The 144,179-nt window shown below is 35.0% G+C and overlaps 2 pseudogenes; one reads left to right on the forward strand and one right to left on the reverse strand.

Annotated features, from left to right (window-relative positions):
* The first annotated feature begins 47,301 nt into the window (after nucleotides 1-47,301).
* On the forward strand, nucleotides 47,302-48,387 carry LOC118538267 (protein SGT1 homolog pseudogene; annotated as a pseudogene).
* Nucleotides 48,388-54,200: 5,813 nt separating this feature from the next.
* LOC118538271 (nucleoside diphosphate kinase A pseudogene) lies at nucleotides 54,201-115,128 on the reverse strand (annotated as a pseudogene).
* Nucleotides 115,129-144,179: the final 29,051 nt, after the last annotated feature.

Below are 144,179 nucleotides of genomic sequence, written 5' to 3' on the forward strand. Positions count from 1 at the left end.
CATGCATATGCACAAATGCAACCTGGTCTTTATTCTTTCACATTCTTTATCTTTCTGCCCACTGTCTGATTTAAGATAAACACAAGTAGAGATTTTATCTTTGATATAACTTATTTTTAAGTATTTATTTAGTCACAAGTTCCAAATGTTATTTTCAGCTTATGATAAAATACCAGACAACTTTAAAAATTATATTTATCTTGTTTCCCTTGATTTAAAAGTATATTTTTATGGTTTAGATTCATTGTACTGTAAGACACATAAAAATCAGCAGTGGTCAGGGTGCCTGGGTGGCTCAGTCGTTAAGCATCTGCCTTTGGCTCAGGTCGTGATCCCGGGGTCCTGGGACCAAGCCCCACATCAGGCTCCCTGCTCAGCAGGAAGCCTGCTTCTCCCTCTCCCACTCCCCTGCTTGTGTTCCCTCTCTTGCTGTATCTCTCTCTGTCAAATAAATAAACAAAATCTTAAAAAAAAAAATCAACAGTGGCCCCCTGCTACTCTCCAACTCCCTATTCTGACTCACAGAGGAAAACACATTTCTAATTATTTGAAGAACTATTTGTCACTATATTTATAAATTACATACTTATAATACAATGTATTGACTTTTTAATTACACATTACCTACTGATTTCCTAACACATAAAATGATGGTTTGGCACTCTCATCAACTCCCTCCGCATTAGTCATATGTTAGGCATTCTCCAAATGTATTTATATCAAAATTTGGGGGTAATTTGTGGTATGTATTTTCATTATTTTAAAATGCATAATAGGCGGAACAAGATGGCAAAGGAGGAGGAGACCTGGATTTCGTCTAGTCTCAGGAATTCAGCTAGATAGGGATCAAACCATTCTGAACACCTACAAACTCAACAGGAAGAAAAAAATAGCAACAACTCTCAGAACAGAAAAGCGACCCCTTTCTGGAAGGTAGGACGTGCGGAGAAGTGAATCCGAGGCGATATTCGGGAGGATAGACGGCGGGGGAGGGGGCCTCCGTCGGCTGCTTCTGGCAAGTGATAGAGCCGCGGAGCACAAAATCGGAACTTTTAGAAGTCGGCTCCGCTGAGGGACATCGCTGCAGTGGCTAAGCGGGGGGTGGAACCCTCGCGGGACAGTGTGGTCTCAGGACCCTCGGGGTCACAGGAAGACCGGGGGTGCCTGAGTGCAGCAGAGCTCCCAGGTACCGGATCGGGGAAGCCGGCTGCAGAGACGGAGCCGAGGAGCAGGCTCTCACCTCGGGGTTGCCATAAACCATGATCCGTGGCACAGTCGGGCCACTGCTCCTCCAGCAGGGACCCAACAAGTGGTAGATCCGGGGAGACTCCCCTTCCTCCCCTGGGAGGAGCAGTGCAGGAGCGCACTGCAGGGATCTGCTGGGTTTGAAGACTCCACACGGGGTCGGGTGCCAGAGATAGAAACGCTCGGTCACAGGCCGGGTGAGCACGGAGTGAGGCCGGAGACCGGGGAGACGGGAATGACTGACTGCTTTACTCTGGGGACTCACTGAGGAGCGGGGCCCTGAGTTCTCGGCTCCTCCGGGGCAGAGATTGGGAGGCCGCCATTTTCACTCTCGTCCTCCAAAGCTGTACGGAAAGCTTTCAGGGAACAAAAGCTACTGAGAGCAAACCCGAGCAGAATACTTAGCCCAGACTGGCAAGGGTGGGGCAATTCCGCCTCTGGCAAAGACATTTGGGAACCACAGCAACAGGCCCCTCTTCCTTCAGGGAGAACAGCCAGCCAAGACCAAGTCCACCGATCAATGAGAACGGCAGAACTCCAGCGCTAAGGGAATACTGCACATGAAGTTCATGGCTTTTTTATCATGATTCTTTAGTCTTTCAAAGTTAATTTTTTTTTAACTGTCTTTTTTTTTTTTGAATTTTTCTTTTTCCCTTTTTCAACTGACATCTTATCAATCTGTCTTTTTAAAAATCATTTTTATTTTTCATTTTTAGAGTCATATTCTATCCCTTCATAGTAGTTACCCTTATTTTTGGCATATATATATAAGTTGTTCTCTCCTTAAAATTTTGAGATACAGTTTCTTCTAACAGAACAAAATATACCCTAAAACTCTAGTGTATGGCTTTGTTCTAGTCTCCTGCCTGATCACATTCTCTCCCTTTTTTTTTCTGTTTCTTTTTGTAAATCCTCTTCTTTCTTTTTTCAAACAACTTCTTATCAATTCCTTTTATAAAATTTTTTATAATTTTCATCTTTACAGTCATATTCCATCCCTTCATCATATCAACCCTTATTTTTATACATATATAAGTTTTTTTTCTTTAAAATTTTGGGAGGCACTCTCTTCTAACAGAACAAAATACACCCAAAATCTAGTGTGTGGCACTGATCTATGCACTAGCCTGATAATATTTGAACATATTCTGGTTTTTTTTGTTTTGTTTTGTTCTGTTTTTGTTTGTTTTTATCCTTTTTTTTTTCATTTTCTTTTTTCTTTCTTTCCCTTTCTTTTCCCCTGGCTTCAGGTCTTTTCTGATTTGTTTAGAGTATATTTTCTGGGGACGTTGTTACCCTGTTAGCATTTTGTTCTCTCATTCATCTATTCTCCTCTGGACAAAATGACAAGACAGAAAAAAATCACCTCAACAAAAAGAATAAGAAGCAGTACCGACTGCCAGGGACCTACTCAATATGGACATTAGTACAATGTCAGATCTAGAGTTCAGAATCATGACTTTAAAGATACTAGCTGGGCTTGAAAAAAGCATGAAAGTTATTAGAGAAACCTTTCTAGAGAAATAAAAGAACTAAAATCTAACCAAGTCAAAATCAAAAAGGCTATTAATGAGGTGCAATAAAAAATGGGGACGCTAACTGCTAGGATAAATGAGGCAGAAGAATCAGTGATATAGAAGACCAAATGATGGAAAATAAAGAAGCTGAGAAAAAGAGAGATAAACAGCTACTGGATCACGGGGGCAGAATTCGAGAGATAAATGATACCATAAGACGAAACAACATTAGAATAATTGGGATCCCAGAAGAAGAAGAAAGAGAGAGAGGGGCAGAAGGTATAATGGAGCAAATTATAGCAGAGAACTTCCCTAATTTGGGGAAGGAAACAGGCATCAAAATCCAGGAGGCATAGAGAACCCCTCTCAAAATCAATAAAAATAGGTCAACACCCCGACATCTAATAGTAAAACTTACGAGTCTCAGAGACAAAGAGAAAATTCTGAGAGCAGCTCGGGAGAAGAGATATGTAACCTACAATGGTAGAAACATTACATTGGCAACAGACCTATCCACAGAGACCTGGCAGGCCAGAAAGGACAGGCATGATTATTCAGAGCACTGAATGAGAAAAATATGCAGCCAAGAATACTATATCCAACTAGGCTGTCATTGAAAATAGAAGGAGAGATAAAAAGCTTCCAGGACAAACAAAAACTAAAGGAATTTGCAAACACAAAACCAGCCCTACAGAAATCTTGAAAGGGGTCCTCTAACCAAAGAGAGAGCCTAAAAACAACATAGACTAGAAAGGAACGCAGACAATATACAGTAACAGTCACCTTACAGGCAATACAATGGCACTAAATTCCTATCTTTCAATAGTTACCCTGAATGTAAATGGGCTAAATGCCCCAATCAAAAGACACAGGGTATGAGATTGGATAAAAACACAAGACCCATCGATATGCTGTCTGCAAGAGACTCATTTTAGACCCAAAGACACCCCCAGATTGAAAGTGAGGGGGTGGAAAACCATTTACCATGCTAATGGACACCAAAAGAAAGCTGGGGTGGCAATCCTTATATCAGACAAATTAGATTTTAAACCAAAGACTACAATAAGAGATGAGGAAGGACACTATATCCTACTTAAAGGGTCTATCCAACAAGATCTAACAATTGTAAATATCTATGCCGCTAACATGAGAGCAGCCAATTCTATAAGCCAATTAATAACAAAATCAAACACATTGACAACAATACAATAATAGTGGGGGACTTTAACACCCCCCTCACTGAAATGGACAGATCATGTAAGCAAAAGATCAACAAGGAAATAAAGACTTTAAATGACACACTGGACCAATGGACTTCACAGAAAAATTCAGAACATTCCATCCCAAAGCAATGGAATACACATTCTTCTCTAGTGCCCATGGAACATTCTCCAGAATAGATCACATCCTAGGTCACAAATCAGGTCTCAACCAGTACCAAAAGATTGGGATCCTTCCCTGCCTATTTTGAGACCACAATGCTTTGAAACTAGAACTCAATCACAAGAGGAAAGTCGGAAGAACTCAAATACATGGAGGCTAAAGAGCATCTTACTAAAGAATGAATGGGTCAACAGGAAATTAAAGAAGAATTAAAAAAAATCATGGAAACCAATGAAAATGAAAACACAACTGTTCAAAATCTTTGGGATGCAGCAAAGGCAGTCCTAAGAGGAAAGTATATAGCAATACAAGCCTTTCTCAAGAAACAAGAAAGGTCTCAAGTACACAACCTAACCCTACACCTAAAGGAGCTGGAGAAAAAACAGCAAATAAAGCCTAAACCCACCAGGAGAAGAGAAATAATAAAGATCAGAGCAGAAATCAATGAAATAGAAACCAAAAGAACAGTAGAACAGATCAACGAAACTAGGAGCTGGTTCTTTGAAAGAATTAACAAGATTGATAAACCCCTGGCCAGACTTATCAAAAAGAAAAATGACCCAAATCAATAAAATCATGAATGAAAGAGGAGAGATCACAACCAAAACCAAAGAAATACAAACAATTATAAGAAAATATTATCAGCAACTCTATGCCAGCAAATTAGATAATCTGGAAGAAATGGATGCATTCCTAGAGATGTATCAACTACCAAAACTGAACCAGGAAGAAATAGAAAACCTGAACAGACCTATACCACTAAGGAAATTGAAGCAGTCATCAGAAATCTCCCAACAAACAAAAGCCCAGGACCAGATGGCTTCCCAGGGGAATTCTACCAAACATTTAAAGAAGAATTAATACCTATTCTTCTGAAACTGTTCCAAAAAATAGAAATGGAAAGAAAACTTCCAAACTCGTTTTATGAGGCCATCATTACTTGATCCCAAAACCAGACAAAGACCCCATCAAAAAGGAGAATTACAGATCAATATCCTTGATGAACATGGATGCAAAAATTCCCACCAAAATACTAGCCAATAGGATCCCACAGTACATTAAAAGGATTATTCACCACGACCAAGTGGGATATATCCCTGGGCTGCAAGGTTGGTTCAACATCCGCAAATCAATCAACGTGATACAATACATTAACAAAAGAAAGAACAAGAACCATATGATCCTCTCAATAGATGCAGAAAAAGCATTTGACAAAGTACAGCATCCTTTCTTGATTAAAACTCTTCAGAGTATAGGGATAGAGCGTACATACCTCAATATCATAAAAGCCATCTATGAAAAATCTACAGTGAATATCATCCTCAATGGGGAAAAACTGAGAGCTTTCCCCCTAAGGTCAGGAACGCGGCAGGGATGTCCACTATCACCACTGCTATTCAACATAGTTTTAAAAGTCCTAGCCACAGCAATCAGGCAACAAAAAGAAATAAAAGGCATCCAAATCAGCAAAGAAGTCAAACTCTCACTGTTTGCAGATGATATGATACTTTATGTGGAAAACCCAAAAGACTCCACCCCAAAACAGCTAGAACTCATCCAGGAACTCAGTAAAGTGGCAGGATGTAAAATCAATGCACAGAAATCAGTGGCATTCCTATACACCAGCAGAAGACAGAAGAAAGAGAAATTAAGGAGTCCATCCCATTTACAATTTCACCCAAAACCATAAGATACCTAGGAATAAATCTAACCAAAGAGGCAAAGGATCTGTACTCAGAAAACTATAAAATACTCATGAAAGAAATTGAGGAAGACACAAAGAAATGGAAAAACGTTCCATGCTCATGGATTGGAAGAACAAATATTGTGAAGATGTCAATGCTACCTAGAGCAATCTACACATTCAGTGCAATCCCCATCAAAATACCATCCACTTTTTTCAAAGAAATGGAACAAATAATCCTAAAATTTGTATGGAACCAGAAAAGACCCCGCATAGCCAGAGGAATGTTGAAAAAGAAAAGCCAAGCTGGTGGCATCACAATTCTGGACTTCCAGCTCTATTACAAAGCTGTCATCATCAAGACAGTATGGTACTGGCACAAAAACAGACACATAGATCAATGGAACAGAATAGAGAGTCCAGAAATGGACCCTCAACTCTATGGTCAACTCATCTTTGACAAAGCAGGAAAGAATGTCCAATGGCAAAAAGACAGTCTCTTCAACAAATGATGTTGGGAAAACTGGACAGCCACATGCCGAAGAATGAAACTGGACCATTTCCTTACACCACACATAAAAATAGACTCAAAATGGTTGAAAGACCTCAATGTGAGACAGGAGTCCATCAAGATCCTAGAGGAGAACACAGGCAGCAACCTCTTTGACCTCAGCCACAGCAACTTCTTCCTAGAAACATCGCCAAAGGCAAGGGGAGCAAGGGCAAAAATGAAGTATTGGGACTTCATCAAGATAAAAAGCTTTTGCACAGCAAAAGAAAGAGTCAACAAAACCAAAAGACAATCAACAGTTGGGGAAAATATTTGCAAATGACATACCAGATAAAGGGCTAGTATCCAAAATCTATAAAGAACTTATCAAACTCAACACCCAAAGAACAAATAATCCAATCAAGAAATGGGCAGAAGACATGAACAGACATTTTTCCAAAGAAGACATCCTAATGGCCAACAGACACATGAAAAAGTGCTCAATATCCCTCAGCATCAAGGAAATCCAAATCAAAACCTCAATGAGATACCACCTCACACTAGTCAGAATGGCTAAAATTAACAAGTCAGGAAATGACAGATGTTGGCGGGGATGTGGAGAAAGGGGAACCCTCCTACCCTGTTGGTGGGAATGCAAGCTGGTGCAGCCACTCTGGAAAACAGTATGGAGGTTCCTCAAAAAGTTGAAAATAGAGCTACCATACGATCCAGGAATTGCACTCCTGGGTATTTACCCCAAAGATACAAATGTAGGGACCCGAAGGGGTATGTGCACTCCGATGTTTATAGCAGCAATGTCCACAGCCAAACTGTGGAAAGAGCCAAGATGTCCTTCGACAGATGAATGGATAAAGAAGAAGTGGTTTATATATTCAATGGAATATTATGCAGCCATCAAAAGGAATGAGATCTTTCCATTTGCAACAACGTGGATGGAACTGGAGGGTGTTATGCTGAACGAAATAAGTCAATCAGAGAAAGACATGTATCATATTACCTCACTGATATGAGGAATTCTTAATCTCAGGAAATAAACTGAGGGTTGCTGGAGTGGGGGTGGGTTTTGTGGGATGGGGTGGCTGGGTGATAGACACTGTGGAGGGTATATGCTATGGTGAGCACTGTGAATTGTGCAAGACTGTTGGATCACAGATCTGTACCTCTGAAACAAATAATGCAATATATGTTAAGAAAAAAAAAAGAAGAAGAAGATAGCAGGAGGGGAAGATTGAAGGGGGGGAAATCGGAGGGGGAGACGAACCATGAGAGACAATGGACTCTGAAAAACAAACTGAGGGTTCTAGAGGGGAGGGGGGTGGGAGAATGTGTTAGCCTGGTGATGGGTATTAAAGAGGGCACGTTCTGCATGGAGCATTGGGTGTTATGCACAAACAATGAATCATGGAACACTACATCAAAAACTAATGATGTAATGTATGGCGATTAACATAACATAATAAAAAAATGTTATAAAAATGCCTAATAATTCATGGTATTATTCACAACTGAGAGACTTACCATACCATGATTACATTTCCTTCCTATACATGTTCCCACTCTTCACCCCTCATTTTTGCCTCATTTAGATGCTTACTTATCAATCATTTTCCCTAAATGAACTAAAACCAAGAAAGGAGTCTAAAACACTTTGCTATATGGTCAGACACTTCATGTGATTTATCAGGGGGTGGGGTTTTTTTGAAAACCCGTATCTGGACTGTATCATCCTCCTGCTTCAATCTGGACTGGTTCTCTGAGATACTGATATATAGATATTACTTGAGACTTCCTTTTAGCACCATCCTAAAAATTCTCTTCTTTTCAGGTCTGTAATAGCTAGGTATCTTCTTTCCTGGATTTCACATCTTCTTTGCTTATTCCCTCTTTAATGAGATCTTCCTTCTGTAGCTTCTTGAGAAAGTAGCCATGGGAAGTAATTTTTCTTAAAATTTTAGTATAGTTAATGTACAGTGTTACATTAGTTTCAGGTGTACAATATAGTAATTCAACACTTCTATATATTACTCAATGCTCATCAAGATAAGTGTATGAAAAGTAAATTTTTTGAGATTAAGGAAGTATAAAAATATCTGACATTTATTCCCTAGACTTAAGGGATGGTTTGTGACCATTTCTTCTCTTTGGATATTAATTGGAAAAAGGGTGTTTTAAGAAAGAAGACAAAGTAGGAAGGGACTACATCGTGGGTTCTGCCAGAGTGTTAGTGACATTTCACAACTTATATCTTCTATAATGTATGATACAAACACTGGAATCCTGGAAATACATTTCCTAGGATCCCTGCCTGTAAGGATCTGAGCTAGATTCCATTAATGATAGACAACCCCAAGGGAAGTAGGGAGCAAAAGGACACAGAAGCCACATTTTGCTTCTTCAACAAAGGAGGCTGGAAGGTGCACTTCACTAAATAGAAAAGTCCTCATCAGTCTCTGGTTCATTCTCTACAAATAACCTGCTTCTATGAAGAAGAGAGCAGGGAAAAACATGGGCCTTTTCAGTCAATGTAAGATACTAGTTCTTGGATATCTAAAAGCAAGAACTGAGAGCTAGTGATGGCCTACTTAACCCTTTTTCCTCTAGCCCTTCTAGTGGTTTTACAGGTTCTTAAGTCCCCGTTACCAAACAAATAGATAACAAATTGGTAAATAGATGATAGATAGGCGCCACACATACACACACACACACACACACACACACACATATACACCAAAAACCTTCCTTTTTGAAATATCTAGAGTGCTTCCTCTCTTAACTATACACTCATTAGTATAACATTTACCCATACAAAAGGAAGCAATTCTTAAAATATGTGATCCTCATCTAAGTCATGCAGGTGACAATTTAGAAATTAGTTGTTTTTTTTTTTTTCTTCTCTGTTGTTTTTGTAAGGTAGAAGAGGGATTAGAAGAGTGATATGGGACAAGAGAATCCATAGTAGGGAAATGTTTCAAGACACAATTTTTGTGAAAAAATTTGGTATGGGGAAAGCAGAAAAAAATTAATGAGAGAAAGCAGAAAAGTTAATGTATTCAAGAAAGCTGAGAGATCCAAGGGAGTAGGGTAGAAAGGAATGGAGGCAGGGGAAATGCTACAAAGATTGGGGTGAGATGGAGGAAACTACTGGGGATTTGGAGAGTAAGATGTTTTGCAGAACTGTGTAATTTAGGACAAAAAAAGAACACGAGTTGTAAAAATGTATAAGTTAATAATTAATTAAAGTTCTTTTTAAAGTTTTATTATGTTATGTTAATCACCAAACAGTACCTCATTAGTTTTTGATGTAGAGTTCCATGATTCATTGCTTGCGTATAACACCCAGTGCTCCATGCAATATGTGCCCTCCTTAATACACATCACCGGGCTAACCCATTCCCCCAGTCCCCCCCAAAAAAAACCCTGTTTGTTTCCCCTAGTCCATAGTCTCCCATGGTTTGTCTCCCCCTCTGATTTCCCCCCCTTCATTTTCCCCTTCCTTCCCTTAATGTCCTCCATGCTATTCCTTATGTTCCACAAATAAGTGAAACCATATGATAATTGACTTTCTCTGCTTGACTTATTTCACTAAGCATAATTAAAGTTCCTTAATGGTTTTGTAGACATATAAGTTTGGAATTCCTTTTATAGATTACTTTTTCCATAATTTAGCTATTGTTGATAATGTTGTTATAAACATTAGGGTGCATTTATCCCTTTGAATCAGTATTTTTATATCCTTTGGATAAATACCTAGTAGTGCATTTGCTGGATCATAGGGTAGTTCTATTTTTAACTTTTTGAGGAACATCCATACTGTTTTCCAGAGTGGCTGCACCAGTTTGCATTTCCACCAACCATGTAAGAGGGTTCCCCTTTCTCTGCATCCTCACCAGCTCCTGTTGTTTCTTGTGTTAATTTTAGGGATTCTGACTGGACTCATGTGAGGTGATATCTCATTATTGTTTTGATTTGTATGTCCCTGATGATGAGTGATATTGAGCACTTTTTCATATGTCTGTTAGCCATTTATATGTCTTCTTTGGAAAAATGTCTACTCATGACGTCTGCCCATTTTTTAACTGGATTATTTGGTTTTTGGGTGTTCAGTTTTATAAATTCTTTATATATTTTGGATACTACCCTTTTATCTGATATGCCATTTATAAATATCTTCTCCCATTCCAAAGTTGCCTTTTAATTTTATTGATTGTTTCCTTCATTGAGCGGAAGCTGAATTTAAGAGGCAAAACAGACAGACATAGGTGGAAAAAAAGAAAAATAAAGGAGAGGCAAACCAAGAAACAGACTCTTAACTATACAGAACAAACTGAGGGTTACTGGAGGGGAGGTGGGTGGGTGGGTGGGGGATGGGTTAAATAGCTGATAGGGATTACAGAGGGCACTTGTGATGAGCACTGGACATTGTATGGAAGTGATGAATCACTATACTGTAGACCTGAAACTAATATTACACTGTATGCTAATTAACAGGAATTTAATAAAAACTTGAAAAAGAAAAAAAATAAAGATTACTTTTTAGCACTATCAATAGTGATTGTCTCTTAAAAAAAAATAGTGATTGTCTCCTTATATGCAGTGCTGACCAAAACTGGGTTTTCAATTTATATGGGTTGTATTAATAATAAAAGGAAACAACCTGATCAAATGGAGCTTCAGTTGACCAATGAAGTGCCACTCCCTTTCACTTTCTTCTGGAGACTTCTGCATTTCTTTGACCAGTCATGGAAAAAAAATCCTTAAAAGAAATTTCCTTCAAAGTATCTATAAAGAGAAATTCCCTAAGGGGACAGGGTTCTATTTTTGAAGTTCCATCCCAGAGGAAAAAAAATCCAGTCAATAAAAATAAAATGCTCTCATATCACTTATCCTCTCAAGGCCTCTGCCCAACCTCACCTTTCTCCCCTGATAATATATACAGCTGGTTTCCTAGAACACATAATACACATATACACCACACACACACACACACACACACAACAACAACACAACAGTCACATCCTCTTTTCTGAGATTTAAGGATATCTTGGGAACAAGTTGCTCCTTCACCCTGTTTTTATTCCTTTGATGTGATTTTATGTTTTTCAAGCTTTTGATTATAAAGGAGAAACTTGTATAATCAAAATAAAATACTAATACCAATGAAACCAACACCAGAAATTGACTTCTATTTCTAATCCCGTACTATACGTCAAAGTTATGATAGATGTTCTCACATACATTTTCTCCCTCTCAATTCCTTATCAATCATAAAAGACACAATTAGACCAGAACTTAAGAAAATACATTTTATATGAACATACACTTACTCATACACTTACTTACACAATAGGTAGTGTGAAACACTAGAAAGCTCCTATTCATGGATCCTCATACCATGCGCTTAGCAGCTAAACCTGCAGTTTCCAATTATCTCTTTCTTTGTACTTTCCTACCACCTCCTTTCTCTCCAGTGCTAGGAGATTTAATGTGGATTTAAGTTTCATATAGGGTCACAAATTAAAATTGCTTTTATTATTGCATCTTTAGAATGTATTTTAGCTGTAATTATTCTATGCCTGTTCTGAATCTTATTTCATGGTTCTCACCTCAGACTTAATTTCTATGTTCTGCTATTTCTTCAAGCTTGAGATACCCTTCCTGCTTATCACTCATGTCTCCTTAGTATGGTAAGTGCAAGAAATTTTCAAAAACAATAGGACTGATTAAGTGGTAAAAAATATCACATTTTATATTATATAGTTTTCATTGTATCTCTTGACATTCCTTTCCACCTACTAAGAAGAAAACCATCTATGCTCTTTAGGATATATTATTTTTAGCATGAAGACTAGAATAAATTGTATTCAATCACTATTCTCTTATTTTCTATTAGTTATTATACATAGCAAAATACACATTTTTGTATTAAACATGCTGTGCTTTCAAAACCCTGATACTTCTGTGTATAGTATATAAGCTATGACTTACAGTGAGGGTCAATTTTCCTTTTTGGAAAAAAAGATACAAGGTTACATCTTAGATGTGGGAGCTTTGCTACCTGTGGTCTGACTACTTGCTGACTGGTAGGCTCTTTGATTCAAAATACACACAAAAAGGTCTGATATGTTCCTGTGCTCTCCAAGAACATATGCAAAGAAATAGGAAGTGAAATGGAAAAATTGGAGAGGAGGAGGGTGAGAGAGAAATCATACTTATATACACTCGATCATTCACCACAAGTCCTCTTAAAAGAAAAGGAGAGAGCACCTGGGTGGCTCAGTGGGTTGAGTGTCTGACTCTTGGTTTTGACTCAGGTCATGATCTCAGGGTCCTGAGATCAGGCCCTGCATTGGGCTTTGCTTTCGGTGGGGAGTCTGCTTCAGATTCTCTTTCCTTGCCCCTCCCCCGACTTGCAAGACATGCTTTCTCTAAATAAATAAATAAATAAATAAATAAATAAATAAATAAATAATCTTTTTGATGAGCATTGGGTGTTATAAGCAACTAATGAATCATTGAACACTGCATCAAAAACTAATGTTGGCTAACTGAACATAATAATAAAAAAAAAGAAAAAAAAGGAGAAGAGCTCATCCATCAGACAAGTGCTTTCACTTAGGTTTTAATACTCCACCCTACACTCCCTAAACTTTAAAGGTAAGCTTCTGGATTCACTCATGAGACACTTGTGGTCAACCTCCATATATGGCTATGAAGAGTACAGAAAATAAATTAGTCATTATGATAAATATATTAAGCCTCACAGTCTGGGTCCAACTGAGACCCTTGGCATGTAATCTGACAGTTTATTCACTGAATATTTTTTATGGGTTGAATTGTATTCCACTCCCCAAATTAATAAGTTGAAGTCCTAACCCCCAGTATCTTCTATTTGAAAATGGGATTTCTGCAGACATAACTTGTTATTATAATGGTATATTGGAGCAGGTTGGGCCCCTATTCTAATAAGATTGTTGTCCTTATAAAAAGGGTAAACTTGGACATAGATATGCACACACAGGGAGACCACCATGTGAAGATAAAGGCAGGCACTGAGTCTAATGCATCTGCAAGACAAATATTGCCAACAAACCCACCAGAAGCTAGTAGAGAGGCCTGGAACAAATTCTTCCTTGTAACCCTCAGAAGGAACCAGTCTGGTGACACCTTGATCTCAGACTTCTACGGACTCCAGAACTGTGAGATGATAAATTTCTGTTGTTTAAGCCACCCAGTTTGTGGTATTATGTTATAGCGGCCTTAGCAAAATAATGCATAGATCTATTTACTTTATTTTGTTAATAAAACTTCCTATTTGGGGAATCTTTATCCTAAACCCATCCTGCTGTCTCATGAAATCCATAATTGCTGAAGACTTCCACTATTTGTAACCCTGAAGGCCATATACAACCATTTCTATTAAATAATTTTCAGTGAGGAAGGTTGATACCAGCAGGAAATTTGACATCACATTGTGTCATTACTGTGTATGTGTTTGCATGTGTGTTAGTTTGGGACCCACTGGAAACAGATGGCACACTCAAATTGGAAATTTCAGTGTAAATTTAATAAGATGATTTACAAAGGTATTAAGCAGCATTTGGGAAAACTAACAGGGAATAATGAAGTATCTGAAACTGCTACTACCCCATTTCTAAAGGGATAAAGAAAGGAAACAAATATTAGAGCCTGTAGACAGAAGCTGGATAGAAAGGACATCCTGGCAGGAGCTGTGGCTTGGTAAAAAGGGAAGAATAAGAGTAATTACCTTGAACTTTCTTCTTGTCTTCTGACTTCATGCTAGTGCCTCTCAATGTCCAAACCTAGAAAGAAGCTTGAGATCAAAGAAATCCATTGATTATAAAATTCCATACAAGTTAGCCTCTTAGGGCAAAAAGTACTGTGAAGAATGGTGCAAATTGGGTCTGGGGGCAAGTGGAAGCTTTCTAACCCAACATTTATATATGTAAGAAAAAGGAATAATAGAGATTTTTTATCACTATTAAATTCTGCTACATCTGAAACTCCTCATGTTCCTTCTCTTTCTCCCCACCTCCCTTAGTCTCTCTCTTCCTCTTCTTGGTAAATTTTGTTCTCATTTCACACTCATCCTAGAATGAAAATAAAATGTTAGACCGCATATGGAACTTCCTTCTGTCCTAATCCTTCACCTACTTCATCAATTCATTTCCTTTCTTATCCAGTTTAGGGAACATGATGCATCATTTCAATCAATGGTTGTCATCAATCCTTGAGCTGCTTTTTCTGACACATCAGTCCTACTCAACTTCAACCCATGTTTCTCCACTTATTACTCAGACTGTTGAGTGCTGCTGGAGAAAATTATACAGCTTTACATAGTGGTACCAATACAAATGTGTATACTCCAAACTCGGTTGGGCATGTGGTACCTTCCTGAGTACCTCCTTCATATCTTCATATCAGTTATTATAATAGAACTGTTGAACCTCCACATTTAATTTATCCTATTGTCATGGACCACCATACCAGCTAAATAGTGTCCTTCTTTCAGAAAAAAAAAGTAGATGCTTTGAAAAAATGTGTCACAGATTCCTGTTTTCATTTTTGTCTTTACTTGGACTCCATGTGAAGTGGCATATTATTTGAAGGTAGGTTGTGAAATTTACACATGCATAATGTTAACCCATTAGTAACTAACAAATAGAAAGTATAGCTAATAACAAGATTTGAAGACAATGTGGTGCTCTGGGGGAGACCTTAAAAGTCCAAATGCATATATTAGGGGGGGAAAAGAGAGTAGTCTTAAAGCATTGTTTTTAGCAAGAGAAAAGGGGGAAAGAACCTGTGATTGAGGAGTCTGACTCCTCACCAAAATCTTATGTGGGATCTTCAAGCTCAGCTATAGGCAATTCCAAGGTTTTGCCTGGCAGGCCCCATGGGGAAGCTGCCCTCCCTTTACACTAGGTGCACAACCATACACTGAAATTTTCTGAAGGAAGTTGCAGTCAGTGACTCAACTTTCTTCCCAACCCCTTCGGCTGCCAGGCAGGCAGCCGTTCTTATAGGTGTATCTGTATTCCAAGCCCCAGACATTTATTTGGAGGCCTCTGTCCCCGGGGCACTTGACTGAGGTTCTTTTCTTCACCTTTCAACTCCTACTTCTGCCTTGTCTCCCTACCCTCAGCCCACGGTCCATAAGAAGGCAAGAAACTGTTGTTCAGGTCTCTCCTTAGCAGTGATACAGTTGCCCCTTTTCTTTTCTGTTCTTTTCTTTTTTTGAAAGATTTTATTTATTTGACAGAGAGAGAGAGAGACAGCCAGCAGCCAGAGAGGGCACACAAGCAGGGGGAGCGGGAGCGGGAGAAGCAGGCTTCCCACAGAGCAGGGAGCGCAACGCGGGGCTCGGTCCTGGGGTCATGACCTGAGCCAAAGGCAGATGCTTAACGACTAAGCCACCCAGGCACCCCTGGTTGCCCCTTTCTGTGCTGCATCCATCAGATGCCTAGGGTCATTCCATGGGGAAAAATGGAACATTAGGGAGGCAGAGCTTCTTTTAACCTCTTGCTTTCACTGTCACAGTAAATGAATAAAGGCTTGATTAATACTTCAGTCTGTCTTGTTGTCCTGATTGCCCACCTCAACATGATTAACTCAATTGTTGCAGCAATAAGCACTTGAAAAGTTCAACACCATTCATGATAAAAACTCAGCAAAGTTGCAACAAAAGGGAATTTCCTCAATAAAAATACTATAGCTAACATCATTCTTAATGAAAATTTTCCTGGTGAGATTTGTAAGATGAAAGGGAGCCAATTAAGCCCACTTCTGTTCAACATTGCATTGGTCCTAGTCAGTGCAATATAAACACACAAACAGAAAGTAACAGGTATACAGATTGGACAGAAAGAATTAAAATTGTCTTGCAGATGACAAAAATTCTACAAAACTTACCAAGAATTTATTAGAACAGTTAAGAATAGTAAGTTTCCAGGATGCAAAATCAATACATAATGAGGAGTAAAACTTTGTTAAAATTCATATGCTTAAAATGGTTATGTTTTATTACATACAATTTATATATTAATAAAATTGATTTTAAAATTTAAAAAATAGATATAAACTCCACTAAAAGATCCAGAAAGTTTCCCATGGTTTTAGAAAGTTCCAAGTGTTCTTCACATTAAACTAGTATAATATAAATATTGAAGACTTTTGAGAAAGGGGACATCTACATCCTAAAATGACCTTAACTATAAAATGCTCCATTTACTTTCTATTGAAATAAAAAATACACATATATTTTAATATTTACTTTCATCTTGGAAAGTTTAAAAACTGAAAAAACTCAGTATTAGAGACAAAGTGTTTGATTAAACATTTAACTGTCATAGTGAATTTCTACGATTTCAAGCTTAAACGTCATTAAGAGAACAGGAAAAAAATTGATAAATAATGTGAGAGAAAAAAATGAATAATGTAAGAGACAAAAGACTTAGTGGCCCAGGTCAGATCAGGGCACATGGGGCATATCAAGGAGGTCAATCCCATGGAGGAGTTGAACTTCACTTTCATCCACCCTCAATAATTAGGTCCATAGCTGACCCAGGGTCTCTCAAAATCATTATAATTTTTGTACCCTGAAATATTTCTCATACAGTTTTTGTGAAAATAAGTTTATTTCTTTGCCTCTAAATAATATGTTCAAGTATCTTTAACATTCAAATTCCTTTTGAGCAGTTTCCTCACAAATATCAAATACCATTTTCGCTTCCTTTTAACCTCGAAGAAAATACAGCTCACATTATTATCACTTATTTCTTTTGTTCACTTAGCACATGAATTGATGTTGTTTCTGAGCGTATGTGAATTCTTTGGCTCACAGTCAGAAAGGATAAACAAAGTTCAACATTGTTTTACCAAATCCATTATAGGAAAGTCAGTTGCAGCCCAAAGGGACTTGGGTCATTTACTTAGGAATTTAAAACAATCCAAATTAGTTGTTGTCCATGCAAGATAATATTCATTTTCCCTCCAGAACTTCCACATAGTGTAAATTTGTACAGAATTATACAATTAGTAGCCTGCTAATATATCACCTTACGAGTGATAAGATTTGACTTGGGACCACTCTTTCTAAGCTTTCATTGGCCAGTTCAGACAGAAAACATCCCAAACATTGTATCCCAAAAGTGAAGACAAAAAGCATGAAATGATTTAATCAAACAAATCTTTGCTTTATAATGACCATAAAACATATACTACTGCTCAAACTTAATTGTGTCTATTCATACTAAATCTAATTCAAGCACTGCATTTTGGCAAAACAACCCGTTAGTTTTTGATTCTACGGTCTCTGAAAACCCATTCCTAGGGAAAGCTCAATGACCAGAGTAACTCTTTCTTTGCAATAAGGGACCCAACACATTTATATTATAAAGTATAATTCAGGAATGTCTGACTGTGCATTTCTAGTTTTCAGCAATTGATAGAGTAGTCCACTTGTTTACTTCTGTTTTGTGTTAAGTAGATTAAAGTGTGAGGGTCTTAGTTTCAATTTCAAAAATAAACTGTTTTATTTAATTTATTGAGAGAAATATTTGTTCAAATTGGCATAATAATTAAGTCCACAGAAACTGGGAACATTTCTAAACTATCAAATGTTTATAAATTTTAAAATATATTTAATTATTAATTTAGAATATTGTCATGGTAACACTTGGCATGAGCAGAGTTTTTTTGTTTTTTTAGGTTTTGTGCTTTCTTTTTCTTTTTCTCTCTCTTTTATTTTTTCCTGACACTGACCTCATTACAGAAACTGAAAAAATATGTTGGGGTGTGATATTCTGCCATTTCAAACATTCAAAGCTGAGGTATTAATCTTTATTTATATATTTTAATATGACCTATTTTCTTATTATTATTTGAAAATGCACAAAGTTTAAAGAGATAATAAACATCACCCATTATGCAACAGACTTTCCAAAACAAAGTGAACAACACTGTTAATACTATAGTAGATTCTCTTCAAATTATTTTGCATGGGCATTGTTTGACCTAGTTGAGATTTTACGATATCTTCAATTGTCTTTTTTTCACTTCATCTTTAATATAAGCATGTCTCCTTGTCATTAAAAAGTTATAAATATTTTAAAATAATCCTTATATATTAGGACAGTTTTAGATTTGTCAAATTACTGCAAAGTAGCACACAGTTCCCAAAGAACTGGTAACCAGTTTCTCCTACTATTAACATCTTATATTAGAATGGTATATTCATTACAATTAAGGAAACACCATTGATATATTCTTATTAACTAATGTCCATGCTTTCTTCAGATTTACTTAATTTTCTCCTGCTATACTTTTTCTGTTTCATTATTCCATCTGGGATACTGCATTATACTGAGTCATCATGATTCCTCAGGATCCTTTCAGTTATGAGTTTCTCAGATCCTTGTTTTTGAGGACTTGATAGTAGGAGAGGTACTGGTCAGGCATTTTGTAGAATGTCCCTGAATTGAAACCTACCTGATGTTTCCCTTATTGTTAGACTGGGGTAATGTGATTTGGGGACCACAGAAGACACCATTTTCATCATATCATATTAAGGATAAATACTATCAACATGACTTATAATCGTTGATGTTAACCTTGATCACCTCAGTGGTCTTTATTAAGTTTTTCCACTGTAAAATTATTTCCTTTTCTTCCCTTTCCAAACTGTACTCTTTGGAAGGAAGTCACTTTATGAAGCCACCATTTAAGGTCTGAAGATTTATGTTCCATTTCCTTGGGGGACTAGCGTATGGGATCATTTGATTTTTCTTTTTAACACTATTGATGTGGTTGGTTATGGTGTATAATTCTTTTTATACATTGTTGGATTCCATTTGCCAATGTATTATTGAGGATTTTTATATCTAGGTCCACAAGAGATAGACTTTCTTTCCTGTAATGGTTTGGTATGCTTTTAATGGTATAAGTACTAGGGTAACGGTACTAGGATAATACTGGCCTCATAGAATGAGTTAGGAAGTGTTTTCTCTGCTTCTATTTTCTGGAACAGATTGTGGAGAGTGGATATCATTTCTTCCTTAAATGTTTGGTACAGTCCAGCAGCAACACTATCTGGGCCTGGTGCTTTCTCTCTTGTAAGGTCATTAAGTATTGATTCCATTTCTTTACTAGATATAGGAAAGTTCAGGTTACATATTTCTACTTGTGTAAGTTTTGAGGGTTTGTATCTTTGAAGGAATTGACACTTTATGTCTAATTTACCAAATTGATAGGCAGAGCTTTTTGTAGTATTCCTTTATTATTATTTTAATGACAGTGAATTCAGCAGTGATGACCTTTTTCATTTCTGATATTGGTTAAATTGTGTCTCCTCTCTCTTTCTTGGGTAAACTGCCTTGATGTTTATCAATTTTATCTTTTCCAAGACTAATTTTTTATTTTGTTGATTTCCTTTATTGATTTCTTGTTTTTAATTTTATTGATTTTTGTTATTTATTTTTTTCTGCTTGATTTAGACTTGATTTCTTCTAGTTTCTTTCTTCTGACTTGATTCTTCTAGTTTCCTAAAAAGTTTCCCAAGATGGAAGCTTAAGATTGTTTTTTAGATAATTCTTGTTTCCTGATATTCATTTAATGCTATAAGTTTCCTTTTAGGTACTGCTTACACTGCATCCAACACATTATGCCAAGTTGTAGTTTTATTTTCATTTAGTTCAAAGTATTTTTTATTTCTTTTGAGTTTTTTTCCTACATGTTATTTAGAAGCGTGTTGTTTAATTTTCAAGTAATTAGAGATTTTTTCAGCTATTTTTTCTGTTACTGATTTCCAACATAGTTTCATTTTGATCTGAGAACATACTTTATATGATTTCTGTTTTTTAAATATGTTAAACACATTAAGCCATGTTTTATAGCTCAGGAGTGGTGTATCTTCGTAAACATCCACGTTTCTTAAGGAGAATGTGTATTTTGCTGTTGAATTAAGTATTTTATAAATGTCAAAGAGATCAAGTTGATTTATGGTACTGCTCAGGTCAACTATATCTTTACTAATTTTCTGCCTAATGAATCAACTGCTGACACCATGATAAGGATTTTAACACCTAAATATTTCAGTCAACATATCTTGCTATTATGGTTTCAGATGAACAATTTTTCACTTTAATTCCTCTTCTTATCCTCTTGCTTTTTTCAAGGTTTTCCCTTTGTCTTTGATTTTCTAAAATGTAAATATGCTAATAATTTGTTTGTTTTCATTTTTGTCTTGTTTGCTGTTTTCTGAACTTCCTAGCTCTGTGGTTTGTTGTCTTAAAATTGCAGAGTTATTGGCCAATATCACTTCCAATATTTCTCTTGCTTGTTCTTTCTTTTCTTTCTGATACTCTAGTTTTCATATGTTACACCTTTTGAAATCGTCCCACAGTTTTTGGATGCTGTGTTCTATTTTGTTTTTTGGTCATTTTTTTCTCTTTGTGTTTAAGTCTGGCAAGTTTCTATTGACCTATCTCAAGCTTCCTGATTTTTTTCTTCAGTTGTGCCCGGTCTACCAATGAGCTATTCAAAGACCTTTTTCATTTCTATTAGGGTGTTTTTATTTCTAGTATTTCCTTTGATTTTTATTGTTGTGGTAATGATAGTGACTATTTTGGGGGGACTAAAACTGCCTTATAAATATTTTTAATGGTCAAAATAATTCATCTAATTATAGCTTGTTTCATTTATTTCTTGTTAGGCATTTCATTTTGTTTTTTCATTAATAAAGCAGAGATAAACAGTATTTTTTATACAGTGACTTAAACCTTTGTAATTCAAATTACTGAGTTCAAGTTTATACATACTATTGTTTTGATATCTAAAACCATATTAACTTTTTAAAAACTTATAGTCTGGGCTTCTTTGAGAGTGAATAAAAGTGTCCTTCCATTATTGTACTTTTTGAAGACTGCATATTATCATTTAAAATTGATTCCAAGGTGAAATACTTTTAATTGCATTTATTTTATTATAAAAATATTGGGTAATGTGTATACATGTTTATATTGGTATTAACTATTTATATATCATTTTTTGACTCAAATTATGTCTTGACCCATCAATATTTTGAGATCTTAAAAAGCTATCAATTTGTAAGCATTTTCTATGCATTAAGAATATTAATCCTTTGTCATATTTATTTAAACTATTTTCTGTAGATTTTATGTGCCTTTAAGTTTGATATGATGTTTAACTCGAAATACATTAGTTTCGAGTGTTGTATATTCAAATATGCCAATACCTGTTTGCAATTTCTTCTATTAAAGTTCAAATATTTCTTCCCAATTTAGATTAGTAGTATTTAATATCACTTGTGATGCATATATCTGTGAGTTTTCTGATTGTTGTTCACCATTTCAACAATTATCATGCCACTGGAATTTCAATAGGAACATTTTCCTAATATTTTCATTCTCCTTAAGTTTCCATCCTGTTGACACCATTTGATACTCTTCTTGGTAATATGATTTGTCCTTATCAGTACCATAAGAATTATCTTTATATCTTGAATTATAACCATTGGTATTTACTTTGTTACTATCACATTAAGAATAAGAATCAACACACAGGATCACAGTGCGCAGAGTTTTATTCTCTCATATAACAAATGACATAATCGTCTCTGGAATTCCTGCCTATTCTGCAACGCACTCAGAGAGCACTAAGAGGAAATCTTATTCTGGTGATCATTTTTTCATGACTATTGTCTTATCTTGTAGAAATAGATTACTAGAAGTGAAGATTCCATACTCTATAGAAAATATTTTACTTTTTTATTCCCATGATACAATCATGTAATGCAAATTATGTGTGACCATAAGATAATAGCCCTCCTGCAACTATCACTTTTTATACTAGAGTACAATAAAGAGTGTGCCAAATATTGAGCATTGAAAAGAGCCAAATGTGTAGTGTGTTCCATCTCCCAGTGTATTAAAAATGTATACTAGATGTTTGTACATGTGAAGGCTGCACTTTTTGTACATTTTGGGAAATCTTCCTTACTTAGATCAACTTCCTACAAGTGAAAAGAGGGACAATATTTCTAATCCGTGCCCCCATCAGGCTGGATCAGCTGGAGACTTAAAGTCTTCACAGTTGAGTCAAAGGCATAGAACAGTTGAGAAATTATTCACTTCCATGTCTAAAGTGTTCGGTGGCAATAATACAGAGAGTGGTGGTAGAGTCTGTTTATTTTCCAGACCTGATTAGCTAGTCTCCATATGGTTCTGTGTGACTTGCTATTCTTCCAAAAAATTTCTCTTATGCTAAAGCAAGTCAATTTCTTTTCTTTTTTTTTTTTAAAGATTTTATTTATTCATTTGAGACACAGAGATACAGAGAGCAGGGGGAGAGGGAGAAACAGGTTCCCCGCTGAGCCAGGAGCCTGACGTGGGACTCAATCCCAGCACCCTGGGATCATGACCTGAGCTGAAGGCAGTCGCTCAACCAACTGAGCACCCTGGGCACCCCAGAAGCAAGTCAATTTCTGATGATTACAAAAAAGCAATCTGTTTATATAGAAAGATATATTAATAGCTACTTGATTGCTTGTATCAGAAATAGTACTCGAAAGGAGAATAAAATCTTTTATTATTTTTTCTTTAATATCAAAGTAATAGATGGCTTCTTAACACTATAAACATTAAAAATTATTTTCGTAGCGATATACCAAGAAGAAAACGTGTTATGAACCTCTACTCTTTTAGATGATTTTATATATTTCTCTTTTGTTAGATACTATATCATTTATATGTCTTTTGAACCCCTCAAATTATTAACTTTTAGTTTATAAAAGAAAAAAATTCAACCTACATCAATAAAAATACATTTACTGGCCAAACACTGTTAGAATCACATCTATCTTTGCTCAAGAAAAGATAATCTAAAATGACATTTTGAACTGAAGCATTTTTCAGAATATTTGCTATGGTTTCTTTTATTTGACCAAAACATATGCCACGAAAGATTATTATAGGATTACTTTGCACATTTTTTTTAAGCACCTATGTAAAACTGAGATTTTTCCCTGGGATTCAGTGTGCACATATATCCCAAGAAGAACATATGGAGATTAATTTGTGGTTTTGCCAAGTTTCTTCAAAATCAAAATTTCACAGTATTGAGAGCCAGTAAAGAGCTCTACATTTAAAACATAAATGTGATATTATATTATTCTCTTAATCATTTAAAAATATTTACTGTTATTTTCCCTTGGAGATAAATAGAAGATGTGGTCCATACCATCAAGGAGCTCACAATGTAGTAGGACAGAATTTTCAGGAACTAAGAATTATCAGTAAATGTTTCACTGAAAAGGTAGACTTGCACTGAATCTTATTACATGATTTCTGAGAGAACACAGAAGATATAGGAGTCCAAGCTCAGAGAAAGACAATAATTAGCAAAGGCATGAAAATATGAAAGAACAAAACATTTTCAGGGAATTGCTAGTATCATGACAGGATAAAGTATAATGGGAGTAACAGTGAGAAATCATGTAGCTAGGCAGTGGTTTTTAAATTTGGTTGGATATTAGGTTCCACTAATAATCTGAGGGAAACTATCTTGAGAAATGACCACACATTATTTTGTTAAGAAATTTTGGGTGTATTATGTCCATCCATGAATTCAAGATTAAAGATGCAGGGCTTCTTATATTATGTTATGATGTTTACTTTTTACCCAATATGCACCAGAAGATATAAGTGATTGAAATGGGAACAGGGACTTATATGATGTCCCCATGCATCTAATATCAGGGCCTCAAGCATTTGCCAACATCATTTCCTAGGTTACTGCTTCTTGTGAGATTGGGAACTATTTCTTCATGCTGTCTTGCTACTATTTCTGTTATAGATGACCTTTGCCCTATCGCAATTCCCAAGTTAGGCTGACTTCTATCGTTGATCACCCTTAATACCTCCTCCCTAGTCTTTGAACAAGGAGGCTGCTCTTTCCTTTGTATTATTGATCTTGCATTTCTAGCCTGCAGAACTATGATAAGGTACATTTCTGTTGTTTAAGCCACCCAGTATGTGGTATTTTTATGGTGTCCATAGCTGGCTAATATAGGCAACTTGTAATTTCTAGCCCCAACAGAAACCAGGTAAAGCAGATGAGCCACACACTTGTGCCATGCAAAGTTGTCAGAGTCATGAGAAAAAATAACTTTTGTGTTAAGGTCCTACATTTTGGGGTAGTTTTTTTATGCAGCAATAGATGACTGAAACAAAGGTAAAACCTACACCAATCCATAGGTGTGTTTGTTGATAAAATGACACTGACAAACATTTCTTGTTCATGCATAGTCACCAAAATCTTATTTCATTTAGGGTTATACCTGCTAGGTCCATCCATGCTGTTACAAATGGCAAGCTTTCATTCTTTTTTCATGGCTGAGTAATATTCCACTATCTCTATATACCACAACTTCTTTATCCATTCTTCTATTGACAGACACTTGAGTTGCATCTATATCTTGGTCATTGTAAATAATGCTGAAACAAACCTAGGGGTGCATATATCTTTTCAAATTAGTGTTCTCGTTTTCTTTGGGTAAATACCCAATAGTGGAAAAACTGGCTCATATGGTATTCTATTTTTAATTTTTTGAGGACCCTCCATATTGTTTCTGCAGTGACTACACCAGCTTGCATTACTACCAATAGTGCACAAGCATTGCTTTTTGTCCATGACCTTGCCAAAACTTCTTATTTTTTGTTTTTTATTTTAGCCATTCTAGCAGGTGTAAGGTAATATCTCATTGTGTTTTTTTTTTTTTTCTTTTTTAAGATTTTATTTATTTGAGAGAGAGAATAAGATAGAGCATGAGAGGGGGCAGGGTCAGAGGGAGAAGGAGACTCCCTGCTGAACAGGGAACCCGATGTGGGTCTCCATCCCAGGACTCCAGGATCATGACCTGAGCCGAAGGCAGTTGATTAACCAACTGAGCCACCCAGGCGCCCCTCTCATTGTGGTTTTGATTTACATTTCCATGATTATTATTGAGGTTGACCATATTTTCCTCTGTTTTTAGTCATCTGAATGTCTTCTTTGGAAAACATTTATGTATGTCCTCTGCCCATTTTTTAATCAGATTGTTCTTTTGATGTTGAGTTGTATAAGTTCTTTATATATTTTGGATATTAACCCCTTATTGTATGTATCATTTGCAAATATTTTATCCTGTTGAGTAGGTTGCCTTTTTGCTTTATTAATTATTCCCTTCACTGTGCAAAAAGGTATTATTTTGGCATATCTTGGTGTACTCTCAATAGTTTAATTTTGCTTTTCTTTCCCTTGCCAGAGGAGACATATCTAGAAAAAGGTTTCTATGGCCAATGTCAAGGAAATTACTGTTTATGTTTTTTTTTATGACTTTTATGGTTTCAGGTACCACATTTAGATAATTAATTCATTTTGAGTTTATTTTTGTGTATGGTGTAAGAAAGTGGTCCAGTTTCATTCTTTTGGGTGTAGCTATCCAGTTTTCCCAACACCATTTATTGAAGAAACCGTCTTTTTCCCATTGGATATTCTTGCCTCTTTTGTCATAGATTAATTGACCACATAATTGTGGGTTTATTTCTGGGCTCTCTATTCTGTTCCATTAATCTATATATCTATTTTTGTGCCAGTACCATGCTGTTTTGATTACTTGAAAGAGTATATCTTGAAATCTGGAATTGTGATATCTCCAGTTTGCTCTTTTTTTTTTTTTTTCCCAAGATTGCTTTGGCTATTTGGAGTCTTTTGTTTCCAGACAAATTTTGTTATTATTTTTTCTAGTTCTGTGAGACATGCTGTTGGTATTTTCATAGAGATTGCATTAAATCTGTAAATTGCATTGGTAATATGGATGTTTTAACAATATTGGTCATAAGATCATATGTTTTTATCCTTCCTTATTTTAATGTGATGTGTCATATTAATTGATTTCTGAATATTGAACCACCCTTGCATCTCAGGAATAAATCCTGCTTGATCATGGTGAATGATATTTTTAATTCATTACTGGATTCAGTTTGCCAATATTTTGTTGAGGATTTTTGTATCTGTGTTCATCAGAGATATTGGCCTGTAGTTTTCCTTTCTCGTAGTGTCTTTATTTGGTTTTGGAATTAGGGTAATGCTGGTATTGAAGAATGAATTTGGAAGCTTTCTTTCCTTTTCTATTTTTTGGAAGAGTTTGAAAAGAATAGGTATTAACTCTTCTTTAAATGTTTGATAAAACTCACCTGTGAAGCCATCAGTCCTGGACTTTTGTTTGTTGAAAGTTCTTTCATATCATACTGATTAAATTTCATTGCTAGGAATTGGTCTTTTTGAATTTTCTATTTCTTCCTGATTCAGTTTTCGAAGGTTATATGTTTCTAGGAATTCATACATTTCTTTCAGGTTGTCAAATGCTGGCATATAATTTTCATAATATTCTCTTATAATCTTTTGTATTTTTGTGGTGTTGGTTCTTATTTCTCCTCTTTCATTTCCAATTGTATTTATTTGAGTTCTCTTTCTCTTTCTTTCTCTGTCTCTCTCTCTTTTGATGAGTCTGGCTAAAGATTTATTATTTTTGTTTTCTATCTTTTCAAAGAGTCAGCTCCTGCTTTTATTGATCTGTTCTACTGTTTTTTTTAGTCTCTATTTCATTTATTTCTGCTCTAATCCTTATTGCCTTCCTTCCACTGGCTTTGGGCTTTGTTCATTCTTCTTTTCCTAGCTCCTTTAAGTATAAGGTCAGCTTATTTATGTGAAATTTTTCTTGCTTCTTGAGGTAGGCCTGTATTGCTATGATCTTCCCTCTTAGAACATTTTTTATTGCATCCCAAGGATTTTTGACCATTGTGTTTTATTTTCATTGTCTGCTTATATTTTTTGATTTCCTATTTGATTTCTTGGTTGATCTATTCATTGTTTAGTAGCATGTTATTTAACCTCTATGTATTTGTTTTCTTTCCAAGTTTTTTTCTTGTGCTTAATTTCTAGTTTTATATCATTGTGGTTGGAAAAAAATGCTTGATATGGTTTCAGTTTTTTTGAATTTGTTGAGACTTATTTTGTGTCTTAACATGTGATCTATTCTGGAGAATGTTTCATTTGCCCTTGAAAAGAATGTGTATTCCACTGATATTGTACGGGATATTCTGAATATATCTGTTAGGTCCTTCTGATCCAATGTGTCATTCAAAGCCACTATTTCCTTATTTATTTTCTGTGTAGATGTCTAGATGATCCACTGATCCATTGATGTAAGTGGGGTGTTATAGTCCTCTACTATTATTACATTAATGTCAATTTCTTCCTTTTTGTCTGGTAATAGTTACTTTATGTATTTAGGTACTTCCATGGAGGATGCATAAATATTTACTATTGTTATATCCTGTTTTTGGATTGTTCTCTTTATCATTATATGGTGTCCTTTGTCTCTTGTTACAGTCTTTGTTATAAAGTCTATTTTATTTGGTACAAGTATTCTGTCACAGCAAAAGCTTCCATTTGTATGGTAAATGTTTTCACTTTCAATCCTTGTGTGTCTTTAGGTCAGAAGTGAGTCTCTTGGAAAAGGGAGCAAGATGGTGGAGGAGTAGGAGACCGGGATTTCGTCTGGTCTCAGGAATTCAGATGGATAGGGATCAAACCATTCTGAACACCTACCAACTCAACAGGAGATCGAAGAAAAGAATAGCAACAACTCTCTGAACAGAAAAGCGACCACTTTCTGGAAGGTCTTTTCTGATTTGTTTAGAGTATATTTTCTGGGGACGTTGTTACCCTGTTAGCATTTTGTTCTCTCATTCATCTATTCTCTTCTGGACAAAATGACAAGATGGAAAAAATCACCTCAACAAAAAGAACAAGAGGTAGTACCAACTGCCAGGGACCTACTCAATATGGACATTAGTACGATGTCGGATCCAGAGTTCAGAATCATGACTTTAAAGATACTAGCTGGGCTTGAAAAAAGCATGGAAGTTATTAGAGAAACCCTTTCTGGAGAAGTAAAAGAACTAAAGTCTAACCAAGTCGAAATCAAAAAGGCTATTAATGACGTGCAATCAAATATGGGGGCGCTAACTGCTAGGATAAATGAGGCAGAAGAGAGAATCAGTGATATAGAAGACCAAATGATGGAAAATAAAGAAGCTGAGAAAAAGAGACATAACAACTACTGGATCACGAGGGCAGAATTCGAGAGATAAGCGATACCATAAGATGAAACAACATTAGAATAATTGGGACCCCAGAAGAAGAAAGAGAGAGAGGGGGCAGAAGGTATAATGGAGCAAATTATAGCAGAGAACTTCCCTAATTTGGGGAAGGAAACAGGCATCAAAATACAGGAAACACAGAGAACCCCTCTCAAAATCAATAAAAATAGGTCAACACCCCAACATCTAATAGTAAAACATACGAGTCTCAGAGATAAAGAGAAAATCCTGAAAGCAGCCCAGGAGAAGAGATATGTAACCTACAATGGTAGAAACATTACATTGGCAACAGACCTATCCACAGAGACCTGGCAGGCCAGAAAGGACTGGCAGGATATATTCAGAGCACTAAATGAGAAAAATATGCAGCCAAGAATACTATATCCAGCTAGACTGTCATTGAAAATAGAAGGAGAGATAAAAGGCTTCCAGGACAAACAAAAACTAAAGGAATTTGCAAACACGAAACCAGCCCTACAAGTAATCTTGAAAGGGGTCCTCTAAGCAAAGAGAGAGCCTAAAAGCAACATAGACCAGAAAGGAACACAGACAATATATGGTAACAGTCACCTTATAGGCAATACAATGGCACTAAATTCCTATCTTTCAATAGTTACCCTGAATGTAAATGGGCTAAGTGCCCCAATCAAAAGACACAGGGTATGAGATTGGATAAAAACACAAGACCCATCGATATGCTGTCTGCAAGAGACTCATTTTAGACCCAAAGACACCCCCAGATTGAAAGTGAGGGGGTGGAAAACCATTTACCATGCTAATGGACACCAAAAGAAAGCTGGGGTGGCAATCCTTATATCAGACAAATTAGATTTTAAACCAAAGACTTTAATAAGAGATGAGGAAGGACACTATATTCTACTTAAAGGGTCTATCAAACAAGATCTAACAATTGTAAGTATCTATGCCCCTAACATGGGAGCAGCCAATTATATAAGGCAATTAATAACAAAAACAAAGAAACACATCGACAATACAATAATAGTGGGGGACTTTAACACCCCCCTCACTGAAATGGACAGATCATGTAAGCAAAAGATCAACAAGGAAATGAGGACTTTAAATGACACACTGGACCAAATGGACTTCACAGACATATTCGGAACATTCCATCCCAAAGTAATGGAATACACATTCTTCTCTAGTGCCCATGGAACATTCTCCAGAATTGATCACATCCTAGGTCATAAATCAGGTCTCAACCAGTACCAAAAGATTGGGATCATTCCCTGCCTATTTTCAGACCATAATGCTTTGAAACTAGAACTCAATCACAAGAGGAAAGTCGGAAAGAACTCAAATCCATGGAGGCTAAAGAGCATCCTACTAAAGAATGAATGGGTCAACCAGGAAATTAAAGAAGAATTAAAACAATTCATGGAAACCAATGAAAATGAAAACACAACTATTCAAAATCTTTGGGATGCAACAAAGGCAGTCCTAAGAGGAAAGTATATAGCAATACAAGCCTTTCTCAAGAAACAAGAAGGTCTCAAGTACACAACCTAACCCTACACCTAAAGGAGCTGGAGAAAGAACAGCAAATAAAGCCTAAACCCAGCAGGAGAAGAGAAATCATAAAGATCAGCACAGAAATCAATGAAATAGAAACTAAAAGAACAGTAGAACAGATCAATGAAACTAGGAGCTGGTTCTTTGAAAGAATTAACAAGATTGATAACCCCCTGGCCAGACTTATCAAAAAGAAAAGAGAAATGACCCAAATCAACAAAATCATGAATGAAAGAGGAGAGATCACAACCAAAACCAAAGAAATACAAACAATTATAAGAACATATTATGAGCAACTCTATGCCAGCAAATTAGATAACCTGGAAGAAATGGATGCATTCCTAGAGATGTATCAACTACCAAAACTGAACCAGGAAGAAATAGAAAACCTGAACAGACCTATACCACTAAGGAAATTGAAGCAGTCATCAGAAATCTCCCAACAAACAAAAGCCCAGGACCAGACGGCTTCCCAGGGGAATTCTACCAAACATTTCAAGAAGAATTAATACCTATTCTTCTGAAACTGTTCCAAAAAATAGAAATGGAAGGAAAACTTCGAAACTCATTTTATGAGGCCACCATTACCTTGATCCCAAAACCAGACAAAGACCCCATCAAAAAGGAGAATTACAGACCAATATCCCTGATGAACATGGATGCAAAAATTCTCACCAAAGTACTAGCCAATAGGATCTAACAGTACATTAAAAGGATTATTCACCACGACCAAGTGGGATTATCCCTGGGCTGCAAGGTTGGTTCAACATCCGCAAATCAATCAACGTGATACAATACATTAACAAAAGAAAGAACAAGAATCATATGATCCTCTCAATAGATGCAGAAAAAGCATTTGACAAAGTACAGCATCTTTTCTTGATCAAAACTCTTCAGAGTATAGGCATAGAGGGTACATACCTCAATATCATAAAAGCCATCTATGAAAAACCTACAGCGAATATCATTCTCAATGGGGAAAAACTGAGAGCTTTCCCCCTGAGGTCAGGAATGTGGCAAGGATGTCCACTATCACCACTGCTATTCAACATAGTATTAGAAGTCCTAGCCACAGCAATCAGACAACAAAAAGAAATAAAAGGCATCCAAATCAGCAAAGAAGAAGTCAAACTCTCACTGTTTGCAGATGATATGATACTTTATTTGGAAAACCCCAAAGACTCCACCCCAAAACAGCTAGAATTCATACAGGAATTCAGTTAAGTGGCAGGATATAAAATCAATGCACAGAAGTCAGTGGCATTCCTATACACCAATAACAAGACAGAAGAAAGAGAAATTAAGGAGTCGATCCCATTTACAATTGCACCCAAAACCATAAGATACCTAGATACATAAAATAAATTTAACCAAAGAGGCAAAGGATCTGTACTCAGAAAACTATAAAATACTCATGAAAGAAATTGAGGAAGACACAAAGAAATGGAAAAACGTTCCATGCTCATGGATTGGAAGAACAAATATTGTGAAGATGTCAATGCTACCTAGGGCAATCTACACATTCAATGCAATCCCCATCAAAATACCATCCCCTTTCTTCAAAGAAATGGGACAAATAATCCTAAAATTTGTATGGAACCAGAAAAGACCCCGAATAGCCAGAGGAATGTTGAAAAAGAAAAGCAAAGCTGGCGGCATCACAATTCCAGACTTCCAGCTCTATTACAAAGCTGTCATCATCAAGACAGTATGGTACTGGCACAAAAACAGACACATAGATCAATGGAACAGAATAGAGAGCCCAGAAATGGACCCTCAACTCTATGGTCAACTCATCTTTGACAAAGCAGGAAAGAATATCCAATGGAAAAAAGACAGTCTCTTCAACAAATGGTGTTGGGAAAATTGGACAGCCACATGCAGAAGAATGAAACTGGACCATTTCCTTACACCACACATAAAAATAGACTCAAAATGGTTGAAAGACCTAAATGTGAGACAGGAGTCCATCAAGATCCTAGAGGAGAACACAGGCAGCAACCTCTTCGACCTCAGCTGCAGCAACTTCTTTTTAGAAACATCACCAAAGGCAAGGGAAGCAAGGGCAAAAGAAGCAGTGGGAAAGGTACAGCAGTCTTCATGCTGAGTGTGGAGCCTGACATGGGGCCCAATCCCATGACCCTGAGACCACAATCTGAACTGAAATCAGCTACCCAGGCTCACCCCCCTAGTGTATTTCTAATTTCAGTTATTGAGTTAGTCATCTCTGGTTTTTTTTTTTTTTTTTTTTTTCTCTCTCTTTGTTGAAGGTCTCACTGAGATGCTCCACTCTTTCCTCAAGTTCAGTAAGTATCTTTATGATCATTACTTTGAATCCTTTATCAGGCATATTATTTCCATTTTATTTAGGTCTTTTACTATAATTTTGTCTTTTTCTTTTGTTTGGGACATATTCATCTGTCTCCTCATTTTTGTCTAACTCTCTGTGTTTGCTTTTACATTTTAAGAATGTCAGTTATGTCTCCTGATCTTGAAAGTATTAGCCTTATGAAGAAGAGTTCCTGTGGTGTCCTGTATTGTGATGTCCCCTGTTCACTAGAACCAGGCACTTGAAGGTATCTCCTATGTGGGTTGTGTTCACCCTACTGTTGTGACTGAGCCTCATCTGCCTTTAATCCAGTTAGCTGCAATGACCCACTTTGCCTGTTGTGGGCTGGATTTGGTCCTGGTGCTGTTAAAAGGCCAATCTGAGGTCATGATGGGCTTATAGTTCAGCAGTATCAGCAGTCAGACCAGATTTATGTATCCAGTCTATCTGTTGGGGCTGCAATAGCCCTGACCTGCAGGGTGTTCTCCCTGCCTTGTCCCCTGAGGGGCTTTTCTTGGTGGGTGGGGCCAGCAGTCCAGGCCAGATGCCTGCCCAAGGCTGCAGAGGAACTGAGCAACAGGGCACTTTCTCTTCACAGCCAGTTATAAGGTTCAGCTGCTGGGACTGCAAGTGTAGTGGTATGTGGTTATCTTCCCTTCTTTCCAGGGCAGGAATAATTTTGGAGTGGCACTAGTCCCTACCAGGGCTGCTTGCAGGATGAGACATGGCAGGAGCTGCTTTGGAGGGACTCCTGCTGAGTGTGACTAGTTGGATGGAGCAGATCTGAAGGAGAATGTGGGGGCAGGGCATGCAGTGTTAGCAAAGTAGATAGAGTGTTTGTGCTGTTTCCTACAAGTGTCCAGCTATCTAGGCTGGGGGTGGAGGGTGGCTGCTAGCTGTTTTGTTCTTCGAGAAGTCTCCTAAAGATCCCTGCTCTTTCATCATGCATTCTGGGATTAGTAAATAAATCTCCTTTACATTTAGCCCAGGCAATTTTCAATTTGCTGCTTCTATGCTGTATCTCAGCAGGGTTGTTTGTTATGTTGTCTCTTTAGGGGCAGGGACTCAGTTTCCTATTGTCCTCTGGCTCTTTCAGAGCATATCTCACTGATTTTAAAGAATCTGAGGTTAAACCTCACTGGTTTTTCAAAGCTAAATATTATGGGGATGTATCTTCCCAGTGTAGGTCCCCCATGTCTGGGTTCCCTGGTGTGGGGTCTGGTCCTCTCCCTTCTCCATGTTTGTGGTGTCCTTCCCATTTGTGGTTAGTCTCTCCAGTGGTTAGTTCCTGACTGCATCTCCACCCCTCCTACCCTTTACGATATGTCTTCTTCTCCAGAAAGTCTATTCTGCCAGTCTTTGGGTCATTTTCTAGGTTTGATACACTGATGTGGCTGTTATCTAGGTGTATCCACAGGATGAGGTAAGCCTAGGATTCTCCTACTCTGCCATCTTCCTAGAAGTTCTCTAATTAACTTTTCACTTAATTCGATATATTTTTTACACTTGTTGAGTTGACAATAGTAATATTTATTTTACCAGAAACATTTATTTCACATTGATATTCAAATTAATTAGCATGAACTGTGTGGGTTATTTTCTTTGGTTCTCATCATCCCAGCAGTATGTCTATTTCCTCTGTTTTTTTCCCCCAACACTTTAAAGGAATAATTGACAAAAATAATTAAATATATTTAAAGTGCACAATGTGATGGTTTGATATACATGTGCATTGTGGAATGATTACCAAGATCAAGATAATTAACACAACCATCACATCACATGGTTAACTCTTACCTTTTTTTTTTTAAAGTGAGAATATTTAAGATTTACTCTCCAACACTTTTATGTAGCCAATACTGTTTCATTAACTATAATCACTATACTGTATATTAGGTCCTCAAAACTTATTCTCTTTATTTCCTTATTTTTGTGTGTGTGTGTTTTTTTAATTTTGTTTTATTATGTTATGTTAATCACCATACATTACATCATTAGTTTTTGATGTAGTGTTCCATGATTCATTGTTTGTGTATAACACCCAGTGCTCCATTCAATATGTGCCCTCTTTAATACCCATCACCAGGCTAACCCAACTCCCCACCCCCTTCCTGTCCTGAACCCTCAGTTTGTTTCTCAGAGTCCATAGTCTCTCATGGTTCGTCTCCCCCACCGATTTCCCCCACCTTCATTTTTCCCTTCCTACTATCTTCTTTTTTTTTTTATGCTAAATGAAATAAGTCAATCAGAGAAAGACATGTATCATATCATCTCACTGATATGAGGAATTCTTAATCTCAGGAAACAAACTGAGGGTTGCTGGAGTGGTGGGGGGTGGAAAGGATGGGGTGGCATCCTTGGGTGATAGACATTGGGGAGGGTATGTACTTATTCTCTTTATAACTGAAAATGTGTACCCTTCTAGTCTCTGATTCTATAAAATTGTGTGTGTGTGTGTGTGTGTGTGTGTGGTGTAAATTCTACATTTGAGTGCGATCATATGGTATTTGTCTTTCTCTGTCTGACTTATTTCACTTAGCATAATATCCTCTAGGTTCATTCATGTTGTCACAAACAGCAAGAGTTCCATTTTTTATGACTGAATAATATTTCACTCTGTGTGTGTGTGTGCATGTGTGTGTGTGATATCTTCTTTATCCATTTATCCATCAAAGGACATGTAGGTTGTTTTTGTATCTTGGTTATTGTGAATAATGTTATAATGAACAAGATGGTGATAATCACACTGTATATGAGATTTGAAGTCAGCTATTAGTCCAAAGATTTTGATTTTCCAGGATAATCTTTACTACTAAGTGGAGTAAAATTAACTGCTGAAGCAGGGGTTCTTCTTAATTGTCATGCAAGTAAATTTGTCATTTGAGTTATATTTTATTTATAAAGCTTTCAAATTTCTCATTTCTGTAAAATGCTAAATGTCCTTACCTTAAAACACCTTACACTGCAAGAAGCAGGCTGTAATCTAGCATGCAGGGACTTGGATGTTAAAGTGGACTTTTCACCAAGGAGGGCATCACCAATCTGCAAAGAGAATGTTTCAATGAATCAGATTTAGTTCTTGGAATGATGTCTCTTGATGAAAGTCAGTGTCACAAAATTACTCTTGTTTTGTGCTCACTTATTGTGGTACTGTCCTAAAAATTATTAATTAAAAAAATTGTTTTAGGTGTTCCTACTTCAGCATGTTTATAAACCAGTCCTCTTAGCAAACAAAATGTGATTTTTACATAAAATAAGAAGAAAAATGATAAGAGAATACGTATCCTTCAAAGAAAGAGACATTAACTCTAAACATTATTATGCAAGCTTGCCAAACAAGATCAAGGTGAGAGAGTCAGGGAGATGGAAAGGGAAAATAATCCAAATCTTGAGGAATTGTTAACCTGTAGAAAAAGTTTAGATGCTGGAATAAGATAGAACGTGGATAGAATTCCACCATTTATCAGTGGCCTGACTTTGAGTGAATTATTAAACTTGGTTTCTACATTTATAAAATTGGGATAATAATATCTATCCTCCAGGGCTATTGGGAGGTTTACTTAAATTATGTACATACATAGATATTTTTTTCAAAGTAAAAAAAAATGGAAACATTTTCAGAGAACTGAAAGGAAGGCAGATATGATTGGTTAAAAAGTCGAAAATTTACTGGGAATAGGAGAGACTTATCTTCACTAATCAGATGGGAACAGGGCCTGATGTCAAATTAGCTAAATATCTCAACAAAAAATACTAAAAATCCTTTGCTTCTCCAGTAAGAAATCTCCTGATAGCCCTTCCAATTATGTAATGGTAATAAACAATAATGAAATAAAGGTTGAATTTAGGTGAAGTATCTGGTGATTGGGAAATAATGAATACGGAGGGAGAGCAGTAAAACATCAGAAGAGAAGATGGAAGCAGGAATGGGGAGGACACTGAGTATCTCCGTTCTGCATATAACAGATTCCCTCAGAGAAATGGAATACACCCTGCATGAATCTGGTCTTCCAGATTCTGGCTCTTCTGAGAGCAAAGAGTCACCAGTGAAGTTAAACTGAAAGTGGCTGATATCCACAAATTGTGATGTGGCTAGAACTCCCTAATATTGAGTGGTGTACAACCTCTGGAAATAGATGCAGGGACCCTGACTCCCTGGAGAATAACTGGGAGGTAATCTTCTTTATTGTGAATCTTGATTTGCTGCTAATGATTTGAGATCGTGAGGTTTCCAGTATTGCTTGGCTAGGTATTGATGTCTAGGGTTCAGGTTATTAGTAGGAGCCCAAATAATGTTTTGTTTTTTTCTCAATCTTTTGCCAATTACTAGTGACATAAATTCTGCAGCTTGACAAATTAATCTAGTGGAAATAATTAAGATAAATCCTAAGAAATATCTCTTAGGTATTTGGCCACAAATATTAAGGAGTAAGTCAGTTTAAAATAGGACTAATGATTATTCACAAATTATATGAAAATATTAATATGAGTATTTTCATATATGTGAATATATATATATATATATATACATACACACACATACACACAAACATTATAGCATTCCAATCATCATTGATTAGCTAAAAATGTAAAAAGGCAAACACCATTGATCAATATCATTAAATTGTTCATCTTCTATATAAAAGGAAATGGGTTATTATTATGGAATACCTGCAGCACAAGTTGAGATATATATGAGTTATTAAAAAGATCTTGTTTTTATATATGGGAATCAAACTCTGGTTAATAGGACTCAACTTACATAGGAAGTAACATATGGTTAAACTGACATATTGAAAAAAATTTGCTCAAGTATTGAGTGTGGAGTGTGGAATTTTACAAAAGTAAAAGGTTTCTGCTTTGCCACACTAATTGGTCCAAGCTCAGTAGGCCCCAAATTCCAAATTAAACAAATACTTCCTGCATGTTCACTGTAGCAGTAAATTACATAACACATTATAAATTATAGTTAAAAAGATAGTTTTTCTTTAGAAAGTGTACAAGGCCAGAAAGGATAAGAGAGGCAATCAGCATCCTACTGTTTCCTCTTTGCAGAAGAAACGTGTTTAGAACAGTCAGCAAACCATAAGTGAGGTGGAGTGGCTGTGCTAATCTCAGACAAAAAAATACTGTAAAACAAATAAATGTTACTAGAGATAAAAAGGGGCATTTAATAATGATAAATAGGTTAATATATCAGGAATATGTAACAAATGCAAACATTATATATCATATTTATAATTATAAACATTGTAAAAATACTTGTAAATAATAAACAAATATAAGCAAGCACCTGTCAACAGAGCCCTAAGATGCATAAAGCAAATATTGACAAAATGTAGGTGAGAATTATATAATTTAATAATAATGACTTAAGATTTCAGTACCCCACTTTCAACAGTGGATAGAACAGCTTCATAGAAAGGAAATAAAATACTAGAACTGCATTGTAAACCAACTAGACCTAACAAATATATATACCACAACATAGCAATGGCATAATATACATTTTTCTCAAGTGCACATGGCACATTTTCCAGGATAGACTGTATACCAGGACATAACATTTTTAAAAAAATAATAATTAAATTTAAAGGAATTGAAATCATATAAAGTATGTTCTTTGACCATCATGGAATGAAACTAGAGATCAGTAACAAAAAGACCTTAGGGAAATTTGCAAATATGTGGAAAGCAAACAACATATTCCCAAATAACAAATGATTCAAGAAAAAAATCGCAAAACACATTAGAAAATACTTTGAGATGAATGAAAATGAAGATAAACCTAATAAATGTATTATATGAGCTAAAGCAATGTCTAGAGGGGGAATATGTAAGTATAAATGCCTATATTAAAAAGAAGAAAGATTCTAAATCATCCATCTAATCTTTCATCTTAGTATGTTGGAAGAAGAAATAAAAAGCAGCAAAAGGGAATGGAATAATAAACATTTAAGTGGTAATTGATTAAAATGGAAAAACAGAGAAAAATCAATGAACTCAAAATTTAGATCTTTGAAAATTAACAAATTTTAGCTAGACTAACCTAGGAAAAAAGAGAGAAGGCTTTACTTACACTGGGAATGAAAGACAAGACATCACTACAATTGGAACAAATGGAAGAACAAGCTCATTCTTTCAAGAAAATAACTTCAGCTTTCCATCTCATAGGTAGGATTGACTAGACACACAGCAGCTGGAATTGGTTTTACTTTCACAAGAGGACGCAGACCATGTTATTCTCCCAGAGAATTTGTAAAGTATATTAATCCCTTGTGATAAACAGACCCAAGATCATGACTTCACAATGATTGATGGTAACTTTTGTTACAGGTCAAGCTGAAAGAATGAATGTTTTTATAAGGCAGCCTGCAATTCACAATTGAACTATATCATATCTTGTTATTTTCTCAAATCCAGCCAAATGACCAGAGGAGCTTCAGTCACTTTGTTTTGCTTCCCTCTCCAAATGGTGACAATAGACCTATATTATCTATATTTTAGCACCGCAACATTGACCAATATTGGAGATGGCTGTAAAGAAGAAGCCTAACAAACAATGAATGGTCTATAAACCTCTTATTCTGTTTATTGAATGAAAATAGCTGCCAACACTCTCCACATCATCAATTTTTCCTCCATTGTGAGATTCACATCTGAAATTTCTTCCTTAACAAAAGCTTAGAAAATGATGCTTTCCTCTCAGAAATCAGGTATGTGTGAGTGTGATGGATGAAGTGAATCATAGCTCAAAGTTTATCTGTTTTATTTAAGCCAGATTTGCAGTTCAACTTTAATGCTCTAGAACTTGGGCTTAATATGTGCAGACCTCATATTGCTCCTCACTTTGGACCATTTCTTCTTTTTGTATTTTTCCTGATTCTGATTTTTATCAAGTTTTTTTTTTTCTGAGAAATTGCTTTAATCCATTCAAATTCGCTAATATCTGTCATGGGAAAATGCACATAAATATTATGAAAACAATATTTCTAGTACCGAAGCTACTTTTGAAGATCCTGAATATTGTGTGGAATTCAAGAATTACTTTGTGGAGAACGACCTTGAAATACTATACTCATGGGGCCTTCAGTTAGCTTAAATATTGACATTCCTAACAATGTTTCTGTAGAAAGATGAGACAATCTTTCCTCCCTTGAAATGTCAACAGTCCATTCTCCTACTATCACTTTGCTGGGAAAATATGTAACATTCTTGTAACAGGAAGAGTAAGTATAGGACTGTGAACCTTGCATTTTGCTCATTAATATTTTGCAGGGCTCTCAGTTGGCATCAACATTCAGTACTACATCTCAGGGTTCAGCGTCCTGACTAGTGAAATCATGAGATGACTAGTAAAATTCCATAATTCCTGCATATTTAACTATTATCAGACACTGAGTGGTAACATTTAATAGGTAAGAAATGCTGACTTACATGTACTAGCAGTGATATTTAAAAATCTTAGAGCACAATGATGAAGAAACATTGACCAAGGTGGTTTTGATTGCTAATCCCTGTGGCTTCAGTGATAGGTCCAGATTAACTTCCTTAATTTGGGTTGAAGCCACTCTACAAATTTTACCTCCCATTCATTAATGGATTTAATTCAATTCTATTAAGAAACCCAGTATAATTTGTTTGGGAACTTCAACCAAATTACTCTGAAGCTTGTCAGGAAAAATAAGCAGACAAGACTAGCAAAAAAGAATTCTACTATAGAATGGCAGTGAGAGGGCACTAGCCATCCCAGGCCTCACTTTAACAGTACAAAAGTTAACATAAAATTAGGGTGACAGAGCAATAAGACAGAGTTGACAGCTAGGAAATAACACTGATTACACATCAGCTTATTTTAAGATAGAAGAAAAAGCACAAATCAAGGAGGAAGGGAATTTATATTAAATAATGTTGAGACAATTGATTAACTACTTGGGAAAATAATACAGGTTGAGTCTTATAATACATACCAAATTATTCTAAATGAATAAAAATGGAATTACTGGGCGCCTGGGTGGCTGTTGGTTGAGCGACTGCCTTCGGCTCAGGTCATGATCCTGGAGTCTCAGGATCGAGTCCCGCATCGGGCTCCCTGCTCAGCGGGGAGTCTGCTTCTCCCTCTGACCCTCCCCCCTCTCGTGCTCTCTCTCCCGTTCTCTCTCTCAAATGAATAAATAAAATCTTTAAAAAAAAAAAAAATGGAATTACTTTGGGTAGATTAATTTTTATTCAAACAATGGAAGATATTATTAACCCGAAGGTGGACAAATTTTAACTTTATAAAAATGTAAAACTTGCATCCATAAAGTAGTCACCAAAATACATACATCAAAAATGGAAAATACATTTGTTTATACACTTAGATTTTATTAAATAAAGAACATGTACACAGCAATAAGGTGAAAACACTGTAACTTTAATTAAAAAGAAAAGGTAATGAACTGAGAATTCCTTAGGCATAGGAGTAGCATGCAGATATCAAAGTTAGAAAAAAAATTACCTAGGCTGGTAAGTATTCATATGACCTTATTTTGAGAGTGGTACATGGATTTATCTTTTTATAAAGCAGTTTGTCAACATATATCCATATATAAAGGCACTTTAAAATGTTTCTCTATCTAAGACATTTTACAGCTGTTTATTCTAGAAACAATTGTTAACTGGGAACATTGATATGCACAAAAACCTTAAATGTAGTAATTTGGAAATAGCTTACATTTCCAAACATAGGGGAAAGGCTATCTATATGGTGATGAATCCACTTAATGTAAGTGTATGCAGCCATCAAAAATGTTTATTGTGATTAGTAATATTACAGAGTGCACCAGGAAAATGCTTATTAGTTGAAGACATTAGGAGAAAAAAATCAGAACTAAAATCATATGTAATATTTCAATTGTTTAAATATCACTATAAAAAGAAAATTTGCAGGGACTACATACATCATGGAGAGTAGTCATGACTGAATACTTACTTATACTTCAGATAGAATGGTTTTTAACATTTATGTTTATCTTTTAATGAATATTATAATGAAAAATTCACTTTAAAAAGAATACATTATAACGAACCATGAGAGACAATGGACTCTGAAAAACAAACTGAGGGTTCTAGAGGGGAGGGGGGTGGGAGGATGGGTTAGCCTGGTGATGGGTATTAAAGAGGGCACGTTCTGCATGGAGCACTGGGTGTTATGCACAAACAATGAATCATGGAACACTACATCTAAAACTAATGATGTAATGTGTGGTGATTAACATAACAATAAAAATTTAAAAAAAAGAAATGTATATACTTTGTGTGTATTGTTAAAAGTAATAAATAGATTTAAAATAAAAAAGAATACATTATATATAATCTACAGCATATCTACATTACCTCTGAATATTTTGTTACAGCAATAATGTATTTTTCAGAATGTCACCTCTAGTTGCTACTAAAATGTTTGTTATTCAGTTATAGACATCTGTGGTTTTATTTCATACAAGACATGTTTTTAGTACTTTGAAAAGTACCAAGCTATCCTACACATATTATTATAAAGATCATATGCCACAGCAATCAGGAGCATCAATTAGTGTCAATTATAACCTATCTTACCTGTCACCCGGCATTTTTATGAAAATAGCTACAGAACTTTGCTTCTTTTTATGCCCTGGGATTGAAGGATTTCATTGTTATTTGAGTTTGAACCCAGTCATTGAGTGAACATAAAGGTTAAATGAGGGCTACACAAATTAAGACTTGCAACAGATCATGATGTTTTCTAAAATTCCTTTTACCACTAACTATTCAATTTGTGACATTGAAAAGTATATACGTGAGATCACATTTATGAGCACCTTTAAAGGTTTAGAAATGTGCCAACTCGAATGGAAAGTATAATTTAATGATTTGGGGATGTTGTTCTTTTAATAGAATTTCTAGAAAATGCATTCTGACTGTGTTTATACAGTTTTCTATAATGTATTCTCAATTGAACTGATGCTGCTTTGGGGGGAAAATGGACAAAGTCACTTTTCAGTGCAAAGATAAATCTTTCATAAGAATTTTAACTCAACATTTTTTTAAAAGGAAAGCAATAATAGCGATTTACTTTAAATTATAATATGATTTTGGTCTATTCCTGTTATAATTTGCTTTGTTTAGACATTATTTTTCTCTCTTTTTTTTTTTTTTTTAAGATTTTATTTATTTGACAGAGAGAGCACAAGCAGAGGAAGAGAGAGGGAGAAGCAGGTTCCCTGCTGAGCAAGGAGCCCGATGTGGGACTCGATCCCAGGACCCTGGGATCCTGACCTGGGCCGAAGGCAGCCGCTTAACCGACTGAGCCACCCAGGCGTCCCGACATTATTTTTCTCTTAATGCTTTTACTTCTGAAATTAGAGATAAATGAGTGAATACTGTAGGTATATACACATCCAAAAGGGGAGAAACTAATTTCTTCAAGTCTAAAACATAAAAGGAAGTTAGACTTATCTATTAAATCAAACTAAATAGTAATGACAGCATCTGTGTATCCAAGATTATACTCTCTCTGCGTCAAACCCATTCCGTGTGTGTGTGCGTGAGTGCACGTACTGGTGACCAAGCCTCTTGAACATGATTTTCTTTCTATTTCCATCACATTTGGCAATGATGATATATCCTATTTTCCAAAATTCTTTTTTCCCAAATTATTGGACAGCATTTTCTCTGGATGTTGATCTGTCTACCCAACATGCATCAGCTGAGATTCAGGGCATTCAGACTGAAACAAGGAGTCAGCCAGGAGTCAGTTTCCTGAGAGCCATAAGCAAATCTGTGAGAATTGGTAGAAAGAACACAATATGGAGTCAGGCTCACAGGGCTGTCAAAATTACCCTGGTCTAACCTTCCTGTCGCACCTAAGACATGGAGAAGAGGAAAGAAAGAGAGAGAGAAAGAGAGAGAGAGAGAGAAGTACTTGTGGAAGAGGGGGAGAAAAAGAGTAAGTAAACTTGTGAAGGTCACAGCCTTTGGAAAGAGGCCTACTAAAAGTCTGAGATTTAATCATAACATTATAGAACACTTTTCCTTAAAAAAAAGAAAAAAAACACTTTTCCTATACCACTCTTTAACACCTCTGATGAGTGCTCAGAGCTAAATGTAGAGCTATAAATGCCTACGTTAAAAAAGAAGAAAGATGTCAAATCAATAATTTAGCTTTATACCTTATATAACTAGAAAAAAGAAGAGCAATGAAATTAAAGCTAGCAGAAGGAAGGACATAATAAGGATTATAGTGGAGATAAATGAAATAGAAAATATAAAGAAAGAATCAATGAAACCAAAAGCAACAAAATTGATAAAATATTTAGGTAGGCTGACTATAAGAAAAGAAGTAAGACAGAAATACTTAAATCTGAAATCAAAGTGGAGATATGACTAATGACCCTAAAGAATAAAAGAATTATAAAAAAATACCATCAACAATTGTATGCTAACAAATTAGAAAACCTAGATAAAATGGACAAATTTCCAGAAACATACAATTACTAAAATGAACTCAAGAATAAATAGAAATCCTCCACTTATAAAAATATTGATTCATTCATTAAAAAACAAACAACAAAGAGAAGACTAGGACCAGATTACTTCACTGGTGAGTTCTACCAGAGATTGAAACAAAACCAAACCAAACAAAACTTAACATCAATGCTTCTCAAATTCTTCCAACAGATAGAAAATTATTCTACAAGTGCAACATTACCTGATGACAAACCAAAGATACCACAAGAAAAGTAAACAATAGACCACACACAAAGATAGATGCAAAAATCCTCAACAAAATAGTAGCTAACTAACTTCAAAGAATGCTAGAAAGACTCATCATGACTAAATGGGATTTATCACAATTGCAAGAGTAGTTTAACATATGAAAATCAAGATAATATACCACGTGAACATAATGAAGGGAAAACTAAATTGACACAGGAAAAGCATTTGACAAAATCTGGTATCTTTTCATGATAAATACAGAGCAAAGTATTTTACTACAAACAAACAAACATCCAAAAGCAAAAGAAACAAAATCAGGCAATGGACCAGAACAATCCATGTTTCTTTCCTGGAAGAAAAAAAAATATGTACACAAACATGGAGGATATTTTATAACATCAAAAATCTACAGGAGGTAATGTAAGCCTTTTTATCTACCACGCATTGCTAATAATACCCTTAATGGGCTTAGTCATCTTATTAAAGTATATTCTAATATTTTAGAAGCTTTAAAAAAGGATTTAAATAATATGTTCTCATGTTTGAAGCTGTTATCATACCTTGCCCCCCTTCCCTCAATTCTTACTTGATCTTTCATTGCCCTGAAATATGTGAAAAGTCTGATTATATTAGTGATAATCTAGAAAGTAGTGTTGCTTCATGTTCTACTAACTGACCAACACTTACCAATAAGCTCTTAGCTCTTGAGCCCATTATATTTACTAGACCATTTTAATTAGCATAGCTGCATTCTCTGGCCATGGAATTTTCCATAACAGTAATTTACTTAGAAGTCCCTTACTGTCCTGAAATAGTCAGTGCAAGTAGGTAATTTTGCTTCAACCGTTTGCTCTTAGTTCTACTCTAACAGGGAGTTTCCTTCAAATCAATTAAAATGTGTCCATGCTCATCATCTGAGGATAACAATTTTATTTTCTTTTCATGTCAAGATTCCATTCTTTATATATATAACACAAGGTTCAGAATAGGTTTAATTGGCAAAGCAGTTCTGGGGAGGTTTTAGGAATTACAAATACATCTGAATTATGATCATTTGGGATACAGGCCCAGAAATGTTTTGGGCAGATCTCAAGCTCTGGACAAAACCCGATGATAGAGAATCAAAAACAGTAAATCATAGTAGATGGTTCCTTAAACTGGACCAAAGTGGTCCACTTCAGAATCAAAAAGCTGAGACATCTCAAGAGCACAGTGGAATTTGCATTTCATTTGTGAACAGCAAATTTTCAATTATTTTTCAAACTGGAAATACTAAAACTTGGTCAAAACCACAGCTTCTTGTTCTGTAAACACAGTATATAGCTCTGCTTTCTCCAATTCTTAATTTTTGGCCATGCTAAATCCTTTGAGAAAAATGTATCTCCTACAAACTAATCTTTATTGCCTTGCCTATGAAATAGCTCCATGGGAGAAAGGCAATTAGCTCGCAAGAAAAAAAAAAAAAAAAGACAAGGTCACTATCATGCTTCCTGCAACCTTAGACTTTACTGGTTTAACTCCAGTAGTTTTCATTTATTTCAGGCTTTCTTTCCACCTTGAGGTCTATGTGGGAACATTTCGAGAAGTCATTTAGAGTATCTAGACTTGAGGCTGATAATATTTCACAAGACATTTTTACAACCTGGATAAAGTTACAAGAGATCCCTGGCTTATTGTCCAAGAAATTGTTAAGGTTTGGCTTCATCATATAACTTGCTGGTGGCATGATGGGTATTGTGAAAAACAAATGCTTTTTAAAGATTTATTTATTTATTTTTGAGAGAGAGAGAAAGAGTGGGGTGAGGGGAAGAGGGAGAGAATCTTCAAGCAGACTCCCCATTGAGTGGGGAGCCCGAGGCAGGGCTTGATCCCATGACCCATGAGATCATGACCTGAGCCAAAACCAAGAGTCGGTGGTCAACCACCTGGGCCACCCAGGTGCCCCACAAATAAAACATTCAAAAAATAAGTTACTGGCAGTTGTGGATGTTATCTAAAACAGATTTACCTAAGCAGATTCTGTTCTGCTTCATTCTGAAGTCAGTGTTCTTTTAGGAAATTTCCAAGACATAAAAATTATATTCTTATTAAAATCTACAAGATGTAGTTTTGTTTTTTATACCTCAAGATATTGTTCATTTATTATCTTTTTTTAAGACTTATTTATTTATTTGACAGAGAGAACTGACTGAGCCACCCAGATGCCCCGTTCAGTTATTATCTTTTTTTTCTGTAATTATCTATTATTTTGTTTGTTTGTTTTGTTTTGTTTTTACTTAAATTTCTGAATTTCTTTTATGGTATTTACATTTATTCTAATTTCCTTGTTCTACATCCCATATTAATAAAGTTTGTAGACTATAAAGGAACTATAATTTATATTATCTACAAAGATCCTCAGAACACAAAGAATGCCATATTAATGCATTTATTTTTTCCTTGAGATAAGTAGTTTATAAAATATCTTTTATAGCTTATTGTAACATAAGCACAAATACATATTTTGAAGTTACTAGGCGTAGGCAATGCCTGCCCTCAGGTAGCCTGAGTAAAGACTTAATGCTTGTGTGTAAGTGTGTGTCTTAATTGTACACGTGACACAGTGCATTATTGCACATGCAATATGTTATTATGTATGATTGACTAAATCTGTCTACCACTGTTTATAGGGGATTATCTCCTGAGAACTCTAGCAGCAATAAAAGAAAGAAAGAAATTGATTTTAGAGCCATGTATTGAGATAATAGTAACACCATTTTCTAAGTGTGTCATCCTGTTTTTATTTATAAAGTAGTCAAGCAAAGAAGTTGATAAAATTTTTCTCTTTCCTTCAAATTAAAATTATCTTTGGAGTGCCTGGGTGGCTCAGTTCGTTAAGTATCACACTCTTGATTTCGGCTCAGGTCATGATCTCAGGGACATGAGATTGAGCCCCGTGTAGGGCTCCGCACTGGGTGTGGAGCCTGTTTAAGATTCTCTCTCTCTCTCTCTCTTAAAAAAAAATAATAATAATGTTAAGATTTGCTTTTTGAATTGTGGTAACAGAATGTTGCCAGTTCTCTGTGTGGCCACTTCAGTGATCTATTCCATTGCGTTTAAAATTTTATTGTGTGCAGTCGCCCTTGGGCGGCGGCGGCGTAGCTCATAACCTCAGAGGTAGCTGCTCTAACAGCAACAGCGATTTTTAGGGATGGCGGCAGCTGCAGCAGGACCTGCAACAGCCCAGAAGTTTTTCTGGAGCTTCTCAGATGCTCTGATTGAGGAGGACCCCCAGGCGGCGTTAGAGGAGCTGACTAAGGCTTTGGAACAGAAACCAGATGATGCTCAATATTATTGTCAAAGAGCTTATTGTCACATTCTTCTTGGGAATTACTGTGATGCTATTGCTGATGCAAAGAAATCTCTTGAACTTAATCCAAATAATTCCACTGCTATCCTGAGAAAAGGGATATGTGAATACCATGAGAAAACTATGCTGCTGCTTTAGAAACTTTTATAGGAGGACAGAAATTAGATAGTACAGATCCTGATTTCACTGTCTGGATTAAAAGGTGTCAAGAGGCCCAGAATGGATCACAATCTGAGGTGTGTGCATCCCAGAGGACTCATCAGTCAAAAATCAAGTATGACTGGTATCAAACAGAATCTCAAGTAATCATTACACTTATGATCAAGAATGTTCAGAAGAATAATGTAAATGTGGAATTTTCAGAAAAAGAGTTGTCTTCTCTGGAGACGATTACAATTTGCAACTGAGACTTCTTCATCCTATAATCCCAGAACAGAGCACATTTAAAGTACTTTCAACCAAGACTGAAATTAAAATGAAAAAGACAGAGGCTGTGAGATGGGAAAAGCTAGAGGGGCAAGGAGATGTGCCTAAACCAAAACAGTTCATAGCAGATGTAAAGAACTTATATCCATCATCATCTCATTATATAAGAAATTGGGATAAATTGGTTGGTGAGATCAAAGAAGAAGGACAAAATGAGAAGTTGGAGGGAGATGTAGCTTTAAACAAATTATTTCTGCAGATCTATTCAGATGGTTCTGAGGAAGTGAAACGTGCTATGAACAAATCATTTATGGAGTCTGGTGGTACAGTTTTGAGTACCAACTGGTCTGATGTAGGTAAAAGGAAAGTTGAAATCAATCCTCCTGATCATATGGAATGGAAAAAGTACTAAATAAATTAATTTGCTATAAAAAAAAAAGTTATTGTGTGCAGGATTACTGGGAGCCTTTTAAGACAGATTGCAGCGTCCCACCTCCAGAGTCTGAATTACTAAATCTGAGATGAAGCTTGAGAACTAACAAATTCCCAGGTGACATTTAATTATTTTATCTATTTGAGATCATTTCACACAGGTCATGAGAGGAGTCCCTCACTTGTGTTCTGCTGCTGTGAAAACCAGCCTTGTACCTGCTCTCTCAGTACTGAGTCCTTCTACCGTCCCATGAAAAGTTCCCTGAGTTCCTTTAGCTCTTTCTTCTATGCCCCTAAGACCATCTCTACTTACTAATCTATGTGGCTTGTACAGACTTAAGTGAAACCCATCTTGAAAAAGAATCCCTTTGTCCCACATACTTTCAATACACTTTCCTCTAGTTACTATCTTTTCTATTTCATCACCCTTTTTAAACTCTTTGAACTATTCAGTTGTCTGTTTATTCATTGCCTCCGGTTTCTCACATCAGCTTATTCTCAACATATCTCTCTGGCTTCATATCTAATTATTCCACTAAAAGTTGCCAAGAATAATTTTTAAACAACTTTTAGTGCAATTCAGCACTGTTTGATTTTTTTAAAAATCCTCTTGAGATTTCTTTTTCTGATTTCTATACCACCATAATCACAGTGTTTTCCTCTACTTTGACAACTTCTTTTCAATCTGTTTTGCTTATTCGTCTTTCTTTGTATAGCAATCGAATGTTTGAAGTTCTGAATTCTCTAATTTCAATAATGTTCTTTTCTCACTCTATACCACCTTTAAATGAATTCATTCTCTCCAGCAATTTCCATTTTCAGCTATATTCAGACTATTTCCAAGTTTTTAACTCCAGCTCTGATTAATTTTTGAGTACCAGACCCACTGTTAAACTGCATATTAGGTACCCCAAGCCGAACATACGTGAAGCAAAATGCATAATATTCCCCTACAATGGTTTCCCATTCCAATATTCCCTATCTTATTGAGGGGTGCCAACATTTACCCAGTCACTCAGTCCAGAAACACCTACGTCATCCTTAACATCTCCTTTCCTTTCACCCAGCGATGTACAATTAGTCACCAAGCTGTGTCAATTTTACCTTTCCTATCTTCCAATTCTCCACCCACCAGTGATCTCAGGCTAACTCCATTCACTGTTATTTCTCACTAAAACCATTGCCTTCTTCAATTTCATCTCCTCATTCCAGAAAGACTCATTATTGAACAATGCGATCTAATCATGGTACATTTTCTCTGCTTACATGTTTGTCACTTTACATTGTTCTTAAGAGAAAGCCCAGGATTTACAGCATGACTCACAGGACTCTGTAATATCTGATATTTTACCAGACTTGTTTACATTGTAAACATATTGACTACTTTTTTAAAAAATCAAATGATCTTTAAATCATAATTGTAATCAATGTTGAATGTGCTCTAAATATCATGCCGTATATGACTTGGAAAACATTTCTAATTAGCAAAACTTGAACAATAGAAATATATTTGCAAAACATCTAAAAAAGTGGAATATTAATTTGGTGCCACAAAAGTAGTGTTATATATTTTAAAAGTATATGTACAATTAAACACATTCACGCACTCATACATATGTGACTTTAGAGAATGACTGATTTGATAATTTCAGATTACATATATATTAATCTTCTGTGGTTGAAATTTGTGATTCTATTAATTGTCAATTCTATAGAAATAATCAAATTTGTTTTACAGTGATGAATAACTACAGTTATTATTTTAAAAAGTTGCATATCTTAAGAATGTTGCTTGGTTATTTCTGAATCTTTCTATTCAACCCAACCACTCATAAATTGACAGTTTTGCTAACAAATTGATAGTTTGGTATATTTGACATACAATGTTCACAGAGGAAACACTCATATTTTTCCCTTCCCAAATAAGAATCTTTAAGTTAAATTTATTTAAGTCTGACAGTGGTTCATATTTCATGCATGAACCTGTCAGAGGTCCTCATAGAAGAAGAAATGGTAATGACAGCAGTGCTTATGCAAATGTTCTGGCCCAAGAAATAAGAAATGTGTTCAGAAAATAGTTTAGAAACCTATCATCAAAGATTCTAGGTCATCAAAGTTAAGATTTAGCAAGTCATGCTTGCTATGCTCTCTTATGTATGCTTTTGGTCTCATGCAAGTAAAAAGTATTGTCTATGAACAGTATAATTTCTATATCTTGCCTGTTTAAAAATAAAATAAGTCAACTATATATTCAATTTCTTTTTATCTTTTTTGTTTCAGGCTCATTAAAAAATTTCATTGACATAAAATTCTCTTAACGCTTACCATTTATTTAAAGATTTTATTTACTTATTTATTTGAGATAGAGTGAGCGGGAAGGAGAGGGAGAAAGAATCTGAAGCAGGCTCCATGCTGAGCCCAGAGTGGGACCCAGGGCTCAATCTCACAACCACGAGATCATGACCTGATCAGAAACCAAGATGCATAAGTGACTGAGCCACCCAGGTGACCCCTCACCATTTTTAATTTTAAAATTACTTCATGCATGAGATGAGTCTGTCATATACATTGGATACTAACAGTGAATCTGACAATATTAGTCTTGGAGAATACATATTTAAATACTCGAGTTTATTGAACTTGAACTAATTGAACATAATAAAAAATAAAATAAAAATTCTTGAGTTTATAATTAATATGCTTACTTCATCTCAGTTAATAACATTGTGGATTAGGTGCTTAGATCTTATGATAAGTAAGTTTCCAAATTTAAATATCACCTGCATATGATTTATTAACTTTATGTTTAAATGAATTTGCAGTAATGAACACAACAATATAGAAAGGCATAACTAGTCACTAGTAACAATTAAACAAAAGTTACTTTTTCATGTATAAGAATTTATACCTATAGTACTCAATGAACATGAATGACTGAGTAATCACCAAAAATTTTGTCTGGGCATATTAAATAATAACCACATGTTGTATGTATTATTTCACAAAGGGAAATCTGCAAATATGGAGAGGTTAACAAAAAAGAAGAAATATGAATTTCTGTAACATTTGATTTCATAATTGTTGGGAAAATAATTCTGTGAGGGGAGAAATCACCTTTGAAGTTATAATTCTAATATTTACCCACAGACAAATGGAAGATGAGACAGATGCAAAACAGTATTAATGTGATCTGAAAAAGTCTCCTTTGAGATTTCTATTGTTCATACAATTTTGCCTATGGCAATGACACAGTTTATTTGATACACAGCATTAATATGCATGAATAAATAGACTATATGAATATCAGAATAAGGAAGGCTACTGTGATAACATCCAAATATAATCCTTAGGCAAACATAAGATAATTAGTGTAAAGCAAACCATTTGAAAAGTAGATTCATCAAGAACTAACATCATATTTATGTAATTATTTTCCTTAAATCTTCAAGGAAATTTTATCTTGAAGATAAAAAAACAAGACAGAACTTAGGCTTTGGAAGTCAAAATATGCTTCTTTTTAATAAAATCTTATTTCAGAGTTTGAACTAACTTTTTTTTTTTTACTTTCTCTGGTTCTATTTAACTGTCAATTATTAATTAGAAATTATCTTGGTTCCCACCAATTATCTTTGAAAGACATTAATTATTTCTCAGGTTTCAACAGATTTTTGCCAGTCTTTATCTGATGAATTAGCACAACACATTTTAATTTTTAAAATAACATATGGTTATTTCCTACTGCTTCCCATTCATAATACAAACTCAAACCTTATTAACTTTTCTCAATTATTAACAAGGAAAGCCAATAAAGAATAAAGGAAAGAGAAAAACGAGGAACAAAAAAGAAGTAAAAATTTTTTTAAAAGCACAAAGAAAATAGGAGAAAAAAATTCATTGTTAATACATATTGCAGCTGATATCTTACAAGAATAAATATAGTGCAATGTTATATTACATCATGAAGACTTTTATTTATTTGCTTTGGCCATTTATACCTCTTCATTAATTAAACATTTTTCCTGATTATGCAATTGAGTTACTGTGCATAAAGCTAACATCATTGTCTGTAGTTTTCAGGGAAGGAAATCTCTAACAAATAGTGTGGCAAAGTAACAAGAGAGATGGAAGGATTTCTACAGACCCAGGGTTTTGATCCTTGGGTTTGCCATGCCACAAAATGGATTTGAAAGCTCTGGTGCAAGTTTATACCAGCCCCAAATCAGGAGATTCACAAGAGACTGACATATAAACTACAAGTTCCATTTGTTGGTTACAAGGAGAAAAGTAATACTGACAAACAGGTTGGGATACTCATGACAGCAGGACTGATAGCTCCCCATAGTCACGTCTACTGAGGAAGAAAACAGATAAGGTTGCTTTTAGAACATGAAATCAGAGAGGGAAGATGAGTAGATTATATTTCATATTGGAATCATTGATCTGTAATAGTCAATTAAGTCATTTTTGCCCAAAGGTACCCCTGCTCATGAAGAAAATTATTATTTTTGCATTTATTTATTTATTTAAGATTTTATTTATTCATTTGAGACACAGAGATACAGACAGAAAGAGAGAGCATGAGCAGGGGGAGAGGCAGAAGGAAAGGGAGAAGAAGGCTCCCCGCTGAGCCAGGAGCCCGATGTGGGGCTTGATCCCAGGATCCTGGGATCATAACCTGAGCTGAAGGCATACGCTTAACCATCTGAGCCACCCAGGTGCCCTATTTTTTGCATTTAGACAAAAAGCATATCTCAAAAAAGTTTCAAAGTCGTATCATGCAGAACATGTTGAAATGGATTTTAAAATTGTACAATATCCATCCAATGAAATACTTAAGGCATTGAAAAAGATCAAACAGATCTGTGTAAAATAACATGGATAAATGTTAAAAAAAAAAAAGCCAGTTTTGAGTGAAAAAAGCAAATAATCCATTCCGTGTGATATTATTGATATAAAATTCAACATATACAAAATATAACAGTATTATATTTCAGAACACACCCATTTATAGTAAGACATTTGTTAAAAGCAGAAGAGTAATAAGCACAAAATTAAGAAATGTATTCAATATTCAAGGGAAGGCAGAAGGATTTAAATGACATTTGAGTATTGACAGCTACTTGTGGTGTTCTACTTCTTCAGCTGGGTTGTGATTCACATGTGTTAGTCTTATATGTATACATTTGTTATTTATTCAAATATACATAGATAGATGATATTTGATTGAGATTAGATAGATAGATAGGTAGATAGATGATAGATAGATAGATGATAGATAGATAGATAGATAGATAGATAGATAGATAGATAGATAGATAGATTCAAAAGATAGCAAGTAGGACTAGGGTTCAGGTAACATTCTGGTCATCTATATTTCAATGAAGCTAGTTTTATTCAATGCAATAAACTACAAATTAGAAAGCAGGAGTTTTCATCTTTCATTTTATTTACTTCAGAGTTTAATTTAAAAATGAGACTATTTATATACTGATGTGTTTCTTTTTCATTCTCAATAATTTTTTTTTCTTTTTATTTATTTCCTTCCAGACAGAAGGATTAGTTCGTCCAAGCAATGGAACATGCTTTGTAAAAATTCAAAAAAAACCCAAATTTATCAAGTATTAGCTTTTTTTTACATTGGGAAGAAATGTTTAATCTGATGTAGCACATAATACTGTACAGGGAGTATTCCCAGAGTTCCTCTCCAGATTATAAGAAAGTTCTCAAGAATAACTGGATTTGCTGGAGCCTGGCCCCCTGCCTATGGGAAGGAAAGGGAATGTAGGAGGCAAAGCACTGAGGTCTGCTCTCTTGTCACTCATAGATCTAGTTCTGAGCACAGCTCTAAGTAATCCACCAGCTCCTCAGGCTGAACCACAAGCCAATGTCCTCTGCACTCCACAGAATCACTACCATGGATAATGTTCCTGCCAACTTGGATGCAAAAGTCCCCACGGGTGGTCCAGGCTTAGAGTCTGCAGGGTTGGGGTCCCTGGGCATCACTCTGCCTGTCTTCAACACATTCAGCCCCGCCCAGGATATGGCAACCACAGGCCCTGATTGCATGTACTTTACCAGGCCGGCAAAGAATACACAGTCCTTCGGGACAATGTAGTGTTCCTTGAGAAGGTCTCCAGAAGCCTGAATTAATTTCATAGCAATAAGGTGAAATCCCTTTTGCTGAAAATGCTTGATGATCTCTCCCACGAGGCTGCGCTGTACCCCATCAGGCTTGATGGCAATGAAAGTGCTTTCCTTCGCTGTTAGTCGTGGTTCTCCTCCAGCCAAACCACTGCAACTCCATCTGGGACACCGGCACCGGAAAGGCTAAGTATTAGCTTTTGATGTTACATATCACTTCTCATGCCTCTACCGGGCCATCAAAAGAACTGAAAACATGCAAGGTCTAAAGTGGCCATGTAGTTAAATCCAAAGATTACAGCTTTGATCTGCCTGGCCTCATGAATTGAGAACTGATGGGAACTTGGATGCCAAGCCAATGCCCACATGGGTAGTGATGATAAATGCCCTCTTGGCAATCCACTCCTACCAGGAAAGTATATTTGATCCCTAGGAAAGGGAATGTTGTGAGAGTGGATCCTTCGATACACAAAAAATAACTCTATTAACTTAGATTAGATTACTTTCTTCTGGTGGAATAAAGGCTGGAATTACAAATGAATTTCAGTTAATTAAAATTAAAAAAAATAGGGGCGCCTGGGTGGCTCAGTCGTTAAGCGTCTGCCTTTGGCTCAGGTCATGATCTCAGGGTCCTGGGATCGAGCCCCGCATCGGGCTCCCTGTTTGGTGGGGAGCCTGCTTCTCCCTCTCCCTCTACTGTTCTCCCTGCTTGTGCTCTCTGTCAAATAAATAAATAAAATCTTTAAAATAAATAAATAAATAAAATAAATAAAATTAAAAAAATAGAAAGAATGTTTCTTAAAAGCTGAGATTTTGCTTAGGAAAATTTATGCCCAATAAAGATACTTGATGCATAGAAAATTTTTTTGTTACACTTTTCACCCATAAACAAAGCCTGATAATAATTTCCTTTTCCTGTATCTTTAAGGTATTTTGACGATTAATAAGAAAAACGAAGTTCTAAGTGTTTGGACTAGTTAATGACTTCTCCTTAATCCACACAGTGCCATTCACAGACAGGATATGACTATTGCATGTGTTCTTGTTATTGGTTTTGCCATAATGAAATTGAGGGTGAGGAGTATAGTGTAGTTAATTTCTCCAAAACTCTTGGCTGAGGCATATTTCTGAGCTTCTCCTGCCCCTGATTATCAAATGGGCATGCAGTCATTCCCAAATCCCATAGCATTTTTATGATCAGTTTTTGATCCAGGGGCTTCAGTTTTGATTTATTTGTTTACAAATTTGTTTCACATTTAGTGCATTTAGAAACTGGAAAAGAGCAGTAGTATTATTTTTAATTGATGCCAACATCATTTTAAGATCTATAAATTTTGCAAAGTATTTTCCAATTAAAATGCACTAAAAGAGCTAGCAGTGACTGGCTTATTCTCCTTCAAATTACTATTTGACATAAACATGGAAACACTAAAAATAATATGAAATTTCAACTGCATTCGGTATGGAAAGAAGTATACTTAGTTTGTCACTAGAATACAAAGAAGGTCGCAGTGACTAGAGTAAACTGAGAGACATGGAGAATTTGGTCCAAAAATGGGGCCAAGGTGGGGTGGCCAGATCCCATGAAGATGTGTCCATGAATAGTTTAAATTTTAAAATGAGGTAAAAGCTGCTAGAATATTTAAACTGAGAAATGTGATTGATTTTTTCAAGGATCACTCTGACTGCTAGGTGGGGAGAATCGACAACGGAGGGCAGTGCAGAAATGAATAAACCGATGAGGTTGTCATGTCAATGGTCCAAGAAATTGATGATGCTACTAAATTTGTAGTGGTGAAGAGTCTCAAAATCTAGAATCTTCTACAAGAAGAATTACGATTTGCCTTACCAATATGTTAAAAAACAATCTAGTACTGATACAAAAATTGATAGATGAGTCGATGATTTAGAAATGAATGGGGCAAGAATTGATAGAGAAAATAGTGGAAAAGAATGACAGCCCAGAAATTGACCATTGTATATAAAATATATATGCATAAGTTTTAAAATATCCAAATTAATTAAATAGAATAATAGTCAAACATTGCTGAAAGTTTAAGATATAATATAGAAAAAATGACATTCTCATCTTATATCTGAATTTATAATTTAAAAAAATATAAAGAAAAGGGAAAAAATGTGTCTATATATGGACTTCTGTGGAGGAAAATGTTTCTTAAACATGTTAAAATTCTTTTAAAGCCACATAGATTTTTAAATAATATAAAAACACTTTAGTTCAGAAATAAAATTAAATGTATGTATAATAGCAAAACACTTAGACTCTTATGACAAAGAACTAGTTATTTTTTATAGAAAATTATCTTACCAAATATTAACACAAATGTTAACATATCTATAGAAAAAAGTCAAAGATATCAAAAGAAAGGGAAACCGTTTATTAATAAGAATATAAAAAATCTAAAGTCATTGTTTATTGAATGTGAATGTATACAGTAAAAACGGTAATATTATATGATCACGATATGTCAAATTTTCAAAATGCTTGTTCTCTCATAAATAGCTAGTAGGAGTATCGTTGATACAGACTCTTTAGAGAGTCATTAGAATATTTTAAAATTATGTTTCTATGTTTTACTGTGATCCCATTTCTGCAAATTACTTTATAAAAATAAAGGCTATATTCAAGGATGTCTCTGAAACAATATTATATTGAAGCATTGGAAATAAACAATCAAGTTGTTTAAAGTATGGCAGGACAGGATAAAATATTATGTAACCATTAATATGTATATTTTCAAAAGGTAATAATGACACAGACTACTTCCCTGAATGCAATATTACGTAAAATGCCGGATATAATATGATTGCAACCACATCAAAATCATGTATGTGCTTAAATAAGGCAACACATGCAGAGGGTCTATAATCATGGCATTAAGAGCATTTGCTCTGCCCTCAAATTACCAAGATCTGGACCCCAGTTCTGAAACGTGCCAGCTGTGTTCCTTGGGTCGTTCACTCCCTGTGACTTGGCCAGGTTAATATGTGCCTAAGTTTGCCTTTATATAAAATAGGACAATAGTAATATATGGTACTTTGTGAAAATTTATTTCATGGCATCATGAGTTAATGCTCAAGAAAAGAGAGCTGAAAACAGTGTTTTACATTTTATACATAATTTTCCTTTTGCATATAAGAAACGTTTCTGTTTCCACCGAACAAGTTAAAAAACTGAATATTTACTGTACTTGGGAAAATTTTTCTACCCATCTTTCATCATGCCCCTTAGAATTGCTCCCCAGAAGCAACTGCTCTCCTTAAATTTATGTCGAGCACTCTTTTGAGTTATATTGTTTAGTACTGTCTGCTTTTGAACTTTAGGTATTTGCGAACATATCATAAGGTTTAAAACTTAACTTGCCTCCAGGGCGCCTGGGTGGCTCAGTTGGTTAAGCGACTGCCTTCGGCTCAGGTCATGATCCTGGAGTCCCGGGATCGAGTCCCACATCGGGCTCCCTGCTCGGCAGGGAGTCTGCTTCTCCCTCTGACCCTCCTCCCTCTCATGCTCTCTGTCTCTCATTCTCTCTCTCTCAAATAAATAAATAAAATCTTTAAAAAAAAAAAAAAAAACTTAACTTGCCTCCTTTTCTTAATATTACACTTTTAGGATTCATCACAGCTGACACATATGGCTGGTTGATTCATTTTCACTGTACATACAATTCACTGAATGAATGTATGAATATTCATTTACTCAATCTAATATTGATAACATTTAGGTTGTTTCCACTTTTTTAGGTATTACAAAAAATGCTGCCATGAACATTCTTGCGCATGTCTTCTGTGCACCTATGCCAGGGTGTCTAAAGTTATCTGCCTAGAATTGAAATTACTGGGTTGCACACACACACACACACACACACACACACACGTACACACACCTTAAAGAGCTGGTACAAAACAATACGAGGTTCCTTACAAAAATAAAAAGAGAGACAGTTTTGCAGAGATGGAGCTCTGTCTATAGTGCTGAGAACTTAAAATAAACACATCCCCACTAGAAAATGGTATGTTCTAACAGTGCTTTTTGTAGAACCCAAGTATTCTGTCTGGGTGACACATTTCATATCTGAGGTTACCGATGTGACAATATCTCCTCTCAGGCGTACTATTTCCCCACCCATACCCACGTTTTAGGCATGAAATAAAAGAAATGATGATTTCTCAAATAGCAAATCTTTTAGGCAAGCCCTTTTCTTTGTTTAAGCATAGCATCATCAATTCATTATCAGCATTATTGTTGATATATAGTCCATTAGTTTATAAAACCTAACCATCAATAGCTCAACCACCATCAGCATTTCCTTGACTGCTTTATGGTATGGATTGAGTGGGCTGTGTATTAATTCCAGTTTTGTTTTAATGATACTGAGAGACGTGCTCAGGCTTTTAAATTACTGCAGCAATGCAGCTGAAAAAATTAAAGCAATTTTACCTTGAACCAAGGTAAACAAATCATTTTCACACCCTGTTTTCAGCTTTCATTCCTTCAAAAAAATATAGGACAGCAGTCTTTCTTTATGGCATATTAGAACATTAATTATTCTCTGGATAAAAAAATAAGGAATAAAAAATAAAGCGGGCAAGGTATTTTTAACTGGATTTGGACTTAGATAATTAAGAGGCAAGAAACAATGTTTCTGCTCATAACTAATTTTTTATTATGATTTCTTTTGTTGGAAAATGTGCAATACTTTAGTTTCTCTCATTCTCTGAATTGCTGCCATCTATTCTTAAGCTAAGAGAAAAATCTGTGAAACTTCCTAAAAATTAGTTTCTTTGGACATGTATTCACTGTAAAAAGAAGAAAAAAAAATCACATAAAAGCAATTCCACCTAAAAATAGCTATGCTATGTTGGTCTAGCTGAATTACAGCCAGGAGAAAATTTTAGCAGAAGAACAGATGAGAACAATGCACATCATTCCAGACTCTATAAAAGAGCTAGAGGAATATTCCTGTTATAAACTGTAAAAATGTTTATATGAATTTTTTTTTTAAAGATTTTATTTATTTATTTGAGAGAGAGAGAATGAGAGACAGAGAGCATGAGAGGGAGGAGGGTCAGAGGGAGAAGCAGACTCCCTGCCAAGCAGGGAGCCCGATGCGGGACTCGATCCCGGGACTCCAGGATCATGACCTGAGCTGAAGGCAGTCGCTTAACCAACTGAGCCACCCAGGCACCCTGTTTATATGAATTTACAAATCTTTTATCAAAAGAATACTACCGAAATAAGTCCAGGTTTGCCTTAAACATGCAGGGAGACAAACTCTGAAGTCATTCCCTTATTTACCAGAGGGACCTGACCCATGGCTTGGAGTGAAAGGAAGCATCCTAAGGGACAAGAGGGATGAGGAGGCAGAAGGGAAAATTGATGACAATTGTGCTAACTAAATAAGATAAAACAAGATGATACATTCTTTCTAAATTAGAAATAAACCTGTCTGAATGTAACAGAAAATCTAAATAATGATCTTATCTAAATTGATTTTAATTTTTCTTATGTAGCAAGAACTGAGAAGTATTTAATCTGGGGCTGATATCGTGACTGGAGAATATGCAGTAACATGGTACCATCAACACTTCTGCTCAGTCATCTTGGGATTGTGGTTTCTATTCTTTGTCCTGTCCCCTCGTGGTTACATAATATCCGCTTTACCACCACCAGGTCATCTTCATTTTAGGTAGGGATATGTGAAAGGACATGACAGTGAAAGCCTCTTCCTTTATAAGTAACTTTCCTGCAAGACTCTTCCAATGACTTCCATTTTCATCGTACTTTTCAGCACAACATTTGTGTTCCCATCTTTTAAAAGAACTACTATTTCAATTATTAAACAAGAGTTTTTAAGTCATGTTGGTAAACAAACATTTTTAAGATTAAAAAAAAAAAACAACTCCTAGAAACAGAGAGTAAAATGGTAGTTGTCAGGGCTGAGGGTGGGGGAAATGGGGAGATGATGATCAAAGGGTAGAGCTTTTAGTTATAACATGGATAAATTTTAGGTATCTAATACACAGTGTGGTGACTACAGTTAACAAGACTGTATTGTATACTTGAAAGGTGCTACAAGAGTAACTCGTAGCATAAAAAAAAAGGTTATTCTGTGAGGTGATACAAGGTGTCAGTTAACCCAAGAGTTGTAATCACTTCACAATATTTAAGTGCATCAATTCAACATATGGTACACCTTAAATTTACACAATATTATATGTCAAGTATATCTCAACAATGCTGGAAAAAGGAAAACTACTCAAAAATGAGAAAATAGTTGTGATGGTTAATTTTATTTGTCAACTTAGTAGGTGTTTTTTGGATGAAGTTAATGTTTAAATTGGTGAAATTTGGGTTGAGCAGATCGTTCTCCCTAGCGTGGATGGGCCTCATCCAATCAGTTGAAGTCATGCATGGAACAAAAAGGCAAACCTCCCAAGTGTGAGGGAATTCTCTAGAAAATAGATGATGGACTTCATCTGCTCCACTGGTTCTCCTGGATCTCTAGGCTGCCAGCTCACAATGTATATTTTGTACTCATCAACCTGTATAATCACATGATCCAATTCCTTAAAATAAAACTCCTGTTTAGGCACACATTCTATTGTTTCTGTTTCTCTGGAGAACCTGGAGTAATATAATAATCATATATATGACCACACGCATGGAGCTTTATCTTCCTCTCTAAGCTCTTCCATTTCTATGATGATTTTTTTCTTGCCCTTTATTAGTATTTTACAGTCTTCTTCATATAGATTTCCTGCTTTTCTTCTTTTTTTAAGATTTTTAAAATTTATTTATTCATGAGAGACAGAAAGAGAGAGGCAGAGGCAGAAGGAGAAGCAGGCTTCCCACTGAACAGGGAGCCTGATGTGGGGCTCAATGTGGGGCTCGATCCCAGGACCCCAGGATCATGACCTGAGCCTAAGGCAGACACTTAACTAACTGAGCCACCCAGATGCCCCTCTGCTTTTCTTCTTAAGTTCACTCCTAAGTACATTAAATTTTCTTGTTTTCCATTGTAACTCCTGATTATGATTTCTAATCATGAAGGCTGCTATTTTCAGCATATTAACTTTATACCTAGCCACTTCACAAAATTATCTTATTTTTTATACTGCTATTTTTACATATAATTATTTTTAGAATTTTAGGCACACAATCATATCATTGGAAACTAATGATAATTGTATCTCAACTTTTAAAAATGTTTATACATTATATTGCTTTCTCTTTCTAAATTATTTAGCTAGTACCTTCAGTAACATATCCTTGTTTGCTCTTGACATTAAAAGAAATATTTCTCAAGTGTGATATAATATTTTAAAATAACAGATAAAATAGTAAGCTTCTGCAGGTTGAAATCAGATTTGTCTTCATATTTCTACCCTGCCAAAATCACCACTGTGCCTACAAATATAATGGATATATAATAGGTACAAAATATCTAATTTTTAGTGAAATAAATGACAAAACCACGAGATTAATTTAGCAACCCCTTTCTACCATCACTCTTTATAATTGTATCAATATCCTCAAGGTATCTGACTGCCAGCTATCTTGCTTCAAAGTGGAAAGAATTTCCTCTCTGTTCATTTCATGTTACAGTTTTATAGAAGTCTCAAAAGAATATCTCTTGTGCTCCATGATCAGAGAGTATTTCCAGTTAAATCACTCTTTCTGTGATCATGTTATTACTTAAACATTTGTCCAATGAACGGTGGAGGTGTAGACTTCTCAATATACTGCCACTCTTCTCAGAATCACAAATTCCATCTTCTTCAGCAACCAGTCACCCTAATTGGCCTTACTGGCATGTCTGATTCTTTCTCCCCAAAGAACATGTTCTTTTATCAGAGGCTTCAAACCCTTCATTGCAAGGGAATTACTATTGGATGTACTACTATTCCATTTTCCATACTTTTATGTACTGAACTGCTGTGTCCCTCCAGTATTCCTATGTTGAAGCCCTAATCTCTAATGGGATGGTACAAGATGTGGGGCCTTTGGGAAGTAATTAGGCTTAGATGAGGTCACTAAGGTGGAGCCCTTTATAAAAAGAGGAAGAAAAAATATGAGTTTCCTTTTTCCACCATGCGAGGATACAGTAGAAGGTGGCCATCAGCAATCCACAGTCTGGGAAGAGGGCCTTCACCAAGAATCAAATCTACTGGCATATAGCTGTAGAACTTCCCAGGCTCTGGAAATGTGGAAAAAAAAAAAAAATGTATATTGTTTAAGCCAACCAGTCTATGGTATTTTGATAACAGCAGCTCAAACTGACTAAAACACATATGTTCTCAGATTTTTCTGAAACCAAAGGTGAATTTAGGCTAGGAAATCTTGCTAAAATACACACAACCTTTCATTTGTTATATGGTCGTTACACAGAGGGCACACAGAGGTTCAGGGATGAAGTAAACTGCAAAATCAATCAGATAGCTAGAAAGTTAAAGCCATGATTCATACCCAGATCTGTCTGAATCCAAAGCACTTGTTCTTTCTAGTATACTACATTCTTGTAAAAACTGGAATACAGCCAGAAAGATAAAGAATGTTGAAATTAAATTATATAAAATCAATTATGATGAAGCAAATTATATGTTATCATAGAAAACTAGCACATTTGAGCTACATGCCTATCTATAGAGTTTGGTACTAGGGAGGAGACTATTCTATCTTAAAGGAGAGAGAATAAGAAATATTTTGGGAAGGGGCACCTGGGTGGCTCAGTTGATTGAGCATCCAGCTCTTGGTTTTGGCTCAGGTCATGATCTCAGGATCGTGAGATCAAGCCCCATGTCGGGTTCCTCACTCAGTGCAGAGTCTTCTTGTCCCTCTTTCTCCCCCCCCCCACATGCTCTCTCTCTCTCTCTCAAATAAATAAATAAATAAATAAATAAATAAATAAATAAAATCTTTAAAAAAAGAAATATTTTGGGAAATTTCAAATACATACAAATAGAGAGAATACAGTAAGGTCCTTCATTACAATGGACACATCATTCGGTTTCAATAATTATTATCCCATGGCCAGTCATGCCTCATCTATACTTCTTTCTTTTTTTAAGATTTTATTTTTTTATTTGAGAGAAAAAGTGAGAGAGAGAGCGCGAGACATCATGAGCAGGTGGAAAGAGTAGAAGGAGAAGCAGACTCCCTGCTGAGCAGGAAGCCCAATGCGGGACTCAATCACATCACCCTGAGATCATGACATGAGCGGAAGGCAGACACTTAACAGACTGAGCTGACCAGGCGCCCCTCATCTATACTTCTTTAACCATTCCTTCTCCTCCCTGGCAAGGTATTATGTTTAAGTAGACCCTAGGCTTCCATTTCATTTCAACTGTGAATAGTTCAATTCTATCTCTAAAAGATTAGACTTTAACAAAAACATAAAAATGATACCATAACCATATCTTAAAAAAAACAAACTAAACAATCATTGCTAACCTCCGCAATTGAAGATTCAGGTTTCCCTGGCTGTCTCAAAAGTGGATTGTTTGAATCAGGATCTAAACAAGATCTTATCATTTTCTTTAAGTCTATTTATTTGAGATAGAGCGAGAGCGAGTGAGAGAGAGAACGAGAGAGCACAATGGGGGTGGGGAGCGGCAGAGGGAGAGGGAGAAGCAGGTTCCCCACTAAGCAGGGAGCCCAATGGGGGGCTTGATCCCAGGACCCTGAGACCATGACCTCAGCCAAAGTCAGAGGCTTATCCGAATGAGCCACCCAGGCGTCCCTGTCTTTTTAAATCTCATTTTTTACTCCTTACTTTTTGATTTCCATATATCTTTTTTGTTGTCATCAAAGAAACCATGTTGGATGGGGGGATGGCGTAACTGAGTGAGGGCACGTGACGTAATGAGCACTGGGTGTTATATACAACTGATGAATCACTGAACACGACCTCTGAAACTAATACACATATATGTTAATTAATTGAATTTAAATTAAAAAAATAAAAAATGAATAAAAAAAGAAACCATGTTGTCATTACATTATTTTGCTGGGTTTGCAAAATTGTGATATATTAATTCAATCATTTTTCTTAATTTATTATGTGAAATTTCTCTGTAAAAAATAATTTTTCCCTTAACTATTTGAATATCCTGAGGTAAGATTTCATATAACACAGATAGGGTAAAAACTTGACTTTTCCTCCAGTAATTACTATTTTTCAGGAAAGTAACAAATGAGGTTTTTTTGGCCTGTGATTATAAATAGTTTATATATAGTTAAATATAAATTTAAATGTATTTGATATGATTCAATCTAAGAATATTATTTTCATTGTTTCCCAAATAGTCCTATTTTTGGCCAGTAGTAGTCTCTTTGCATTTCTTGTGGGTCGTTTTGAAATAGCCTCAGTAGATTTTGATAGCTATCTTGCATTCTGACTCACCATATTCCAGACGTATCTTGCATGTTTCTCCCATTCTTGGAATTAGCCATTTTTCCAGAGATCATTGGTATTTTGTGAGGGAAGTAGTTTTCAGTACCACAGTCTGGTTTATGGGTGTTTTTTGCTACCATTTGTGTGTTTGTTTTAGAGAAAATATACCTTAAATTCGTATTTATATCTCCAGATTAAATTTAGGAGTATAGGGTTTTATATTTAATGTGTTCAATTTAGTTTGCATCTGTTTTCTCTAATGATGATAACGGTGCTTTGAATTACTAAATTTATGATAAATATTACTGAAACAATGAATGGTTTTTAAATAATTTGAATATTTTAAATTTACTTATGTAAGAAGACATTAATATAGTGAAAGATAAAATTTATTTATGTAAGAAGACATTAATATAGTGAAAGATAAAGAAAAAATGAAATACCATCAAAATCCCAGCAGCAGTGTGTCTTTGTGTGTGTGTGCACATGTGCAAGTGTGATAATTAAAAACACTTATTTGGAAGTGCAAAGGATTTAAAAGAGCCAAGTAAATGTTTAAGAAAGAAAAAAAAAATACTTTTTTTCAGTTATTTTTTCTTATAATAGCTCCTAGTAAGAAGTGTACAAATTACTATATTTTAAAATTATTTGAAATATTATTTTCTGGGGCTATCTACCACCTTGATTCACAGAATAATTATTTCATTTTGGTTTTAATATTAAAAGTCAATTAAATTTTTTCATATTTAATTTCTATATCTGTATTTGACATTTTTTTAAATTTTTTAAGGCTTTATTTATTTTGCATAGCGAAAGAGAGCAAGAGGGATGCCTGGGTGGCTCAGTAGGTTAAGCATCTGCCTTGGGCTCGGGCCATCATCCCGGGGTCCTGGAATCGAGTCTTGCATCAGGCTCCTTGCTCAGCGGGGAGCCTGCTTCTCCCTCTGCCTGTTGCTCCCCCTGCTTGTGCTCTCTCTCTCTTTCTCGCTGACAAATAAATACATAAAATCTTAAAAAAAGGAAAAAAGAAAAAGGGAGCAAGAGCCGGTGGGACAGAGGAGGAGGGGGAAGCAGGCTCTGCTGAGCAGGGAGCCCGATATGGGGCTCCATCCCAGGACCCTGGGATCATGACCTGAGCCAAAGGCAGACGCTTAACCGACTGAGCCACCCAGGCGCCCCTGTATTTGACTTTGAAGTCATAAATATTCTATATAGTTTTATCTATCCATACATATATGTGTTTACAAGTCATAAAGTCAAATTCACAAATTAATGTATATTTAGAGAAATATAGGCTCTGTGGCTTCTACTCCCTATTTTTTCCTTTCTTATGCAAGTAAATAGTTAAGAATTTTATTGTTTCTTATATTTTAAAATATAAGCAATAGTAACACATGATAAGGAATTTTTCTACTTTTCTATATATTTTTTTAATCTCATTCTATGGAGACTACTCCATAGAATTTGGATAGCACTGTATTCACACTGTTCCTTATCGATGAACATTTAGGCTGCTTTTGGTTTTTGCTAGCACAGAAAAACTACAATGAAGAGCCTTCTGCAAATGTCTTTCCATATTTTTGTGAGTATACCTGCAGGAAAGATTTCCTGTTTGTGGGATCACTGTATCAAAGCTTAAATGTACAGGTAATTTTATCAGGTATTCCCAAATTCACTTCCATAGGTGTTGTGTGAGTTTGCATTTCTCACAGCAATCTGAGTGTCTATTCTCCATAGCAACATAAATATGTTTTCAAATTTTGGGACTCCTGCCAATGTGATAGAGGAGAAGTTATATCTCTGCATAGTTTAATTTGAAATTATTTTCTTTTTAAGTAAAGTTGACAATCTTTTATGTGTTCAAGAACCATTTCAGATATTTATTTGTGACCACTCTGATTACATCTATATAAAATTTATATTTATAGTAAGTAGATGACAGAAAGCGGTGAATGGATAAATGGATAGACAGAAAGAGATTAACCATTAAAAATAATTATTTTTCTCTAGTTCTTATTTACTTTGCTCATGATGTTCCTGTCTGCAATGCTTTGTTTGTTTGTTTGCTTAAGGTTTATTTATTTGTTTGAGGGTGGGGGAGGGGCAGAGGGAGAGGGAGAGAGAAAGTCATGCAAACTCCGTGCTGAGCACAGCCAATCCGAGGTTCGATCGCATGACCCTCTCAGAACATGTGCTGAAACCAAAACTTGGAGGCTTAACTGACTGCGCCACCCAGGCACCCCTGCAAGAAGTGCTTTCCTTTTTAGAGTTTCATGAAGTGCAAATTGCCAATTCTTTTTTTTTTTTTTTTTTTGGTATTTGAATTTTAAGACATGGTTATAAAATTTTCCTTATGTCAAAGTTACATAACATTTAATCTACATTTTCTCTAGCATTTGTATGGATATAATTTATACCTAACACTATTTTTTTTAATTGCACATTATTTTAAGTATATAATCCGATGAGTTTTGACAAATGTAAATGTTTAACCACCACTCCACTTGATATTTATAACCATTCCACCATTCCAGAAAGCTTCACTGCACCACTTTATATTCAATCTCAACCATCCTCCCCTGCAGGCAACCACCTGACCACATTTTGCCTAGAATGATGCTTTGGGTATGCAACAATGGTGAGACTATCTGGCATTCTTTCAATATATTGCTGATGATGAACATTTCTATTACCAGCTAATGGTTGTTGTAAGTAAAGCTTCCATGAAATTCATGTAAATATTTGTATGGAAAATATTTTCTCTCTCAGGAAAATATTAGAAGTGGAATTGGTAGCTCACATGATAAGTGTTCTAACTTTGTACAATCTGCCAAACTTCATTTCCAAAGTGTTTGTACCATTTTACAGTCTGAGCAGCAATCCACGAGAGTCTCATTTGCTCCACATCCTCACCAAGAATTGGTATGGTCAATCCTCTTAAATTTAGCCAATCCAGTGAGTTTCTAGTGACATTATCAAAGTGTTTTAAATCTGCACTTCTCTGATTACAAATTATGTTAAGCTTACTTCTAAGAGCTTATTGGATATTCATAAATCTTTTTTGAAATGTCTTTTCAAGTCTTTTTCACACATCTGAAAACTTGTCGATTTTATTTTTGAATTATTAGGGTTATCTTTATGTTATGTTTAAAACGCTTTTGTTTGATATATGAACTATGAATGTATTTTCCCAGTCTGTGGCTTACTCCTTTTCTTCTTTATAGTGTTTTTTGAGGAAGATAAATCTTTAGAAGATTTAAATTTCAATGTAATTTACTTTTCTTTATGTCCAGAATTTATTCCAAGCGTTTTGTTTTGTTTCATTTTGGTTTTTGGTTTTTGGTTTTTTGAATATGGTGTTAGGCAGGGGTCAAGATTAGGTTCTTTCCACAGATATATATCCAGTTGTAGAGCATCATTTATTGGAAATACTAAACATTAAACATTTAATTATATTTTTGCCTTTGTTGAAGATTAAATGACATATGTACGTGTGGGTCTATTTCTTGACTACAGTCTCTTCTTTTGATCACAATTTTAATTACTTTAAGTCTTGAAACCAGCTAGTTTAATTTCTCCATCTTTGCTCTTCACTATTTTATGTCCTTTGCATTTCCAAATACATTTTTTAATTACCATGTGAATTTTCAGATGTGTGCAAGTGCATGCACACAAATACACACATCCACATCTTTACAAAGCTGCTGGGATTTTGATGGCACTTTCTTTGTATCCATATTGAGGCAACTTCTTTGTATCCTTACTGAGGAGAATGCATGTCTCAAATACCCTGAGTCTTCTAATCAATGAACACATTACATGTTTCTATTTTATTTGGATCTTCTTCAAATTCTTTCAGTAATATTTTGTAATTCTTAGTGTAGGAATATTGAATACTCTTCATTAAATTTGCTCCTAAGTATCTAATGTTAAATATTTTAATTATTTTTAAATAATTGTAATTTATTTCCATTTTTGTTGTTGGTACACAGAAATACCATTGAATTCTGTAAATAAATCTTATATCCTAAGGCTCTCCTTAATTTACTTATTGTCCCATCAACTAAATCAATGAATTTCATCCCTAAGGAAACCATCTCCTACATAGTTTTACCTCTTAAGAGCAGAAAAGATCCAGAGATGAATGTTTGAGTTGAAAGAAAATAATATTTAGGGCATTTTACTTATTTTTTCTTATTTTAGTATAGTTGAAGCACAATGTTACACTAGTTTCAGGTATACAACATAATGATTCAACTTCTCTATATATTATGCTATGGCCACCACAAGTGGAGTGACCATCTGTCACCATACAACACTATTACACTATTACAATATCACTGACCATATTCTTTATGCTGGGTCCTTTATTCTTGTGTCTTATTCATTTCATAACTGGAAATCCTAGAAAAGAACATGGGTGATAATTTCTCTGACATTGGCCATAGCAACATTTTTCTAGATATGTCTCCTAAGGCAAGAGAAACAAAAATAAAAATAAACTATTGGGACTACATCAAAATAAAAAGCTTTTGCACAGCAAAGGAAACCATCAGCAAAACAAAAGGGCAACCTGCTGAATGGGAGATGATATTTGCAAATGATATATCTGATAAGGCGTTAATATCCAAAATATATAAAGAACTTACACAATTCAACACACACAAACAAAAATATGATTAAAAAATGAGCAGAAGACCTGATAGACATTTTCCCAAAGAAGACATACAGATAGCCAGCAGACACATGAAAAGATGCTCAGCATCGTTAATCATCAGGGAAATACAAATCAAAACCACAATGAGGTATCCTCTTATACCTGTCAGTAAGGTCAAAACCAGAAGGACAGGAAGTATTGGTGAGGATATGGAGAAAAAGGAACTCTCATGCACTGTTGATGGGAATGTAAATTGGTACAGCCACTGTGAAAAACAGTAAGGGATTTTAAATAAGTAATTATTTCCACAAACAATTCAGGTAAGTAATAAGATATCTATATTTTTCGAAGAAGGACATGAATTGAAAAATTTTGATAAAAATGGACTAAAAGAAACATCTGACACTATATAACAGGTTATATTTTATATATCAATGATAATGTTACACTGCATATTTGGACCTAGTCTTATGTATCAATTTATTTTTTAAGTATATTTAAATAGCTCAAAGTCTAACCACTTTTAAAAGAGTATACATTCTACGTATCATTCATTGTAAAACAGATACATTTATCTGGTAACTTCATTTAAAAAAATTATTTCATTTTGGTAAGAACACCTAACATGAGATCTACTCTCTTAACACATTTTTAAGTGTACAAGTAAGTATTATTGACTGTAGGTATACTGTTGTACAGATGATTTCTAGAGCTTATTTATCTTGCTATAACTGTAACTTTATACCTTTGATTAGCCACTCCCCACTTCCCCTTCTCCCAACCTCTGAGAACCATCATCCCACTCTATGACTCTATGAATTTGCCTATTGTAGATACCTCTTACAAGGGGAATTATGCATTATTTTTCTTTCTGGGAATGACTTATTTCACCTCGCATAATGTTTTCAAGATACATCCGTCCTGTCACAAATGGTAGTTTCCTTTTTCTTTTCTTTTTCTTGTTTTTGGCTGAATAATATTCTATTATATGTTTATATTACATTTTCTTTATCCATTCAGATTGTGAATAGTGCTATAGTGAAGATGGAGAGCTACTATCTCTTTAAATTGTTTGGATAAACTCCCAGAAGTAGGATTGTTGAATCATATGGTAATTCTATTTTTTTAAAAATTTTTTTGAGGAACCTCCATATTGTTTTCAATAGTAGCTATACTATTTTGCATTCCTACCAATAGTGTACGAGGACTCCAATGTCTCTACAGTCTAGTGTATGCTTGTTTTCTTTCTTTCTTTATTTTTTATAGTAGCCATCCTAACAGGGTGAGGTGATATCTCATTGTGGTTTCGATTTCCATTTCCTTGATGATTAGTGATGTTGAGCAAATTTTCATGTACCTGTTTGTCTTATTTGGAGAAATATCTATTCAAATCCTTTGCCCATTTTAAAATCAGTTTATTAGATTTATTTTGCTGTTGAGTTGTTTATTTGGTAACCCAGCTTTTTTTATGTTTTCATTTTTACATATATATTTTTCATAAAGTAATCATGTACACTGTTGTTTTTGTTTATCAGTAAGATTCCTCCCAGTTTTATTTCTTGGATTTTTACTCTCTAAAGAGAGATTGATCCATTTTTAACCTCAGTGTTTTAGCAAATGTATAAACTTTATAAACCCTGGGTAAAGCATTGAAAACCTGCCTAAGGGATCATTGGGAATGTAGGTAGGATTTTTGAATTCTCTTAATGCTAAAGATTTTATGTACTTTATCACCATGTACTGTGATGCTTTCTACAAGAAAATAAGATAGTTTTAAATCATGTTTTGAAAAGATTACCAACTCAAGATTTGGAGAACATGCTCTGAATCCTTCAGTAGTAGTCACCTGGGCATCTATAAAATAAAGAATTTGGACTGAATGACATGAGAATTCATCTGTACAATTTTATGATTGTTTAACTTCTTTCAGAGGTAGAAATTTAAAAGCTCCTCTTATCCTATTGTAATTAACAAAACAGTAGATTGTCATCACACATAACGTGCGTCAACTAACCAAGGCTTTCTTCTTCTTTTTATTCTTTCTCATTGGATAAATAAACTTGAAATTAAAAAATGTGTTTATAATTGAAGGATATAAGTCAATTTAAACACACACAAGCCCTAATATATGACTTTACTCGATTTATATGTGCTTTTAAATTATTTGGTTTCATAGATATATTTATGAGATTCTATATTGATCTTTACTTTCTCAGTTCTGGGATTGAAATCTGCACCTATTACTGTTCACTCTTTTCCTGTTATTAGCATCACATATATCCCAGGCAACACTGAAGATAACAAGGAGGGACTGCCTTTCCTTCCAGGAAAGCCCAATGAATAACATTGTTCACAGTAGATTATTTGGTAATTTGCACATTAAAATTTTAGAGTAATTTTTATCTATCACAATGTAGAACTCTGCTATTCCATCAGGAGTCAAAACACAGCCCATTCAGCCACTATTGGTTTTGTAAATAAAGTTCTTTTGGAACACAGACACACACATTTCTTTGTGTATTTCCCATTATAACTATAGAGATGAGCAACACACAAAGCTAGTGTACTATGTACTATGTATTAACTAGTGCTTTACAGAAAAAGTTTGCCCACCACAGATCCTAAATTTTTAACAATTGACTGGAAGATGAGTTTATCATAATATTTTAAAAGTTAAGACACACAATTAAAGCATGGACTGTGCGAGTTCTGTAGAGTTGGGCCCAAAGATATTTTAATGTAGGCCCAAGATATGACCCAGAAGAAAAGTTCTGAGACCTAACATCTTCACCACTCTGAATCATAGATAATTACACACAGCTGTGATGATTTTAGAATGGGAAAATTTCAGATGCAAATATCATCAATTGTCCCCAGTGACCATTAAACAATTCCAGCAATGCAATTGTAAAATATCTAATTTAAATTGTAGTGGTGTTAATCTTACTAAGCAATCACATCATCCATCCTGACCTTTCCGAATACAAATATCATTTGTGTGGTTGTAGATCATGACAAATGAGATGTAATGTTAGCTATATCACTTATGCATCTTGGTATGAGATTGTTAGCCTTGTTTCCAAAGGTCATCTTGTACTTTTTTAAATATGACATTTGTTTTGTCTTTATGACATAAGTTTAAATAAATGTTTATTATGCCTCTCTATCAAGAGGCCTGTTATGATATAGCTTCATTAGTTTATCAAATCAGATGGTATTTTTCTGGAAAAGAAACTGCACAGATTTCTAAGGGAAATGAGACAATGGATAAAAATATAAAGATAAGCTTCTAATATAAGAGTGGCCCAAAATGAGCTATGAAACATCTAATAGGAGGCCTTTTATATATACAAACCATGCCACATACAACAGGGACAAGGTTATACATGTCAGATTTTTTTTAAAGAAGTATTTCCAAAAGCCTTTTCCACTTTTTCACAACACAATAGCTTGACAAATTATATACAAAAGCCTTTGTATTTATTATCATGCACCTAAGTTTTTGCTACTATATAGAAATCCACTCAAATTATCACAACATCCATTTAAGAACAATATGAATAATATAGCACTTCTTGTGACTCAAATGGAATTAATAAAAAAAATGTTAAGTTATTTTTTTGAGGTGGGATATTATTTGTGGGTCTTGGAGGACTCTTGAGGAGAAAGTAAGATTGGATTTTTGTCCAGGCTTTACATAGTGTTAGATCACACACAACTTCCATCCAGAGTCTCAGTTTGTTTATCTAAAAAGGGGATAGAATATTAATCTTGTGTGCAACAGGAATTTTCATATAAAGATCAAAGAATACCTTCCAAGCAAATATTATTCCCTGAAAAAAAAATTTAAAAAGACAAAGATGGATTAGTGTGCCTATACGTTTTGTTGTCAAATGGATGACCAGATGATTGTCAGGGCTTTTCCCCCTGTTTTATTTGAGGTATAATTGATGAATAAAAATTGTATACATTTAAGGTGTACACATGATGTTTTGATATAATGTTTGATATACATATATAATGTGAAATGATCACCATAATCAAGTTAATCAAATGTCCATCATTTCATATACATATATATACATTTTTGGATGTAACTTTTTTTCCCTTGGTGAGAACAATTAAGATTTATTCTTACTCTGCAAATTTCAAGAGTACAGTACAGTAGTACCCTTAACCATAGTCGCTACGCTGTGCGTTAGATCTCCAAAACTTATTCACCTTGCATACTTGAACTTGTAATCTTTGACCAACATTTCACTATTTTCCCCATGCCCAAACCCTTGGCAATGACTATTCTATTCTCTGCTTCTATTAGTGGGATAAAGACCTGAATAAACGTTTTTCCAAGGAAGACATATAGATGGCCAGCAAGTGTATGAAAAGATGCCCAATATCACCAATCATCAGGGAAATGCAAATCAAAGCCAAAATGAGATATCACCTCACACCTGTTAGAATGGCTATTATCAAAAAGACAAAATATGACAAGTGTTGGTGATGCTGTGGAGAAAAGGGAACCCTTGTGCACACTCAGTGGGAATGAAAAGTGGTGTAACCACTGTGCAAAACAGTATGGAGGGTTCTCAAAAAATTAAAAATAGAGCTCCCATATGACACAGCAATTCCACTTCTGGGTTTGTCTTTGTCTGGGCTGCTATCACAAAATATCACACACTGGATGACTTAGAAACAACAAACCTTTATTTCTCACCATCTGAGCAGCCAGAAGTCTGAGATCAGGATGCCAGTGTGGAGGGCCCCCTTCCAGGTTCAGACTTCTCATTTTATCCCCACACAGAATAGAAGGAATTAAGGGTCTCTGTAGGGTTCCTTTTAAAAGGGAAATAATCATATTCATGAAGGCTCTACCCTTATGACCTAATCACCTCCCAAAGACCCCACCTAATAATACCATCAACTTTAGGGGTTAGGATTTTAAGATATGACTTTGGGGAGGACACAAACATTCAGATCACAGTGCGATGTATCTCCAAAGAAAATGAAATCACTATCTCAGGAAGATATCTGCACACTTATGTAGATTATAGCATTATGAACTTGTGATAACATGGATGAACCTAGAGGACAATATAAGTGAAATAAGCCAGTCACAGAACAAATACCATAAAGTCTCACTTATATGTGGTTGGCTTTTCATGATGCCAGCATATATAATTCCTAGGTGTTTCATGGCATAAAGACAATGCACAAAATTTAAAAAGCAAAATCCTTAGTCATCATGTTAATAATTTATGTTAAGCAGATTTGGAGGCAGACACAGTTCAGGGGCTAAGTTTAGACAGCCTAAGTGGGCTTAGTCAGCAGCTTCTCAGAGAAGCAGCCAGTCAATAGGGTGCACAGGGACTCCCCAGTATATATGATAAACTGAAATTTAAGGTCTTAAATCTGAGGTTTATATCCAAGATGGTTAGGCAGGGAAAATTCCAACAGGTAAGATTATTTCAAAACATTAGATAACCAGTAATTCAGAGTGAGTGTGAATCTAACAAAGAGGGGGAAAATAGTAGCTGTCCTTTTACTCTGAGTTTATTTCCATGTTGATCAGGAAAACTCAAGTTACCAAGTGGCCACGTGAGGCAGCTGCATCACCGGGAAGATCAGAAGTCAACAGACGTTCCACTAGTGATGATAATTATATTCACATGTGTTCCCTATTTTACTGATTCAGTCAAAATACATTAACTTTAAACTTAACTCTGAGCCAGATACTGATAATGTCCTAGGGATGTACATGCGAATAAGATTACTATTCTCCAAGAGTTTTCAGTTAAGAGAAGAGACAAGCCAGTATACAAAAATTACAAAACAATGTGACAAACAGTATTATAAGGTTCTTTAAGCAGGTGGAAAATGGGTACCCAATGCAGTGAAGTCAGGCCAGAGGAGAACACACTGGAAGTATCATTAACAGGGCCCAGTGATTCAATGCAAGAAATTCAGACTCTAATTTTTTTAGAGTATATTATGCACATATTTATTCAGCCTAAACAGATGAACTATTTTTGAACAAATATGTTAATTATAGTGTGGTGTTTGCAACCCAGCTGCCTGTACATACTAAAATAATAGTGTAGGATTTTGGTTCCACAGTTTGGCATATTCTCTATGCATTGGATGATCTTATCCTGTGGTGCCAAAACCAGTATGTAAGGTATTTGTCTGACCTATAAAAAATGACATTCCAATTAACTTTCCCAGAAGATCATTAATTTAAACTCAGCCTCACAAATTAAGAGAGTTGGAAATGCCCATGTGATAATGGTTGAAGGGGCTGAGGAAGACTGCAGTTCTCACTCCCTGGTTCTCCACACCTTAATAGATGAGATCAATGGATTAAGTTTTGACCTTTTAGAGTTCTCTCTCTATCCAGTTATTTCAAAGGCATTCATGGAGCATTTTACCAAGTTTTCTAGTGCCCTGCAAACCCCTTTCAAAATATCATCTGTGTGCCTAGACTCAATTGAATGAGACCATCCAATATTATGTTAAAGATTTTGGCAGACCAAAATCTTAACCTTGTGAGGACTCAGTGCACAGTGGAATATTAAACATCCCCTGGCAACCAGTATAGCTTTTCAGCCGGAATGATTTTTGTTGCAAGTAGAATTGTAGAACACGTCCTCTTGCAGCATTTGCTGGTGCCTATCTTATATGTGCTCCTGCCTCGTTGAGGTGCAGTGTGCCAATTTTCCTCCTCGTCAAACTGGGACTGTTTTCTCACTGATGGTGCGGGTGTCTTATTAAAATGTTTCTGTGGTTGGCTAGCCTCAGTTGCCAAGGTAACCATTCTGATGTGTGTTGCCTTTAGGAGTTTATCATTAGATACCTGAAAACCTTAACTGCATGTAAATAATAAAAGCTATCAAAGTAATGCGCCTTTGTGTTTCATGTGGTATTTTCCAGAGACTCAAAAAATATGTGATGATGTTGAGCTTCTATTCATACTGTTCGTTATTATCAAAGGTCTTGATGGGACTATATTAATCTTTTCTAGATTCTTAAAAGTTTTAGCTTATAAGTAGGGAACTCAATTTAAAATATTTTATTCATATTATTTTATGTCAAATTTCATGCAAAAATAATTTGATGGAGCATTTGACATTAGTGAAGGCAATTCAAAAGGAATAGAATCAGTTGTGAAATTTTCTTAGGCCTCTAAACTTTCTTCTCTTTCTTTCTATTCTGTCTCTGCTCCAGACTGCTGGTAAACTAGTAATAGCATCAGGATTATTTCTCTTCTCAAATCTCATCCTTCTTTTCCCCCTCAAAATCCAGAAGATATCTGGCTTTGGAGTTCAGATATATTTTGGCTTATGACTCTGCTGTGCTTCACTATTCATTCATCCATTTGTTCATTCATTCATTCATTCATTCATTCATCTTTTCTGAACCTTGGTTTCCTTATCTATATAAAGTTAGATAAGGACTGCTGCATGAATGGATTAGTGATAATAAGTTAACATAATTTAATACAACATCTGACACATTGCTGGTTTTAAAATAATTATATATATTATCAAAAGTGAATCATTTGTCTTTTCATAGGGAATTAATTTAATGTTTTCTTTCTGTCTGTCTTGGTAAAATGGTTGATAAAGAGTCAGCAGCTTCCTATTGAGGTCTATTAAAATGATTCTAGGGAGACTTTCTTCCTCTCTAAACATTGGCAAGAATTTCTAGTCTACCAAGTTATGAAAATCCTTGCATTTTAGAATGCCTGTTTTGGGGTAAGTCTTTGTGTTTTCAGGAATGTCGACTGAAAGAAAGCCAACCTCAGAGTATGTCAGTAAATGCTGTATTCATTGTCTGACTGAGGCCTATAGCCTGGGAGACAGTCTCAAATTGCTCTGAAGAACTCTGAAGAACAGGGAATTATATATAAAAAATGGGAAATGAGTATATGTACTCATGAGCAGTTCTCCAAATACTTGTGCTTCACGAAGGTATGATTTGTTAAGGTTGTAAAAATCAAGGCTTTTTGATTTTCACACAGACTTCAGAAAGACACTTAGGTCATCTTAATACGTTATATTTCTATTGCATCTGATTATTCAAAAATATTACCTGCATGCCTCTGCTTTATTGGTTTTCTGGATCTTGCTATTTGTGATATCTCCTTGAAGTCACTTGAGAAGGTCACACACAGAAGGCTGACATCAGGCACCTATTGTGATTTTAATGCCCAGGGGTCTCTTCAACTGCCACACACCCACAGGCTAAGTATAATACATTAAGCTATTATTTGCTAACAAAACTTTAATAGGAATTAGCATCACAAGTTGGAATGCTCATACACTAAGATGAAGTTTTGGGTGCAAGATATATATTAGAGATCAGCATCCCTGAAAGAAAAAGTGAGGAAGCATGATGGGGCAGAGGCAGAAGTTTAACTCTGATGTAGGTCCAACCAAGTCCTGGTCAACCTGCAGGAGAGACCTAGCTCGAGTCTTATCTGTCAGAGTTATCCTATCTGGAGCTGAAATGACTGCATGTATGCATACCCCAGCCTTCTCATTCTTCTAGGTAGACTGCCTAGGAAAAGTCGTACCTCCCGCGAGGCTGCTCTCTGCTGACCACACTCCTGCAGCAGGGCAGTCCTTTCTTGAGGGAGATCTGGGTGGCTCCCATCTGTGTCTATCACACTTAGATTAACTAGCTGTATTTGAAAAGAAGTGAATTGGACCTAGATTCAGTGAGACAATGACAGACACACACTTTGCTGAGGGACTTGAAACAGATTCTGCTTTTGGTGAGTTACATCCCATGTGTGTGCTACTTCCCCACCAGGGAAACCTAAACCATGAATTCATACAACAGGAATCATGAGGACAACAAAAGAAAAGAGAGAAACCCAAAAATGAAAGGATGAATCAAGCTTGTATCAGGTCAACAGAGCCATTGATTTATTTAGAAAGTGCCAACCAATTCTTTATCTTCCCCTGTGTAAGTTGCATCTTGTCTGATCAGACTTTCCCTTACTTTCATATTCATATTCATTCCTTCATTTTTTTAACCTCATCACTTTCACTCTTAGAAGGAAAAAAATGTCTTTCTGTTGCCTGCTCTGTTTCGTTTTCTAGAATTAAGGAAGTCAACATCCAAGTACGTTGAACACAGTTAAAATGATTCATCACTGTAGAGCTTTGTGGCAGGTGGGGAGGAGCTGGTTACATTTCCCATAGCTTCCCCATGAGGTTTCCCCAGTGCTCTGTGGATGCTTACATGACCCCACACAGAGCTACTTCTTTTAGCCTCTTCCTCTCCTTAAAGAAAAGAAAAGGATGCACTAAAATTGTCTCCACCCCAAATCTCTTCTTCTTCTAAAAACTTTGTTTAAGCTTATGCAATTGTGATGCAGAGTGACTTAAAACATAGAATTAGGTATCAATAAACTCAGGGGAATGAAAAGCACACTACTATAAGTTATATTGCTTTGATGGGCCATTATATAGGCATCAGCAAGCTTTAAAAAATCACAGTGGTTAGACAAAATAATTTGCATTGCCCAATATCTTGTAAAAACAGCTGAATGTTTTATTCCACAAATTTCCTTCTCTGGTTATGCTTCAATGATTTTCACTTACTAAGTAGCATCACTGAACCATGAAAATATTCTCCCCAGGCGCACACAGCTCACTAGAATTTTTGTTCACAAAATATTGATTTCATGATTAAACTTTCTGTTAGATAAAAACCCAAGGTCTGAGCTTTAGACTTTTCATACTGGGTTGCATTTATGGTTTGAAAATCCTTGAAAATTGTCTATTTCCATTAATAAAATATAGAGATAATGTTCTACATGGAGAAGATTAGATTTATTCCCAAATCCCCATTGCTCACAAGAGGCTAGTATTCTGTCAAATTTATGATCATATTTAAATACTTAAACTTTATTATGTGGGCCACGTGACATTATTTTACACCTGTAAAGTAAGTCTGGGAGTTATCAGGAAATAGAATTGATGCGTGGTTGCTTAGGAGGATGCACACTGATATCTCTTGCACTATTTTTGATTATTGCCTTTTCTCCCACAAACAAAGATGCTTATAAAAGAATGAATTTTCTAAATTTGGTTTATAATTGTCAAAAGGATTTAAGTGGCCATATGAAGTACTTAAACAAACTATGCTTAAGTTCTGCATATAGTCCCTCTACTATTCAGATACTTTGAAATACCTGAATTCCTGTCTAAGTTCCTCCATTATTTAGTTGACAAATCTTTGCAAACACTTAGGTGATTCTTAAAATTGCAATACATTAGATCTTTAATGGAGTGATTCCAAGTTATCTTAAACACTCCAATATTGTTTTTAAATTTAGAAAGACTTCAACTTAAAATCTAAACTCTCAGTTACACATTTGAAATTGGAGTTATATATTGAAATCATTTTTCTAAAGGTCAAATTGTCTTAAGTAGTTAAAATATAAATATTCAAGCTTAGATTTTCTAATATAAAATATTAACAATATAGAGTCAAATACATTTTCTATGATTCAAAACTTTCATAAATTTTAAAATGCCTACCACTAACACTACAATTATATAAGCCTATGTGACTTGAAGGGCTGCTTTCCTAAAACAATATTTTTGGAACTGTCCTTTTGCTTTCCCGAGTATTAAAGAACTGGAAACATTGGCTAGGATGAAGCTGAACCCTTGAACACTAAGGATACATGTGAACCCTATTTATAATTGTCAGTGACTCCATCACAAAAAGACGTAAGAGATAATGTGAAACATGTCCCTTAGATTCGGAACCTACGTTTTAAGCCAGATGAAAGTGTGTAACTGGTGCCTGATGGCTCTAGCTCTTGGTCAGAATATGGTTTTTGCTGCTCAAATGTAATTGACTTTGTCCTGCAACTTGTTTTTTTAATATTTTATTTATTTATTTGAGAGAGCAAGAGCCAGAGAACATGAGCAGGGTGAGAGAGCAGGAGCAGGGTGAAGGGCAGAGGGAGAAGCAGACTCTCCGCTGAGCAGGGAGCCTGATGCGGGATCCCAGGACTCCAAGATCATGATCTGAGCTGAAGGCAGATCCTTAACTGCCTGAGCCCCCAAGGCGCCCCTCTCCAGCAACTCTTAAGATATCCCTCATTCTTCTAAGATACATCTCTTAGAACCACATAATACTTTCAAATATGAAAATGATGTCCAGTTGAAATGTTTCTGTTTCTCATGGCTTCTGTTTATTGGGTATTATCAAAATGTGCTATTTTTAGCAATGACAGTTTCTTCATCCTCTAAACAGATGGGATTATTCTAGGTTATTTCTAATATTTATAATATGATAGAATCTCAAAGTTGAAACATATTTTAAAGTGCCATGTAGTCTATTTATTCATCAGATAAAAAAGAATCACTTTTTAAAAAGAAATCTGTAGTATATTGGGGACTTTGATGTAAATGTTAACTCCTTATCATCATCATCATCATTTACTCATAATGCCATTATGCTCAACTTTTTTATTAGGGTGACCATAATCTTACCATCCAAACAGGGCAACTTCTGAGAGTAAATTAGGGAATGATTACTAATTAATCATTAATTTCCCAGAACACAGGACTGTTCTGGGAAAGCTAGGACATCTTGCCACCCAATTTATGCTCAACTTCAGTCATCTAAAATGTTTAGAACATTTCCATTCACAAGGAATTCTCTAGAGCACCAGTTTTTACATTCTATGCTCCCTTAGAGATTTTTAGTCACCTAAATTTAAATACCACTATGGTATGTAAAGATATTCAAATAGGGTCACACTGATTAAATAGGAGACAGCAGACCTGGAACTCTACCTTAGCATCCCCTCAGAGGTATACCAGGAGTCCTGAGGCACCACTATGGAAATATGATGCACCACAGGATTATTTGAAAGCTACTGCCTTAATGGAGAGAAAATAACACTTATAAGACATCCATGAGGTGCCAGACCATATACATGCATTTGGCTGAGAACAATGGAGTGAGATTTAAATCCATGTCTAATTGATTTCAAAGCCTTATTCACATTCCTCTGAAGAAAGTGCATTGCATTTTTGTATAATTCTTATTTTAGAGAGTTCCTCATTATATCAGTCAGGTCACCCTAGCTTATTCTATATCAGTTGCAAAAAACCTCCAAAAGGGAAAAAAAAAAAAAAAGACCAACGGAAGTAGGTTCTTAAAACAGAAATGTTTCTTGTTCATGCTATAGATCCGTTGCAGGATGACAAGATACTACTTATTGCATTCTCTGAGGTACATAGGTTGTAGGAATTCTATCTTGACACAAACTTCTATGATCCCAGAAGCATGAAAGGAAAAAATGGTGAAATATTCATTACTTCTTAACGTTTCCATATGAAAATAACAAACGTCTTTTTCTTTCACATTTCATTAGCCAGAACAAGTTATATGGACATATCTAAGTTAAACAGAATGAAGATGTATAATTCTTCCACAGGGAGGGTCACCAAAAAAAATATAGTCAGTTGACCCTGATCTTCAACAAAATCTATATTTTTGTACTGGTTATTAATATTCCTTCTTCTTTACTAAGGGATCCATCATATTGTGAGAGACCTCATATATTTAGATTTTTAAAGTGGTTCAATTCACTTTTCAGTATCCATCTCAAATTTCTTCTTTTCCAAGTTAAATATTTCCAGTGTTTCAACTGTTCTGGAAAAGGCATTGCATCCTGGGCGCCTGGGTGGCTCAGTCGTTAGGCATCTGCTTTCAGCTCAGGTCATGATCCCAGGGTCCTGGGATCGAGCCCCGCATCGGGCTCCCTGCTCCACGGGAAGCCTGCTTCTCCCTCTCCCACTCCCCCTGCTTGTGTTCCCTCTCTCGCTGTGTCTCTCTCTGTCAAATAAATAAATAAAAAAATCTTTAAAAAAAGAAAAAGAAAAGCCATTGCATCCAGTGGTGCTTCTCAAACCTGAATGTGCTTTGCATCTTCTGGAGATATCAAAATGCAGATTCTGATTTAATAGGCCTGGATGTGCCCTGTAATATAATTGTTTGTTTGTTTGTCTTAAATAATGTCTTGACCTAGTTTTGAGGTCCTAGTTAGAAGCCAGCTAGTTTCCCTAATTAAGTCCATACCCCAACCACCTGCATGAATGGGCTTTCACAATCTGGGTCATTATGCACCTGAGCTAATTAACCTGGGGCCAGGTATTAGACAACTAGAGACAGCCCATATAATGCAGAACCTGCAAGTTTATTCAAAGAAGCCAATCCACAAAGAGGCCAAGAAAACTAGCCACCCCACTCCACTTACCATACATAAGCTACACCTTTACAGCCCCACCTTTCTGTCACACCATCTCCAGGTACAACCCCTGTGTGACCCTGCCTGGCAGCCTTTCCTCATTTGGAGCTGTAAGTAACAAAGTCCTGCCTTTCATCTATCCCAGTGTCAGTGTGTTGTGTCCTGCCATCAAAAACTTACCCTTTGTCTATTGATGGCTCACATGGATCTCTTTACCCAAATTTCCTTGGTGTTGGAATATTTAAAATATTGGCTAAACTTAGAGGACTGCATACCAGCCCAGGTGGGGTCCTCACTTAGGACGGTAGGAATGATGGATTGCTTGAGCTGCACTTCTGGCATCAGCTTTCCAATATATTTCTGGTCACACCCTATGTTTGGCAGAGGCTTATTTCAGGAGCTTGTCACTTCCTCAGCACCAGTGGTGTGTTTTTGTTTTTAATTATTATTTGGGGCAGAATCTTGGTTTATCCATGTGGCTCTGGTGACCCCTGTGGAAGAAGATAATGATCAGACTTCCTCACAGTACAGAAATGACACTCTGGTTTCGTCGATGCTGCTCAGGTGGCAGTGACAGTGGCTTGTCTTCTGTGCTTTGACACACCTTGCTGTTGTCAACTAAATTCATGTTCCCCATTGTGGGTGGAACTATAAGTCAGTAGTCCAATGTTTAAACCAAACTTGAGACTCTCGGACAAGGGAATGAATGCATCACCTCTGTGCCTCGCCCCCCTCATACACTTGCCAAAGTTACCCAATTGCTTAAATCATGAAAAAACACTCCAGTGTACTTGGGCTTTACTAAGTGCCACTCCATATCAACATTTGAATTGACTGATACTTTGGACAAGGAGCTGTGCTGTCCAGGGAGAGGCAGCTAGAATTCTCTAAGCATAGACCCCAATTCCCTAGGAGGTGGACTGGGAAGGGTTGGAACAAGAGATGGCTGCCTATGAGGTGGGCTACCACTCTCCTCCCCTCTCCTATAACCCACAGGACGTCCACACTATGACTTATCAGACAAAGACAGAAACTAAAAACTGTGGCTTTAGGCTGCTAGAAGTTCAAAACAGGGAAAAAATGTGCGGGGTGGGGGGTGGGGAGGGATTAAAAAACACTAAAACCCAGGATACCTGGAGAGGAACTAACAACAACAAGGCACACACACAGAGACATAATTAAATTAAAATAAAGGTCCATAATTTGAGCCAATTGAAAGTACAAAATTTATTAACAAAATTTATATAACAATAAGCTATAAGGATACTGAGTGATTTTTTGTTTCTACAACATGGATTCTAGATTAACTTCAACATTTGCTAAAATGCACCAATGACAAAACTTCATGGATTTAATCAGTACTGGGCCTTAAATTATAGTTGAGGATCCCAATAAATTTAAACATGGTATCCTGTATAATCTTGGGAAAATAACTAAATATAAATTAGACAAAAAATAGCCATGCCTCATTTTAATTACAGCCTTGGCTAAATTTCCCATAGTCATAGTACCCTTTGCCCTGATATATCTCATATTAGACATAAACACTCTTATATAGTGAGTAATAAATTTAAATTAAATTAAGTCTTTGACACTTACAAATTGGCTTGATAAAATGGGACTCCATGAGCCCCTAGTTAGAATGGTTAATACATCTCAAATAAATCAAAATGGGGTCTTCAAGGATCAAAATTTATTATATAAGACCTAATTAATGAATGGGTGATATCTCCACTGCTTCTTCATTTGACAGCCTAGTTTTGCCTGTTCTTAAACGAGGAAGGAATAAATGGTGTATGATGGTAAATTACCACAACCTTAATGCTTTGGTCATATCCATTGAGTCCCCAATACCCAATATTATTGAAATTACTAACTCTATTCAATCAGTAGCCAGTAAATGACTTACCATCATATATTGGACTTATATGTTCTATGTTCTATTCCATTCTTACTTTAATAACCCATCAGCAGCAGTTCACCTTCATCTCCAAAGGACACAAACACCTTTACTAGTCTCCCTATAACGTACCTTGACAGCTGTGCCAATGCACACCATCTTTGCAGACAAGATCTTAACTGCATCCACTTTTGTTCAGGAGCACAGGTATGACATCACACTGATGATATCCTCCATTGACGAGATTCATTTGGCACACTCATTAGAAACTCTTTTTGAGTTCTGAAAGCAATATACTCCTTATTTGCAGATTTTACTTTGTTTCACTAATGGTGCTACTAACAAATCAGCCCACCTTTAAAAAAAAAAAAAACGTTCTAGAATCTTTCCAAATCCAAATCAAAAGTCACTCACCTTCGTGATCTCAGAGACTCTTTCATTGTAAAAACTTTAGCAACCTTGATTCATGCCTCCTGGAGTCTCTGGATGACCTATGATGGCCATAAATTGCCTATGGGTTTCTGATGCAAACAAACAAACAAAAAAAACAACAACTGCCCTTTTTAACACCACACCACATCTCTGTAGAATCTTAACTGATAGAGGATGGGACTCAAGGTTCAGCACGACTGGCAAAAGTGTGTGAAGGCATCTTAAGGTTGAAGGCTCTGGTTAGCAAATGGTCCGATCTGCACATTTCTACAAACTCTGGGCTGTAGCTTAAGAGAAGAGTTGTCCCCTTCAGGGGAAGGAATTCTGGGAATCTCTTGCCTCACAGATGCCCAAAATATAAATCAAAGTCACAAATGTCTCCACGTATGGTCAGATGACAATACGAGGACTTACCAAGACTCTACTTATCTCCTTTGGAGTTTCAGGTATCACTGAACTATAGTGACTATGCACACATTTCACTTCTCAAAATACACAGTGCTGGGCTCTTGAGAAAGGCATTTGATAGAACTTTCACCTCTTCAGTAGGTCCCAGGCAACCAATTTAATTGAGTTGCTTAGTTGACTTCTCAAAGAACAACTATTTAAGTTAAAAAAAAAAAAAAGGAAAAAAAATTAACCCCCAACTGGGTTCTTACTTTTTCTTAATCTAAAACTGCTTTTTCTAAGACACTATAAAATTGGACATAAGACATTTACTGTTTCTTCTTTTGATATCAGGGATTCTGTTGTTTCTTGAGCTCACTATTTGCTCCAACCCAGATCCTGACATGTTCCTTGTACTCTGCCAGAACATATACCCTTACACTCTACTCCATGCTGAAGAGAAAATCTTAAAAAGGTTTCTACTACCTGTGCCATTCTAAAACTAAGTGGAAATTATTGCTTTCCCCAGTAGGCAACTGCCTCATACAGGTACACCTCTTGACCGATTGAGGAGAGAACCTCCCACTCTCCAGTGCCTTCCCCTACTCCTTTTCTCCTTGCTACTAGGAGTTTCTATCTATTTCTTACATGTGCCCCTTATTCTTGCTTACAAATGTCACTAACTTTTACATATAGCTACTGAACTGTCAGTTCATGCCTTCTAAAATGAAGCTGCAAGACCTCCAACCTTGAACTAAGGAATATACTGATATATTATTATCATAGAAATGTAACTCCTACTTTAAACACACTACAACTCCATCAAGATACTGTTAGAGACCTCCAAAATTTAGATCTGTTTTTTGGCTGGTGTCATATAAATGGAAAACTTGGCAATGGGTTGGCCTACAATGACTCTTTATACCTCTAAATGTGTTCTTCCTTTTTACTCTCAAAATAAAATGTTTTCCATGGTATTTAGGGCAACTTCTGCCTTATTCTTTAAAAGTCTCCTCTACTATTTTGCCCACTCAAATATCCCAGATACTCAAGCTAAAATTTGATTTCAAGACATCAAGGATTCAATTGTAATATAGCTTTGTTTGTTTTGTTTTTAATGCTGTCTTGACTCTGTGTTGAGGACTGAGTAGAGGCTGATGGTTCTCCCTTCTTGAGAAGGTAATTTAGTCCATATCCCAAGCACTTCCATTAATGAACTCTCACATTCTGGGCCATTGTGCATCTGCCTTAATCGCCCTGGAACCAGGTTTAAGACAACTGGGGCCAGCCTGAATGCTCTGGGGCTTGTGAATATTATTTGAATAAGTCAATCCACTGGGACCTTAGCTAACTCCAACCGACTTGCCCTACATAAACTACCCCTTACAACTTCTGACTTACCCACTCTCCAAGGCTCATGAAAGTTTTTTTTTTGTTGTTGTTGTTGTTTCTCTTCCTAATTGGAAACAAAGGAAAGGGAATTAATCTAAGCCTAGTCAAATGAATATTTGAAAAAGTCACCACGGTACACCATTGTCAAATTTATACTCATGCATTTATTTTTCAAACATATTTTATTTCCAAAGAAAGACAACAAAGCCATGCTTCCATCCAACATGATACAATTACCCTGTGGAAATGATAACAACTCCTTGAACAGAATCCTTGTTTTGTGGTTTAGTTGATTCACATTTTCTCTTTGATATTTGTAACATAAATACTGAGATGTAAACCGAAATACCATTAACACATTCAATGTTAGGTAGAAGGAGAATGGGAAAGCAGAAAAAATGTTTGGTTAATATATATACAAACATAATTAAATCATAACTACTATAGTCCACATTTCTGTAACTCATAACCTGGTCATAGCTGGTATTTATAACTGGTATTTATAACTACTTTCTTTTTTTCACTCCTTATCCCCTTTGCCATGATAGAATGAAGGGAAGATAGAGAAAGGTATTTCTATGTTTTTAATTTTTTCTTATGTATTCATCTAGAATTTATGAAGGATCAGGCACAGTGTTTCCTTTATCACACTGCCATTTCCAGGGTCCAACAGAGAGAAGCAGATGCTTCTAAAACAATTTCATCTACCAATAACAACATAACAGGGGTTATTTCTTCTAAAAGTTAGCACAACTATCTCCTCTGTATACCTACTAATATGCAATAATCTTATTGTACTTGACCATTCTCCAGAATTCTCTAAGACATCTCCCAGGATAAGGAGAGTGAACAATAAAAAAGGCATTTGAGTTAGGTAATTTGTTTAATTTTTGTTATTGCTTATTTTCTACTTGATTTTGTTCATTTTTAAAATTTTTATTTATTTTTTCTAGGGAGAGAACACGAGCAGTGGGGACGTGAGGAACAGAGAGAGAAAGAGAATCTTAAGCAGTCTCCACACCTAGCTTGGAGCCTGATGCAGGACTTGATCCCATGACCCTGAGATCACAATCTGAGGCGAAGCTAAGAGTCAGACGCTTACCAACTGAGTCATGCAGGCACCCCAATTTTGTTCATTGTTTTGTCTGTTTGTTTACCTAATCCACCCTTTGCCTTTCCCTTTCTCTTTCCATAAAATGTCTGTGTGCATAGAAAATTTCAGACGAGGCTTCATATCTCAAAATTTGGTCATCATTCTATCCGCAATATTTTATCCATAATATTGTTTAAAACATGTGCAATGTGGAAAAAAAGACAGGCTTCTTTAGCTGTCTTCTACAGATTTGAGATTTCTCTTTTGGATACTTATTTAGATGGCCACATATGTACCTCTATGACAAATATTTGTCCATTGCTTCCATAATGATATGGGGATTTAATTTAAACTTCAGAAATTAATTTGAGTCCCACATTTTCCACCTTAATCTTTTCATTGTCAATCATGATCAATGAAACAAACTATGATTTCAAAAATAAATTTGAAAATAATTCTCCTAGTTTTTCCTACAGAATGTAATCTTTTTATTTTTACCATGATATTTCTTACATATGTAATATTTATAGTAAATCACTGAAAATAGTTTGTGAGAAATAACAGAGTAAAGAAAGTTCATTGTGTTATACATACTCAGAGAGAACATGGTTAATAATGCATTTCTTCTGTTCATATTCAGTACAATCTTGCCAAATTAATCAGGGCCAAATGAAATACTGCTTAACTTAAGAGACAAGATAATATCCTGTCTTCTAAAAGAGAAAATATTTCAGAAACATAAAGGAAAGATATTCAGTAGTGCAAAATATTGGATAGTTCCTCTCCATGATAATTATAATCTATGATTTATAAAAATTTGTGTCAGTATTATTAAAGTGGGTAGCTAAAGATGTAAAGGCTTGTTTGCCAATTAACCTTTAATTACTTGCTCTTCCTGGGCCTAAGTTAAGATCAATGGCTCATTATTTAATTAGAAAGAAGAAGATATGATACTGGCAAGTACATCTATGACAGCGTATGCATTAAGATTTGAAGGACATATATCCTCCTGCCCAAAAATACGTCCTTGATTGTCTGCCAAATTATCATGTTTATATTGGTGATCATTGGAGAAAGCTTTAAAATCCTCTAAAAAAATTGCTTCCAGAGCAGTATAATGTTTGAACCCATTTTTAAAAAATTATATCATATTATTGTTTTTCTTTTCAATGCATAGAATAGGAGATATAGGATCGACAAGTACTGATAAGGTGGGAAGGACCTACTCAGGTATTATTTCTGTAGAGAAACACACTATAGCTATCACTGTAGTGAGGAGTCCAAAGCAGTCACAGGTAGCAGAAGGGTGGGGAGAAAAATTGCTTGCCAAATAGTGATTCATCAGAGAATTTAATCTTATATGTGTATGTAATGTCAGGGGAATAGTGGGGAAATATAAAATAACATATTTTAATTATTTTTCTTTATACCATGTGTTTTTTTTTTTAATTGAAGTATAGTTGATATACAATGTTATATTATTTTAGGTGTACAATGGAGTGATTCAACATTTATATACATTATGAAATGCTCACCACAGTAAGTATAACTACCATCTGTCATCACACAGAGTTATTATGATATTTAAAGATTTATTTATTTATTTATTTGAAAAAGAGCACAGGGGAAGGAGCAGAGGGAGAGAGTCTTCAAGTAGACTCCCTGCTGAGCATGGGACCTGACACAGGGCTTGATCTAATGACTTATGAGATCATGACCTGAGCAGAAACCAAGAATCGGGCCTTCAATCAACAGAGCCACCCAGGTGCCCCTGCAATATATTTTTGTAAAACAAGGAAAAAAGTCTGTTGCCTCTGGATACAAGTCTACTAGTCCTAAGAATGAGATACCTGTAAGACATAAATTGTCTTTCTGCCTGAATGCATTCCTTCAGTACTAAAATGAAACCAATGGGGCGCCTGGGTGGCTCAGTCGTTAAGCGTCTGCCTTCGGCTCGGGTCATGATCACAGGGTCCTGGGATCGAGCCCCACATCGGGCTCCCTGCTCAGCGGGAAGCCTGCTTCTCCCTCTCCCACTCCCCCTGCTTGTGTTCCCTCTCTGGCTGTCTTTCTCTCTGTCAAATAAATAAAATCTAAAAAAAAAAAAAAAAATAATAAAATAAAATAAAATGAAACCAAAAGTTAAACCCTAGATAACTGAATAGTTTAATTCAAGTCCTGTTCTCAAATATAGGTAGCTCTACGGTTAATACCCATTGAGCAGAGTAAGAGATGCCCACTATTTTCTTTTGTAGTTTCAAGAAAAGACATTGATGGCCCATGTCACATTTACTTGAAGCATAGAAACAAGTAGAGTAAATGATTGTGCCTATTTTTTAGAATGCCCTATTATTTGGCTTAGAATGACTATTGAGTTATTCTTACTGTGCTAATAGTTTTTATGTCTTGAAAAATAAATCCTCTGTGACAGAGAATGTTTCAGAAGATTGTATGTCTTTATTCATTCATGTTTGTTCTATGAGTGAGGAACTTAATAACACTATTTTAGAACAAATTATTAGTTTGAAAAAAGTTTATTTAATATTTGGGCTCTTCACAATCACAAATACTCTTGATAAATATTGTTGTTTTTTTGCCCATACAAAATTGGAGGCAAAAAGGAATCCATATAAATTCATTGGTTCCTGACTTTGTAAAAATTTGGGAGAGTTGAGTGATGCTAAAATATTTAAAAAATTAAACCTTTTATCATGTACATGAATAAAAACAGCTCATAGACAAAATAATTTGTATGAATGCAAAGTATTTTATAAAATACAATTAGATGTAGAATTTAAAATGGGCACTTAAGTAGCTAAATTAAGATCCACTTTAGAGTTCACAAGGCCCCTTTCTCATCTATTACCACATTTATCATCATACCATCATAACATATTTAAGCACAATTATCCTTTTGATGCAGGTGGGATAAAAGAGACCACGTTGTATAGCTTAAAGTGGCAGAACTGGACTTGAATGCGGGTGTTTTCAGGTCATGTAACTTTTCTGAACTGCTTATAGAATACATTTAACACAGCTGCTTTAAGCATGCCCATTCTTTGTGCAGCATCACTCCATATTCGTAACACAGCAAAGAAGCTGCCTTTGGGACAACTGCAGAAACATCTTGTAAAAAATAAAGTAAAATAAGTGGCACATGTAGTGAAGAAGCATGAGGGCTATCAGCAGCCCTCTCTTCCAAGAGAAGAATCTTTTTTTGTGAAGCATTTTTTCCCTTATAACTAAGGGTAATTGACGGATCATTGTTCAATATACCCATTCAAAAAGCAGACTGAGAACACTGACGTATTATATTTGAAGGACTAGTACTCTCCAGTTTGAAAAACCAAGACTTGTTAAGTTGCAATGGTGGAAATCACTAAGGAACATAAAGATTTGGTTTGAACTTCATTAGTATTTTTGTATAGTATTTGTTCTGTCAGAGGAAAGCCACAAAAGGGACATCTGTGTATTCCACTGGCAAGAAGTTGTAACATCTAATAGAAGTGAAAAGGTATGTCACTTTCCCCAGATACAGCATAGAAAATTCTGACATGTCCTTATTCACAGTGTGGAAACAAACATTTACTTCAACTATGGAATCCACTTAAAGAATTTGAACTCCATGGTCGCTGTAACATAAAATTTATTCCATCCAGTCTTTATAAAATTAAACTTATCTTCCATGATAGATACCCAAATGGCTTTTCCTATTTATTTAAATTACATTCCTATGTCTATTACACCTCAGTGTCTTATTACATTATTCTATTTATAGGCACTGAGTGTTTATTACATAACATTTTGTGTTTCTTTACGTATGGTAAAAAAAAAGAAAAACAGATATAATGTGTTTCTTGCTGATTTTTACCTTTATGTTACTGAGTTTAACCCCTACAACCTGTACTCTACAATTACAATTTTTGAATCAAAGTCTTCCACCTCCACTGCATTATGCTGTATAGATTCATCTGTAATTTAAGTAGGAGACTGACTACTATATGACACATCTACCATATGACATATGAAAGACCAATACCTGTCTCACATTGCAATTTAAGTTGCTTAGAAATTGTGATGCTCGCTCTCTCATCTTCCTCTAGAAGCCACACTTAAATATATCCAATCTACATATATAGTATCCTAAACACAAATTGTAGTCATTAACAGAAAAATATACATATAATTTCAGTGAATTATATTCATTATACCTCATTCTTAGCAAGTTGAACACAATTTCAAGTAAATATCTGTGTATAATTTGTATGGTAAAACTAATAAATAAAGAAAGAATAAAGGAATGTTTACTATGAACACAGGCTTTCAAAATGGAGAGCCAAAGATAGAGTTTGGCACAGTTTGAAGTATAAAATAATGTATGCAGTATTTATGGCCATTAAAAAAATAATTTTGGTGAAATTATTTCCTCAAAATCTTTTTTTATTCTGTACAAAAGTGACTACATGAAAATAATACATTGTTTTATACATAAACAGGACCTTTCAGCTGCTAAAGTGATTTAGAAAATGTGGTTTATGAAGCAATTTGAGTCACCCGTTATGATTAGAATATTAAAAAAAATCCACAAGCATTTTAATAAAGGATATTCGTGGGCTCATTTAAGAAACAAATTTACAAAAACTTGTTGAGATGTGTCGCATAAATAATACTCCTTTAAATCTATTAGCAAACCTTAGCAGAGTATGAGACCAAGCTTTAATTAGGAGGAATGGCCTGTGGCCATGGATCAGCTATATGCTGAGAATTGTGAATCCAAGTATACATTGTCTGCCTAAATCAGCTTGACTCTACACTGATTTGTTACAAATATTTAGGTCAACTGTGTTTTGAATCACCCATTAACACATCAGCAATTAAAATATCTTGGTTACTGTTGCATATTCCCAAAATGTAAAATGTTACTTTCCAGTAGTTTTGCTTAAAATGAACATGAGTGTTAAGTAAGTGGAGCTTAGGAAAATTGTTGAAACACTTAGTCTTAACAAAAACAAAACAAAACACAATATTCAAGGGACTATTAATTTATGTTTCATAACGTTCCCTCCCTAGTCTCATTTTCATATCAATTAGTAAGTCTTGGGCAATGGGGCAATTTTGGCCATTTAAAAAATTATTTATTTATTTGAAAGAGAGAGAGAGAGAGAGTGCAAGTGGGAGGAGGGGCAGAGGGAGAGGGAGAGAAGAAGACTCCCTGCTGAGCGAGGAGCCAGACTTGGGACTCCATCTCAGGACCTGAGCCCCAATCAAGAGTCAGACACTTAATTGACTGAGCTACCCAGGTACCCCAATTTTGGCCATTTTAATAGTAAATATCTGACTGTACTATTTTCTCCTTTTCATACTGACAGTGGGGTCTTCTGTTTCTTAGGATGCAGAAAATATCAAGAAACCAATACCATCTCATTTATCTTTCCATCCAGTCAATGTAAAACTTAGCCCCTTACCCACCGTAGGAATTCAATATGTTATTTCATGTTTTAAAAAACAAAAGATTTTTTTTAGTAAACAATTTTTTAAAGATTTTATTTATTTATTTGACAGAGAGAGACACAGTGAGAAAGGGAACACAAGCAGGGGGAGTGGGAGAGGGAGAAACAGGCTTTCGGCGGAGTAGGGAGCCTGATGTGGGGCTCTATCCCAGGACCTGAGCCAAAGGCAGACACTTAACCAACTGAGCACCCAGGTCCCCCAAAAAACAAAAGATTTTTAACCAATTTTGAAAATAGTTAAAATAAGTTGGTAGGAAATGTTTGAGTAGGAATAACTTTTTGGATTTGTAACTTAACAGTGGTTATGGAAAGCAATTCAACTAAATGCATAGTATAGTAAAGTGCTATGAGCCCAGATTCTGAATCCTTTTTCCCAGGTTCAAATATTGGCTCTGCCACTTACTGATCTCAAGTGCATTAGACAGTTCTTTTCCAGCTCAGATTCCTTGAGTGCACAATGGAAACAACAATAGTGTATATCTGATGGGGTTCTTGTGAGAATACCTGAGTTAATATATGTTAAACACTCAGAGCAGTGCCTGCCTGTACATAATAATTGCTTTATGTGTTAACTATTATTATTAACCCAAAATAGACATAGTGGACAGTACTATATTTTATCCAGGGCTCAATGTTGTTGTTTATCAAAGTTCTTAATTCACTGTTATTTTGGGGATAAATGACTAAACATGATTTCTGAGATTCTGATTTTTAATCTTTTTATTTGTACTCCTATTATTCACTTTCCATATTGTCAAAGTGGGGATTCTACTAGTAGCCTATTTCAGACATTTTATATAGTAAGAGCTAATAAAATATATAAGACACTTTCCAAATAAAGAAATATGTGTCTTCCAGTAAATCAGTAGAGAATTGCATTTAAACATGTGTAACATCATTCATCAGAGTATCTTAAAATTGCCTTATGGACAAGTATGATTCTATTTAAGAGCCAGAGAAAATGAGATCTGAAATTACTTTTTCAAAAGGTCAAAAGGCAGAAAGCTAGTAGCAAAATTGAGGTTTCTGAGTTTCCTACTAGAGCAGCCTAATCAGTAAGCCTACCTGAGTCTTCCCAAGTCATTCTAATGACCTAGATGGTGAACAGTTAATTTTCCACATGAGTGCATTAGACATAGGGGCACTTTACTCCTTCAGTCCCTCTGGCTCTTCACTGTCTTTCCCACACAGATTTCCAAAAAGCATGTGCCTCTATTTGATGAGAAAGGTTCTTACAAATCCAAAATAAGCTGAACAACTTCTGCTAGTGTATGGTGGAGTCATCCAGGTTTTTGGACAGACACATGCCTGGTTAGTGAAATTACTCAATAAATAGTTAATGAGCATTAATATGTACTGGTTGCTATGCCAGACAAAAAGAAAAAAAATTGAGGGATGATGGGGTGTCTGGGTGGCTCAGTCATTAAGCATCTGCCCTCGGCTCAGGTCATGATCCCAGGGTCCTGGGATTGAGCCCCGCATTGGGCTCCCTGTTCAGTGGGGAGTCTGCTTCTCCCTCTCTCACTCCCTCTGCTAGTGTTCCCTCTCTCGCTGTGTCTCTCTCTGTCAAATAAATAAATAAAATCTTTAAAAGAAATGAGGGATGATATTTTCTTCATTAATCTCTTGTAGCAAACATCTCTAACGATAGACCTGTTTTGATGTGCCAAGGAATTAATAGTCTTGAGAAATCCCTGCTGATGACTCATTATTATTGACCTTTTCTATGAGCCCACCAAATGTTGAAGGTGGAATCAGCTGACTTGGCCCGATATACAGAAACAGAGGTAATTGTATGTGCTCGCCTCTCACTGCTTTAAGTTACCCTCCCTCATACATGCAAACAACCCCAAATCTGTCCATCTCCTCTGATGGGCATCTATGGTGGACCCTTCTTTGTACCTTCATCCCAAACAAAGTATAGGTATATTTTTTCCACTTATATTAAACTTTTCCAAAATATTGTCTGTACTCGCTACATCTTCGTATCCCTCAGTTCCTTTGCAAGACTTTAGCTCCCCTCTGTCAAGCTAATACCAATTCCACTTTTCCTGTCTCATACTGACTTTGCATTGAATTTCCAAGTATTTTATACAATACCTGCATTTTTTTGTAATCTTAAACAAAGAGAAATTGGAGCCTTCTAATCCAGAATCAGATATGTGCCAGTTTAAAAACTCTAGAAATCCAGAAATTTCACAACAATAAATAAGGTTGAGCTCATGGACCCCTAGATAACTTCTAGATGTACTAGAGAGGTGATGTACATTATGAACTCCCATGAAATTAGGTGCAAAAAATCATGTATGTGTGTGTACAAATATGTATACATATATAATATACATATATACCTACATATATATCTCATGTATACATGTATACGACATTTTTTCAAGAAATAGTTCACAGCCTTCCTCAGATAGTCAACAAGAACTAAGACTTGAAGGAATAAATTTTTTAAAAATTATAATGTAGAAAAATAGGTGAATGTATATGGGAAGAGAAATTATCCAAATAAAGAGGAAAGACTTTTAAAAGTGCAAAGTATAGAATATTGAAAATACACTCAGGGTTAATCAGAGAAGTATTCACTAGAGAAGCTGGAAACATTTGCATGAGTGGAGAGGTGTGGGAGGGCATTCAAGGAAACCATTTCTATTTCATCACCAGCATAGAGGAAAGTTTTGAAAAAGGATGCACTTACGGGATAGCAATGCTAATAACTTCCATCTTTATGATGACTATATAACCAGCTCTGTGCAAAACATTTTACATGGATTATTTAGTGCTCTCTATAACTTTATGAAACAGATACAAGGGTGCATTTCATTATCTCATTTACACATAAGAAAACCGATGCTCAATCAGGATAAGTAACTTGATAAGATCCAGTAGCTAGTAAGTGACTGAGCCAAGGTGTAAAGCTTAATGACTGAACACTAACCAGTGCTTCCTGGAGTAGATGGTTGATTTTGAAATGAGAATAGAAATGAGATTCTGCATCTCATTCAAAAACAACAAATTGAGATATGAATAACATTTTATTAATCTCTCTGTCAAATTTAGGTAGAGTTTGCTAATCAGAGTCCACATTCTCAATGACTTCTTGGTCTGCTACTACTACAAAAACCCCCTCTTACAACTGACTTCAAATTTATAAAATTACCATTTAATAACCTATTTTAATCCTTTCCCATTTTCAGATGTTGAAAAGAATTCTTCAATAATGGGGATTCTTGCTAGCTATTGTCTGCTTTACCACACGGTTGCTTTAAAAGATATTCTTATTAAAATGCCAATTAAAGCTATGATGAAAGATGAAAAATGCTGCAATTCATTTTGAGTAAGAATAGATATTAACACCTTTCACTTTGTGATTATGTACCTTGTCCTTACTAAATAATATAAAGCTCCTTTTTTCCCTCTCATATTTAATGAAATGAATTGGAGACAAGTTGCTGACCTTTCAAAAAAGAATCTCCGTAGAACATTGAGTTAGAAAGCAAATTGAATAAGTAAGCAATTACTGGGGATTATTCTTTGCTTTGGACTTTGATCAATGAGAATGGAATGTGCAGTTGCCACAGATATAGAAGGAGTTGAAATGAGAATTTGTACTTCTAGCAACTTTACAAAATGCTTGCGTGTTGGGTGAACTGCCAGACGTATCAGAAGTCTTATCAGAAACTCTCTAAGAGACAAACCAGATGCTTGAATGCCTAAATATGGAATACTTAAATGGATCTGTTCAAGATTCTGATCATATACTAATAAATTCAGAATAGAAAATCATAGGTAAATGTAATTTACCTCCTCATTGTAAATACCTTTATCTCCTTTGTGATAAACAAACAGACAAGCAAACAAACAAAAACTCCCCAAGAATTTCACAGTAGAAGCTGACTTCATTTTATATATCATTATTTTGTGGAAACATTATGGCATTGATCAAAAGCACTCTCCTGCAGAAAACTATCTTGGGATCTTTCAAACCAGCCTCTGGTTCAATGCACTGCAAATTTCAAGTCACTTCTAGCTTTGCCTAAACCAAATAAATACACCAGGTTAACCAAAATTAATAAGTAATGGTGGGATTTATATGCTTAAACATTTTTGCTGTAAATAAAAAAAAGAAGCAAAGGTTATTTCTTGATTTGAATAGTTCGTCCATATATATAGTCAATTTTATTTGATGCTTTTTATGATCTCACTGATATTAGGAATTCTTAATCTCAGGAAACAAACTGAGGGTTGCTGGAGTGGTGGGGGGTGGGAGGGATGGGGTGGCTGAGTGATAGACATTGGGGAGGGTATGTGCTATGGTGAGCGCTGTGAATTGTGCAAGACTGTTGAATCACAGACCTGTACCTCTGAAACAAATAATACATTATATGTTTAAAAAAAAAAAAAAAGAAGATAGCAGGAGGGGAAGAATGAAGGGGGGGGGAGTCGGAGGGGGAGACGAACCATGAGAGACGATGGACTCTGAGAAACAAACTGAGGGTTCTAGAGGGGAGGGAGGTGGGGGGATGGGTTAGCCTGGTGATGGGTATTAAAGAGGGCATGTTCTGCGTGGAGCACTGGGTGTTATACGCAAACAATGAATCATGGAACACTACGTCAAAAACTAATGATGTATGGTGATTAACATAACATAATAAAATTTAAAAAACTAAAAAAAAAGAAAGACAAAAAAAGAATGTTAATATAACTGATGATCATGATGATTATGATGCAAATATAGGTAGCTTTTGGTTTGCAAACTTGAGGGTTCCATGGGTGAAGTCTGAAATTGGCCCTTGTACACAGAGGGGAAGGAAAGACAGAAAAAAGAGGCAGGACACTCCAGATTGGCAGGTGGTGATTTAAAAAGCAAGGGAATTTATATCTTGGGCAGCGGCAAGAGGAGTACATCTCCTCACCCACCACCAGCATCTTAAAAGTTTATATATAGGCCTTAACTAGGTCCAGTCACATAAACCATCCAGATGGTCTCAACAACACATTGCTCTCCTAAGACTGCATCCTTGAAAACAGCTCCAACTGTGCAAACAGTGGGCAAAACATATATTTCAAGGACAGGGGAGGGATGAGGAGCCTCCAACTGCTTGGGTCCAGCTTGCAGGTCAACCAGTGGTCATATTGTCTTGATGACTTCCTCCAACAACAGTGATAAAAGCATGTATATGGTGTTAATATTAAGTACCGGATACTGTCTTAAGTTGTGAACTCAATACTCAATGGTATATGTTTAATTACCATAAGAGATGTAGCTCTGAAAATTTTTTGTAAGTTGTATACCCACATATAAAAAGGTAATATAGGTTTTTCTGGTTGCCTTGTAGTCTCTGAGGTGTGTCTCCATAAATATATGAGTCAGTAAATGCAACACAGAAACTTGGATTAAGATTAGAAAACTCATGCCTCAAATATGATTGCAAAATATGAATGATAACACCAAGGTGCATGCATTTCCTCAGAATGTCTAATATATATAACAATGACTTGTGTGTCTTTGTCAGGATGAAGTGGCTGGATATTTATTTTTTCTATAAACTCTTTATGTTATGCAAATAATACATATTACATGATTTTTTACCTACTGATTTCTTAAAATCTATTATTTTTAACTGAATTATATAATCAATTTTCATTATATTAGTATTCCATAGTACTCCATAAAACTTGAAATAATTGCAGAAATATGTTTTAGATGTATTTTTTAACAAAGAAATTGTGTCATATATACTCAGGATTCTTAACTTTCCATAAAATAATGTGATGTACAGATTTTTCTATGTTAGTACAAAAAAGATCTAGCTTATGTTTCCTTTTTTAATTGAGATATAATTGACAAGAAACGTAATATTAGATTCAGGTGTACAACATAATTATTCATTATTGGTATATACTGCAAAATGATCACCACAGTAAGTCTAGGTAACACCTGTCACCACACATACATAGCAGTCCACAGGGTCCATGTGTAATTAATTTAACCATTTCCCTGTCGATGTTTCTATTAGTTTTCTTTTTCTTACTCATTTATACAAATACTTTAAATAATTTAGAGGTTAGTTCTTTGTCTTCATATATTTTGGTAATATGTTCTCCAAGTTTATATTTGCATTTTAACAATCTCTGAAATATATTGTCATGTTAATATCTTAATATTTGAGGTAATAAACGTATTTTTCTTTATATTTTTGTTTTATGGAGACCTCCAGCACCTCAATGTTATTAATTCCCTCTTATGTGTGATTTCTATTTTGTACATTTAGTTCCTTAATAAATTGGAAATTTATTTATGAAAATATAAGGCAGAGTTGTAGCTATTTCATCTATATATATTTTTTCTATTTCTGACTGTTTGTAGTATGTTTGACTTTTAAATTAGACCCATGCCATTATTGTACCATTTTCCCCAAATGCTCAAATATTCTTAAATATTTTATATTTAAGGTAAATTTGTCAAAAGCTTATAAAAATCTGGTGAGATTTTGACTGATGGTTTAAATTTAAGTAAAAAATTTAAGAAGAATTTGCATATTTTCAATATTGAGACATCACCACCAAAACTTAAAAGAAAACAAAAAAGACATATCTTATTTTACCATTATTTATATCTTAACATATATTAGTAAACTTCCATATTTTTCTTTTTTTTAAATTTTATTTATTTTTATTTTTTATATTTTTTATAGGTCACACTTAGGATTTAGGCTTTATCCTAATAGCAAAACACATCATTAAAGAGTTTTCAGTGGAGGAATAACATCAGCAATTTTTGTGTCCAAAAAGATGGCACCATAATCTAGCCAGTCATCCAAACCAACACAGTGGGATTCCTCCTATACTTTTTTTTTTTTAATTAATATATAATAATTATTTGTTTCAGGGGTACAGGTCTGTGATTCATCAGTCTTACACAACACCCAGCCCTCACCACAACACATATCCTCCGCATTGTCAATCACCCAGCCACCCCATCCCCCCAGCCCCCTCTCCTCCAGCAACCATCAGTTTGTTTCCTAAGAGTCTCTTATGGCTTGTGTCCCTCTCTGGTTTTGTCTTGCTTCATTTTTTTCCTCTCTTCCTCCTTGTTTCTTAAATTCTGCAGACAGTGAAATCATTCTTTTTTTTTTAAGATTTTTTTATTTATTCATTCGCGACACAGAGAGTGAGAGAGAGAATGAGAGAGAGAGAGAGAGCATGAGCAGGGGGAGAAGCACAGGGAGGGGGAGAAGCAGACTCCCCGTGGAGCAGGGAGACGGATGCAGGGCTCAATCCCAGGACCCTGGGATCATGACCTGAGCCGAGGGCAGATGCTCAACCATCTGAGCCACCCAGGTGCCCCCACTGAAATCATTCTTAATGGGGAAAAACTGAGAGCTTTCCCCCTAAGGTCAGGAACACGTCCTATCCACTATCACCACTGCTATTCAACATAATATTAGAAGTCCTAGCCACAGCAATCAGACAACAAAAAGAAATAAAAGGCATCCGAATCAGCAAAGAAGTCAAACTCTCACTCTTTGCAGATGACATGATACTTTATGTGGAAAACCCAAAAAACTCCACCCCAAAATTGCTAGAATTCATACAGGAATTAAGTAGGGTGGCAAATCCCACTTGATCATGACAAATAATTCTTTTAATGTATTGCTGGATTCAATTTGCTAGTATCTTGTTGAGAATTTTTGTATCTGTGTTCATCAGGGATATTGGCCTGTAATTCTCCATTTTAGTAGGGTCTTTGTTTGGTTTTGGAATCAAGGTAATGTTGGTCTTATAGAATGAATTTGGAAGTTTTCTTCCCATTTTTATTTTTATTTTTTTTGAACAATCTGAGAAGAATAGGGATTAACTCTTCTTTAAATGTCTGGTAGAGTTCCCCTGGGAAGCCATGTGGCCCTGGACTTTTGTTTGTTGGGAGATTTTTTTATTACTAATTCCATTTCTTTGTTGGTTATGGGTCTGTTCCAGTTTTCTATTTCTTCCTGCTTCAGTTTTGGTAGTTTATATGTTTCTAGGAATTTATCCATTTCTTCCAAATTGCCCAGTTTGTTGGCATATAATTTTTCATAATATGCTCTTATAACTGTTTGTATTTCTGTGGTGTGGATGGTGATCTCTCCTCTTTCATTCATGATTTTATTTATTTGGGTCCTTTCTCTTTTCTTTCTGATAAGTCTGGCTGGGGTTTAGCAATTTTATTAATTCTTTCAACGAACCAGCTCCTAGTTTCATTGATCTGTTCTACTGGGGTTTTGTTTGTTTCTATATCATTTATTTCTGCTCTAATCTTTTTTTTTAATTTTATTATGTTATTATTCCATATATATATATATATATATATATATATATATATATATATATATATATCTTTTTTTGTCCTTCAGGAAACACTCTTTCCTGAGTGAGATGAGTAGGTCACCTAATTTTTATGCTTTTGATTAACTGAATTATCTCAATAAGAAGGTAAAATATTTTTTTTCAATTGCTTCATTTTGTTCTTTATTCAAAAAATATTTACAGCTTCCCAAAGGAAATCCAGATACTTAAGTTTAGAGCCTTTGCAATCTATTTTTTAATCATACATATTTTTTGAATAGTGATTATTAATGTTATGTTTTCATGTTACTGAATTTAATAAATATGATAACATTTAAATGGTTTTCAAATGGTGGAGTTCCATGTGTGAACTAAACTTTTCATAGATAATAATTATAAAATCTGGACAAAATACTAAAACACATATTTGAAAGCATTGAAGAGTGAACAAAATCAGACAGAAACTGGAAGTGAGCTGACCATTTATGAAATGGTGTGCTTTAAGTTATTTGCATTTATATGACTTAATGCTTTATAAAATACATCCCAGCATTCACAGTGTGAGGTGACTCATATTAACAAACAAAAATCCTCCTAATAGCTACTAAAATAGTGGCAAAGTGAAGGTGGGGAAATCTAAGAAAAGATATACCCACAGAAGAGTGAATTCCATATTTGTTGAGTGTCTACACTAAACTCCCAGATTACCCCTAAGGTCTTTATGCACATGAAATCACAGCTGAAATTCTGGAAGTAATGAACATTTGCAGCTGCTATGCATCACAGGATTGACAGATTTTGATGTTTAAGTTCACAAAAGTTAATTGCATATTGGAAAAAATATTTAAAAATTTCAGAGGAAGATAACAAAATGCAGAGTATCTGGAAGATATCATTTATAATATCTAATATAAAGTCTAAGTCTACTGGAAATACAAAGAAACTAGGAAATATAATCCACAGTCATGATAAAAAGCAATTCATAAAAATTGACACCGAGATGACTCAGATGTTACTATTAGTAGAGAAGGACCTTAAACCAACTATAATAAATGATGTAAAAGCATAAAGGAAAAAAATGTTTTTAATGAATAAAAGTATAGAAAACTAAACAGAAGGTGAAAATGGAAAAGAAAAGAAATCAGAAATTCTAGCATAGAAAATTATAATAACTGAAAGTTTAAAATATGTTATTAGTTTAACAGCATGTTGGAGAGAGCAGAAGGAAAGATCAGTCAAATTAGAGATATATTGATAGAAATTATCCTACATGAGAAATAGACAAAAAATTTAAAAAATAAACTGGGAGAAACATTAAGTGGTCTAAAATACAGGTGATTTTTATCTCAAATTGTGAGCAGATGAAAAAATGGTACAGAAAACATATTGACCTAAATATTACTAACTTTGGCAAAACAAAAAAGCAAAAACAAACAAACAAAAAACCCTACAAATCCAAGAATTTCTTGAAAATACAAATACAAGAAGGATTAAACAAAAAAGAAAAAATAACACTAAAGCATAGAGGAGTGCTGAAAACTGAAGGTAAAAAGAATATTTTGGATACAGGAAGAAAAACACATTACAAACAGAGAATTAATAATTCTATAACCAGTAAAAACATCCTTCAGAAAGTAAAGGAAATTATATTCTCAGATAAACAAAAATGGAGAGGTTATCAACCAGCAAATATGCATTACAGGGAATGTTAATCCTCATCCTAAAGATGAGACACCAGATAGAAACTCATATCTACATTAAGGAATGAAAAAAAAGATCCCATTTGATGGAGGAAATAAATCTTCTAAGAGTTAAGACATTTGGTTAGTGTAACTTGACAAGGTGGGCAGAACTAGGATTTAATACCAGAACATAAATGATAGGACTTCTACCCATGAAGTCTCTGTCTTCCCTTCTTGCTATCACTTACCCTTACCCATTATTTGTTTATATACTTGGCTCAGACACATACACACACAATGAATCCATTAATTGGAAATTAATGTCATAATAGAAAATCAATTCAGCTTTCTTTGTATGTCATTCAACACAAAGTGTAATTACCTAGAAATTACACTCCAAATGAGTTAGAATACTAGAATATAATCTCTTTGGGAGAGTGTCTGGTTTTAGTGACATTTAGAGGCTGAAAATAGAAGCATGGCCCAAGATTAAAAGCCATAAATTCTGCTCTGCCTAGCTGTTGGCCCCAGTTCTTACATTACTTTTCCCAGGGACTTTGGTATATTCTAATATCTGAGAATCAAGTCCAGGGCAGCAGGGCCAGGGTAGAAGGTAGGGCACTGGATTAGTACAATGGCCTGACGGATGAGAGGATATCCTCATCACTAATCATCATGGTCTTGTTTATAAATTATTACCTCTAACACTTTTACTATTCTCTTAAGTTTTATAACAACATATAATCTTGAGGAATGTGTTTAAGGAGCACAATCAAGGCCCACCATCATCTACCTGCTACACTCTGGGTGCTCCCTATATAAAGAAAAAAGAATTTATCCCATTGTCATTGAATGATTGTAGTTAAGGATACAAACTGGTTACAAATTAGATACAAACAGGTGAAATAAAACAGAGACCAAAAAAAAAAAAAAAAAAATAATAGAAATACAATGCAACCAATCCTGTCATTAAGTTCATAGCAATTAAAAATAAATGTAGATAGAGTTGTTAACCTGAAAAAGGACACAGTTACTAGTTACTGGTTACAAACACATTCAAAAGCCACAGTGTCACCTTCAAACCTGTTCTCCATCTTTCCTTGTATATCTGTCTTCTCAGAGTCAAGTTCTGCTGGTACTCTTTCTAGGTCAGTTCTCTGGAAGCAGTCTCTGAGATGAGACTTTAAGGTCAAGAGATTTATTAAGGAATTGCTCCAAGGGATGACTAGTAAGGGGTGGAGAAGGTAAGATGGAGGAAGGCAGAAAGCAAAGCAAGCAATCAAGAATAGGCAAAGTTCCAGGCTCAGCTTGGATGAAACAATGACCTGGTCTGCCAGATAAAATCCATGTATATTTCCTAAGGCTGCAAAGACCCTATTGCTTTGTTTTGGAGGTAATTGTATCCTTACTGGGAATTTCAGGTCTTCAGAATCTTCTGTACAGGAAACCTCAACCATCTCTTATGCCAACATTGCTAACCTCTCATAGCATAAGTTCAATTATATTTTTAAAAATATTTATTTATTTATTTATTTATTTCAGTGAGAGAAAGAGAGAGAAAGAAAGAGAGGGAGGGAGAATGCAGTGGGGAGGAGCAGAAGAAGAGAGAGAGAGAAACTCAAGCATACTCCGCACTAATCAAGAAGCCCAAGGCAGGGCTTGATCTCACAACCTTGAGATCAGACCTGAGCTGAAACTAAGAGTCAGATGCTGAACCGACTGTGCCACTCCAGTGACCCTCAATTACATTTTTTTATAACAAAATCCTTCTTCTTTCAGAGATGATCATATAAAGAGAAAGACATTTCTTCTCAACAAACAAATTAATACAAAATTCATAAAAGCAAGAAGAGAATTTCCCGCTTAGCTAATTATGTACTTGAAAGATCTAATGTCATCAATCCAGTTTTAGCCTACATTTTGGCAACAAATGAGCCATTTTTAACTTATTTTTATTTTTGTTTTGTATATCATAATTTAAAAGTTTATATTAATACACTGCTAATTATTACTGATATATGTGAATACAAACATTAATGCATGTATGTAAATAAAATAAATATAATTCCCAAATTATAACCTGTCTTAAAAAATATGGAAGGAAATCCAGTATCCTTTGTTGATAGCCAAGTTATATTATAAACATGTTATAAATAACTTGTAAGATAAGTTAGAGAGAATAATACTACTTAACTGGAGCACATTTGATAGCCTTTATTTAAAATAACTTCTTAATCTAAAATATACTTTTGTCTTGGCTGAGCCTCAGAAAAGAGAGTATTAGTGATCAGTTTCTGCCATTTAAGTCAAAATACATATTATAATAAATCAAATTTCATTTCTTTGAGGAAAGAAAGTATTGGAAATTGCTGGAGATTAGTGTGATGAGTTTAAAGGTTTTATGTTAATGAATTTATATAATGAATGATATCAAGGTTAGAGGAGTGCTTTGATAGAACTAATATTTCTAAGAATAATGTAACTGAGTTGTGAGTGAAGATTGAACTGCATAGGGGATAGACAAGAAGAAATAAAACAGAGTAGTAGTCTATTTAATAGGTCATGTGATGATTGTGCAGTCCTAGATCAGGCAGGGGCCCTGACCATGAGGAAAAGGGATAGATTAGCTCTTTCATTATTTCATTTTTGCAGATCTTTTCTTTATGACTTATCTGGAAACTTTCTGTGGGAAGACAAAAATACTATTTTCCAAGTTCTATAACTTTTAGGTATATGTCAGTTAAATAATAGATACAGTGTTCTTCTTATAACCTCACTTAGTCCACATCCTGACACTGTATTGGTGTTCAATATATATGATTTTTGAACAAATGAATGAATAACCAAATGAGAAAACTTGGATCTGAGTGTGATTTCATGTAACTTCATGTCAGTCTCTTAACTATTCTGTTTTTAATTACTAATCTGTAAAAGGAGAAAAGAAAAATAATATCCATATCACAGACATATTATAGAACAAATAAAATAATTTTCTAAATGATCAAATAATTTAAAAATTTTAATATTATTTCTATTACTACAATATATTGGTTGTAAGAAATGTTATAATTGTAGGATTTTATATTTAAAAAGTTACTTAGTTTAATATATCTTGAAAGTTGTTTATTCTTAGGTGCTATATGTATTTATTTATAGAACAAAATGCTGTAAAATGTGAGAAGTAGAAATTAAACTTTAGAAGTGTCACCATGTGAAAAAGTTAAATAACTTTTTATAAATACAAAATATACTTTATTAGTCTTTTGCCTAATTTAAAACCTACATGAATTTTAGCTTTCCCATTTTAATCCTAGAAAGAAACTTGATGGGTAACTGGAAGCAATGAATTGGATTTTTTAAGCCATTACCATCTTATTGTGGCTTTTCACAAAATCATTCAATATATCTGTATTTCAGTTTTGTTAATTTAAAAAAAGAAAATAATGGTTGAATTAACCATGGTTTAACAAAAAAAGAGTGATCTAACTGTATAGATTTTAGATTTTTTTTCAGTTAGCAAAGTTTTATGTAGGTAACAACAAGGAGAACTGATGAAAAGTGAACTCTTGTCTCAAAAAAAAACTCAACAGGATTAGTAAGACACTCTATTAGAACTTTCAAGATACCAACTAGCACACCATTTCTTAAGTGGAAAGTAATCAGAAACATTCTGGGTTCCTCCTGAAATAGAAGAAAAAAAATCTTAAACACGATAAAGAATATAAAAAGATTGAAGAAATTTGGGTCAAACTTAAATGTCACCAAATCTTTCCTATTTGTCAGGAACATAAAGGATGAAAATGTTCAGATTTTATTTAACTTAAAATAAAAATAACAATGCTTTGCCACTTGGGATCTTCACCATTTTACTCTATCATTTTAGGGAATAATAGAATCTCAGCACTGGAAGGGGCATTAGGGTCATCTACTCCAGTGGCTGCCTCCAATGCCTGAACCCCCTTTCTTGTACTTCACTCAAATGTTGGCTTATTTTCGTACCTACTTCCCCACACAAATTATTTCAATTTGGAAAAACTTGACTGGATAGTTATTGCTTATACTGACCTACATTTACTTCCTATAAATGTTTCACATCCTGGATTTAAATGAAACAAGACCAGAAGAAAGTGCAAGTACAGCTACACAGCGTAATGGCATGTGGTGGATCTGTATCCTTATGTCCTGTTAAGAAAGCAACACAAACACAATGAGAAAACAAAAAATGAAGAATCCCACAGAAGTAATTGCTCTCAGTGCTTTCTAAGTCCATCTATAAGTAGAGGCTTTGTAATTTGGAAAAAAGGTCTTAGCAAGGAGACAAACATTTAGTATGATTCTCGTATATAGTCTATATGAAGCCAAGCTGAAGGAACACACCTTTCTCAACAGATGATATATAGATGGAAAATAAATGAATTTAGATAGAGACATAGCAATCTCTATGTTTAAATTTCTATTGCTTTATCTCTACATCTACAATCATTTCAATATTAGAGCCATAGAGATCTTCCAAGAGAACAGACTGGCATTGAAATGTTTTTAAAAATCGTCTCCTCTGGACTAAGTCTCTCTTAGTACATTCCCCCATCTTCCAGCTTCATGATGTAGAGCAAACATCAATTGATAAATTAGATTTCAGAAGCCAGGAGTTTCAGAGATACTCATGAGAAAGCATGGTAATAGGCAAGAAGTCATCAGGATCTGAACTCTAGGCCTCTGAAGAGAAAATGCTGTGCAAGTAGTGGTTACAGTTTTCAGGGGATTAGAAAGATGCCAAGTTGCTCAGGTAGAGACTTGCACCAGGAGAAAAAACAGGAAGCAAGGTTACCTACAACCTGAATTGAGATGCAGAGTTGCTATTCACATGATTCATTGAGGGAGAGCTCTCTGGGAAGAAGGATGAAGTAAGGCAGGGGAAAATACTTAAGAAAGAGCATAGTCCCAATTGGAGACTAGCCTTTACCTGATGCAATGGGAACTCAGGAGTACAAATTGCCCCAGAGAGTTGGTCAGACCAGGAGGCAGAGGCTGCCTTTTTCTATCTGTGTCAAGCCATCATTAGCTTGAGACTGCCCTGGTGGACACTGGGAGTTGGACTTATATCCCATGCAAAACATAGGACAGTTTTAGCAAAGTCAGAGGTATATTAGCTGCAGGAATAATGGCATAGAATCTCAAAGTGTTGGACTAGAAGTGCTCAAATACTTCCAGCTAAAACTCAGGGTTGATAGTTCAGTCCTCAGTACTGGTGAGCAGGGCCCATCAGGAGTGAATAATGTCTACATATGTTCTTCAAATGTGCACAGTTTTGGAGAGATGTGAAATACTGTGTGTGAAAGCCTGGCAATTTTGGAAATCTCTTAACCCTCATTATATTTAATGAATATTTAAATATTGCTTTATTATTTTCAGAATTGCTTCCGACACATTACCGGAAGGTCCGATGATCACACATTTATCGGAGTTGTGTCTTTTTGGTCTACAAATCTTTAAGATATGTCATAGTGCCTACTTTTTAATGTATTTGACAGAATTCCAGGTTAATGTGGACCAAAATGAAATCACGTAGTACCAATTATTTTAAATTTTAAATATAGATCAAAAATATTAAATCCAGAAGAGGTCTTGAGGATTGCTATATCAAATTAATTCAGTTGCTAGACTTAAAATTGACAGGGAGACAAATTCAACTGGCTTAAAAAATAAAAGGCAGTCATTGGCCCAGAGGCAGGGTGAGTTTCAAGTATAGTTTTACAGAGAGGTCTACTGTATCAATAAGACTATTTTTCTATGATTCTTTTGGCCTCGCACTTCTTTGTGCTTTGGCTTTCTTCTCAGGGTGACTTCTCTCCTGGTAATGTTAAAAGCAAGATAACAAGCTTCCAGTCACCAAACTGAGACTTAACAGTTGTAGTTTTGGCTCTCCCAGAAATGGACTCGTGACCCAGTCAATCAGGAATTGCCTGGTCAGCATTACTTAGGTAATCTGCCTGATCCCTCCACTCCCCCAAAGGAAAGTAACTGCAACAACCAACCCAACTTTTGTCTAGGAAAACATTCTTGTTCCCACTTCTTTCTGCCTATAAAAGTCCTTCATTTTGCGATCTTGCCATTTGCAACGACGTGGATGGAACTGGAGGGTATTATGCTGAGAGAAATAAGTCAAACAGAGAAAGACATGTATCATATGACCTCACTGATATGAGGAATTCTTAATCTCAGGAAACAAACTGAGGGTTGCTGGATGGGGGGTGGGGTGGGAGGGATGGGGTGACTGGGTGATGGACACTGGGGAGGGTATGTGCTCTGGTAAGCGCTGTGAATTGTGCAAGACTGTTGAATCTCAGATCTGTACCTCTGAAACAAATAATGCAATATATGTTAAGAAAGAAAAAAAGAAGAAGAATGTAGCAGGAGGGGAAGAATGAAGGGGGGGAAATCGGAGGGGGAGACGAACCATGAGAGACGATGGACTCTAAAAAACAAACTGAGGGTTCTAGAGGGGAGGGGGGTGGGAGGATGGGTTAGCCTGGTGATGGGTATTGAGGAGGGCATGTTCTGCATGGAGCACTGGGTGTTATGCACAAACAATGAATCATGGAACACTATATCTAAAACTAATGATGTAATGTATGGGGATTAACATAACAATAAAAAATTAAAAAAAAAAAGTCCTTCATTTTGCACAGCTCCTCAGAGCTCCTTTCTATCTGCTAGATTAAATGCTGCCCAATTCATGAATCATTGAGTAAAGCCCCTTAGATCTTTAAAATTTAGTCAGTTGAATTTTGTTTTTTATAGCAGCAAACATGCCTGACACAATTCCAGGCCCTAAATACATACACTATATTCTCCAACAAGTTGAGAATGTCTTTTTCCCTAAATTTTGAAGCAAAATATTACATACTGATTCTGACTTGTCTGGCTTGGGCCTCATGCTGATATGCGTGGCCAGGAGAGATTGAATATAGTGATTGCCTTGTAAAGGATACCATACCATGCCCCTTGAGCTGATAGCAGGGTAAACTGCCTCAGAACTATGCAGACTGTCAGAGATGGCTAAAGCTATTGGGGAAGGGAAGGGGAAAGGTGGATGTGAGAAGGCAAACACATGTCTACTATATTATCTAGTATGTTCTTGTGTTTATGGATTGGGAGACAGAATCAAAGCAGTATTTAGACACCTAATGGGAACAGAAGACCCGCAGTCCTCTGACACTCAGGCTAGGACTCTTTCTATCACACCAATTTTTTCACACTCCCTCTATATAACTATTTCTTCTAAGACTTTCTAATAAAATTACAGGTAATTTTCAATGAGATTTATAAAATGGTAGTTAAAAAAATGCATTCTTAGCTGTATTGTGTTACTAATTTTCTTGCACTAATGACTGCCCTATATTAGAATCATCCTCCAACAGAGGTTTAAAGAATTGTAAACACCTGGGATTCACTGTCACAGAATCCAACTTAGGAGATTCAAGTTAGAGTATGAATGCTTATAGTATTCCAAGCACTCTACAAATGATTACAGAGGTCAGAGTAAAAACTCCTGCTGTCTATGTTTGAATATCATTACTACCAAGACACCTTCAAAAAGAGATCACATTGATTTTCTGTTAAATTCTGTACTTGTTCCCTTGAGATGAGTGTTTTATTCAGCAATTATATATTCTTGAGTTTTGATTCAACTCACAGAGAATTGTGAGGGCATAGGGAAGTTGTCATTGGACTTTTATAGGTAATGACAATCACATTACTAACTTCAGGAAAGACATTCTTGGCCACCATTCAGTTACCAAAAATCCTCACTCTTCAAAACTGAAGTTAGAGAAAAATTATTCATTTCTGACAATATTTCTCTAAAATAGAATGTGGGAGAGTAATTTATAAGATTATAGACTTGAAAAAGACTGATTATACCCTGGAAATTCCTTTTTTCTTGAATGTTTTGAAGGCAGAACAGTTAGAAATATCATGAAACAATAAAACAAAATTAAAGCTTATTCTAAAATATATCATTCAGTTTGGAAAAGTAATTGGATTCTGAAATAAAGAGTATAGTTTGAGTGAGATTAAAGACTATAATAAGATGTTCATTGTTAGTTGTTTTGTAAACTTAATTCCCTTAGCATTAATCACTTTTTGCTTAAAATTAATACAGCAAGGCATGTAAAATCTAAATATTCATAAAGTTTGAACAAAATATTTCATTTTATACTGTATAGAACTAAAGAAGGGGGAAAATCTGTGTTTATATGAACACCACAACTGTCCAAAAAAAAAAAAAAAAAAAAGAAGCCAATTAATTTCTCTGATAAATTAAAAGATAAACATGAAAGTTTCTTTCACTTAACTGATTTAACTCTCTTTTGTTTTGGTTAGTAAACTGCTTTAAATAAAATTAAAAGAGCTAAATCATCTGAAAAATGTTAAAATAAACTAATTTGTTAATAAATATTAATTTCATGACTGTAAAGCAAAATCACTTTTTTTTTTTTTAATCCACTGGGGACTCTTTATTTAGACATAAAAGTTTCCATGATTTTGATTGGATGATTTAACATGAGACAAAGGCAGTTCACTCCTAAGCAAAGGTGTATTTTTGTCATCTATTTCCAGTTAGGGAAGAATTCCCAGTGACTTTTTGTTTGTTTACTTATTTTTTTGTGTTTTTGTTGTTGTTTCAAGTTTTTATTTAAATTCTAGTTAATTAACATACAGTGTAATATCAGTTTTAGGTGTACAATATAGTGATTCAGCACTTCCATACATCATCCTGTGCTCATCACAAATGACCTCCTCAATACCCACCACCCCATTTAACCCATCCCCCACCACCTCCCCTCCCAGCAACCCTCAGTTTGTTCTCCTTAGTTAAGAATCAGTTTTTTGATTTGCCTTCCCTATTTTTCCCCATATTTTCATCTGTTTTGTTTCTTAAATTCCACCTGTGAGTGAAATCATATGGTATTTGTCTTTGTCTGACTGACTTACTTCACTTAGCATAACACACTCTAGCTCTATCCATGGCATTGCAAAATGGCAATATTTCATTCTTTTTTATGGCTGAGTAATATTCCATTGGGTATATATGCCACATCTTCTTTAACCATTCATGCTGTTATAAACATCAGGCTTCATGCATCCCTTTGAATCAGTATTTTTGTATTCTTTGGGTAAATAGTGCAATTGCTGGATCATAGGGTAGTTCTATTTTTAACTTTTTTAGGAAACTCCATACTGTTTTCCAGAGTGGCTTCACTAGTTTACATTCCCACTATCAGTGTAAGAGGGTTCCCCTTTCTCCACATCCTTGTCAACATCTGTTGTTTCCTGTGTTGTTGATTTTAGCCACCAGACAGGTGTGAGGTCTCATTGTAATTTTGATTTGAATTTCCCTGATGATGAGTGATATTGAGCATCTTTTCATGTGTCAGCCATCTGTATGTCTTCTTTGAAAAAATGTCTCTTCATGTCTTCTGCCTGGAAAATCAATTTTAAAAGACAGAAGGTATTTCTTTCAAAAATTTTCTTAAGTATAAATCTAATTTGATGCCATGAGTGATTTAAAGAACTCACTGTATAAGCACACATGCAATTCTGTTTATCAGAAATTACACAGTAACAGCAAATTTATTCATGAACATGCACATCCTCCAAAAATTTTGGATAAATGAAAGCTTCTTTTGCTTGGTTTTTAGTGTATTTAAATTTTTATGATAATTTTGAAGATTTAATAAATCATATTTTCTGCTGTATCTTTATCAAATCTAAATATTGCCTATTTTATTTTTTTAACAAATAGAATATTAAAGGCTACAAATACAGTCAATTGATCAAGCTGCTTCAAATTTTTCCATTTGTAGAGCTATTTGTTCCTTTAATATAGCCTTTACTAAAAGTAACATTGAGAAAAATTGTATACACACACATGATATACACACAATTCAAAGAACATTCATCTCCTAAAAGTGATAAGGTAAGTGGAAAAACAGACAAACAGAATCAGTGATACAAAAGAGATCATTTAGAACAATTTTAATATGTCTAAAAGCTTCATATGAATAAAATGTAGAAATAAAACTCTGTGGCTAAGAAGTAGATTACTCAACATATTGAGTTGAGAGAATCGGGTAGACATTTGATAATTAATATCAAATAAATAAGATTCCTATTTCACATCATGCATTTTACAAACCAAGTAATGGGAAAATTTAGGATGAAAAGAGAATGTTTATGTAAGCATTAATAAAGAAATTTTTTCTAACCATTGGTAAAATAATGTAAGGCAAATAAAAAATTTAATAAATAATACATGTTAAAATAATAAAAGACAAAAGATATGACTTCATAAAATTTTAATACTTGGGCACTTTAAAGAAAATATGGGCTTTATTTTTTTAAAATATTTTATTCATTTATTTGAGAGAGAGAGAGAAAGAGAGAGAAGCAGACTCCCCGCTGAACAGAGAGTCTGATGTGGGACTCCATCCAAGGACCCTGAGACCGTGACCTGACCTGAAGGCAGACGCTTAACCAACTGAGCCACCCAGGTGCCCCAAAATATGCACTTTATAATTAAATAAACAGCAAGTTAGAAACAAATATTGATCTAAATATAATTGTTAAAACATTCAAGCACACATAAAAATTGTTAAGTAAATCATTAAGTCTTCAATAGAAAAATGAACAAAGGCCCTAAGACATTTTTTCAAGAAAAGATGCAAAATTGGTAAACTACATGTGTCGTCATTATTTATTATTTTGCCTTGTGGTCCACTCTCTACTCATCTCCAAACCCTCCCTAAATAAATGTATTTGTATCCATGAGTTCAGTTATTACACACATGGCCCTCATTTTTGTATCTCCTGCTGAGAAGTGTCCTTTATGTTTTAAATTATGCATGGATATAAACAAGCAAATTTGAAAGTTGTTTTTTTCCCAAACACATGCAAATAAATTCTATGATGCTCTCACTCACAAAACTTGTCCTCCTACTTATCTGTATCCATCTTATGATAAAATCCAGAAAACAGAGTCATCCTTGAATTCACAAGACATCCCCACCCTCATCAAACATACCACCAAATATTTCCACCTTTTACGTCAAAAAACTTCTTACTTTGTTTCCATGAAACCACAAAGGCTTCTTTCAATCTGTTTTCCCATTATAATAAAACAAAACAAAAACAAGAAAAAACATTTTTTTAAAAGTCACATCAGATATTGTCATTTTGTATTTGAATCCCTTCAATTGTTTCTCATTTTGATTCAAGAAAAGGAGTTAAATAATATCTATTTTTTTTTTATATTGACCTATCTATCTCTCCAGAAATAGATGCATCAAAATTGTCAAATCTTGCTCTCTCTGTTTCAAGTGCACTGGTCTTGCTGCCTAAAAACAATGCTTTCTCCTACAACGGAGCCTTTTACACATTTTCTTCCAAGAACACCTCTATTCTCTTTTGCCCTGTAGCCTTTACTCCTCCTTTAGCTCTAAGTTCACTGTACATGTCTCCAAGGCAGTTTTACATAAGCCACAAAGGAGCTTTGACTTCCCTGTTATGATCTCAAATTACCTTCTTCTTGGCACTAACCACAGTTGTAATTTTACATTTATTTATTTATGGGATTGTTTGATTCACTTCCATCTTCCTCATTCTAGTGTAAATTTCAGAAACTCAGAGTCCATGCCATATCGGTCTACTAATTATATCTCTAGTGTCTAACACAATCACCGGTAAAAGACAGAAGATTAACATTCGATCTACAAATGCATTTTGTATACAATAGGATTACAAATAATAATTGAATTCCATTCTGCAAAAGGACGATGGTTTAATCATTTTTAGATATTGTTGGTGGGAGTGAAACTTAGTATAACTTTTCTGGAAATCACACTGAAACACAATTCTTAAAAATGTTCATAAGAGGGGCACCTGGGTGGGTCAGTCGCTTAAGTGGCTGCCTTCGGCTCAGATCATGATCTCAAGGTCCTGGGATCGAGCCCTGCATCCGGCTTTCCTATTCAGGGAGGAGTCTCCTTCTCCCTCTCCCTCTGCCCCTCCCCTATTCATTCTCTCTCTATCTCTCCCTTTCATATAAATAAATAAAATCTTTAAAAAAAAGAATGTTCATAAGATTTGTGCTAGTAATTTTATCTCACATGTAATTTTTAGAATAGAAAAAGATGGTACAACTTTCTAATTAGTTGAAGGAAAATAAGAATAACAATATCCAAAGGAAATACTGGATATATAGGAATTCTGGCAATATTCCTGGAAATACAGGAATACTGGCAAAGTTGTGAATGCATTTATACACATATTCATACACAAACAATAAAACATTAATTATTGTGATGAAAGTAACAGAAACACCCTGAAAGTTTTTATTATTATTAATATTATTATTATTACTATTATTAATTCTAAATTTTAGTATAGAGTATGAGTTAACATAAAATGCTATATTAGTTCCAGGTGTAAAATATAGTGATTCAACAATTCCATACATCCAGTGCTCATCACCGCAAGTGCACTCTCTACCCTCCATTGCCTATTTTACCCATCCCCCCACCCACCTCCCCTCTGACCACCATCAGTTTGTTCTCTGTAGCTAAGAGTCTGTTTCTTGATTTCTTTCTCTCTCTCTCTTTTTCCTTTACTCATTTTTTGTTTGTTTCTTAAATTCCACAGATGAGTGAAATCATATGGTATTTGTCTCTCTCTTACTGATTTATTTCACTTAACATTATACTGTCTAGTTTCATCAATGTTGTTGCAAATGGCAAGATTTCATTCTTATTATGGCTGAATAATATTCCATTGTGTATATATACTACCTCTTTATCCATTCATCTATTGAAAGACATGTGGGCTGCTTCCATAACTGGGCTATATTGTAAATAATGCTGCTATAAACATAGGAGTGCACGTATCCCTTGTAATTAGAATTTTTGTATTTTTTGGGTAAATACCCAGTAGTGTAATTGATGGATCACAGGGTAGTTCTATTTTTAACTTTTTGAAGAACCTCTATATTGTCTTCCACAGTGGCTGCACCAGTTTGTATTCCCATCAACAGCGCACAAGGGTTCCATTTTCTTCACATTCTTGCCAACACTGTTGTTTTTGTGTTTTTGATTTTAACTATTTTGACAGGTGTAAGGTGATATCTCATTGCAGTTCTGATGTGCATTTCCCTGATGATGAGTGATGTTGAGCATCTTTTTATGTGTCTGTTGGCCATCTACATGTCTTCTTGAGATATGTTGGTTCATGTCTTCCACTCATTTTTTAAAAGATTTTAGTTGTTTTTTTTTTTTGTGGGGGGAGAAACATAAGCAGGGGCAGGGGCAAATTTGAGGGAGAGAGAATCCCAAGCAGACTCTGAGCTGAGTATGGAGCCAAACTTGGGGCTTGATCTCATGACCCTGAGATCATGACCTGAGCTGAAACCAAGAGCCAGACACTTAACTGACTGAACCACCCAGGCACCCCCCCACCCATTTTTAATTGGATTATTTGATTTGGGGGTGTTGAGTTGTACCAGTTCTTATGTATTTTGGATACTAGCCTTTATCAGATATGTCATTTGCAAGTATCTTCCCACTCAGTAGGCCGCCTTTAGTTTTGTTGATAGTTTCCTTTGTTGTGCAGAAGCTTTTTATTTTGATGTAATCCCACTAGTTTATTTTTGCTTTTATTTCCCTTGCCTCTGGAGACATGTCTAGAAAAATGTTACTGTGGCTGATGTCAGAGAAATTACTGCCTGTGTTCTCCTCTAGGATTTTCACAGTTTCAGGTCTCATGTTTAGGTCTTTAATCTATTTTGAGTTTATTTTTGTGTATGGTGTAAGAAAGTGGAACAGTTTCATTCTTTTGCATGTTGCTGTCCAGATTTCCCGAGACCATTTATTGAAGAGATTATCTATTTCCCATTGGATATTCTTTCCTGCTTTGTGCAAGATTACTTGACCATATAATTGCAGGTTTATTTCTGGGTTTTCTGTTCTGTTCTATTGATCTATGAGTCTATTTTTGTGTCAGTACCATACTATTTTGAGTACAACAGCTTTGTAATTTAACTTGAAGTCTGGAATTGTGATGCCTCCAGCTTTGATTTTCTTTTTCAAAATTGCTTTGGCTATTCAGAGCCTTTTGTGGCTCCCTATAAAATTTAGGATTGTTTGTTCTAGTTCTGTGAAAAATGCTGGTGGTATTTTCATAGGGATTGCATGAAACATATAGATTGCTTTAAGCAGTATAGTCTTCTTAACAATATTTGAAATTCCAATGCATGAGTTGTCACTTGTATGTTGCCTCTCCTCAGGCTGTTGTGTCTTTAAAGGTGGGGACCCCCACTACCACTTGCCTTCCCAGCTAGCCCAGTGCTGAGTCAGCTGATTTTTAAAGCTCCAGGCTGTAAGTCCCACTGTTTATACAAACTCACAGAATTCAGCCCATCTGGTTTGCAAGGCCAGGCATTATGGGGTTGCTGTTTTCCCTGCATGGGCTCCTGGGTGCTTTTCTCTCTCTGTGACATCAGGTCCCTCCCCTCTGTGGGCAGCTCCCCACCACTGTTTCTGCCCTTCCTAACTTCTCAGATGTGTCTTTGGATTGCTGTCTGGTTTGTTGACTTGGATGAATGAGTGATATCTAGTTGTAAATGTGGAGCGTTACTCCACTATCTTCCTGGCACTCACCTTGAAAGATTTTAAGAATTTTAATGACAAATTTAATAAATTGGGTAAAGGGACAAAGGATTAATTTTAGACGTGGTAAAATTACACACACAACATTACTGAGACTGAGACTAAAATTTTATTAAATATGAACAGTATTATCTGCTTCTGATTTTTCAGTCATTATTTCTTCTTTTTCATACTTTTGTAACTTCATTTTTCCATTTATTTTTCAATAAACACTACTATAACTATAATTATAACAACTATAACTAACTAAGAACCATCCAGATTTGCTATTTCACATTTCAGCTAAGTTTAAAGAAACTAGTATAATAAATCAGTGACAAGATTAATTCAACCTGCATAGGCTATTTTCTGATTTTTGGCTGCAGTACTTTTCTCATTTTCCATGAATTCTTTAAATTCACTAAGAAGCCCTCTGTAGATTTCCTAACAAAATTTTAGATTCATATCAGCTGTACATTCTGATTTATATACATTTAAATTACTTAAAAGCAGTGAAGCAAGCACAGTCATGATTGCTAAATGCCAAGTCATAGAAATTCAGTATTATTCCTACTAACACTTTTCATTTCATATCTTAAAAATGTGTTGATAGATTTGGGCCAAAGAAATAGAGTTGTTCTAGTGCGTAGAAGAATTAAGTTGTGGGAGTAGCTAGAGATAGTCTCTGTCCCATGAAGCCTCACAAATTTTATGGCAATGTTTTCTCATTTCATCTTTTTAACTTACTTTTTCCAATGAAGATGATACACATTAATGTTCCATTTAGGGGAACTATCCCTAGCTGGAATCTTTTAAAATATGAGTTCTAGTAGCATTCTAAATATAGCCTTTTTCATCAGGTTAAAAAATTAAAGCTAGATAATTGAATAATGCAACCATTATGGATACAAATAGATACATATTTCATGAGTTCTAAGGATCATTTTAGAGTTGTCAGACATCGTTTTTTTGTTTGTTTGTTTTTTTATTTCTGATGAGCTAAGGTAAAATCCATTCCAGCTAACAAAATGTTCTTTATCTGTGAAGACTGGATTTTTTTTTTTTTAATAATTACAAAGACAACAAAGTACAAAATAGGATTTAGGCTGTTCATCCCCAAGAGACAAGTTACTTAGTACACTAATTTCTCAGCCTTTTACTAGTTTATATAAGTTCTAATCACAGGAGTAAGTAAAATCATGAGATTCTATGATCTTTACTCATGCATGCTCTCTATCTTGTAATAGTTTTGTTAGCGAACATAGAAAGTTTCCTGCTCCATGACACAGATGAGAAGGAACAACAATAAATATAATTGGATGTTGAAAGCTACAAGTGTCAATTACATTGGGTATAAAGTAAAGAAGGAACTTTAGGGATGGTGTGACCCATTGTGTCCATAATTGTTTTCCCCTTTTATATAGAAGGCTTAAAGAATATTGCAGGGATAATGAGGGCTATTTCACAAAAACAAAATGTTTAATTTACCAGGATAATACAACAAATCTAAATATATATGTGCCCAAATATATGGCTTCAAAGTATACAAAACAAAAATGAGTAGAATTACAAAAGAGTAGACAAATTAACAATCATAGTGGGAAAATTCAACTATTATTAAACAGTGTAATCCAGTGATTGAAGAAGGCAGAAAAACTTAAGGGCAAAGAAGGAAAGTTAAATATCCATTTTAAGAAATTAGGTAAAGTATAGTAAAATAAATACAAAGCAAGTAAAACCATAAGAATAAAAGAGATAGAACAGAAATTAGTAAAATAGAAAATAAATACACAAAAGAGAAGATCAACAAGGTTAAATATTAGCTTTTTTGAAAAGACCCACAAATTGAAAAGACTCTGGCAAACCTGATGAGCTAAATAAAGAGAGAGAAACAGGTCTTATTACTTATATAAATAAGGAATCTTCAGTGCTTTAGACCCAGTGGACAAGAGGAGAATAAGATATCGTATGCAAACTTACTCCAGCAAATGTACACATAAAAACAAACCAGCAATTTATATAATCTTATACTTAACAGAGGCTTCAAATTAATAATTATATATTTTACCATAGTGAAAACTCCATGATCAGACATCTTCATTAGGGAAATATAAGCATTTAAAGAGAACATAATTCAAATCTTAAATTCTTTCAAAGACTAGATTGAGAATACACCCATTAACTTATTTTGTATGGCAATCATGACCTTGATACTAAAACTGACAAATAATGGACAATTACAAAGGAATTAAATGAAAAAAAAAAATACTAGATTAAAAATCCTTAGTACAATATTAGCAAACATAAGGCACCAATATATAAATAGAATTCAACAACATTACCAAGATTTATCTTTAAAAAAGGTAATCAACAAGTTGCATCATATTACTAGACTAAAGAAGAAAAATCATTTGATTATCTAAATAGATAGAAAAAATTTTTAATAAAATTCTTCCCTCAATAGAATAGAAAATTTCTTAATTGGAACAACACAGAAACAAAGAAAGAAAAATAACAATAATGATAACAACAACAACAACAACAAATGGAAAACGCCATACTGGAAGTGAAACATTGAAATTTTTCCATATGCAATCAGGGACAAGAAAAGATACTGAAAATTACCACTTTTATCAATATTGGGAAATGCTATAAAGCACTGAAATAATTGAAAAGTATAGAGATTGGGAATACAAAATCTCCAAATGTTCATTGATGGTAGGATTGTATATGTTTGAAAATTCAATTGAGTTTAAAACTTAAATTTTAAAATTAATTGGAACGTTTAGCAAGGTTTCTGATTAAGAATGCAATATTCAGAAGTGAACTACCAAGCAAAATATATAATTTACAATAATATGAAAAATATCAAGTACCTAGAAATAAATTTAACAAAAGATGTACATGAGTTCAAAAAATAAAACAATAGAAGTTTAATGAAACAAAAATCTAAAGCAATAGATTTATGACAACGTTTATACTACAGAGCAATGAATAATCTATAGTCTTTTCAAGTAATGATTTGGAGACATTTATATATTCATGTGAAAATTATTGTTCCTCTAATTTACACTATGAAAAAAATCAATTCCAAATGTTATAAACTACATCTGAATACCCAGCAATAAAGATTTTAAAAGAAAATATAGGAAACTACCTTTATGAACCCCAAGGGGACCATTTGAAAAAAGTATAACTTATTCATTCTGTTTATTATTATAAAACTTTCAGAAAGCCTTATTAAGCTATTCAAAATCATAAATATTGACCTGAGATGATGGTCATGATATATTAAATGATAAAAGGAAATAAAAAGTGTAAAACCATAGTAATCAACATCATGTTATTGGCACTAAGAAAGGCATATAGTCCAATGGGACAGAATGAAAAGTCTAGAAATAAAATTCATTTTTATGATCAATTGACCTTTGGAAAAGGTGCAAAAATAATTCAATGGGGAAAAGATAGTCATTTCCTTGGATGGTGCTAGGAAAATTATGTAACTTCATCCAAATAAATATACTTTTCAAAATAAATAGAATACAATAAAATAAAATGAATCTGACACCTGTATCTAATACCATATAGAAAATTAATTAAGAATGAATTGTTGAATGTTTCCTTTGCTATGCAGAAGCTTTTTATCTTGATGAAATACCAAAAGTTCATTTTCTCTTTTGTTTCCCTTGCCTTTGGAGACGTGTTTTGAAAGAAGTTGCTGTGGCCAATGTCGAAAAATTTACTGCCTATGTTCTCCTCTAGGATTTTGATGGATTCCTATCTCACATTGAGGTCTTCCATCCATTTAGAGTTTATCCTTGTGTATGGTGTAAGAGAATGGTCGAGTTTCATTCTTCTGTATATAGCTGTCCCATTTTTCCAGCACCATTTATTAGACCGTCTTTTTTCCATTGGATATTTTTTCCTGCTTTGTTGAAGATTAGTTGACCATAGAGTTGAGGGTCCATATCTGGGCTCTCTATTCTGTTCCATTGATCTCTGAGTCTGTTTTTGTGCCAGTACCATGCTGTACTGGCAAAGGAAACAATCAACAAAACAAAGAGACAACCCATGGAATGGGAGAAGATATTTGCAAATGACACTACAGATAAAGGGCTGGTATCCAAAATCTATAAAGAACTTCTCAAACTCAACACCCAAAAAACAAATAATCAAGTCAAAAAATGGGCAGAAGACATGAACAGCCACTTCTCAAAAGAAGACATACAAATGGCTAACAGACACATGAAAAAATGTTCAACATCATTAGCCATCAGGGAAATTCAAATCAAAACCACATTGAGATACCACTTTACACCAGTTAGAATGGCAAAAATTAACAAGGCAAGAAACAACAAATGTTGGAGAGGTTGTGGAGAAAGGGGAACCCTCTTACACTGTTGATGGGAATGCAAGTTGGTACAACTACTTTGGAAAACAGTGTGGAGGTGCCTCAAAAATTTAAAAATAGAGCTACCCTATGACCCAGCAATTGCACTACTGGGTATTTACCTCAAAGATACAGATGTAGTGAAAAGAAGGGCCATATGTACCCCAGTGTTCATAGCAGCGATGTCCACAATAGCCAGACTGTGGAAGGAGCCAAGATGCCTTTCAACAGACAAATGGATAAAGAAGATGTGGTCCATATATACAATGGAATATTACTCAGCCATCAGAAAAGATGAATACCCAACTTTTGCATCAACATGGATGGAACTGGAGGAGATTATGCTAAGTGAAATAAGTCAAACAAAGAAAGACAACTATCATAAGGTTTCAGTTATTTGTGGAACATATGGAATAACATGGAGGACATTAGGAGAAGGAAGGGAAAAATGAAGTGGGGGGGAATCGGGGGGGGGGAGACAAAGCATAAGAGACTATGGACTCCCAGAATCAAACTGAGGGTTTTAGAGGGGAGGGGATTGGGGGGATGTGTGAGCCCGGTGATGGGTATTAAGGAGGGAATGTATTACATGGGGCAAGCGGTGTTATATGCAAACAGTGAATCATGGAACACTACATCAAAAACTAATGATGTACTGTCTGGTGACTAACATAAAAAAAAAAAAATGAATGAATTAAAGGCCTAAATGTAAGTAACTATAAAAAAAAAATTGTGGAAAAAAATAAGAGGAAATCTTCATGTCCTTGGGTAGACAGTAATTCTTAGTTATAATACCAAAATAATCCACACAAGAAAAAAATGATAATTAGACTTTATCAGAATTGAAAACTTCTTTCCTTCAAAAAACATCATTTAGAAAATGAAAGCACAAGTAACAGAGATGGAGAAACTATTTTCAAGTCATATATTTGGTAAAGAAATTGTATACAGGATATGTTATAATTTTTACTACTTGAAAAGTAAGAAGATAAAGTAACCAATTTAACAATGGCATAATATTTAAATATATATTTTATCAAAGAAGCAGCACAAATGGCCAATAAGCACATTAAAAGGCTCACCATTATTAGTCATTAAGGAAATGCAAATTAAAACAACAATGAAATAGTACTAGCTACCCAATAGAATGGCTATAATAAAAATCCAGATGAGAACAAGTATTGGCAAAGAAGTAGAAAAACTGGAATCCTCATGTAGCTCGGCTAGGAAGTTAAAACATAAAAGCCACTTTAAGAAATAATTTGGCAGTTTTTTAAAAAGTCAAACATAAATTTTCCATGTGATCCAATAATTTTACCCCTAAGAATTTAACCAAGATAAAACATGTCCACACAAACACATTATGAGAATGTATGTAGTAGCATTAATTATAATAATCAAAAAATGAAAATAATCCAAATGTTCATCAGCTGATAAACAGGAGAGTAAAATGTGGTATCCATACAATAGAATATGACTCAGCCGACAGTTAGGAATGGACCACTGACACTAAACTGCTGCTACAAAATTTTTGATGTTTTTGTTTGTTTATTTTAATGAACCTCAAAAATAATATGCTAAATGAAAGAAGCCAGTAGAAACAACCCAAGTGTCCATTAGTTGATAAATAAATAAAATACAGTATATCTATATGATAGAATATTATTTGGTAATACAAATGAGTGAAATACTGATATATGATATAAAAAGATGGACCTTGAAAACAGTGTGCTAAGTGAAAAAAGCCATTGCAGAAGACCACACATTACATGATTCCATTATAGGAAATGTCCAGTATAGGGAAGTCTATAGAGTAGGTTAAAGTCAGATGTTGCCTAGGGTTTGGATGTTGGCAGTGATGGTGGTGGAGGTTGAAGGAAAAAAATGGAGTGACTGCTCCTGTCTCAGACAGGATTTCTCATTTCAGACTCTAGGTCAGAACTACACATGCAAGGGAATTCAGTGAAACTTAGTATTTCTTGAAGCTGAGGAGAATTTAGATGGGGGTGATGCTGATGTTAACTCTATTACACAACTCAGCACTGGTTATGGAGATATTAGATAAGATTAAAACATAACATTTTGTAGTTTCACATACAGTATATATGTAATAAGTCGTGTTTATTATTTTGAGATAGAGTTTTAAGGTATTATATTCTCCCAAAGCAACCTAACGTATACATACGTATTGATTATATACTGGAAAGACTTCAGAAAAAACACTCTAACATTTACTGACACTTCTATACAGTTCTGTATGCCAATTTCTTCCTGTCTTAAATTAAATAGGTAATTTAGAGGTACAGGAAATACTGTCTCAGTTAAGATTTCAGAGTGCTTTCATAATATAAAAAAAAAAAACAAGGCTTATTCTTTCAACATATTTTAACCACCATTTCTAAATCATAAAAAGGGAACAAAGATCTTTCAAGTATGCTGAACTTTAGTAGGAAACTGCATATTAATGGTTACATTTATAATATCTGAGGAAAGTTGAAGAGGGTGTTTTAAATCCCCCGCCCCTAATTCTTTCAATATTCTTAACAGCCAGCCCATTTATTCTTCTGTATCATGAGAATTCCATTAATACCAATACATTAAATTATTTCAGTGAAATGTTTAAAGCGCTTTTAAAATAAAGGCTGACTTCAACTCTTTTAGAGGGACTGTAACTGACAGTAAAAACCCAGAATAGAACTGATAATAGAAGACTTCATACAGCACACCTTTAGCAGTGCTCTATAATTAGCAATTTAATTGTAACCTGCACTTCAGAGGGTATCCACAACTCTATATTCAACGTACACATTATAAAGTGAGCTCTAATTCCATAGTGAATTATTGAAACTTGCAAAACAACAAACTGTGGTTTCTCTTAACTTTTGAGTAAATTAACAGTATTAGCTATAATTTATAAAATGATATGACAAGCAGAGATTTTATGTATGCTAACTAATTTTATACCAGAGAACTTAATGAGCTATGTACTATTATGATCATGTCCTTTATACTGATGATAAAACTGAATCAGAGAAGATGGAAACCATTTACCCAAGTGTAAAAAGCAATCAAGGGATGGAACTAAGAAATGAATATAGTCAATCTGATGTTAGGACCAACTGTTCTGAATAGTGTGTTTCTGCTATAAAAGATAACAGAGCCCCAGATTCTCATTTTTCATGTGAGTATACTCATACCATGTTTCCAGATTATGAGTATATAATCTCACCATGATTAGAGAGCTGTCAAACTACTATATTTTAATATCCTAAGTATCTATAGTATCCTTAGGTTAAATTTAATATAGGCTTACTTTACAATATGGCAATGAGTAATAAAATAGGGGAAAGATCAGGGTGTGAAAGGGAGAGAAAATGGTAAGAAGGTACTAAAGATTGTTATTTTACTTACAGATATCCCTGTTTCCTGACAGTTTATTTACTAATATATCAAAAGAAGAATTGAGGGTGACTAAGAATTGTTGACTTTTAGATAAGCTGTAACATTATCCAGCTGATAGCCAGGGCACAACGAAATTGCTTAGGAGCCATGAGCAAGCTGCTGGACCTCTGTGATCTCCACAATTAGTAAACTCCAAGCTATTTCAGTTTAGCAATTAATTGGAATACACTGGATGTAATTTCCTAGAAAACCAGAGAAAATGTTTATAGAACACCTGAGACAATTTTGAGAATTAAAAACATTTTATGTGAGCAAAAAGTGATAGTTGTTCTTTTTGGTGGTTTCAAGCTTCTGCAGTTAAAAAAAAAAAATACTTGAAATAAGGAGCTGATGTGTTAAGTCTAGTGAACTGACTTCACTATCTGATATTCAATTTCTTTTTTTTTTTTAAAGATTTTATTTTATTTATTTGACAGAGAGAGAGAGACACAGCTAGAGAGGGAACACAAGCAGGCGGAGTGGGAGAGGGAGAAGCAGGCTCCTGGCCGAGCAGGGAGTCCGATGCGGGGCTCGATCCCAGGACCCTGGGATCACGACCTGATCCTAAGGCAGACGCTTAACGACTGAGCCACCCAGGCGCCCCTCTGATATTCAATTTCTATATGTCACTATTATTATATGGTAAAAGATAAGGTTGGTTAATTAGAATTATCAAGTTCTTGCATAACTTTTTGAACACTAGGGATAATATATTAAAGAGTTCATTCTTTCAATGTCAGTGTATAAGACAGACTTAAGGTATACTTAAAGTGTGATTCATGAAGTTTACTAATGGAATTGCAATGAAGCTTTAATTATATCTAGACTACTGATTCAGAGCAGAGAGGATTTTTTAGGGCAGTGAAACTCTTCTGTAAAATAGTAGATACACGTAATTATACATTTGTCAAAATCCTTGGAATGTACAAGAGTGAAATGTAATATAAATTATGGACTTTTGAGTGATGGTGTGTCATTATAGGTTCATCAGTTGTAATAAACGTACCACAGTGGGTTGGGCTATTGACAGTTGGGGGAGGTTGTATATGTGTGAGAACAGGGAGTATATGGGATCTCTGTCCTTCCACCTGTTAACCAAAACTGTTCTTAAAATACAAAGTTTATTAATTAATAAGACTTTACTAATGGAATCACAATGAAGCTGGTATTACATTTAGATTGACAACTCTTCCTCAATGATTTTTTTGTGGATTTTAAATCATAACATTTTAGGGGCACTTGGGTGGCTCAGTCGGTTAAGCAGCTGCCATCAGCTCAGTTTATGATCCCGGGGTCCTGGGGTCGAGCCCCATGTCAGGCTCCCTGCTCAATGGGGAGTCTGCTTCTCCCTCTCCCTCTGCTCCCTGCACCCCTGCTTGTGCTCTCTGTCTCTCAAATAAATAAATAAATAAAATATTTTAAAAAATAAATCATAACATTTTAGAATTAGGAAAGGCTTTCAAGAAACATCTAATTCCGTTTTTCAAACTTGACTACAGACATTCTGAGATACTATCACTTCAGATGTTTATTTAATTAGCAGATACCTAGGCTTCATCTAAATCTTAGAGAATCAGTTTTGAAGACAAAAAGTCCACAGGATATGCATTTTAACATTTCCCAGATCGCTTCATATGCTCAGTATGCTTTGATAGCTACAGATGTGGTACAGCTTCTCATTTATATTATAAATAAATTGAAATTCAGAAAACATAAGATTTTACTTATTTTCATAAAACTAATTAAAGAAAAGGCACTAGTCATTTCCTTAAATAATTAACTTCCTTTTCATAGAACCCATGTTCTACCACCAGTATAACATAAACTAAAAATTGACTCAACAAATATTAAGTATGGACTGTAGGAAGAGATGGTATTCTAAGAAGTATGGACATATCAAATAATATAAAGAAACAATTCATTAAGACGTTTATAAATTTGTTCCAGCTATTCATACCGGGTTGTTTTAAGATATGTTATTTCTTTGTTATCATGGAATAAATCCTTAATAACGGAACAGAGCACTACATATTTAACAATTAAGGGGAGGGGGAAAGGGGCTTTGGTAGACTGACTACTTTCATTGCTTGATGTAATGTCATCTCTGCATCCCTACCCTTTAGAAATGACTTCATGTGCTAAGAGTGGGTTTGACTATATGACTGTAAAACAGACCTAGAAAGAGATTAGGAACTGGAAGACATCCGTTCTCATTTTAGCTCTGTTACTTGCTACTATTTATAGAAATCTCCTGGGGAAGAATGTAGACCTTTCTGATGGCAGAGACTTATTTTTCTTATTATATGCCTACCTCCTTCTAGAGTGGTTTCTGATGTAGGGTAGACATGCCTTAAATGTCATTGGAAATCACAATTCCAAGATGTGGCTCCCAATTTTACAGAAGTCTGTTGATATACAGTTGAAGTACTGCCACCTTAGAAAAGTGGCTCCTTTCCTTTTACTATACTTGGATAGCAAAACAATGAAAAAAAAAATAGATGGAATTTTTATTCCATCTTTATGGCTTTAAGAATTTCACAACTCTTTTCTCCCTTTCTTTCCCCCTCTGGAAAACTTCCTTTATTTTCCTACTCTTTCCTTCTCAAAGAAAATAAATGTGATTTTCCAAATATCCAGTGAATAATTAGACATACTTCACTGGAAACCCAAGGGAGCAATCAGTTATAATTAGGTAAGATCTCTTACATAAGTCAATTTAGCAGTAACTCATCATTTCTCCGGTTTACACCATGAATGAGATGGATTTTTCTAGTAAAACAAATATCATCAGAATATACCATGAAATGCACTCATTTTTTTGAAAAGTAAAACTTCAATTATATGCTTATATAACATGTGTAGATCTTGCTCTTAAGAAAATCACATTGAGAATTTAGAAGATTTATTTTAGAAATTTTAGGAAGAATTCTTTGGTAAAAATTAAACCGTATCACAATAATAGCTAAATCCTGAGGTAAGTTTTTTTCCAGTATGTGGATGAATCTAATAAGACATCATAACCAAAAATGTTATAGATGTACTGCTCTGAAATATATATAGAGAGAAGACTGAGTGTATATTTTCTCTGAATTTTTTCTTTCTTTACTATGATACTTGCTAGGAGCAGGATTTCCTCTTACTCTCAGTTAACAGCTCAGATTTGGGGGGGATAACTCCTAGAGAAAAATCCAAGGATGAGATTGACTTTCCAAACAGACTACTGCAAAAAATTTGCATTAAACCCAAGTCAGAACTTCATATTGATTGAGAGATGGCTACTATGCTTCTAGTGGTTATAATTGGAGAAGAGTAGTCATGAGTATTCATGATTATTAAGTGGGTCTCAATAATTACTGAGTGGTCAGATTGCAATCCCTACCATATTTTGTAGAGTTTATATAAGTGCAGGTCATTCAGAGTCTTCCAGAGCTGTGTTCCTCTGTTCATTGTGAATGATATAAAAATCCTAAAATTAAGGAGAAAGGAGCAGAACACAGGATAGATTTAGAATCATTGCAACCAGGATAATAAAAGCACTGAAAAAAAAAATCAAAGTGATATACAACAAATTTAAATAGTTTGTCACTGCATGCCTTTAATTTTATTGTTATAATTTCTTACAATTTCCAAACTATCCACAATGTCATTTATAAGTTGATATATACCTCCTACCTTGTTATTCAAGAATTTCTGCCTTTCATTAGGAATGCCAAATAAACTATATTTGAGCTTGATGGGCTCCTCAACCTTCTTTATTTTGTCTACTCGATTTTATTAAGATATAACTTTTATTAAGATATATAATAAAACATACTAATTTAAAGTACAGAAATAAATGTGTTGAATTTTTTTGTGTGTGCTGAATCATAACCCATGTAACTATGCAAGTAACTAGTACCTAATTAAGATAGAGAATATGATCTTTATGCCAAAAATTTCTGTAATGCCTGAAGGAAAAATGTGTATATAGAGATTTGCAAGCTACTTTGAGGACTTTGCCTTTCCTTAAAAGTGTTATGATAAGCCACTGGAAAGTATTGAGCAGAAAAATAACTTCATTTAACTTGAGGTTTAGTTTAATCAGCAGGTTGAATTAAATACCATGGAGCTCCCTCCTCCCAGTTTATATGATTTAAGCCTGCTTTGTACTAGAAGAGGAAATTTGTTGGGAATATGTAAAGATAACAGATACTGACACTTCATGGAAATGTTAAATAAGGTCTGCCTTTTAAAAGAGCCTTGGTAAACAAAATGCTTAAATGAAATTTTTAAAAATGAAATACTTTGGTGAATTTTTCTTTCTATCACCCTTTATGATTTTTTTTTGTTTACCTCCCAGTAGGAAATAAAACTAAAAACTACAATCAGCTATCAGCTCCCCACACCTGTCAGAATAGCTAAAAAAAAAAAAAAAAACAAGAAACAACAGGTGTTGGCAAGGATGTGAAGAAAGGGGAATCCTCTTGCACTGTTGGTGGGAATGCAAACTGGTGCAGCCACTCTGGAAAGCAGTACAGTATGGAGGTTCCTCAAAAAGTTAAAAATCGAACTACCCTACAATCCAGCAATTACACTACTAAGTATTTACCCAAAGAATACAAAAATACGAATACTCATTCAAAGGAATACATGCACCGCAATGTTTATAGCTGCATTATCTACTACAACTAAATTATGGAAATAGCCCAAATGTCCATCAACTGATGAATGGATAAAGATATATATATAGTATTATTAGGAGTATTATTCAGCCATAAAAAAGAATAAAATCTTGTCATTTGCAAGGATGTGGATAGAGCTAGAGAGCATTATGCTAAGCAAAATAAGTCAGTCAGAGAAAGATAAATACCATATGAGTTCACTTGCATGTGGAATTTAAGAAACAAAACAATCATAGAGGATAGACAGAGAACAAACCAAGAAATGGACTCATATAGAGAACAAACTGATGGCTATCGAGGGGAGGTTGGTGGGGGAGATGGGTGAAAAAGGTGATGAGGATTAAGGAGTGCACATATGCGATGAGTACTGGGTGTTATATGGAAGTGATGGATCACTAAATTCTACTCCTGAAACTAATATTACACTCTATGTTAACTAACTGGAATTTAAATAAAAACCTGGAAAGAAAAAAATTAACATTTACCTCCCTGTAGACTTTATTTTTCCTTTTATTTTCAATATCAGCTAATGTTATTTTTTTATAATAAACTTCAGGTTTTTAATATTTCTCTTTAAACTTTTTATATAATCAGAGTATCACTTTTAAGATAACTTCTCACTATATGACAGTATCATTTGAATTGATTTCTTGATACCACTACCTTATGTTTGTTGAAATTGGTTGGGGCTAAGATCCTAACATCCCTAGATTACTGTCACTAGAAGAGCATTTGAAGCTGACCCCTAAAGTAACAGATACTACATCTAAGCTTTAACAGAATGAGCTTTTGTGAGTATGAATATGCAAAGGAAAATGGAGACTTGCCCAGGAAAAATGCTTAAATTTAGATGAATTGTAAATATTCAATGCAAAAATAATTCACTGGATGATTACAATACCCTATTTTTTTCCAGAAATGTGAAGCATTTACTCTAAGACGTATCAAGATTTAACTTTTAGAGACACTCAGCATAAGTAATATTAAGAGTCTACCTTTAAAATTATTTTTCATATACATATATCATATATATTCATTTATTCATTTTATAAATACATGTTGAACAGATCTATTAGGTTTTCTCAATTTATTTGATTTAATACTCACATTAAACTGAATATATATCATATATATTCATTTATTCATTTTATAAATACATGTTGAACAAATCTATTAAGTTTTCTCAATTTATTTGATTTAATTCTCACATTAAACTAAATATGAAGAAATGTTTTAAAATTTATTTAAATCACAAAAAATGTCATACAAAAATCATGAAACAGCAAAGTTTCAAACCTATTTCTTCAACTCTAATTTCAGTATCCTTTTCCTTTATTCCAAAGGCTCTTAATAAGTCTATTATAAATGCAATTGAATCAGATAATGTAGTTTAAAAATATAATCTTAGCTGCACACATTTTCTCAAGTATTCTTAATTCTTAAGTACCTTAAGAGTGGTATTTTTCTTGTTTAACCTGACTATGCAGTGTTGTTTTTATGCAAGTTTAATACCTATAAATGTGCAGAACATTTTGATATGTGCATACAATTTCAATCTCTGCACACAGATATTTCCTATGCCAGCCCAATCTTTATTACCCTATCACCTTGATCAAATCACATAAGTTTTAAGGAAAACTAAGTCTAAGATTAACTACATTTAAAGGTTTGTGTGGATGTCATATCAATAAAAAATTCCATTAGTGTTATTCCAAATACCATGTCAATATGGAAATATGATTTAAAGCCTCTGATTTTAAATTGTTCTAGCTTCCATAGTTTCCCTAGCTTTCTTTACCATGGAAGTAATTCCAAATGTTTTTCTGACACTAAGACATAATTTCTGCTTTTCTCAGTCTACACTCCTAGTAGAAAATCTTAGAGTTCAGAAAAAGAAAGTATCATTTCAAAAGAATGGCTACACAACTTATTATATTAACATTTATTTTACATTTAAAATTTTGAGAATAATTTCCTTATATATTCAATTAATTATTCACCAAATATTATTAAGTGTAATTAAGTTTTGAGCTCTGTGCCAAGATCTGGGTCTTGGCAATGTATACATCCCAGCTCCTGTCCTTTGGGTGATTAAACAGAATATAAATAAAAATGCTTTTAAAAACATCCAAGTGGTGGGGTGCCTGGGTAGCTCAGTTGTTAAGTGTCTGCCTTCAGCTTAGGTCATGATCCCAGGGTCCTGGGTTCGAGCCCCATGTCAGGCTCCCTGCTCAGCAGGCAGCCTGCTTCTCCCTCTCCGACTCCCCCTGTTTGTGTTCCCTCTCTTGCGGTCTCTCTCTGTGTCAAATAAATAAATAAAAATATTACAAAAAAAATCCAAGTGGCCCTTGCATCTAGTGCAGAGACTTCAACAGAATAAAATGAAGACTAGTTGTGGAGTTTTACACAATTTGTACCTTTCATTCTTCCAATAATTTGGGGGGATTTCAGTGAAATTATTTCTTATTCTGTAATTAAGAAGCCATAGTTCCAGCCAAGAAAGGTGAACTGGTACTGGACTAACAATTACACATTTATAAAATAGAGAAAATATATGAGGTTACTACTTAGGCATTGAAAAATAGATCAACCTAGATTGCAATCTGGAATAAAAGGGAAACTCACAAGATGAGCCCTACTATTGGTCAGGTTCTCTGCATAGGGAAAATTTCTTAACCAACTGCTGCAATCTTGCTAAGTTTAGGCAGCAAATATCAGAGGTCAGGATTGCTGAAGGGGCTGCAATGTGAGGGCAAGTATGGAGGGGAAAATTGTGCAGAACTTGAGTTCTGGAAGAATGTGTGGGGGTTCCCTTAAGAATCCTTTGCTGAGGGGTGCCTGGATGGCTCAGACAGTTAAGTGTCAGACTCTTGGCTTCAGCTCAGGTCATGATGTCAAGGGTCCTGAGATAGAGAGCCACTTAGGGCTCTGTGGGGAGTCTGCTTGAGATTCTCTCCCTCTGCCACCTCCCCCATCCTCGAGTGCTTTCTCTCTCTCTTTCAAATAAATAAATCTTAAAAAAAATATCCTTTGCTGAAAGTTGAGCTATACATGCTCAAGATGAGACCATGTGAGAGGTAATCCAGAGCAGGCATGTGGGTTAGAGCAAATCAGAGATATTCAAAGTTGAGCAAAGCTAGGAGATACTGTATTTCCATCCCAGTTAGAGGGGAAAGAACTTGTTATACCTAAGATATTTGAGAGAGAGAGCAGAAACGAGAGCCTTAAGAGTAAGAAACATGTCTCTTCTCTCTGAACCCATGCCCCCAATACTTAAAACCCTGAATCACAGAGCTGTTGTGAGGATTATATAAGATTATGTAAGGGAGAATTCAGAAAGAATGCCAGATAAATACCAAATCAATATAAGCACTTCCTTTCACCTTCATTACGTACTTGTGTATAACTAACCCAGGAGAAAAACATTGTCCCCATTTCTCCATGGATCATGAAGAAGTTTTGCCATGCAAGTTTCTCTCAGGCTTCTCAATTTTAATTTGGTTCTTTGGGACTCTGAAGGGTACTGCTGTCTGTCTGTACCCTTGGATCATGAAGAAGTTTTGCCATGCAAGTTTCTCTCAGGCTTCTCAATTTTAATTTGGTTCTTTGGGACTCTGAAGGGTACTGCTGTCTGTCTGTAGTCAGAAGTAAAACCAGGTTTGAAGCACCTAGATTCTGGGCACCAAAATCAGTCAAGAGATTCCTGCAATAAGTACTTGTCAGGGACATCTTGAAAGTAGGCCAGTGTAGGAGTAGACTTTTGTGGGAGTCTAAAGGCATTGTTTATTAGCACATGTAAGACAATGCTTGAGGCTAGAGATCCCATTATATCAGAAGGGGATGAAAATTTTGAAAACATGGTTTATAAATATTAATGTGACTAGATTTAAACCAAGGCTGTGATATCCTAGGGAAATAGATTCTGAGACTTTTTTCAAAATATACTTGCATTTTGAGAAAACTTCCCATTTATTAAAACATATAGATAACTTCTGCTGCCTACTGTATATTTTGACTGAGTCTTTTAGAGATAAACCCGATAAATGGTGTCTGTTAAGCTCCAAATTGCACAGCTACTGTAAAGGGCATGTGGAAGACAAAACTGGGGTCATGTGACTACAAAGCTAATCACAGTGCTGTAATCTAGTATACTTATAACTTTTCACAACAAACCTAACTCTTCCAATTCTCACTTTCTATGTAATCTTAGAAGTTTAGGGAGGCAAATCTCTTCTTCCAAGCCACTAAGTAAGCATTTATTCCATCACACAAAGGCGTTAATTCTTCCCCTCTTGACCTACAAGAATGAAAGCAGTTTGCAAAAGCAGCCAATTTACAAGCCTCTCAGGCTCACAGCAAATCCGACTTCTCTGCTAGTACCCTGAAGCTCGCTTTTTTTTTTAACTGTTTTCTGCCTATTTTTCTTTTTTTTATTTTATTATGTTATGTTAATCACCATACATTACATCATTAGTTTTTGATGTGGTGTTCCATGATTCATTGTTTGCGCATAACACCCAGTGCTCCATGCAGTACGTGCCCTCTTTAATACCCATCACCCCCCACCCCCCTCCCCTCTATAACCCTCAGTTTGTTTCTCAGAGTCCATAGTCTCTCATGGTTCTTCTCCCCCTCCGATTTCCCCCCCTTTCATTCTTCCCTCCTGCTATAGCAGGATAGCTGAAGCTCACTTTTAATTATGGGCCTTGAGAAAGTGTAACTGGCAAAACTGAATTAGCAATCTCTTCCTTAGATTTGCTGTTTGGCGACCTTCCCAGTTGCTTCTTTATTGGCTCCACGAAGAATTGGAAATCTCGTGGAAATTTCTCCTATTTGTTTAAGCACGGTACAGCTAGCTTTCCCTTCCTTTCACGCATCAAGACTTGTTTCCATAGCAGCCACTTTGGGGAATGAAAGGGACTTACATGATACTCTTTCTGTAGGTGAAATCTGAAGAATAAAGCATTAATGTTCACTTGCACAAGAATAAGGTTTGCTTGGATATATTTCTGTAAAGATAAGGACTATGCTCTCTTTATAGAGCAAGGTGTTAAGCCATTTAACAAAGGCTTTTACTAGAGCTGTGCTCAGGCTCAACTCTATTTTCCTGTTAACACCACAATCCTAGGAGGGCAGAATCATAACCAAGATCATGCATTTATATTTATCTTCTATACTGGCGTCCTTCATATCCTCCAAAACTATTTCTGTCCACAATTACACATCAGGGCTATAAAAGCAAAGCCTATAGCACTTCTGCTAATTAGTCTATTAAGGTACCCCTTTTGTAGCCTGAAATCCAAGGGTGTGAGTATGGAGGGCAGACTGCAGTCTGGCTAACAGCTGTTATCACCCAGATGTAAGGAATTTGGATGATTCCCTAAATTCTGTAATTTTGAGGCATCAGATTTGGGGCTACTACATTGACTCTGAAATACAGCTTAGTATGAAGCAATGCAACAAGCTTATGGCAAAACAAACCAAAAACCAAGGCTGAATCTTAGCTTGCATATCCTCCTGTAAGGCACTCTCAATTCGTGGAACTCTTGCCTTCTACCAAATTGCTAATCATTCTATGGCTATAATCATGACCTCTAGCCCCTCTTAGATAGCAATCTCAAAAATTAAATTCTCCTCAGGGCCCTATACCCATAAATTCTAAATGGTTAGTAATTACCATGGGCACATCAATGTCATCATGACAATCTTTGTGCCCATTATATTTGTCCTTTACTCTCTACACAATGGCTTCATCATAGTGGTTCCCAAACCAGAAACATGGAAACTTCATTAGCCTTTGTCCCACATATCTAATGGCCACTACATTATATAGATCTCACCTTTTCTTACTGATAACTTTTAAATCCTTATCTGTTTCTGCTGCCTCATCATTTAAACTCAAATTACCAAAACAAAATCCCAAACAAACATAAAACAACTGTCACCAGAACTGACTAACAAGCCACAATAACCCAGTTTTCTAGCCCTGCTTCCAGGTGCTGCTTGCCACCAGAAACTAAGGCCAGATGCCACAAGGCATAAACTCCAAACAAAACCCCATGGCCCAGTTTTCACAGGTTTGGTCCAGGTCAGACACCCTGCTAATCCTCCAGATGACCTTGAGATCACAGTCATCTAATTATAATAACAAAAACACATCTATCAGCCTATTGATAGATCCTACTGAGCCCATTTAAAGGAAGAAAAGAGATAGCACTGATTCCAAATCCCCTTCCCTTGCTCTGAAAAACCCCAGGGTCAGCTTGCTTACCAGCCCTTTAATTACTCCAACCCCGAAAAACCCATACCATGAGACCTAACCAGGGAAAAGGTGCCTTTAGAGCCTAAGCTTCCCTTTTTCATTCTCTGGCCGTTGAATAAATTACCTGCTTGCCATCAAATACTGTCTCGATTTTTGGCTGTTTGGTGAATAGTATAAGTAGGGAAAGAACCTATCACTCCAGGAACAAATTCTGGTGACTCTGCTCAGGCGGCCTTGGCCCTCCTAGCTTGGGGGGCCTCCAGGGGCCTGCAAGAGCCATCCAACTCCTGTCACATTCTTGGGACCAGAGGAGACTCTTGGAATCACTGGCTAGGGAGGACTCCCAGGGCCATCCTACTTCATACCCGAGCTTGCCCCTTCTGTGACCACCATCTCCCCATGACAGTGGCCACAGATGAGGGGGACTGAAATGAACAGAACAGATCAGTGTTCCAAGTGAGTGGCAAAAATTCAAAAGCAGCTACAAGGTAAGTTCAGGACTCACTCTTGGGAGAGTGAGAGACATATCCATCCTGAGGTTGGATATCCAGGACAAAGACCACCTGAAAAGGGCTGGGAACTCCTGGCTGGTCCTCTGGGAGACACCAGGGATATCTGAGCACAATGGGTAAAAGGTATAATTGCAACAGGTTTTCTTACTTTTGTTTTTCTTTCATTCATTGTGCACCCTCTTCCCTTCCACTTCCTCTTTGTCTCTCATCGGGTTCCCTCTCCCTTCTCCCTTCTATCTTCTGCTAAGTCTTCACAAACCTCAAAAGAAGAACCTACCAGTTTGGTAATAAAACAGCAACAACAAAACAAACCCTCACCCTCCTAACTGCTTTTCCTGATTCTAATATAATTATTGCCTTTGAATTAATTCTTCACTCTGATATCTTACTAATCTTTAATAAAATGAAAATCTGATAATGCCACTCCCTTGTTTTAGATACTTTAGTAGCTCCATTAAAAAAAAAAAAAAAAGAGTGTGGAAAGTGTGGAGAGGAGGTATCAATTCAAATCAGAAAATATGTAATATATATAATTTCAACATCAAACATGGATAAGCATAGCACTGGAAAAGAAAATAAGCTTATATTGTACAGAAACATTGATGCAAACAATTTTCAGAAAAGTCTTAGATAAGAATGAAATTTATCCAAAGAAAGCAAATGTGATTCAGTGTAGACAATCATTTAACATAAAGCATTACACTAAAAGTCTAAAGACCGATTATCATCTCAATAGAGGCAAAACAGCATTCATTAATGTTCAATATTTGTTATAAACATATTAGAACATAAAGGAATAAAAATGAACTTTCATAAGATGACTTTTTTCACCAAAATCTGTAATGAAGGTTATAATTAATGCTAAAACTTGAGATATTTAATAAGGCAAAAGTGCTTATAATCAAAGTTCTTTTCCTGTATAACAACATATTGGAATATTTTGTCAACAGTAAGATAATAGCTTGGAAAGAGAGGTACAGTGTGAGTTTGTAAGGGAAAAGACATAATTATCATCATTTATAGCTTATATATATATATATACACATTTGTAGCTAAAAATATAGGAAAATAAACATAGTATTTGTACGAGTAAGAATTAGCAAGGTTGTAGAATATATAATTGATGTATGAAAATAATTACCATCTCTGTTCCAGAATTAATCAACGTACAAGGAAATGGTTTAATATTTTTAGGTTTTACTTTTAGTTTCAGTTCAAGTTATGAATTGTGCTCCAGTTAAAATTATTTTTTTAAATATAAATTGGATGAGTATGAGTATGGTGTGAAATTAGGGTAAATGCTCAATTATTTTCATAAGTATACCCAGTTAACCCTGCACCATTTGTTAGAAGACTTTCTTTTCCCATTGCATTGCCTTGCCATCTATTTGTGGATATTGAATTTTATTACATTGATTTATATATCTGTCTTTTCACTTTATTAAAGTGAAATTAAACTGTTTTAACTCCTACATCTTTAAAGTCTTTAAATCTGATATGGTGAATCCTTCCACTTTTTCTTTATTTTAAAAACTGCTTATTTATTCCCTAGTTTTTTTCATTTCTATATACATTTCAGAAAAAGCTTGAAAATTTCTACCAAAAAAAAGCCTGCTATAATTTTGATTGACATTTGAAACTACTGACCAATTAAGAGGGAATTGCCGTCATAAGGAAGATTGAGTCTTCCAATCCATAAACATGGTATATCTCACAAACTTATTTAGGTCTTTAAAAAAATTTATCCAACAACATTTGTGTAGAGGTCATTGATGTCTTAGATTTATTTCTAAGCACTTTCTGTTTCTAGGCACTACTGTAAGTCAAATTGTTTTCTTCATTTTTTTTTCAATTATTTGAGGCTAATGCAAGACTCTAGCTGATTTTTGTATAGTAAACATGCACCCTCTGATCCTGCTAAATTTGTTTATCAGTTCTTGTTTCATAGGTTTCCTGAGATTCTCTAGGTAAACAACTATATTATCTGCAAATCGAGACTATTTTTTTTCTTTTCTGTTCTTGATGTTTTAGTTTCTCTTTGTTAACTAATTACAAATAACTATGAAATCTAGGAAAATGTGAGTAGAAGTGGTGAAAATGGGTATTCCTGCTTTTTTTAAAAAAGCATGGGAAAATAATTTAGACTTTCACAGTAAGAATGATTTTGACTAAATGTTTTTCTGCATATGTTTTTTATCAGTTTTAGAAAGTTCCCTACTACTCCTAGTGGGTAAGAGGTTTTTTGTTGGTTGTTTTTCAATGGATACATGTTGAATTTATTAAATATTTTTTTCTGAATCTATAACAATAGTTATATAGTATTTCTCCTTTATGTTGTCAATATTATGAATTCCATTATTTGATTTTCAAATGTTACATAAACTTCACATTCTTTGAATAAAACTGCTTGCTTATTATGTATTATTCTTTCTATGTTGAAATGAGATTTGCTAGTATTTTGTTAGGTATCCATCTATGTTCATGAGTGCTATTAATCTGTGCTTTTCATTTTTATATTATGTTTGTAAGGTTTTCATATTAGAGTTATATTGCCCTCAAAAGCATTATGCAAATAAACTAGATGACTAAAAAATGTGTCATGAATTTTCTTTCACAATTTTGGAAATAGTTTCCATTAGATTGGTATTAATTTTTTCTTCAATATTTGATAGAATTTACTAGTAAATCTATCTGGGCGAAGAGGACTTTCCCATTTGTAAAAAGGTTTGTCATAAATTCAATTTATTTTTATAACTAGTATGCTCTCCAGAATCTGTTTCTCCTGTCAATTTTGGTAAGTTGTAAAATGTATACATTTTGTTGAAGTTATCAAATTTTTGACATAATATTGTTTATATTATGTTCTTGCTATCATTTTAATTATCTGTTGGATCTGTAGTGAAAATTTCTTGTTTTATTCATGATATTGGGTTTTTTGCATAGCTTTCCTATTTTTCTTTATTGATTTAGATAGGGGTTTGGCAATGTACTCAATCTTTTAAAAGAACTAGTTTCTGTTTTGTAAGTTTTCTCTATTAGTCTGTTTTCTATTTCATTGATTACTAGTCTTCATTATTTTCTTTTCTTTTTTTTAAGAATTTATTTATTGATTTATTTGACAGAGAGACAGAGCGAGAAAGGGAACACAAGCAGGGGAAGTGGGAGAGGGAGAAGCAGGTTTCCCTGCTGAGCAGGGAGCCTGATGTGGGGCTCAATCCCAAGATCAGGACCCGAGCCGAAGGCAGACGCTTAATGACTGAGCCACCCAGGTGCCCCCATTATTTTCTTTTTTTTTACTTACTTTTCCTACTTTTTTTTTCTTCTTATAACTTGAGATTCTATTATTTGGGACACACATATTTATAATTGCTATTTCTTCCTGATGAACTGTCTCATTTTTTAATTACAAAATATCTTTATTAATCTCTGGTAATTCTCTTGGTCTCAGAGTCTTTTTAATCACTGATTAAATAGCTATCCTAGTCCTCTTGTATCATTTACACACTTTATCATTTTCCATCCGTCACGTTCAACCAATCTGTGTCATTGTATTTAAAATTTATCTCTTGTAGGTAGCATACAGTAAGATTCTGTTTAGGTTATTGTTTAATTCACTCTGCCAGTCTCTTCCTTTTAATTGGAGTATGCAGATCATTAACATTTGAGGTACAACAGCTGATGTGGTTGGATTTGAGTTTACCATTTTCTCCTTTGTGTTCTGTTTGCCCCATTTGTTTTGTTATTGTTGTCATTGTTGTTTCACTGTTTCAATTTTCCTGGCTCCTTTTAGCTTACTTAAATTTTTCTAATTATCTCTTTCTAATTTACCTATTTTCCTTTTGGCTTTCTTTATATTTTTTTAGATGTAGCTCTAGAAATTGAAACATTCATACCTAAGATTTCACAAACTATTTAGAGTTAATATTGTATCACTTCACATAAAATGTAGAAAGCTTGGAGACAAATAGTGGATTTTGTGTGTGTGTGTGTGTGTGTGTGTGTGTGTGTGTGTGTTTTACTCCCACCTACCATTATGTTATAGTAATCATGCATATTCAATATACACATATTTAAAAACTTACCAGTCAATATTACATATTTTAAAGATATATATTAATTGTAAGAACTTAAGGGAAAAATGTTTAGTATTTTATTTTTATCCAACTATTTACCATTAATGTTGAAGGTCCAGGTTGCCCACTCACATTCTTTCCTTTCAGCCTGAGGAGTGCTATCAGCATTTTTGTATATAGCCGCCTGCTTGCAGTTTATTACTTAGTTTTCCTCCACGTGAACAGGTCATTCACATTTGAAGGGTATTTTTATTAGATATAGAATTCTTTGTTTTCATTTTTTCTTTTAAAATATTATTCCATAGTTTTCTGTCATTCAGTGTTTCTGATGAGAAACCACAGTCACTTGAGTCATTGTTCCCATGTGTCATGTGTTGTGATACTTTTCTTTAGCTGCTTAATTTTTTTTTCTTTATTTTATGTTTTTGTCACTTTTATTATATGTTTAGGAGAGATTTTCTTTGAGTTGATTCTGTTTGCTGTTCACTGATGTTTATAGAACACACCACAATAACAGGCAAAAATACATTCCTCTCAAGTGCATTTAACATTAACCAAGATAAATCCTATTCTGGGACATAAACTTTAAGACAATTAAAGGAATAGAAATCATGCAGTGTATGTTCTATGTGATGATAAGTTTAAGCTAAAAATCAGTGATGGAAAGATGACTGAAAAATTCCCAATTATTTTAAATTTAATCAAAGCATTTCTTTCTGTCTTTTTTTAAAAGAAAAAATATTTATTTATTTATTTTAGGGAGGGAGAGAGAGAGAGTGCAGGGGCAGGGACAGAAGGAGAGGGAGAAAGAGAATCTCAAGCAGATTCCGCTCTGAGTGCGGAACCCCAATGCAGGGCTTGATCTCATGACCCTGGGATCATGACCTGAGCCAAAATAAAAAATCAGAGGCTTGACCAGCTGAGCCACCCAGGCGCCCCTAAGTAAAACATTTTTAAATAACTCATGGGTCAAAGAGGAATTCTTGAAACAAACTGAAAAATACTTTGAAGTGAATGAAAATGAAAATGCACAATATCAAAAAGTTTATAATTCAGCTAAATCATTACTTAGAGGGAATTTTTGACCCTCAATTGCGTGTACTAGAAGAGAATAAATGTTTCAAATCAATAATGTAAGAAAATTTTAAGAACCTAGAAAAAGAATAGATTAAGTTCAAAATAAGTGAAAAGAATAAATTAAATAGTTGAAATGAAATCAATTAAATTAAAACAGAGAAAGAATAGAGAAAATCAGTGCAATTAAAAGATGGTTCTTTTAAAAAAAATCTACATAATTGAACTCTAATCAACCGAGCAAGTCAAAGGTTGGGGGAGGGGTGGAGGGAGGAAGACACAATTACTAATATAAGAAATAAAAGAGGGGACATCATGTGGACCACCTGGGCATTAAAAGTCTAATAAGGTACTAGTTTCCTATTATAATAAATTACCATAAACTGACTTAGGACAATATAAAGTGATTTTCTTACATTTGTAGAGGTCAGAAATTTTAAAATCAGTGTCAGCCTGATTGCATTCCTTCTGGGGGCTCTAAGAAACAATCTACTTCCCTGCCACTCGCATCTTTTACTGGGTGCCTGCATCCCTTTGGCATCGCTTCCATTTTCATACTGCCTTGTCTCTCAGTGCTTCTGTCATCATATCACCTCCTCTAATTCTGACTCTTGCCCTTCTCTTTCTCTTATAAGGGTCCTTATGATGACATTGGGCTCACCTGGATAACCCAAAATAACCTCCCCATCTTAATCCTTAAGTTAATCATATGGGTAAAGTCAATTTTTCCATGTATGTTAGTATAAGGTAGAATTAGGATGTGGACTTTTTTGGGGGGAGATGGGTATTTCTGTCCATTATGTAAGAAATTCCACAAAAACGCAAAACAAACATGTAAGTTTCAAATGATATACTAATCTTTGCAACCTCTGTGTTCAGCTCTCTCCAGATTTGTCTGTGTTGGCAAGAAAAGCTGTGGCATGTGGCCACCCTTTTGTATTTGAAGCAGAGTGATTTGGCCTCAGCAGCAGCAAACAGATCATGGAAGAGACCAACAAAACGGAGTTCATGGACAGTGGTGTGGACAATAAACAAGCGGTGATTATACATCACATGAAGCTATAGGCCAAAGCCTTGCAACTCATACTAACAGCACAGACTACTCGAGGAGTTGACCCCTTCTTTTACTGGGATGTGTGAAAAGTTTTTACAGAAAGTGGGCTTTTTTCGGAGCTGTTTTAGTGCTGGCTTGCCCCACCCATAGGACAGCTTTGTGGACAAACTTCTTGACCTTATGCCCCTACTCATGACATCCGAACCTGTAGAAGTGGTCAAAATTCTACAGACCCTGCTGAGGCAGAGTACCTTCCTGCACTTCCTACTTCCAGAGGAGACCCACGAAGCTTCAGCCATCATCCCTGAGCCAGTGGGCAAGTCAGGCAACCCTTTGCGGTTTACATCTGGGTTGGTTGTGGACCGGATGTCGATGCAACCCCAGCACACGCGCAGGATCCTC

Source organism: Halichoerus grypus, chromosome 7, assembly GCF_964656455.1.
Source record: "Halichoerus grypus chromosome 7, mHalGry1.hap1.1, whole genome shotgun sequence".
Lineage (NCBI taxonomy): Eukaryota > Metazoa > Chordata > Mammalia > Carnivora > Phocidae > Halichoerus > Halichoerus grypus.